Source organism: Condylura cristata, unplaced genomic scaffold, assembly GCF_000260355.1.
Source record: "Condylura cristata isolate star-nosed mole 26May11 unplaced genomic scaffold, ConCri1.0 scaffold00003, whole genome shotgun sequence".
NCBI lineage: Eukaryota > Metazoa > Chordata > Mammalia > Eulipotyphla > Talpidae > Condylura > Condylura cristata.
Window position 1 is genome coordinate 42769386 of NW_004567104.1, and position 144179 is coordinate 42913564.

The following is a 144179-nucleotide window of genomic DNA, read 5'->3' on the forward strand; positions in this document are numbered from 1 at the left end:
CTGAGAAACTCCTGAACAAAATATTTCAATAGTGCTCAGTGGTTTTGCCTTCCTGGGTGGAATCAGGAGTCGAGTACAACATGACTCATAATGTCAGAGAACAATTGTCGTGGGTGGACTCATGTCACTCATGTCCTCTTTCCGCCCATGGCTACACCTCCTTACCTTTCACTTTTTCAATTTCTCAGTGGGGTGCAGGTACCAAGCCACCCTTTAAGTGTTTGACTTTTTAAAACTCCAGTTTAAAAACTGGGGAGATAAAGATGTGACAAAAGAATCAAAATTTTTTATTCTACGTTCTCTGAGTGTCACACCACGTGGCAAGATGAGGGTTTGAAATGTCTTTCTGTGGTTTGCAACCACCCCACAGTCCATCTTATTCAAAAGTAAAGTGACTCCAGCTCATCACAGCTCATTTAGACCAAGATGGGTATAAATTACTAAAATTATGGCTAACTCATTTTCAGAATGAACCATCATTCTGAAATAATAGCATTAATCACCTTATTTGGGGGACGCCTGCTATATCAAAGGCTGTTGCAAAGATCCCCTATGAGGTTTGAAATCTACATTGTTCATGTTCTCTAATTAAGAGCAGCATGGGGGATCTGAGAAAATCAGAGAGGAGGCCAGGTCTGAAAAGATGGTATCTGTTTCTTTGACTGATTGATTGACTGATAGATAACTGAGGTAACATTGGGGTACCCCATCAAGTATTACCTCCCTAGAGCAACCACCAACCCACCCATACTTTATCACCATAGACCATTGTGCCTTTCTCCTTCCCTGTCTTTCTCCTCCCCCTACACACACCCCCCCATTTAGTGTCTCAGTTCTTAGTCAGCTCTCAAGAGTTAGGTGTCTTGGACCCTGTGTAGTGACGATGTCCCAGTGGAGGCCCTCGCCCATCCTCAACCTGCGTCATCCCCTCATGCTTTATGGCTTCAGAGTCTTGTAACAAAAAAATGAGATTTGAGAGACAACTACAGAACTGATGCCCCAGGGTCCCCTAAGGTACTGGCCTCCCTTCTGTATAGTGACTCATCTGCTCTCACAGGGACGGTGCTGATCAAAGGGCTGCTGCCTGGCAAAAGCAACAATGTGTACATTTATTTATTTATTTTTTAATTTTATAAAAGTCAGCGTCTTTATGAACCAAAAACAGGGAGTGACATTCTGACCAGCCAATTTTCTCACTGAAGCTTTTGAAAAATGAAATTTTCTCTGCTTCCTATTTTTATGCTGTCTTATAGTGTTGCTGGCATGGATAACCATCACACTTGGCGCTTCTGTCCTGTTTTGCATCCAAAGATTTCAAAATACTGCACAACAGGATTTCATCATCACTGCAGGGCAGAGAGGAAGGTCAGCTCTATTATGCCTGGTGAGCAGATGGGATACCAAGAGGTGAGGTGACTTATTTGCATGTCCTACGAAGCTGTAGGACAGACCTGCTTAGAGCCAAAGCTTTCTAATTCTTGACTCATTCTGTTGCTCACTTGTCTAAGCTAATGTGGTCTCTTCAAAGGGCTAAGCAGTAGGCCCAGCATGACACATGACACACAGCTTATTGAGTGTTTTCCTGCAAAGTCAAAGGTGACTGACCTCAAGGGGCATTAAGAAACCCAAATCACAAAATGGGTCAGTTTGGTTTTGAACACTGCTTTTCAGTCTTTGAGAACTTGGACAAATATGCCTAAAAGTTAGTGCTAATCTACTAAGTGAAAAATGGCAACCAGATTTCAGTAGTTGAAAATATCAAAGTATTGGCAAGGAAGTGAAGCAACGGGAATCTTTTCCTCTGCTGTTGGGAATGTAATTAGTACAACCACTCAGGAAAACAATTTAGCAATGGTTTGTGAAATTGAACATGCACTACCCTTCAACCCTGCAATTCCATTCCCATATACATACTCACATACATATGTATACATATTATCTATATACATATTTATGAAAAAATTATTCAAGATGAAAATGAATGAATTATATTTTCAATTAAACATGAATAAACATATATATGTATATAGACTTAATGGGAAAAAGTAGGGCTGAGGAGATTAGATAAAAAATGAATCTATTTTTGCAAAGCTCAAAAATATAAAAGCTAAACATATACTTAGAGGTGCAAACATAGAAGAAACATTTTTTTAAAAGTAAAGCAATGATAAAGGCAAAAGCAGGATTACATTTACATTTAAAGATTGTTCCTGTACATATACATGGATACACATAGGCATACATACAAACATACATATATGCAAAAAGATTTATAGCAAATTGGCTTATGGAAGCTGGGAAGCCCCAGTAGCTGCTATCACAAAAGGGAGAGTCACAAAAGGGAGTTGCATAATTATAGTGCAAGGGCATGAAAAGATCACTGTTCCAGGAACAAGCAAGAGGGAAGGTAGCAAAAGGGACACATTCTTTCTTCATCTACCTTTCTGTTCTTCCCAGGCCTTCAATGGCTTGGATGACTCCTGACTCCTTTGAGGAGAGCAATCTACTTTACTGAGTACACCAATTAAAATGTTAATCTCTGACAATAATCCCTTCTAGCTCCATCCATGTTGCTATGAGTGGACTAAGTTCACCTTTTCTTGATTGCTGAATAGTATCCCATTGTGCGTGTGCATATATGCACATATATATACATATATAAGTTAGTGTAGTATACACTCTCACTGAAAATGATGCAATCATTAGCAATTGTGTTTTTTCCAAAGAGCATTTACTGATATGGAAAAGTGCTCAGGCTAAGTGAAAGTAAGTATATAAAATCATTTGTACTCTACAGTTCTGATACAATATACTACATAAGTCTGAATATGTGTAAAGTAAGTGTGTTTTACACACACACACTCGGAAACACTTGGGAAAGGATCAAACGATTTAAATAATGATCTTTGTATTTGAGCTCAGGTGTGTTTTTTAATTTCTGTTTTCTTTCATGGTTCCTAAATTCCAGTTTAGTAATTAAATACAATTTTTTTAATAATAGAAAGTATCTGCAATACAGGGGACAATATACTTCCCAATACTTAGTGGTCCTGTGACATATGATGTTCAATGTAATGACCTACAATGACTCCATTGTATATGATCTCCAGTGTCTCTGGGACTTTCCCATTTTCAGTAATAAAATTTTTTTGTCCTGAATACCTTGTCAGCCCCAGGGGATATCTCAGATGGTTGTTGGTCTGAAAAATCAATGGAGTGTAAAGATTACCAAACTCTAAATTGCAACAACTGTCATCTTGATCATTTCTTCATTCTCCCCATTTAAGTGGCAATGGTGACCTTGCAAATTTTTAAAGATTTGCCTTTACATATCTTAAAAGGTTGTTGAAAGCCATGCATAAATGCTCAGTAGATTGATTAAGCTATGTTACACCGGCTCTGAATGTGTACTCAAATAGGCCAGGAGATAAGAACTACCCTTGTGTTAGGATAAAAAACACTACCGCTCACTTCAGGTTTTTGCATTGTTCATTTTCTTTCCTTTGGAAGAGAGGGAGGTGTATCATGTCACCAGAGGAAAACTGAGCTCTGGGGAATCAGCCTAAAGATGAAGTGAGTTCCCTGGTGACAGCTACAGTCCCATGGGAAAACAGGGTTCAGGTCTAACTGCTGTTACCTGACTCTTACAGGAACAGGACAAATATCCTCCTATGTTAAATCTCCAGGAAGTGTTTCTACATCCCTGCATAGGAAAGCATCTTGAAACCCTGAAAGAACTAGAATAGTGAGTATGTTTAAAGCAATCTCCATGTCACAGAGAAGTGCCAAGTAGCAAACTTGTGGTGGTGGCATGTCAACCACCTGTGTTCAAGTCAAGTTTTTGTCACTTACCAGCTGCATGAGTACCTCTGAGTGGTCGCTTGGCCACTCTACATTGTGCCTCAGTTTCCTCACATATAAAATGGAAATGTTAGTAGCACCTACCTCATAGCATTGTGACAATTACATTTGTTCATAAGTAGTGGGAGCTTGGAGCAGTGCTTGGCGATGATGCACTTGTGAGCCCTGATTAGGAAGAACTCAATTATCACCAGTTTGAATAATGGAAGGGAGTGGGGCTGAGTAGAGAAGATGATGAGTTGTGGTGAAGTCCTGACGGAGGCTCAGTGGGTCCCTCTAGATCTGTTGTGAGTTGCAGCAAGAGGGCAGGGCCTGGAGGTCTCTGAGAACAATCAAATGAGGGCCAACCTATGAAGGGGGTGTCTCTGGGCTGACAGCCCTGGTCATTCCTCAGATCTCCTGCAGACCCAGGCACTAGTTTCTGTATTTGATCTGTGCCCACGGAATCCTAAACAGGTCCCTTCCTAGAGTCAGGAATTGACCTCTTGACTGATTTCTTCTAGTGAAATCCTCTGCCATTTTGCTGAATTGTCCTTAGGCTTCACACAGACCAGGATGCTTCACACCAGCTTTTGTTCCTTTTCTCCTTTACTAGGAATGTGTGGTGAACACCTTGACAAGTTGCCTCTATCCTTTTTTTGGAACACATTTTATCATGCTCTTTTTTAATCTTTTAAATTTTATATTACTTTCTGAAATTATAAAACTTTATGTGATCAAAAGTCAAAACCAAAATACTATATAAAAAAATAAACAACAATAAAGAAGCACATTCAGAAAATTCAAAGTCCATCCTAAAAGTCAAGAACACAGTAGAACTGATGTAGACTAAAGAAGCACAAGGACCTTTTGGCTGGGAGCCGGGGAGAGGGGCAAGGAAGCTAGAGTTAGCTATAGCTAGCTATAAAAAACAAATATGGTAAAATGCTCGCAACTATGATATAGGTAAAATACACAAGTTATGCTTTCTGTGGGTTTTTAGTGTTTTCAAAAATATAAATTTCGTGGAAAAATAAAAAACCTCTCCCTGCTATACTTTTTGGCATGTGGATTCTTATTTATCTGCAAACATATTGAAACAGAAAAGGCAATCAATGTGACCTGAAAGGGAATAAATAAGTCAAACACTAACACTACATCTTAATTTATTAGTCAAACAGGAATTAGTAAAGGATTATCTCTGAGTTTTAATATGATACCCTGTAATTCTCAACGAAATTCTAGACAGAGGAATTAAACGTGTGATGTGTGAGTACTTAAAAAGGAAAGCAGTGTTTCCTTGGAGACAACACATGTTCTTGAGGAATGGGTCATGAAAAATATACCCTTCCCAGTGGGGAAAATCAAAGGTTTAATACAATTTAATTACAATAGAGCTTTTGGAAAAGTCATTATTATTGGCTGTGTGATTAAAATGCAGATACATGAACTGGGTTATTAGCTGAGTTTTCATTTCCTTCCTTCATTCCTTTGCTCACTCATTGATTCGTATTAATCATGTGTCCAACATTGTGTTAGACAACTGCAGAACCCTGTTAGAATTAGTGAACACATTAATGTCAATGGACACTTAAGAGAAACTTTGAAAATACTTCTAAAGTATGAGCCAGCACTAGAATCACATGTGCTACTTGTTAGCAATCCATATTCCTGGAATCACATCCTATACTTCCCACTCAAAATTTTTACAAATGATAATTGGGAAGATGAATTTTTAGGAAATGTACCAGATACCTCTTCTGCATACAAAAGTTTGAAAATCACTGCTGAAGGTGATTTTGTCCTGAAATCTTTAACATTTTATTTAATGAAGCAGATGGATGATATATAAATTTGCCTACTAAATTTGTAGATGACTGAGAGATAGAGATAAACCATATTAAAGAATCAAACTTGAAAAAGACCTTGACAAAGGAGAGGGGTGAAATGAAATTAACAATATACAACTTAATAGGGTTAAATGTTAAGTTCTGCATCTAAGTTCAAATAGTCAACTACTTAAATATAAGATAGGAAAGCTTTGAACTGACAGGAAGTTCACTTGAAAAAGACTTAAAGTTCAATGGGAGTCAAAATGGGGTATTATTTAAAAAAAAAACTAATGCAAACTTTAGAATGCATTAATACAAACTGAAATTTAGAAAGAGGGAAGTAAAAGTATACCCACAATGTTCTGTATTACCAGAGCACATCTATCTAAGAATATTTATATGTCTATTTTTTATAAAGACTTGTCGAAGTGGAGTGTGTCCAATAACAAGGTACTAACATATCTTAAACACATATATGAAGAATTAATTAATAACTAAAATGTTCCACATAGAAAACATTGACTCACACACCATAATAGCTGAATTTATGAAGTTAAAAGGCTATCTAGTTGGAAAAAGGAACTGACATATTTTTATATGGTTCTAAGTGATAGGTCTGTTATAGGCAATATTTTAGTAGTAGTATTTTTTTGTTTTAATATAAGAAAGAATTATCTAAGGATCTGAGGATTCGACATATGGCTACTTCCCTTATATATACTGAGTTCTCACAGTAGTTTAGAATACCTGTCAGATATTGTGGAAAATATTCCAATGCATCAGTAAATGAATTATAGGAGAAGTTTTGCATGGATCAATAATGATGGTGAGATAGGAAATAACTCAGTCTTCTGTAATTGAAATACAAATTTTTTTTAAATTTATGCATACTAAACCTGGGGTACAGATCAGAGGTGAGGACACCAGGGGGTGAGAAGATTCACCAGAAACAGAGTGGGTATCAGAACATGCAGATGGACTGAACTGAAATATACTGAGCAGTGGGCGGATCAGGAGAGGTCTTACATGCCATGTGGGTCACCTCCCTGGCTAGGGATCTAACTTCTGCTGCAGGGGCTGTGGATAGCTTCATAGTGCTGCACTTTAACATGTTGCACCACCAGGCAGGGCCCTACAAAACATTTTTTTTTAAGTTTTTATTTATTTATTTGTGCATACAGAACTGGGGTACATGCCAGAGGCTCAGGGGCGGTGAGAGGCTTCACCAGAGACAGAGTGGGGAGCAGAACAGGCAGATCGACGAAGTACACTGCTGAGGGAAGCAGCGGGCGGGTCAGGAGAGGTCTGGCTCGCCATGTGGTCTCCTCCGGGGCAGGCGGCAGGCGGGAATCGAACTCATGCGGAAGTGGCTTCAGATTCTCAGTGCTGTGCTTTAACCCGCTGCGCCACCAGGGAGGGCCATCTACAAAACATTTTTTAAGGAAAATAAATGAGAAGGGATTCTGTATTGTGTAGGAAGTCTCTTCAAACAAAGATTCCATTTATTAAATTTCTCTCTATATTTACCTGGAATTTTGTTTCAGTGAAGTCTTCATGTCCTTAGCTGGTAATATCAGTTGTCCATTCTTCCAGAGGAATCCATTTCTGATACCTGTTAGGACTGTTTTAGAGAAGGCAAATGTCAGAATGTCTATGATGTCCTCCCACCATCTCCATCAGGAGAAGCCTGACCACAGCGAGTCCTCAAGCTGTCATACTTCAATCCTTCAACTGCACATAACCAGCCGACCTGGACAGAAGGGGGCTAGAACTCAAGAACAATCACCTATAGACTTGCTGGTGCCCTACCAAGCAGCTTGGCACAAAATCTATAAATAATGATTATGGTGTTGACTGAAGAAACATTGTTCCTCCTTTGGAGCAATTTACAGAATATAATACAGAACTGGTTTGGGCGTTTGGAAGATGAAACAAAGCAAAAGATTCCCCAAGAGAAAGTAGACTATGAAAGTCCCTGGATATACTGTAATCAGTAGTAGGCAAAAGTTATAAAGTAGAAATTGAGAGACATATGAAGGAATGAAGAGTTGGTCCACTGATAGGAGTAACAATCAGGGAGTTCGATGAAGGGCCAAGGATGAATCGTTCAACTGCTTAGGGAATGTCAAGATAATTCAGTTGCCAGAGTCATCTTGGATTGTTAAACTAACTCTATTCTAACATTATTCCAGTCTCCAACATTAACTGTTGTGCAGCCCTTTCCTATTATCCTTATTTCTATGTGAATCTCATACTGTGCTTCTCTGACTTTTCCACTTAGTCAAAGAAAAGAATGGAGACCACCAGCAGCTTGGGACTTAGCCCAAGCAACTTATCACAAGTTAAACATTTCTTTGTAGTCTCATGTTATTTTCACCTTTAAAATTTCATAAGAAATTTGCATTCTCTTCCTTACGGGATCTGTACTAGTTATTTATATAAAATATAATGCTTAGCCCATTAATCTACAATAGCTACTTAAGGAGATATGCCACTTATTTTTCCATTGCTTCCTATGGCTGTTCACTTGTGCAATCTCCTGTGATATGTTCACATCAGCTTGAGAAACAGCCTGCGATAGATTGTATTACTTGAGTTCCCTGAAGATTCTAATTAATGCATTGGTTTTAGGGAGATATAAATATGTGTGTTGTGTGAACCCTGTTTCAGAACATATTCTGAATCCAAAGCCAGAACTGATAGCCTCCTAGTTGTTTTAAATATATACTACTTTATAGTAAAATTAAACACATCCTGGAGGAATGGAATTTAATGCTCAAGCCCAAATATGCTTATTTGCAGACATTTTTATATCTTCCTGCATATTAAAAGTAATTCTATTTTATTTGTTTTTCCTAAGTGCTAATTTCTGCCCACGTTGTTGCAGGACCGAAGAAAGCCTATCTTCTTTCACATAAACCTAACTAAAGAAATAGTAGGGAAAAGCAGAGAAAAAATGGCAGACAAGAAAAATATAAAAGAATGAGGATTACAAGTGAAATAGGTCAAGGTGTAGACTTGTATATAGAATTAATTGTTTCCATTATATTTTATTTAAAAATTAATTATGTCAAAATTGAATGCTTTTTTAGGTTATTGGTGGTTATTAAATATTATTATTTATTAAAAACCTAATAAATTTGATATTTAATTAAATATTGATTCCAAATATATAACATTTAAATAATTAAGCCTAATATTGATGGTAGACTACAAGAGAGAAGAATTTCACTCTGAAATCCACATTTTTAAAAGTTTTATGTTCAAGGAAAGTGTTAAAACTTTATGATTTTCCCACTCATCTTTTTTTTTTTTTTTTTACATTGCTAGTGTCTACTTTCATTAGAAAATGATTGATATTTCCCAGGTGTTATTACATTCTGTGAAATTTATTTTAGAAGCCACTAGTGACTGTACACACAAGTTTAGTGCAAAAGGCTTTCTCGGACACTAACATGTATAGACATGGTGGGGCAGAGCACTAAGATATGGCCCTGCCTTCACAGAGCCATGGCCTGGAGAAGAGGGGTGTGTGAACTCATGATTGCAGTGCAGCATGATGCATGCACGATGGGACACGGGGAAGGGAATATAGGCAGCAGGCACAGAATCTCCTCAGGTACAGGGCCCCTGACAGAATTCAACTCAATTCTTGAGTTGAATAGCAGAGAAGACTTCAGGCAGAAGAACTCAGTATGCTCAGAGTATGATGCAGCATGGGTGTGAAAGAGACTACAATTATTTCAGTGTGACTGGAGAGGTTACAGGAAATGAATTGCATAAATGAGAAAAGAAAAGGTGTCAAGGCTAGATTTGTCGTTTCTTCTCTATGTGACCTTAGGCAAATTACCTGTCCTTCATAGGCTTCAATTTCCTCATTTATAAAAGTTGTAAGAGTTATTGTGAAAACTGAATGAGAAAGCAGTTTAAGACTATGGAAAAGGACTTCTTCTGGCCAGTGGAGACTAGTTGCCATGATATTCCTAGAGTTTGGCACAATTAAGTACAGGACGGGGCCCATCAGGCTTCATGAGCTCAGATGGACCACCTTGAGCTGTCTGCTATAAACCTGGGGAAGAGCAAGAACAGACCACAGATCTCTCTCTCTCCCTCCCTCTTGTTCTCTCTCTCTCTCTCTTTGGGAAATGGGAAAGTAAGAGATTGATCCTGGAAAATGTCTTCTATTCATTGACATTTACTCTCTAACAAATTCTATCAGGATAATTGTCAGGGACTCTTTGTTCCCCAATCACAGATTATGGGGGTGCAGAACAGGCAGGGTCTCAAGGTGGGAGCAGTGTCAGCGAGCACGGAGATTCCTAAAAAGGGGGGAAAAGGAGAAAAAGGGGAAAGGGGAGCAAGGAAGACACAGGAATCAGAGTTGGGTGCAAGTCTTCCTGCTCTGCCTTCAGCAGAGGTTTATTTTATACATTAGGAGCAAGCAGTGGGATGACATCAGCACATGAACTGGGCTGAGAGATTACAATCATCTTTTTTCTAAGAACAGTTTAGGGTCGTATTACCCTTTAGCTGAGATATAACATTCATTATTCTTAAAATCACTCTATTAAAGTTAAGATGGGTACATAAATTCATAAAACTTAAGGCTAATGTTGTTATATTTACTACAGTGTTGATAGGCTAAAATAAAGTCCCTTTAAACCTTAAATACTATTTAATGATCTTCATTCTCATTGAGACATCTTAGAGGTTAAAGTAAAGTTGAGGACTAGGGTGGAGGCTGGGCTGGAGATGTGAAGGGGGATAAGGTGAGGTCACGGGCCAAGGAGAAGTTGTGAAAGAGGGTAAAGTAAGGTAGAAGACTAGGCTGGAGGAATTTTCTGGTAGATAAATCACTAAGGGAGATAGTTAAGATTCCTCATTTAAAGACTGAGCAATAAAAGCTTGAGTAAGAGAGTAGAGTGATAAGATTTGGGTTCTGGTCCGGGCAGTAAAAGAACTTTAATTATTTTTTAGCATGTTCTAGTACTGCCTTGTCTTACAATATTGATTGTGTTATAATTGTTTTTATTAATCAGCCAGTTGCAATATTATTTTTTGCTTTCTAGAGGAATTTCCTGTCTTGGGCAGTGCTTGCTCACCTGAGCCAGGCAGCTCAGGCTAATGGTTGTAAGCTGATGGTTGCTTAGAATATTTTGATATTACAAAAAAAGGGAGGTCATAACATAAGTTAGCATGGAATTTCTGATTATCAGAGCACTTCCATCTCTATCCAGAATATGTCAGTCGATAGAGATTGCATAGCTTGTGTCAGATAATCACCTTCTTATACTACCTAAACCATTTCTATAATATGTGGGTTTATATTGCTCCTTTTCTTTTGATTTGTTTATACCAACATCTGGCAGGACACCCATGGAACTTGTAGAGATTACATGCTCCCTTTCTACTCCCTTGGAAATCTACTGGCGTATGGGCATAACTGTGAAAGTGGTGTCTGTTAGAGTGAAACACAAAACACTTTTTAATGACCACTTTATTGAGGTATTAATAAAGAGTAAAGATGTACACGATGTGAACCACTTCAGAGATAAGTATATGAAGAACAGAATAAATCACCCTAAAATGTGTCATTTAGGATTTTGATCAGTTTGAGTGAATGTGACTTGAGAAACAACTGACCTTCCTTTGGTCCTTGACAGCAGGAAACAAATCTCCCGTGTAATGAACATATCTTTGTACCAGGAAGAGAAGGAGGCATTCTTATCACCAGAGAGAGGGAATTTAGGGCACAGAGGGCTATATAAATAAATCTTGCTCCTCCTCACCTATTTACTACCCCAAACCCAAAGTCCTTTGTCTTGTCAATTCTTCACAAATTTATTGTTTCTTTTTGCAAATACTATAAAACTGCTTACAGGGCCACATTTTTTTAATCTCATATTTACATGGGATTCCCATATGCATGAAGTTAAACTTGTTTTCCTCCTCTAATCAGTGTTTTGTTTTTTTATTTTGTCAAGTTAACTGTTAGGGCAGTTAAAAAACCTAACAGGGAAATGATTTGGCCCCTACATATATAGTCAGGGAATCACCATTGTACTCTCTGACATTATTAGCTTAACCTTATTAGCTTTAAAAGTTTCATCTTCTCCCCTTATTTATTATTTGTATGTGTTAGGAACTCTTAATATTCGATTTTGCATCTTGGCAAAATTTTATGTTACAAATAGTATATTTATACTGTAAGTACTGTGCTGCACAGTAAAACTCTATAGATTATTCATCTTATAACCCTCTGACTGGTAGCTCTCTATTTACTCTTTCCCCCAGCTCCAGAAACCATCATTCAACTGCATCTATGAGTTTAACTAGATTATATTCCTCCTATAAGTGGCATCAGGCTTTATTTGTCTTATTTCAGGTCTAATGTCCTCCAACTTCAATGGTATTGTCACAAATGGCAGGACATACTTTTTAAGATTGAAAGGTAGTCCACTGGGGGTTCTCCCTGATTGCTGAGGGGTTAAGTTTTAGCACTACCACCACTATGACCTGAGTGCGATCCCCAGCCAGAGAGCCAAACACCTCTCTTGTCTGGCATGCTGCCCCCCTCAGCAGTGTGTTTTAGTAGAACTGCCTGCTTTGCTCTCTACTCTCCCTCTCTCTCACAACCCCATCTCTGGCTTGTACTTGAGTTCTATGCAAAAATAAATAAATAAAATCATTTTTTTTAAAGAAAGATATTCCATTGCATGTAAATACCACATTTTCCTTAACCACTTACCCACCCACCACCATTGTCTTAACACTGCAGTGAACACAGGAATGTAGTTATCTCTTTGAGATTCTGATCTAAATTCCTTTAAATATATAACCAGAAGTGGTATTGATGACTCATATGGCAGTTCTATTTGTAATTTTTTAAAAAGATTTTATTTGTACATACAGAACTGGGGTACAGGCCAGAGGTGCAGGGGTGAGAGGACTCACCAGAGACAGAGTGGGGAGCAGGGCAGTCAGATTCCCTGGAATACAAAGCTGAGGGGAGCAGTGGGCAGATCAGGAGAGGTCTGTGGTGCCAGGTGGGCCACCTTCAAGGCGGGGACCGAACTAGTGTTGAAGTGGCTTTAGCTTCTTAGTGCTGTGCTTTAACCCTCTGCACCACCAGGGAGGGCCCTCTATTTGTAAGTTTCTGAGGCATTTCCATACTGTTTTTTACAATGGCTGCACAAATATACCCATCGACAGTGCCCTTTTCTCACGAACACAGTACCCTTAATAAAAGTCCTCATATTGAAGGCCTGGTGGATAAGTTTCCATCATATGATATGATGAGCAACTTGATCTAGTTTCTCTGAAATCCAACCCTCGTAAGCACTGCCTACAGGTTTGCTCCTTCGCTACTCCCTGTGCTGGCCAATGGCATCACTGTACACTCATTGTTCATGCTGGGGACTTGCAAGTCACCTTTGATCCTCCCTCTCCCTTGACACCCACACTCAATCAATGACCAAGCACCAGTAAATCTAACTCCAACAAGTCTGTCTTCTTCTTTCCACTTCTACTGTGGCTGCCTTTCTACAGCTGCTCGTTATCTCCACGTTCAGGCAACATAATTGTAAAAGCCTTATCATGGCCTCTTGCCTCCAGCACAGACATTCCAGTGGTTGGGAGATCTAAGAACATATATATTTCAGCTTAAAATCCTTTTCAGGGCACTCTGTTGTCTACAAAATGAAGTCTAGAACGGACAAGGTCATTCCTACTCTGACCTTGTTCCTTTTTAACTTATCTCCTAGCACATTAACACTTTGTTGGTCTCTCATTATAGCAAACTATTGATTCTAGCGTTTCCTGGTTTCTTCCAAGCATTCAGACCTTTGCACCTGCAGTCCTCTTGGTCTGGAACTTAGCAAATCCACGTGTGTTCCATGTTCAGCAGTGCCTACATCACCTGGAAGCTAATTAGAAATGCCCATTCTCAGGCCTCACTCCAAAATTTACTGGATCAGAATTCTAGTTTTAACAAGATCACCAGGTATTTCTCACACAGGTTAAGATTTTAGACTCCTACCTACAGTGCTTTTTTCCATTTATTTTACCAACTTCACTCAGCTTTGAAACCAAATGTTCTTTTTTTATATATTAAAAAACCTAACCTGCTGGGAGAGGGAAAGGGATCAAAATGAGGGAAGGAAGAAGACAAGGGACTATGATGGTGGTACACAGGTGAATTACACCTGAGAAAAGAAAGCAAGTAGCAAACAAACATTGTAAGAAAAAAAAGTAAATGCAATAAATTAAAAAACAAACAAACAACAATAACAACAACAACAAAAAACAACTGGGCCCTCCCTAGTGGCGCAGCCAGTTAAAGCACAACACTAAGATGCTAAAGCCACTTAAGCATGAGTTCAATCCCCACCCCAGAGATGACGCACATGGTGCAGCAGACCTCTCCTGACTCGCCCATTGCTCCCCTCAGTCAATCTGCCTATTCTGCAGCCCACTCTGTCTCTGGTGAATCCTCTCACCGCCCCACACCTCTGGCCTGTACCCTAGTTCTGTATGCATAAATAAATAAATCTTAAAAAAAAAAAAAGAAACAACTAACCTGCCCTTTCCTGTCTTGAAGTAACTCTCACAAATAACATATCTTTATTCATAGTTTTTAAAAATCCACTATAACACTTTAACTGTAAAACAAAAAAACAGCAAGTAATATGAAATAATATAGACATATAGATTTGTATATGTAAAAGTACTTCAGCACATGTACACTTAGAGACATAACAAGATAGTCAAATGTTCACCTAGAATCATTGGGGATTGATAGATACAAATGAAGACTGATTCTGCTGTATTGCATCGATGGCACAAATACCATGAGCAGTGAGACAGTCAGGCATGTTCCTTTTCAAGATGGTGAATGACTCTTGGCAAAATTCCAAAGAGAGCAAGACACAATCTTCCTCTGACTCACAAAGGAGTCATATTCCTGGAAAATGCAGTTTTTATTAAAACTCCACAAAGCAGCTTTGTGTGTGTATTAGACATGACTTGGATTTTGAGTTCAGATAATTATAACTAGATTTTTACCTACATGAATGTCTAGCAGGACGCTCAGACAAATGTCGATGCAGGATGAATCTTTGTTATATAGGAGGAAATAGTGGGGCATCTAGAGTCTTTGACCATTTTCAGGGGTGACATCCGATCGGTGACCACTGATGATGCTCCCTGACATTTGCAAACTTCCTAAGGGGACAACAGCTCTCCCTCTGACAACTGTTGATCTGTCAGATCTGTACCAGCTTTGCTTGAGCCTCAATCACCCGACCACAGCCCCCTTCTCATCCTTAGTGTTCCCTGCTTCTTTCCTCCAAGGTGCTCTCCTTGTTCCCTAAACATAGTTCTAACCCAGCCCTTTACAGTGTATAAGGGTATGTTTCTAGGGTCATAATGTCTCAGGGAATCACACAACCTGAAACCTAATGAACACCAACAAAGGGTGTTGAATAAGTGCCTAATACAATAAAATAAAATGAGCAACTTTAGGAATATGTAGAGATACTGTCATTCATAACAATTAGATCCTTTCTACTTTAAAGATAACGTGATAAAATTGGATACTTTATAATCTTGTTTTTTTCCCTTCTTTATAACCTCAGGCATTTCTGCAGGCTTTATTCTTCCATTCAATTCATTCCCTGCCCATTATGCTGCACATCCCCTTGAGGAGCTCACAGAATCATGAGAAGAGTTATGGATGGAGCTTGGTATATTCCAGTGTGAGGCTTCACCTTCCTGGTGGTACCAAGGAAGGAAGTGATTAATTCTGATCAGGAGATTTTGGGATCCACATCTCCCAGATATAATGGTTCAAAGGTTCATATTCTTAGCCTATACTATAAAAAGCAATCTGAAGACATATGTGATTGATTCACTGATAGCACTTTTAGAAGCCTGTCAAAAACAAACAAAAAACCTAAAGGCAAAGCAGGCATTTTCCCAAAGGTTCATTGTTGAGTATAACCTATCTATTCTTTGTTGGGTGACTTGGGGGCCTTCTACAGTCCCAAGAGCAACTTTAAAATTGGTGTTTTCAAAAGTTCTCTTCTCAAACAGGTGATTTGAAGTGAACAACATTGGGTTCCCCCCCCACCCCAAGAATGTATTGCGCTTGGGATTGCCCTGTGGAAATTTACCACTAAAATATATACTTCTGTAGTTCAAATAGTAAACAGAATCCATCCTGATATGGTTGTATTTTTAAGTATAGATGTGGGGATGGTGTAAAGCACTAAAGCTGAAATACTTTTGACTGTTCTAGTAATTTAGAATTGTAACGTGTATGTCTGCCTGAATCTCTGTCCCCGAGTGTTCCACAGTTCCTGGCATGTCTGAGACATGTAGTAAATATTTGTGGAATGATTTAAGATATGCATACATAAATGAGAGGTCTATATTTCCATTAACTCTGAGCTTCAAAATTTTTATTACAGTTAACCTTTAGGGAAGTCAAACACGTTAAGGGAAATGCCAGGAAAGATTTTCTTTCCCATCCTGGAGTGAATGTGGTCTTTGAGGCAGCCAGGACTCTCAGCCAGGCAGTGTTGTGACCTCCAGAACCTAGCAGAAAGGTGGCCTTTTTGTCTTCCTCCTTCCCATCACTGGTTCCATGAGCCATTAGCAGCTGAGTCTAGATGATCTGCTCTTTTCTCTGGAATGAAACACTCTCTGCCCTCAGTTCTGGGAGCTCCACTCTGCTGCCTCCATCTGCTGCTTCTGATAAATGCTCATATTTTAAATATATTACTATCAGCTCACTCCCAAAGTGGTTTGCCGGCTCTCCATACAGCAAACAACCCCCTGGCACAAAGCCACTCCTTTGGGTGGAAAGAATTCGGGCAGACAAAAGGCCTATCTCCCAGTGAATCAAGATGAGAAAGAAGAGGGAAGAAGTAGCCTGGAGAAGCTTGTGAGGAAGACCATATCTGTGTCCTGTGAGTGTCAGGGACCCCAGGATCACGTGGCACTGGGCTATCTATGCAGAGTGAGGCTGCTGAAGTGTGGATTTCTGACAGTGGAGCGGAGGTGAAAATTGAAGAACTTGCTTTGCTTTTTTCCCTGACAATGAGCTGAACATTCTTAGCCTGGTCGGCTGACAACCCTCCATTAAGAATAACCTCCAGGAAACTAAGATACACAGAAATTTGCCTCCAGCCTTTAAAGCCTCCTCAGGCACATACACCATGTAGGCAACGCTTCCAAGTCCCCCTGCTAGTTTCAGCTGGCAGTTACCGCCCTTGCAGTGTTTCTTCCTTCTAGCAACTGGTCTCTAGCCAATTTCATTTGGAAAAGATGGAGTAATGCAGTGTGGAAGGTACCCCCGAAGAAAGTGGTCACAGCAGCAGCCTCTAAGGTAGATGCTTATTCTCTCACAGCTGTGGAATCAGATGTTAGAGTTGGAAGAAGAATTAGGGAGTGTGTGATCCAGTCCCTTCACCCTCTAGACGTCTCAAATGCTCCAATGCTCAGCTGACTCCTGCCTCCCTTCTCCAGCCTCCCACCAAACTGGGCCTTCTCTGTTTTCAGCTGTGGTGACTCCATTTCTCTAGGAGCTCGGCTCCAAGACTTTGGTGTCATCCTTGACTGACTGACTTCTTTCACACCCCAGTCTGCTCCAACAGCAAATCCTGCAGGCTCAACCTTCAAAACGTAGCCAGAATCTGACCCCTTCCCAACATTCCCATTGCTAAACCTCTGCTCTGAGCTACCTCATCTTGCCTGTGCCTGTGGATTATTGCAACAGCCCAAGGATCAGTGTGGGCCAAATCTGCCAGCCACCTGTTTTGTAAATACCATTTTTTAGCGTGCACACAGCCACACTCATTAGTTTGGCTGGTGCTATGGCAGCAGTATCAAGGAACTGCAACAAAGACCTCATGGCCTGTGAAAAACATTTGCTAGCTCTGGTTGACCCTGCAAGAGCCTATTAAAGAAATGTGAATAATAATATTGCCCTTCTCTAAATGTTTTGCTTAGAACAAGAGTGATGTCATATAAGCCCCCAGGGAACTACATTCTGCTTATATTCTGATCTTCCCCCTCCAATTCTCCCCCAATCACTCTCAACTATTCACACTGTCCACTTTCAGCCTCAGTCTCCCCACTTTCCATTAACCCCTACTCCTCAAACCAGGCATGCTGCTGATATAGGACTTCGCATATACTACCCTCGCTACCTGAATGAACTCTACAGTGACATCTGCCTGGCTTGGTCTTCGAAAGCCACTTTCTAGTGTTCCTTCTTGGTCACCTTATTTAAAGTAGAACATTCTTTAATTGTGTAATTTTTCTCCATGGTGCCTACCACCATTTATCCTACTATATATCCTTTAACTATTATATGTGTTATTTCTCCCCACCACCCCACTAAAGATAAAAGCTCCATGATGGAGGACAAGGGTTTTGTCTATTTTGCTTTCCTGACATCCCTACAGCACCTACACATGAACCAGATGCTCAATAGCTGGCTCTATAGGGATATATAGACATGTAACTATGCCCTTTGAAGTGGTGCTACTGTAGCAAATGTGAAATGCATCAGTGTTTCAGCAAGCCTTCTACAAAAACCCCTGCTCAGAGAAAAAATGCTAATAATTCCAGGCAGAAATGAACTGTGGGCTTGGGGAGGCACTTTACTTCCTACATTTGTTTTTTCCACCTTATTTCTTGCCATGTAACCAGGATCCTCATGCGACTCTTTGATTCTGTGGCTATAATTTCTGTAGTATTTCAGATCACATTCTTTCTGTTCCACTTATCATTATTAAAATATCTCTCTCTGGCTTCTATTACAAAAAAGACTGGCCTATTCTCTTCTAAGCTGATAAACTCATTAAAGTCCAAATATTAATGAATAATAATGTCTCTACCTCCTAGAAAATAATTTGCATTTAAACAACTTTCAGTGCCTGAATCCAAAGAGGCCAGTGATATGGGAGCTCCCGGCAGGCGAAAGGCCTGGGCCAGGTGGGGTGGACATGGAACAGTCCTTGCAGCAGAATCAAACACAGCCCAGGGGCAGCTGCCCACTTGGCCCCTGCAGGGTAAGTCCACCCATGTTGAAGTTCAAGAGTATGTGTTTGCACACAGATGTGCAGAGTGTCAATTAGAGGCACTGAGGACTTCTTAACTTGCATGGAAATGAGCCTGTCACTTGTGATATATGTACACACTTACATATATTACTATCGATTCTTTCCTTTAGTGCTTTGATAACTTTTCATCTAGCTTGCAGTCCCTCTGGCACAAGCCACTACCTACGAAGTAAAAGGACGCTGGGTTGCATAGGACTCAGCCCCAAAGAAGCAAGACAGAGAGAAGTGGCGATTGGAGCACAAATCATGACCTTTTCCTTTTGGCGCCCTGAGGCCATGTTTCCCATGCTCTGAAACACATGGTGGGGTCTGAGAGTGGAGGAAAACACACTAAGATGTGCAACCTTTTACCAAAAAAGGACAAGAAAAGAAATTCCTGATTCACTAGATTTGTGCTGTGCATGGAAGCCTTTCTCAGGCAATCTAGTAAAAAAAAAAAAAAAAAAAGGAATCACCTAAACAAGCAAAGAAGAACATAGCTGCTTCTAGCAAATCTCACTGATTTGTCAACCAGGAACCCTTTTACCTCCCAGAGGAAACACACACAGCACACTATTGGAAGGCCACCGACCTTGCTGGGATAGACAGTCAATGCACCCTTTGCCTGACCTACCGGAGCCAGCTCCAGAGGGTCTGGCCCATGCAGCTGCTGCAGATGAACAGATCATATTTTTCTGGATTATGACAGAGTAGGATTTGTCCCCCTTGATGGCTCATGCTGTCATGCAGGTGCTTCTGATGAAATGGGTATTGATCTGTCATTCCTCCAGGGAATCCCCTGGTTTCCTTTTGTTTACTTCATTCTCTATTCTCTAGACAAAGAGATGCACTTATCTAACCATACGGAATATTTCTGCATTTTATCAAAATGGCATCTTGTAAGTGGAAACTCATGAGAAATTAAGGCGGATTTCAGATATAAAGTACCTTGATGCACACACAAAAAAGACAGTTTGTAAACTACAGTGAAACCAGTTTCTTAAACTACTTCTAAACCCACTAAATATAAAACTAAAGAGATCTTCAAACCACTTTGAAGTGCATATTGGTTTCTAGCAAAGAGGATGTAGGAGATGTGCTCTTCCACCATGAGGATGTAGGAGATGTGCTCTTCCACCATGAGGCTGCTTCCACCTGAGCGACTTCTCCTCGCTGGAAGGATTCTGTCTCATGGGTGCTGCTGTGACCTGACTGGCACCTTTGGCCTAGAGCCAACACAAAATTCCCACTGGGCCAGAAGACAAGTGGGTTTGCCAAGCATTCACGACTATAGGTGTTTTGTTTTTTTTTTCCCACCAAATAGAAGGGCACAGAGGAGCTGATGACATTTTTACCAAGATGGATCACTTCCTAGACAGGCCAGCTGGTTTCTGGTTCAGTAGGTTTGGGGCAGGGCCCAAATATTTGCATTTCTAACAGGTTCCCAGACGCTGCCAATGCTGCTGATCCAGCTAGTGCACTTTAAGAAGCTCGGTGGTTCTATCCCTTTGCCCTTCCTTCCTATAGTTGTGGAGCAAGGGGTTTGTAGATGGAGGTTGCAGCTGCAAAAGCAGCCATGGGCATGGGGTGGTCTTCAAGTCTGGCTGCCATGTAAGATGGTCGGATAAGTGAAGTTAAAGGTACGTGGAATCCAGGAACTTTTCTCTTGATTCCGAGTACGTACATCTGTCTTGTCTAGCAGCTTGATCCTAGTTTATCCACTTCACTTTTAAAGCCCATCTGATGATAGTTTAAATCTGCTGGCCCACACCCATAGCAATTAGACCAGTATTAGAGAAAAGTAGGTTGGCAGATGTACCCAGAGGACTTGTGTGACATCAATAAATAAACTTCAGAAAGTAGTCTTGAGTGATTTTACACAAGTGGTCATAATAGAGCAGGTGAAAGCACACCTAGAGAGCGTTGGCTTAGGCAGGGAACAAAGGTTTCTTGGCAGACATGCCTGAATGCTATTGGCCATTCTGAACACAGAGACTGTCAGCCTGAAATGTAGACACTTACTCTGCAGCTAATTTTAAAGAGCTTGTATATGTTTTAGTATTCACCTTTTTTTTCTAGGAAACTTCCCATTAAGATTTCTATTTCAGCCCTCCCTGGTGGCGCAGTGGATTAAAGCACATCACTAAGAAGCTGGAGCCACTTCTGTATGCGTTCAATCCCCACCTGCCCCGGAGGTGGCCACATGGCGTGGCAGACCTCTCCTGGCCCGCCTGCTGCTCCCCTCAGCGGTGTACTTGGTCGATCTGCCTGTTCTGCTCCCCGCTTTGTCTCTGGTGAATCCTCTCACCCTCTGCATCTCTGGCTTGTACCCCAGTTCTGAATGAATAAATAAATCTTTAAAAAAAAAAGATTTCTATTTCTTTCTGTACTTTGACCCCAAAGGAGAGCTATACTTCAGGAAAATGATGCCAGTGGAGTTGGAAATAATAAGGATAGTAATTTTGGTTAAAGTAAAGTGGTTTTATTGATGCCAGTATTCAAAGGTGTTTTTGCATGTAAAGAAGGAAGTGGAGAATTCCCTTAGCTACTGAAAATATATCTAAAGGCCTGAACTGAGATCATTATATGCTGTCGGTGGTATCTGTCAGGGGAGATGACACATTCATTTCTGTTCTGTTGGTTTCCTTTGTATGTCAGTTGGGGCCCTGCTTTGCCTCAGTCTCACTTTAAGACCGAGGCTGAGGGAGCAGTCACAACCTTGAGAATTGCTGATTGCCGTGATGGAAGTAATGAGAGAGTGGCAAATTGCATTCTTGGTCTTGACGCTTTGCCCAGAAGTAACGTACTATCTCATGGCTTGTCTGACTAAATTCACATGTACCCCCGGCACCTCAAAATGTGATCTTATTTGGATAAGTTTTTAGTCTAGAGATGATATGCTGGGTTCTGGGTGGCCCCTAAATCCAATGACTGGCATCCTTATAAGAAAAGAAAATGTAGAGATACAGAAGATGGTCAAATGAAGACAGATGCAAAGATTGGAGTGCAGCAGCTCAAACCAAGTCACTCCAAGTGTTGCTGGAATTCACCAACAGGTAGGAGGAAGCAAGGAAAGCTACCTCTCTAGAGCTTTAGCAGGAGCACAACCCTGTTGACACATTGATGTCAGGTATCTAGTTTCCAGAACTATGAGAGAGTAAGTTTTTCTTGGTTTAAGCACCCTCTGCTTATGGTAACATAGTAAGACAATGCTTAGGAAGCCAGTGTACTAATAAAGTAAATCATGTCATCATCTCCAGTGTCCAGGGAGGGCCAGTCCTGCCAGGCTGGGGTTCTCAGATCCATACTCCATCCTCCCATATTCTGCTCTCAGCCTGGAAAACTAAACTCCAAGAACTGCATCAATTGACCCCTTCCCCTCTATTTTCTGATTGTGGTTTGCCCCTAACAAGAGTTGAGAATTGAGAGGGCAGGAGGAGAGTGAAGCTAGGAAGCTTCCTTCACCACTTCTCCACCAGACAGGCAGCAGCAATGTTCTTCTATCAAAGAGACAACTTCCTGCCAGGCAGCCCCTTCTTCCACTTGTTTCTTGCTCTCCAAATTCTGATGAACATTTCTTCCCATTGCACTTCCAGACCTGGGAACAGGCAGGGGCAGGGACGGGTAGCTACTGCCCGCTAACAGTGCTTCATCATTCTTTGCAAATAGTGTCTTTATTAATCTCTTCTAAATAACTTTATTTGAACTTGCCATCTAGTTTCTGCTGAGAACCAGTGGATACATAATCAAGTACCTAGGGAGAGCACTGGAAATTTGCTTTGCACAGTGGGACTCACTAAGTTGAGAAGCAGAACCAGTGACATGATACTGGGAGCTGCAGCAAGAGCCTCAGATCAGTCCCCTTTCTCTGGCAGAGGAAACAGAGTGAGGACCTAAGTGAATTTCGAACTCCAGTTCCACCATTTATTACCTATAATATAAATTTCCCTGAGCTCAGTTTCTCCACCAAGACAAAGGTTTTAACAATACTTCCCACTGTAATGAGGATTAAGGGAAATAAATATGAGAAGAACATAACTGTAGTAGGCAGAATAATGCCTCCCAAGATTTCCCAGCCTTAAAATGCCTGGTAATCTGTAAATGTTACTTTTTATAGGGTAAAAAGAGACTTTGAGGATGTGATTAAGATTACAGACCTTAAAATCCTGGTTTATTGGAGAGACCCATCTAATCATGTGAGCACTGAAAAGTAGAAGAAAGAATTCCATTACCGAACCGTGGCGGGGAGTGGAGTCAGGAGAGATTCAGCAACACAAGCACATAACCTACCATTACTAGTTCTGAGATATTCAAAGACTACATGCAGCCCATGCAATGCCCTCCAAGAGACCTCTAAATGCCAAAGGGCCCTCCAGATGGCAGCCAGGAAGGAGACAGGAATGGTGGTCATACGGGTCCTGAATTCTTCTGACCAACTAAAGGAATTCTTCACTAAAATTTCCAGAAGAGAAAACAGCCAGAAAAACGCCTTGATTGGGGTCTTATAAGGCCAATAGAGAACTAGCTGAGTGCACTGGGCTTCTAACCTATATAACTATGCGGTAATCACTGGGTATTCTCTTAGGCCCCTATATTTGTAGGAATAGAAAAGTAATGCAGTAGCATGGTGAGGTCTTGGTGCATAGTATATACCCACTACATGTACGCGATCTGCCAGCAAAGAGGAGAGCTAGGGAAGACACAAAGGGTCTGTCCAGGCGCCCAAATAAATTGCACTCTCGAAGAAAGAAACGTTCTGTGATTTTGCAATGTAACCTCGAAGCTGGCTTCTCTGGCACTCTCAAGCTATCTTGAGTAAAGTTCCCCTACATGTGTAGCCTCTGGCAGCAGCGGCAGGAGGAAATCTAGGAAATATTGCACTTCTTCCTGACTTAGGTGAAAAGAATCATGTGCCCATCTGACATTCAGAAGGAAAACCACACCACACCACTCTGTCATCTCTCTGCTAAGACAGCCCTTACCTGAAATCTTTAGTCTTACCACCCTCTTTCTATGAGGCGGTTTCTAATATTCTCCCCTACTAGAAGCATAACCTAAGATTATTTCCTGATGCTGGCACTTTCCTTCTCTTTCCCCAAGTCAAACCCATCTTTTCATCATGTCCATCATTTTATGTCAGTAACTTCCAACTGCCTCGCCACACAAGCCCAGTCCTTACTCAAGAGCATAGACTTCCATGGCTATGCTGCTTTATTTGATGACTGGAGCTTCTATGCTGTATTAGTTGGGTTAATTTAATGAATGCCCTAGAACATTGGCCCTGAGCCCTATGTCAGATATATGAGCCCCTGGGGTTCAATCACCAACAAAGTATGCGAACGATAGAGGGGAGTATGGCTACTGAATCAAAAGAGTAGACACTGCTTCAACTCACAGTCTTCCCTGAAAGCTTCACAATAGCAACTGGTGATCCTTTTGTAAATAATTTTCACTGCCCTTATTGGAGACCCAGATCACTATAAGAAGTTGTGATAATAAGGGCTAATATTGTTTGCTTACTATGCATCAGGCTTTAATCTGTGTAACTGTGAAAGTGTTATCTAAATCCTCAAGGCAAATTCAAGAGTTAGTTTCTAGAGTTTTATTAATATGCTTTATAAGTGAGGAAACTAAGTACCAGAAAATTTAAGTAAATTGTCTTAGGTTAACTGGCAGTAAAGGAGAAACTATAACATCTTTGATGCTATAGATAAAAAAAAAAAAAAAGTCAAAAAAAGAGGACAGGGCTATAGGTCTAGATGAGAGAGACCAAAGTACCCCATGGAGCTTGGGGGCTAGGGACACATCACTCCTCTTTCCTTTATTTCTTCATCTCTACTATAGAGATCAGCATACCCATCTGTTATGAGGATTAATTTCAGCAATTTATCTAATGGATATCTCCTCTGTTCAAAACATTTTAATATGCATTACTCTCTTGCCTTCCACCCAAGAAACACCTTATATAAAGATGAGCTCAAACTCCAAATAAAATTGTTTAGACACTTCAAACAAAGAAACACAAATGTAAGGTGTAGAGAAAGTAGTCCAAGTGATGATCTCAGAAAGATCATCAGGCCTGGACAGGCTGTGTTGAATTGTCACTTCTGGAATAGATTTCTGACCCACTATCAAAACAAATGCCAGCTGAATTCCCAAGAGTAGAGATGGTCACCCAGATGACCTCTTGTTATTTAACTTAAAGCCTACTACATTTTCTGCATCAAGTCACTTAAGGACATAACCACAGCAGTTCCCTGTATAAATTAGAGCATTACTCAGTCTCTACCTCTGAAGGTTGGGGACAGTCCTTCCTAGTAACTATTCAGCTTTAGGGGGGTCGGTTGGTCTCAGGAACAGCTGACAGCCTTATTTAGCTAACCAGCTGCTCTGTGATACACAATGTCCCAAAAGTCTGGTGGATGATTCTTTTGTATCCATATAAGCAGCAGTTGGAGGAGAATCGATCTCCCTTTGGTAGCATTGGGATGTCAAGGCTGCCACTCAAATAATTACCACCATAATTATTAACCATTGTTTTTGCGCAGTAACTGCCAGCTAGTTTTCTCTTTCTATTTTTCTTCTTAAATCATTAAAAAACAATTTCACTGGAGCAGTCACATCAATTTATTAAACACTTATTAAACACCTTCTGTTTGTCCAGTTCAGTGACAAGTCTTGGAAATGGGAATACTTAAAATACTCTCTGATTTTAAATAACTAGTTTTGTGATGAAGAAGGTTTAACCAGGAAACAGTTTTAGGGAAAAGTTGCACACTGTAGAATAGGCTGCTTCAGAGTTTCACTGTGTGGCAATTTTATCTCCTAGATTTTGTTACTGTGGGGATGGGGTGCAACAGAAAAGACACCCGCGTTAGAGATTTGGAGAAGTGGTATATTGTGTTAGAAAATTGCTTTCCCCTCCCCACCCCCCCAGCAGGTAAGAGAAAAGCACACAGGAAGCAGGCTGGATATGCACCCCATTACAGCAATTACAGCAGTCACCGGAGCCTGATTCTCTGGAAGAGAGTTCATTTTGGAAAATGTTAAAGGTCGTTTTAAAAGGGCTTTTTCTTGGGAATAAATGATGTGGCAAAGTGAGCTGTTCAAAGGCCTTATTCACGTTGTGGCTTGGAATATTTTAAGCCTTTTTTTTTTTTTTTTCTCTCCAAGAAAGCAAAACCCGACAGAACTAAGGGCTGTACATAGCAAAGTCACAAACCAGGCACAAAGACATTGCTGGAAGAGATAGATGGCTTAGCCAAGTCACCTAATCTCGGCACCTTGCCTGCCGCCCCAGAAAATGTCTGTTAACCACATCCCCGGGGACGGTAAACACTGCAAAGAGTGAAAACATTATAAAACAAGAGAAACGGAACCTCGAGGGACACAAAAGATGGTGAATCAACGGCGGCGCTCCAGCCCCAGCGGTAGAGGCAGCTCCCTGCGGACAGGTACCCGCCTTCGCGCCGCTGCTCACCGACAGCGCCGCCCGGGGAGAGACGCCCCCACGTGTCCACCCTCGGATTTAGAAGGAAATAGAGATGAAAGGGGGCGCTGCTTCTGGGTTGGCGCGCGCGGGCAGACGACGGGCCCGGGAGAGGAGGGATCCTGGGGCGCAGCAGGGTGGCCCTGAGCGGGGTTTACAGTGCACAGCGCCAGGCTGGGTCCCTGGGGCAGCTTGCGGTTGGGGTTGTAGGTAGGAGAGTTCAAGCGATGGGAAGACGATGGGGCCCAGGGTGGTGCGACAGTCCGGGGACAGTGGCGAGGACAGAGGCTGGTGCCAGGAGGTCCCGGGTGAGCGTGGGCACACACACCCTGCCTTGCGCGTCGAGCCTGGACGCTGACCGCGCGGGGCGCGCTCCCGCCTTGGAACGACTCCTATCTTCCGCCGAACTGTGCGGGGAGGGCTACGCGTCAACAGCAGCGGCTGTGGGCGGGGGCGCGTGCGCGTGCGCGTGCGCGTGCGCGGCTCTCGCGGGCGTGGGGCGGCGGGTATGCGCGTGCGCGCCCGGTGTCTGGTCGTGCTTTGACAGGCGGCGGCGGTGGCGGCGGGCTCTTCTTGCCTGGGCTGATCCAGACACCCGCGGCGGCGGTGGCGACCCCGCGGCGGGCGCGGAAATGTGGCCGCTGGTGGTGGCGTTGCTGCTGGGCTCGGCGTGCTGCGGTGAGTGAGCCTTCTGGCCCTGCGGCCGGTGTTGCGGCGGCCCAGCGGATGTGTGGGTTGCACCTCGGATCCCCCCTCCTTCCCCCAGCACCCCGAAGAGCTGCCTTTTCCTCCCTGCGCGCCCCCAGAGCGGATGGGGCAAGGCCCCGTGGGCAATCGAGCGCCCTCTACCATTATTCCCCTCTTCTCCCTCTTCCCCCCGGGTGAGAGCTGGACTCTTCCCGGTTCTCCAGCTTCAGACGTCCAAACAGTGCACCTCGCGTAAAAATTAAGTGTATATAGAAAAGGCGCGATAGGAGGTGGTGGGTTTGACATCTGTTAGGGTCTCTTCTCTTTCGCACCCGTCTTCCTCTTGATCGCTTGAACGCATTTGGTGGTGGGGGGGGGGGGGTGAAGGAGAGAGTGGGAGGGCCCGGGCCTCTTGAGATGGAAGTGCGCATTTTGGCGAAGTCCGCAAGACTGGGTTTCTCCTGTTTGTCCTCCTAAATGAAAAAGGAGTTAAGGACACAATTAAGTTTAATTTTTCAATCCAGAATTTAATCAGAACCTCTTCACGTCCTTCCCTTATTTTAACCCTAGAAATAAGCTTCCTGGAAACTCTTTCAGGATACAACCCAGACCCATCAGCCACTTGAATGCATTTCCAAATTGAACGTTTGAGTTTTCCCACTTCATTTGGGGGATCCGTTTTAAAGTAATCCAGATTTTGCGTGAAATACGAAAACAGTAACCTCTAGTCAACACCCATTTGAGTAGAGTGGGATTTGGTTTCCCTCAATGCCAAAGATGTTTTGCACCCCTCTTCTCCGCCGCACCCCCCCACTCCCCCCCCCCACCAAACCTTTGGAATCCATTTCGCTTTTTTGCAACGTATGCTTGTCTCGTAAAACTGAGGAAGGAATAGGAATTTTCGTGGCTCCATAGTGCCTGTCATACTTTACATTTATAGTTTATAGAGCCTTTTTTGAACTTTTTGTAAAACCCAAAATTGAACTCGAATAACAGTAGCAAGCAATTCTTACATTTAGTACCTGAGTGCTAAATTAATTAGATTTTAAGCTGTGCTATTCATGAATGTTTACTTTGCTATTAGCTTTACTGTGCTATTCATGAACGTTTGTGACTTCAAGCTATTTCCAAAATGTACTCAAGTCCCTACTTACCACTTTCCTCACTCTGTTGGAGCTGTTAATAATCATTATCTCTTATCTAAAGGTTTGATTAGATAACGTAGTGTCTTTTGTTATCATCATTAATGGTTTGGTTACATTACTCTACGTGTATCTTAAATAATACTGCTCTTAAAAACCTGTTGTATGATCAGAGAGCCTCCTTACTGTACTAGCTTATAAATTTGCAATAAAATATCCTTAATTCTCAAATCACTAGCATGAAAGCAAGTCTAAAGAATAGAAAGTGTGTATCTTATAACTGTGTTTGTGTTTTTTTAAATAAGGGTCTGATTTTCGAGTAAATTAGAACTACTAGAATGGTGCTTTGGGGGATAAGAATTCTATTAGGCCTCCTTTAGTAATAGTTACGACACATAAAATTAGCAGTCATTTAAATGCAATATTAATGTGTACAAATCCCTATAGAGGCATAGGATTAAAAATTTACAGCATTTTATTGTAATTAGTTATTAACCTGGAAAAAGAGGCATTATGCATTTTTCTGTTATTAAACATAATATAGTGTTTGTCATAAAATATAATGATTTTGTTTTGAAGATATAATTTTAAAAGGATATATATGAAGAGATGTTAACATTCTTAAAATCGTAGTATAAACCAAGGTATTTAGAAAAATAAATTTACAATCTAGAATAAGAAAGTCATGAATTTGTATGTTTGTTTGTACTGAAGTCTGGTTTTGCTTTCAGCATACTTATGAATGACTGATAACCAAAACCATTTTCCAGTAGTCACTAGTTTCAGTTGACCCTTGTAATAAAATACGTTATTTAAAATACCCTTTCCTTCCAAGTTCAGGCAAACTGCAACTGCCAGTATTGCCTGACAAGATGCTCCTTTCCTTCCACCACTCCCCCCACCCCATATGTCAGATTTTACTGTGTTTGATAGCATATCAACAGCTTCAGTGGTATTCATTAACTGTCAAATAAAACTTTAGTCAAATAATGACAGTGATATGGACTGCTTTTTCAGTGGTTGAATGATTTTTCTTTGTTCAAAGTTAATTTTTAAAATCAAGGACACACATCGTTAAATTGTTTCCCCCAACCCCAAATTCAGTGCCAATTTGGCTTGCTGAAGTGAAAATGCTTTATGTTATCCTAGAGACTATATTACTTGCAAACACAAGGGGCCATTTTAAGGAAGTAAATGCCTATTTAAAAGTACTTATTTATGGGACCACCCCAGTAGGCTAGAGGCTGCATTCAAGCATTACACTAAATACCTCCTTCCTTGAGGACACTTGCTCATGCTGACATCGGTTTTCTGGCAGATGCTTCATCTTTATCACTGAGCCCTTAGTGAAGATTTTTCAAATTACATGATCAAAAGCTAAATAATAAGCATTTCCCCAAATTGATAAATTTTCTACCCAAAATATCTTGAAAATTGAGTTTACCTTCCCTAATGTATATGCACTTAATTCATTAAGGTCCTTTTTGTCACATAATGTTCAGATAATCATCTTACCCAACTTTTAAGTTTTTATTAGTACAACTAATACAACTAAACAAGATAAAATACTTTTATTTTTATATCTTAGGTCTCAGCCTAATAGTATGCACTCTTTGGCTGTTATAAAGCTACTTTCCCTTTGAGTGCTAGTGCAGATCATTGCCTCTATGATAAAAATTATAATGTGTAGGATCAGTTATTCACAAACTCATTGCAATACTAAAGAAAATATAGAACACGCAGAAAACTTGACTCTGATATACCTAGACAAAGCTATTAGAACCTCCTTTTTCCTCTGTCTGATTGCATGGAGATGAAACACATATTGGAAGCTACACCCTCTTCTGAATATTTCATTCTATATCTATAGAGCAGTTGTATGAGACTCAGAATCTGGTGAACCTCAGGGTTTGAGACTTAGATTAGGAGAATAAATGTGCATATTTGAATACATATCACACTTGTGGGTTTAAAGCAAGGCAAGGGATTTGGCAAGTGCAGGTTCTGTCAAAATTGCTTTTCTGTTTCAAGCAAGTATGAGTCCATACTATATTCTGAGCACTTTTCTAGACCCTCATGAGCATATAAACATACTTCAGAATGCATGTCTCTCAATTACTTAACATGCAGTTTACAGAGAGTAGAGATTTTTTATTTTTATACCTCGGTGATACTTAATATTATCTTAAGTACTTAAAAAGACTGTATTTCTGGATGTTACTAAAACTGCCCTGCTCACTGTAATTAAAGGTTGACCACTTGCATACTTACTAGGCCACCTTTAAACTTGGTGGAGGGGATTACTCTGAGTCAGCATTCACTAACTTGCGGACAACTTACCTTACTTCTGGGGTACTGACTGAGAAGAGATTTGACTAAATCCTCCATTTTGTCCCTAATTCTAGCCTGATTCATAGCTGGGATTAGGTCTGATGGCAAAACTGGAAGGATTCATTTCTGACAGGTATCTTTACTCATGATCTTTGCTTCATTTACCTTAGTGACTGTTGAGACTTCCTATCTCATTCTTGAACATCCATTCTAAGCAGATAATTAACATCCTACTCTGCTGCAAAAAATAGTGATGTGTGGTGTGGACTCTCATCTTCCCTCCCACCATTACTATAGTTATCTATATATCTTAGGCAACCTCCATTTCATTTTCTCCTCTGACCCAGTTTCAGAGTATCTACCCACCCTTCCAAGGAAAGGACCACTTGTCTCCAGCTCTTTCAATTCCATCACCTTGGAGACCTGCCCAATCAGTTTAATTCTTCAGTTTTGTATCTTACATCTTTCCCTCTCCATAGGACCCTTCACCTTAAGTTGTAAACATGTACAACTTTTACCGCATATTAAAAATAAAAAGAAAGAGCCAAAAATCTTACCTTTCCCTACCTCCAGACTTGGTTTTATTGTCTTCTCTCTGCTTTCTCATACTGCCAAGTTTATTAAAAGAGGATCACTCTTTTTTCTCCCCTCCCTGCCACTTCCCAGTTGCAGTCTGACTTCTGATCCCATTAGTCTGTTGCCATCGCTGCAGATAAAGAAGCTAATGATGTAATTTTCATCCTAGAGGTGCTTTTTACTCATGCCATTTAACATCTATTTTGTCCATATTAGACACTTCCTTGGTGTTTGCAGTGGGATTCGTGGCTGCCTCACCTATTTCTCTCACTTTTTTTCTCACTTCTTTGGTTTGTTGTTCTTCAACTATTTGCTCCATAAGGGTTGGAGTTCCTCAACATTTTATTCTCTAACACCACCAGGTCTTGCTTCACAAGAACTCTCTGGGCTACCTTGTTTATACTCACAATTTCAATTATCAGTTATATTTTTGGTTATTTCTAGGTCTTTGTCACTCCAGTCTTTCTTCTTAAATCTCGGTCCATATATTCTGACATTTATTTCTGCTTTCTTGTACAGTTAGCTCACAGTTTAGCTACACATACACTTGAATTAGCAACTTTAATTCTTCCCTCATTTTTTCCATCACTTTCTTCATCTAACTTAGTTTGATATTAGGCTTTTTTTTTTTTTAACTTTAGTGTAATTTTTGGACCATGTCCCTAGTGGTCATTTAATTGGACTGTTGCAGTGGGTCTCTTTTTCAGCACCCTTCTTGCCCACCCTTCACCCTTCATATTGTTATATTTAATTTTTAAGTGCCAATAAATCTTAGTGTTTTGATGTTGCCTGTGTTATCAAGTGTAGACTTCTCAGAAAGACGTTCAAGGGAGCTTTTATCATATTTTAACCCTCTTTTCCAACTCCTATTTTTAGAGGTCACCTGAAGAATCTTTTGCTTTCCATTATTCCTTTCTTTATTCCTCTGTATTTGTTACTTACAGATACAGTTTTTCCTTTTCTATAAAATTTTTACTCACCCTTCAGGACCCAGTCTAAACATCACCCTGTAGGAAGATCATTCTTAGGTACAGTCAAGCAATTTTTAAGGTACTCTTCTATTCGACCTGCAACTGACAGACTGAGATTTACCATTAAAATATGTAGCTTCATGAGTCCACAATCAGAGCTATAGAAGTGAGAATGAATAGAGGGTTCTTTTGAAAGATAGAAGTATAGTGAAACTTTCCTGATATGATTTTTAAATTTTCTTTTGTTGGGATTCATACTTAAATTATTTTACATTCACAAGAATGCACTGTGTCCTGCTTGGATCCTGTATCCACAGGATAGGAAATGAAGACATTGTCCTCCTTTCCTGTCCTTTAAACCTAAGGGAAAGAGCAATTAAGTAGAATAGTAATTATAGAATTTGATAGTAAGTATCGTGACACCATTTGATCAGGGGGCAATCAGGATGGAATGAGTGCTATTGAGTAGTTGTAGAGGAGGGAAACAGGATTGAACATTTAAATTGTGTGTTCGTAAGAAAAGCCAATGTTAGCAGGCTGTTTATTATTTGCTATTTATTTGAAAGGCACTACGATAACTATATCATGTCCATTATCTTCTTATATTCCATCAGAATTTCTCTGAGACATATACTATCATTACTTGCATTTTATAGATGAGGAACTCAGGTCACTTAACAAAGGTTAAGTAACTTGCTTGAGGTCATACATCTAGTGTGCTTTTCTACATCCAGAGAAGGGTATAGGCCTCTAATTTAGGTCAGGGGAGCAGCATGTGCAAAGGCCTATAGAAAAGAGTTCATTTGCATATTCATGTAATCAAGGGAAGGTCATTATGACTGGAGCTTAGTTTGGAAAGAAGGGTATAAAGGAGTTGGGATTGGATTGGATGTTGAAGGACCTTCTTGTATTTCTGGCCAATATACTTAAAAATTTATCCTAAAAGCAGGGGGAGGGGGAGGTTTTTTTTTTTTTAAGTATATTAGGCAAACAAGTGCACATTTGCATTTAGAGCAGTTATTTTGGGAGCTGTGGAAAGTACATTGGGACTGGAATGGGGGAAACACTGAGATGGGAGGCAGGGAGCTAGTTAGGAGGTTATGACAGCAGTTCAAGGGAGAAATGATGAATGTCCAATTCTTTCATGCATGTTGGTTTAGAGATGAATAGGTTGAATTAACCAAGAATTCTTCATGGCCTATCCAGCATGACTCTTATTTAGGCCCAGATCTTGCTGATTTGTAGGTAGTAGAAAACACTGTAGGGTGGTAAGGTTTGGGAGGAGGGTAAGGAGAAGGTAAATGTGTTTTTTGGACATGTTGACTTTGAAACTTGTATAATATATTCAAGTGGAAATGCAAAGCGGACAATTGGCTTTCCAAGATCAGATCTTAAGGAGAAATGTGCCTGTTTAAATAAAAAAGTATATACGAGGAAATATTGGCCTTGGGAAGGTGGCTTGGGAAGGGGAAGAAGGCAGTGCTGGCTATGAAGTTCTTAGGAACACTAATATTTATTTTGAGTCAAGGATTAGAATTTCAATAAAGAAATTAAGCTTACATGGAGTGGACAAAGTAGTAGGAAGAAAGTCAGAGTCAAGAGATACCACAGAAGCCAAGGGACAGGTGCTGCCCCTCGCCCAAGAACTGTGGACATGTGGAGACAGAAACTTTTCACAGGGGATTATTGGTGACTTTGGCAAGAGCTGTCATAGTGAAGAAGAGAGGTATTGAGGAGAAGTGAGGTAGAGAGGTAGAGGCACAGATTTAAGAAATGAATAGGTAAGGAAATGCATTTAGACTATTATTTTAGGGTGCGAGGCAAGAGAGAGACAACTGTGTGGAATTTTTTTTTTAAGCTGGCAAATAGTCAAGCATTTTAAATAATAATAGTCAAACATTTTTAAACCTATGTAAATGGAATAGGGAAATCTAGGATGTAGGAAGCTGAAATCAACTAGGGAAAATCCTGAAGGACATAGGTGAGTGTAGAGGCAGAAATGGAAACTCCCTCTGGGTGAAGGGATTCACTCCTAAAGAGACCTTGGGGCAGAGGAGATGTGGATAGTTGTGGTTGCAGGTGAAGTTTTAAGTAGGAAGGGTTGGCAGTTTTTAGCTTCTTACATGAAGGTGCTCAATTTGAATTTAGAAACAGGAGTTGGGAGAGAGAGAAAGACAGGGAGAGAAGGGGGGTATGAAATAAATACTTGGCTAAGGAAGTTGACTACAAAGGAAAGAAAATTTACACAGAATATGTAAAAAGAAAAGTTTGGATGGAGGGGACTATGGCAGTTTTCTGTTGTTTCCTTCATAGCAATGAATTTTTTCTTAGAAATCTTAAGACTAACCAGAGACATTTTATGGGGGTGGGAAGGAGAATGGGATCAGAACTGGGGTGAAGAGTGCACTGGACTATGGTGATGGCACAGGATGTGGTCATGGTAGAAAGCACATGGGGATTACAACTGAAATGGAAATATGTACAAAATTAAGAATGATGTAAAAATATAAAAAATAAAATAAAAAATAAATCTTAAGACTAATTATTATCTCCCCTCCATAGCACTTTTTCATACCAGAAGGATAGCACTTATGACCTTGTGTTATACAAAGAGGTATCATTCTCCCAAGTGAGAACTGTAAGCATCTGAAATAATTCCTACTTCTTCCCCCATCATTGTACCCTACACACTATCATGATTTTTCAGATCAGGTAGTTCTCAATCAACATTTGTCACATTATAAAATTTCTGAGCTGGATTTATATGGGGTGACTCAATTGAGTCTTCTCTGCAAGTACATACAGAGTATGTTTTCAGGACTGTGATTTAGGGTCGTTTGGGTTGATCTGCTGTGTTCACAGATAGTGTAAGGCCAATATTTTTGGCATTTAAATTAAAATAAGGGCCCTCCCTGGTGACACAAGGGGTTGACACACAACACTTGAAGCTCTCTGCAGCCATTGCAACAAGAGTTTTAACTCCAGCCAGGGAGGTGTCCCACATGGCGCAGCAGACCTCTCCTGTCTCTCATCACCTGCTGTTCCCCTCGGCAGTGTATTTCAGTAATTCTACCTATTCTGCTCCCCACTCTGTATCTGGTGGGTTCTCTTACCCCCGGCGTCTCTGGCCTGCACCCTAGTCTTTTATGCATAAATAAATAAATCTTTAAAAATAAAATAAGTTCCTCATTTAATTTGTTAACTTATTTGTAACTGTCATTACTTATGGTCAAATTTATCTATTCCTATGTGTTTTAAATAGCTCTAGGCATCTTTTGATTATTCAGAATTTCCTTATTCTTAATTTTCTATATACCTTTATTTGCCCTCTAGACTTAAAATCTTTGCTTTGCAATTTTATAAACAAGCATAGGAAAAAGAAAAAAGTCAAGTCAGGTAATTTGCTACTTGATAGTGTTAAAGTAAATGTTTGTAGGAGATAAAATTGTAGTTAACAACTGATAAAATTGTATTTTGGGGGCACCCTAACTTATCACTTGTGCATGGGCTAGTCAAGTTATGATTTATGCAGATCAGCTTTACCTTGAGTTTATTGACAATATTTAGTCTCCTTAAATTGTTTTAGCTATAAATTTTTATTATAAGTAATGTGATACAATTAGTGCTTTCTGTATTCCCTAGGAAGATTTATTCTCTAAGCATAAATTATGAAATTGTGAAGTAGTTATTGACCACTTACTACTAACTAGAAACTTACTCATCATTGGGATGAGTAAGCACTTCACTGATAGATCTCTTTAGGTTAATATTTACAAGGTAAAATCTTGGTTCAAATAAATATAAAATGAACTATGTATTAAAGATTTTATTTCACACTAACAAGCAAGCCAGCATGTTGGTAAAACCATATTGGTTTTAAAAAATAAGGAAGAATAGACATTTTAGGTAATCAGGAGTGCTGAAATGAATTTGCTAATTTGATACAAAATTGGTCAATATCTTCATGGCAATGAAATGTAATTTTTAAAAATCCTTTCTTCCACCAGGTAAAAATCAATTGCGGAACAAGGTTTATTTGTTTCTCTCTGGACACAAATCATTTGCATCACCATCAGTTTAGGACAACTTACAAAATCATAAAATATCCCAGTCAAATACTACAGAAGTCACAGGCCCCTCCAGACTCAGAATCCCAAAAAATCTGTCAGACAATGTTCTCTACTCAATTGAAAGGACACCCAGAAATCTTTCTGTCCACTTCAAAGTGATTTACCATATTCTCTGACATCTTCCTTCCTTTCTAGTTTTAAAGCCATAGTACTTTCTTCTTTCCTTGTTTTATACTACAGTCTCCCTTTAATGTTCTCTTAGGGGAAATAATTACAACTCCAAGGATTTGAAGTATGCGATTAGTGATCCAGATTTTACCTGGGAATTCTAGTATTTGGCTATAAATGTAGAAAACTCAGAAGGGGTGAGTTGTGACACATAGAAGGTTATTTCAGAAAGCAAGCTTCTAGAAATGTAACCTGGATTTGCCAGCCAGAGAAGGTCCAGATTATTATATTAAAATGCTGTATTGCCTAGTTTTTAATACTGTCACCCCGAGCATTTATAGCACAGTATGACTTAAAAAACACTGCTCCCTGGTGATATGGCAGGTTGGGGCGCAGCACTGCAGGCTGGCCACAGCCACTTTAGTGCGAGTTCGGTCCCAGCCCTGTGGGTGACCCACATGGCCCAGCAGACCACTCCTGTCTCGCCCACTGCTCCCTCAGCGATGTGCTACGTCTGCCTGTTCTGCTCCCTGCTCTGTCTCTGGTGGGTCTTCTCGCCGCCCCTGAGCGTCTGACCTGTACCCCAATTCTGTATACATAAATAATTAAATGTTAAAAAAAAAGACGAGGTAAAATAAGCAAAGTTGAGTGGTTTAAGAAAAACACTTCTCCATGTATTTTCTCTTTAGATACTCACTGCAGTTCTGTGAAACTGCCCTGTAAATGAAAACAAAGAAAAGTTAAGAGAATTGTTTAGGGTCACATACTGAAAAGTGACAGAAGTAGCATTTCTGGATAGTACTTAGACTTTCTAAACATTGTCCAGTTCATCTTCCATTTTGCATCCTGGCATTCAACTAAATGGACATTTATTTAATAATATCCTGAGCCTGATTTTTAGTCTATCTTCTATAGCAGGAAGAAACCTTAATGATGAACTATTAAAGCTGACATTTTATTTATATTAGTGTTTTGTTTCTTGAGGGAAACAACTACTGAAGTTGATAACTGGCTGAGAAAATGGAAGACAACTATAATTTCCCCGTGTTCTTGCACATTTTAGATAAAAGATGAGTGATTGCATTTACTCCCCCAATCTTTCTTTTATAGGCAATAATATAGTAGTTTACCCTACTGAGAAGAGCTACTAGAAGATACTCTACTTTTTGGCAGCATCTGCTCTCGGTTTAAACCAGTCTTAGCGTTATGTTGATTGGTTTATGGTTTCTAGGTGGAAGAAATGCCTGTAATATACATTTGGAAATTGTTCTGAAGTTTCAATGAAGTATGGGGGTGAGAAAATGCTTTTCAAATGCACATATTCCTTTACAACACTTGCATACAAAATATCTACGCCTGTCTGTATTTTGCAGTAGGAAATAGCCACACGAATTACTTTTTTTCTCCTTAGTATTCTAAGAATTTCCATCCTACTGGAAAGAGATGATGTGATTCATGTGATTTGCTTTTTATAATAAAATACACTAGCCTTCTGCCTATTTTGTAAATGCAACATAGGAATAGAGATAAACTTCATGTCCGTTTAACAAGTTCTACTAGGAAGGAGTATATAGAAGTTAGTGCTGAATATAATATTCAGTTTTATTTTCTGTTTAAAATTTTCCCATATACTGAAAACCATATTTACATATATATATATACCCCAGGTATAACTTACATATGTGTGTGTGTGTGTGTGTGTCTACCACACACTTATATATACCATAAATCAGAGTGGATGGATAGAGAGATAGATGGATAGATAGATCAGTCAGTACGCAACAGTGATTTTTTTTTTAAGATTTATTTATTTATGCATACACAACTGGGGTACAGACCAGGGGTGCAGGGGCAGTGAGTGGATTCACCAGAGACAGAGTGGGGAGCAGAACAGGCAGATTAACTGAAATACACTGCTGAAGGGAGCAGTGGGAGGGTCAGGAGAGGTCTGCCATGCCATGTGATCACCTCCGGGGCAGGCGGGAATCGAACTCATGCTGAAGTGGCTTTTGCTTTGTAGTGCTGTGCCTTAACCTGTTGTGCTACCAGGGAGGGCCCAGCAATGATTACTTTTAAGCTTCCAAAATTAGATGCTACATCTGCATATTCCAGTATGTTTGCTGAATTTATTTCCAAGATGCATGGTAATATATACACTTTGTGTTACTAAAATTCATTAAGGAAAAGTTAGTGTTATCTACCAGCTATGCATGTAAATATTAAAATTATCTATTTTTCCTAACCTTTCCAGTCTTCTCTATAGCTGTCCTGCTTGCTGTAGTAAATAATTGAACTATTGCTTTTTATAAACTTAAGTTTTGTAACATACCTAAGATCTTATAGAATTCTATATTGAAATGAACCATTTTTTTTCTTTTCCAGGTTCAGCTCAATTAATATTTAATATCACAAAATCAGCAGAATACACCATTTGTAATGAAACTGTCGTCATCCCATGCTTTGTTGGTAATTCGGGAGCAAAGAGCCTTAGAGAAATATATGTAAAGTGGAAATTTAAAGGAAAAGACATTCTCATCTTCGATGGAGAAAAAGAAAGTTCCATCACCAACAATGAATTTAAGAGTGCAAAAATTTCGCCACCTGATTTACTGAATGGGATTGCCTCTTTGAAGATGGATAGGAGTGAAGCTGTCGTTGGAAACTACACTTGTGAAGTAACAGAATTAAGCAGAGAAGGGGAAACCATCATAGAGCTGAAATATCGTGTTGGTAAGACTTCTATAAAAGTTTCTCTTTTTTTCCTTTGGGCCACCTTGGTGGTTAAGTCTCAGCACTGTCACCACTATGACCCAAGCTTGGAAGTTAACCCACATGTGGTGCAGCAGACCTCCCATGTCTTGCCTGCTGCAGTGTAGTTTAGTGAGTCTTTCTGTTCTGCTCCCCATGTCTTGCCTGCTGCAGTGTAGTTTAGTGAGTCTTTCTGTTCTGCTCCCCACTGTGTTTCCAGTGAATCCTCTCACCTCCTCCCCATACCTCTCACCTACACCCCAGTTCTTCTATGCAAAAATTAAATAAAACAAATATATAAGTTTCCCTTTTTATTTTACCTGATCCTACTAGAAAGGAACAAAATTAGCTTGGCAATTCCTTTCAGTCAAAAAGCAGGCTATTAATATCAAATGTGGATGTAATGTTTAGCAACTTTAAGATCATCAGTTGTACCTTAATTGCTTTTCTACTTTTTACACTATTTCCTGTTTGTTAATCTGTTTATTGTGTGCTTCTCAAAAGTTTAGTCCAAGGACAATTTTATTAAGGGAGCAGGTCCAGAGGTCATCTACTCTACGTTTTTCTTCTTCGTCTATTTCAATATTTATTTATTTAATCATACAGAACTGGGGTACAAGCCTGAGGTGCAGGGGTGGTGAGAGGCTTCACCAAAACAGAGTGGGAAGCAGAACAGCCAGATTGACAAAGTACATTGCTGAGGGGAGCAGTGGGCGTGTCTGCTGAGCCTTGTGGATCGCCTCTGGCGGGGATGGAACTCTCACTGAAGGGGTTGCGGCTCGGTTGCCGTGTTGCGTCCTAACCTGTTGCACCACCAGGGAGGGCCCCATCTACTCTACATTTTTCTTTGCTGCCTTCAAAAGTACTTTCTTTCAGGTTATTAATTTTCAGCCTTTCTCTTTTAACCTTACACTTCGGTTCTTGGTTGTTGACAAGTGTGAGCCATGCTTCCTCTGCAAAGAACGAAGGAGAATCAGTAGATTGAGAAAATCAGATTACTGTGGATGGTTAACTCCTTGAGGTTTCCTCTGGTTAAGCCTTTGGTGTTCTTTTCCTTGGCTAATGTTGTGGGAGCACTAGGGATCCAATTTAATTTGTTTTAATTCAGTCTTGGTTATAAAACCATGATCTTCCCTTTCTTCATAAACTTGGGTTTATGAAGTGCATAAAGCAGTATGTAGTTTAAGTACGGCCTTATTTCTTTTCTATTCTTTGCTGTGCTAGCTGATTTCTTCAACCAGTACAAGTGCATTCTGACTTTCTATTTTAAAATTTCTATTTAGAATCATCAGCTACATTACTGATCTCAGGATTAGACCATGATCTGAGAATTCCTGCTTTAGATGGGATCAGGACTGTTCAATTAGATTGATTGTCTGTCATCTAGTCTAGCATTTGCTGTTATTAAATGTCTACTTGATTGGGAATTTAGTTTGATGGAATATTTTGACATTAGGAATCATTAATCTGCAACTTAACCAATCACCTCAAGAAGTTACTTTACTGACTGCAAATCAACCTATCTCCAAAGTGGGGTTGAAAATAGATTCCTACTTTTAAGTATTCTACCACCTAATGAGCATCAGATGAGACCCCTTTTATTCATGTTCTTTGTAAACCAATTGCTTTGCAAATGTTAGTTGTATCCCTGAGATACTGTTTTATGAAGTAAGATATCAAGTTGCTGAAACTGGCCAGGAGTGTTTTGAGAGGAATTTTCATACACTTAACGAATAGGGAACTGATAATTTAGAGTAGGCTAGCAGAACTTGGAAGGTTCTTTTACTCCTAAATCTTTCAAACATTGTAACTTTTATTAATTTCATATTAATTAGAGCTGTGGAACTTTTTAAGTTCAACTTTCAGAAGAGGGCTAAATCATATAATCATTTGCACTGTGAGTGACTGGAACTAGATAATCTAATAATTGATTATAATACCTATTACAAATTTTCTGAGGTAATATGTCGTTTCATGGGAATAAAAAAAAAAGATATGAGGGACCAGTAATTTTAGAGTGTAATGCCAATCACTGAGAGGTTAACACAAATATGAGATTTAAAAGGCCAGAAGGTGGAATGACAACGGATGAGAAAGGAATACATGTATCTGAGGAGAAGTCAAAGTTTATAATTTTAAGTGAGATCGTTTTATCTTTGTTTTTAAAGTTTACTATAGAAATATAAATTATGCTTACTGTTGGGGCCATTAAAATGAGAGAATATTGCTTTCCTATGGAGAATATAGAAAAGTCTATCAAAGGAGGCCTCAGACATTTGGTTTTTCACCTATTTTCTTCTTTGAAATAATGAGAGATTCATAGGAAGTTGTAAAGATAGAACAGAGAGGTTCTGTGCGGGGGTTCAGTTTCCCCCAATAGTTACATCTTATGTAACTCTAGGGCAATATCAAAGCTGGTAAGTTGACTAAAGAATAATGTGTGTGTATTTCTTTGTCATTTTATCACCTAGGTATATTTACATAACTGTCATCGTGGTTGGATATAGAACTATTCAAGATGTAGAACTAGTCCATTAACACTAATCTCCCTGATGCTATCCATTTATAGTCATAACCCCTACTATCCCTAACCCGTCAAACACTAATTTGTACTTCTTATCTGTAATTTTGTCATTTTAGCAATGTTATATAAATGAAATCATACAGTTTGTGACCCTTGAGATTGACTTTTTCTCACTCAGCCCAGTGCTCTGGAGATCTATCCAAATTGTTCTATGTCCCCCTTTCCCATTCTTGCTCTCAGTGCCAACATTCTTTAAGCTAAGCAGTATTCTCCCATGTGGGTACAGCACAGCTTGCTGAGCCATTTCATCTATTGTAGCACATATTAGTTGTTTCCAGTTTGGGGCTATTACAAATGAAGCTGCTATGAACAATTGTATATAGGTTTTTCTGGGACAGTCTTCATTTTTCTAGATAAATGTTCAGAAGTACAATTATTGGGTTTATATAATTGTGTGTTTAGTTTTTAAAGAAACTGCCAAACTTTTTCCAGAATGGTTATATCATTTCACATTACCATCAGGAACATATGAGCAATCTAGTTTGTCCATATTCTTTTTTATTTTTTTTATGTTATTCTTCATTTTGTTAATTTTTTTCATCTCAGTTGTATTTGATAATAATTGTCTGACATATTTTGATGCTCCTTCATTGGTGAATATATGTTGATGATTGTTACGGTTTCCTGATGTACTATCCCTTCAATCATAATGTAGTGACCGTTTGTGTCTCTTTATTTATTTATTTATTTTTTAGTTTGAAGTTTATTACCTGATATGAGTATAATTGTTCCTGTCTTCTTTTTTGGTTCACTTGCTCGTAGGATTGTTTTCCATCCTTTTACTTTCAATCTATGCTTCTCTTTTGTAGTTAAGTGTGTTACCTGTAGACAGCAAAAGGTTGGGTTCTGTTTTTTTATCCACTCTGCAACTCTGTGTCTTTTTATTGGTGAGTTTAGATCATCGATACTCAGTTAATATTGATATATTGAAATCTGGATTTTTCATTTTATGTGCTTTTATGTGATTCTTTCCTTTCCTCATTCTAGTCTTACTATTCACTCCTCTGTTGGCTTTAGTTCTGGGGTTCCTTGTAGTAATTTTTGTAGTGGAGGTTTAGTAGTGATGAATTTCTGGACATTTTGTTTGTCATGGGAAGTTTTTATTTTTCTAGCATAGAGGAAGGAGAGTTCCACAGGGTAGAGTGTTCTTGGTTGGAATTTGTTGACTTGAAGCTTGTTGATTATGTCCCTCAATTCTCTTTGTGCCTGTAGTGTCTCTTCTGAGAAGTGTGATGTTATCCTGATTGTTTTTCTTTTGTATATTATCTGTTTCTTTCCCCTTGTCAGCTTTATTATTTTTTCCTTGTCTTGGACCTTTGAAACTTTTACTATTATGTGTCTTGCTGTAGCTTTCTTTTCATGGTGGTAGTTTGGTGTTCCTCTGGTATTTCTGTTTCCATTTCCTCCTAAATGTTTGTGAAATTCTCTTCAATTATCTCTTGAACAGTGTTTCGGCTCCCTGTTTTCTCTCTTCACCCTCTGGAACACCAGTGATTCTTATATTTGTTTTCTTCATTGCATCTGATATTTCTTGGATTGTCTTTTCAGTTTTTTTTTTTCTTTGCAGTTTTCTTCCCTTTTCTTTTTTTGTTCTTTTTATGTCTGAATCTTCAAGAATGCTGAGTCATTTTTCCATTTCATACATTCTGTTGTCTTGGCTTTTCCTAGAGTTCTTGTGATCCTCCACCTGTCTTTTGATTATTCTCTAGATCCTTCACTTTCTTCCTCAGCTCATTGATTGTGTTTTTATCTCTTTCTACTTGTTCTTTTAGAACTTTAATTATTTCCATCATGGCCTTTCTGTGTCTTTGTTAGGTGGAGGTATTCTTCTGTTTCCATGATATTGTTTTCTGGGGAGTGACTTTCTCTCTGGGGTGTATTATTTCCAGAGGGGCCTGTTTGATCATTTCTGTTTTTTTGTTCTTCCTGTTAGCCTTCTGCTATGTTCCATTCTAGGTAATCCTGCACCACTGTTGCTGATGGACACGATTTCTAATTACTCTTGCTGTGGTGTGAATATGTCTGCCTGGTGTAGTTTGTCCACATTCTTACCAGCATCTGGTATTATACTGATTGGGTTCACTTTTTTATAACAACAACAAAAATATTCACCTAAATCCGGATCCTCCCTGGTGGCATAGTGGGTTAAAGCACAGCACTAAGAGGCTAAAGCCACTTAAGCATGCGTTCGATCCTCAGCCCCGGAGGTGACCACATGGCTGGCAGACCTCTCCTGATCCGACCGCTGCTCCCCTCAGCAGTGTACTTCGTCAGTCTGCCTGTTCTGCTCCCCACTCTGTCTCTAGTGAATCCTCTCACAACCCCTGCACCTCTGGCCTGTACCCCAGTTTTGTATGCATGAATAAATAAATCTTTAAAAGAAAAATATTCACCTAAACCCACCTCCTCTGCCAAAAAAAAAAAAAAAAAGTTAATTGGGGTACAATATTGCTGTGGAATACAAATTTATTGTGATAGTGATACCATTCATGTGGACTTTGGGAATTTAGGCAATGGAAGTCATTTTTACGGCTTTGTGCTTTTTTTCAAATATGGCCATAAATGAACACTAGAAATTAATTAATGGAAAATTCCACTCAGTATAATGTGGATTAAGGGTGGTCATTCTTTGTGTCTTTTTTGGAGCATTAGGACTGAGTATGTGGAAATACTGGCTATGAAATATAATTTATATACCTTGGTGCTTATGTGTAACATAGGCCATGTTTTGACACTGTCCCATGTCCACTTCGGAGCACAAGATTTGAAATTTAAAAACTTTCTGTTTTAGGGCATTTAGGTTGATACCACATCTTTCCTATTGTAAATAATGTTGCAGTAAACATAGGAGTGCAGGTGTCTTTTTGAATTAATGTTTTTGCATCTTTTGGGAGTAGAATTGCTCGATCATATGCAACCTCCATTTTAGCAGTTTGAGAAACCTTCAAACAGATTTCCAAGTGGTTGGACCATAGTGGTTTGTCTTCCCAATAGCAGTGTAGGAGAATTCCTTTTTCTCCACACCCTCGCCAACAGAGATGACTGGATCAAGGAGATGTGGTTACATATACATTATGGAATATTACTCAGCAATTATAAACGATAAACTTATGCCATTGTGGCAACACGGATGGAGCTGGGAGGGATTGTGCTTAGTGAAATAAGCCAGAAGAAAAAGAAAAATACTGGTGATTTCACTCAAAAGGAGTGTAAGGGATCAGGAGGAAAAATAGTAATTGTAATAAATTAAAAACTAAAATAAGCAAACAACTACAGATCAGAGACATTCTACTGGGGGAAGGGGAATAAGATCACACAGGAAGAGCTGGGAAGAGCACATGAGACTATGATGATAGCACATGGATGATTGGTGGTGGGAAGTCCACAGGAGTTACATTATACAAAAATGAAGAATGTTGTAAACATTTTAAATAAATTATTTATTTATTTATTTATTTATACTGTACTTTGCCATTTTCTAGTTTAAGAAAAGATGGATTATAAACTGAAGTGGTCTGACACTCAGTAAATAAATTTGTATTCTCTTACTTAACAGGATTTATTGAATGTCATTATGTGTGCTAGCACTATGGATATAATGATGACTAAGGTATAATCCCTGTTTTCAGGAAAGTGATAGTAGTATAAATAAGGACAGGAAATTAACCCAGCATTTATTTGAACACATGGCAGATAGTGTATGGATGTTTTGTCCTGTGAGCTTCTCAGAAACTCTGGGAGGTAGACATAGATCTTAACATTTAACAGAGATAGAGGGAAGAGAGACTTAGGGTACTTGCTCAGCATCAGAGTTGTAATTGGGGTTTTTAACTGGGTCTTTAAAACCCAGTGCATTTACTACTATAGTGGTTTCTGTGAAAACACTTTATAAATAACCAAATGCTGAATGTAAACAGTAATTTTCATAAATGTTATTTATATTTGTATTGCTAATGATACAAAAACTCAGAAGTTTAAAATTTTAGTTTTCAAGTACATTTCAAGGATTTTATTGAAAAAGGTCAATTGAATTTCAACAGCAAGGATGCCATTTCCGTCATTATCAGCATGATATGTTTATGCTCCTAATGTTAACATTAACTCATTGCAAGATATCTGTATTAGTTTTTCAGTTCTTCATAACAAATAACCACAAATGTAACAACTTAAACAAGCACCCATATATTAGCAGGTCAAGATTCTAACTTTAGGACATGGACTCCACTAACTCTTAACAGGGTAAAGGCAAAACATTGGTGTGTGCTTCCATCGGAAGTTTTGCGCCCTGTTTCAGGTTCACATGATTGTAGCAGAACTCATTCCCTTGTGAGATAGAGGTCTCTGTTGCTTTGTGGCTTGTCTGCCAGAGGCTTCGCTCAGCCTCTAGAGGTTGTCCCATTCCTTTCCACATGGCCTCTTCCATATTTAAAACCAGAAAAGAAGGCTCTTCCTCTTGCTTGTTGAATCCCTTTTGCACGACATATTTCTTCTGCCAGGGAATGCCCAGCTTTTAAGGGCCGCTTTAATTAAGTCACTCCCACTCTTCCCCGGTATTCTCACTTTCTTCAGGACAGCTGATGAGGTTCTTAATTACATCATCAAAAAACTCTTTTGCCATATGACACAACACAATCATGGGACTGAAGCTGTCATATTACAGTGCCATTCCTGGAGTGAGGAAATTATAAAAGTCTATTGTTGTGGGCAGGGATCTGGGAGGAGGAGGGACATTGTTTAAAATTCTGAGTTTCATATTCAAAAATAGATTGCCCTTATGATTGGGCAATTCCATTTCTAAGTATCTGCCTCAAGATTGCAAAAACACTATTCAAAGGGAATTATGCACCCCGAATTCCACTGCAGCACTATTTGCAATAGCCAAGCTCTGGAAACAGCCTAAGTGCCCAAAGATAGATGAATAGATTAAGAAAATGTGGTACATGTTCACACAACTGCTTAGCTATGAAAAAAGGCATAATTCTTCACTTTTGTGCCAAAATGGATAAAACTGGAGTCAGAGGAGAAAAGCAAACACCAAATAGTATCTTTTACATATGGAATAAAGAAAAACAAATCAAAGATCAGATGAAGTGGTGGGTGTGGTGTGGTGATGTGCTTCTGAGAAGGTGTGATCCTGTACCTCTGGATTACATAACATTGGAAACCAATGTTACCTCAATTTAAAAGAGAAATAGAAGAATTGTGAATTTCATTAACTAGCAGGATGATAGCCTCGCCAAGCTGACACATCAGAAAGTTATCACAATTCTGGATCATCAAGTAAAAATTTGGCATGAATTTTAATGTAAATTTTATTGAGATCTTTTGTGAAAGCTAGTATACTTTGTATTTGTGGAGGCTTATTGTGTATCTGTATGAAGTAGAGACACAATTAGTTCTTCACTTCTTAAGTTTGTTCCATTTTGTAAACAATGATAGAAGTGAGGTTCTGCCTCTTAGTAATACTTAGGCTTGGAAGCAAAATGTAAACACTCATCCATAGGCCACCACTATGGCCATGATATAATTTCTTTGCTTTTCCACGAATAAGAACATTTTCCTGAGAGCCATTCTACCTGACAAGGAATTGGGGAACAATGGGCAGCATTAGGTAAGAATGTGGATAACTTTCTTAATCCTGAGGTGGAAGAAAATCTCATGTTGTTCTTACTCCACTTTAAATTTATACTCTTAGTTGCATAGAGATTCAGAGTAGGAAGACACTTCAGAGAAGTCTCTTGTCTCCCTTTCCTATTGGAAAACAAGAGTTAAGTTTTTGTGACAGTATTACCACAACAAATCAATTAGTTAATGAGTAGATAAGTGATTTTATATGAAACCTGGTTTTTTTTTTTTCCCTAGCACCTCATTTGAATCTTATCTGTCCAATTCAGTGATCCTCAAACTTTCCATCCTACCTCAACAAATTAAAGAGAGGTAATGTTACAGGGCAGGGAGAGGAGCACCCCAGAGCCCCCAAACCTGCCTGCTCTAAATAGGTTCTTATATGCCACATCAAGACAAAACATATAAGACCTTTAATGGAAATGAACTTTAATACAATAAATAAAGAATACAGAAAAGGCTGAATCAAACACACAAAGTTACCCATCTCCTTGTGGGTAAAATCCCACCCAACCGGGATTGATTGGTCCAAAGCAAGGCCCAAATGCCTGTCACAAGTCTAAAGCACCTTTTGGTGGTAACCCATAGAAAAGGGTCAGAAATGGCCAGAAAAATCTGGGAAGAAAAGGGCAAAATCAAAATCAACACTGCCATTGTCACCTCCCCACGGGGCTCTCACCCTCATCTGTTTCACTCTGTCCAGGGCCAAGAAGCAAGTGCAGCTTTTTCACATATCTCCCTGCTCCATGTGCCTCCTCCAAGTCTCCATCCTGCTTCTTTCTCCAGTCTCCTCTTTCTCTAGCTTTCTTTTCCTTCCTGCTCAGGTCGACCCTCCTGTTCCTGGAGACCACCCTATTACAGTAATGCATTCATATCAGTGTGAGAGAGGTAAAGCCAACTGTTTTACAATAGTCATTATAAATGGAATCAAGGAAATCATAACCCCACCACCACACACACACACACACACACACACACACACTTGTGCACACTCTCTCTTTCAGTAGGGAGCATATTAAAATCTTCAGTGTAGCTGAGAGGTAAGAACATGAAGTTTAAGCTTCCAGGTAACACTGATAAACTAAAATTAAGAATCAAAACCCCAGGCAAAAATGTTTTATTGTTATGTATTCCTACCCTCTTCCATTGATACATCTTTTGCATGTTCTATTTTTGTGTAGAAGACATCTAGTAGTCATCCTGTCTGTATTGTCATCCAACTCATGACTTACTTCTATCACACTTCATGTGCTTGGTCATGCAAAACTATTACCTAAATGTTTGTTACTATAGTCTCTGACTGTTGTTTCCGTGAATTTTGGCCTTTTTATTATCAGGACTATTATTATCAGGTCTACCTTTACAGCAAGCTAAAACTTACAACTCCTAATTACTCATCTCACTAGGAAGCTACATTTTTCTCCAAATATTACTCTTTTGTAGGGTAAAAATCCCCAGTTCTTTCAGCTTTGCTGATGGTTTCAGTATCACTATTCTGTTCTCTTCTTTCTGAATCATTCCTTGCTATGTTCCTAAAGTTGATGAGTAAAACTGAACTCATGAAGTGTTTGTGGGTCTTTTCCTGCCTTCCTGCTTGCTACTCCTGGATGCTGCTATAACGTTCTAACTTTCATAGCTGTTCTGAAGGTCCTGCTTCTCTGTTAATCTATCTTCCACATGGTTGCCAAAGAAGTTTTTAAATATATATGGCCATTTTTCTTCCCTGTTGAAGGTATTTCATTCCTTGCTATTGCTTTCAAAATAAAATTTAAGGTCTCTTAGCAAGCTGTTAGGTCCCTACATGATCGTGCTCTAGCAAACTCTTCCAATTGCATCTTGCACCACAGTACGCATCATTCAGTTACTTAAGCTCCTTTGACATCCTTTCTTTCCTATCTGCTTGGCAAGTTCCTTCCCATTTAAGACTCTGCCCCAGTTTCTTTGCTCAGGAGCATTCCTTACTCCTTACAAAGGTGCTATTCACCTCCTCCCTCCTCGGGCTGCTGGCTCCACATACCTTGGTACTCAAGTACCAGAAGAGAACCCCACCCATGATGGACTATTCAAAAAATGCAGAATGTATGAAAAACATGTGTCAGACTGGAGTCAAAAAGTACACCTCATAGTTTCACTAATAGCACTTTTATCCTGAGACTGTTTTATTGTGGAGGAAGGAGGCCAGTGAAAATACATTTCATTGTCAACTCATCTTGAACATAAATGATCAGATGATGGCTATTTATTAAGGTAGAACCTGCAGGATATTCTGTTGGGACAGATATGGGATATGAATGAAGCCAAGGAGTCAAGGATGATGCCAAGGTTTTTAATCTGAGCACAGCTGAAATGGAAAAAACAGAGAATAGGGGTGTATATGTGTGTAGGTGGGGAGGTATCAGAAGTTAATTTGGAACATGATTATTTAAGATACAAAAGATCCTTAGTTCATAGTAACTCAGTTTCCTCACTCTTAGGAAGGGCTAATAATTCCTCATGTATTAATTGTGAGACTTGAGGAATTAATGTACACAGCTCAGAACAAACCAGTAAAGTGGATTGGAAGAAATATATGTCTAAATATGTATCTTTCTATGAATAATCATTAGATCACATCCTTTTGATAATCATTTTATCAAATCCTTTGGGCATTTATTTAAAAGCCAAAACATACTTCATAAATATTTTCCTGGTAGAATTTTATATTGAATTCAAATAGGTTTTCTTTGGTCTGGGGAGACATTCCATAATATAGTTGGAAATTAAGGTATAGATTCAGAGTATCTGAAATATTTATGTCTTTGTAGATATACAGCCATCTGAGCATTAAAGAAAAGCACCTGTCATTCACTCATAAACAATTTTGAGACTGTTAGAATCTTCAACACCAAACCTTGTCTCTACCATAAGTAGGACAGAATACTAGATTCTGAAAAGGTAGAAATTATAATGTTGCTATCATCTCAGAATTATTGTGAACACCTACAGGATTTAACAGTGTAAGCTTAGCAGAAGAAATGCACAGCTATCATTACGATATGAAAGCCCACAAGATTCTTCACAGTGATATGGAGATGCAGGGCAGCAGCAGAGTTGAATGACCAGGGCTCATTTCAGAGAAACTCGAATGCTTGCTTTGGGTAGTATTCAGGAATGTTCTTCAGACTGCAAATACCCCCTGAACGGGCAGATTTTGAAATGTTTTCAGTCTATTTGCTTGATTTTATTATTATAAAAACTTTTTTTTAAAGATTTATTTATTCATACAGAACTGGGGTACAGGCCAGAGATGCAGAGGGTGAGAGGATTCACCAGAGGCAGAGTGGGGTACAGAACAGGCAGATGTACGAAGTACACTGCTGAGGGGAGCAGCGGGAGGGTCAGGAGAGGTCTCTGCGCCATGTGGATCTCCTCCGGGGCAGGCGGGGATTGAACTCATGAGCAAGTGGCTTAAGCTTTTTTGTGCTGTGCTTTAACCCACTGCGCCACCAGGGAGGGCCCTATAAAAACTTTTTTTCATCAGTAAATTATCTTCTGAAGAGTGAATAATATACAATTAAGCTTAATTTTCTATACTTGTTCAACAAATTTTATTGGAAGTCTTAAAATTATGAGATCCTTTCTATAAATATGTAGTTATATATTCATTCATTGACATGTGACTGTGTATTGGACATTTCTTTAACACCTCAAGCCTTCCATGCTATTTCATACAATCATTTGAAACCTGTTTATGCACGACTATGTTTTCTGCTCTAGAATAAGTTTGAGAAAAGGCAGGATTCATATCTGTTCGATCTTAGTCACTATAAGGTAAAAGACCCAATGATATAACTTCATTGTGTTCCCTGAATCAATTTACACAGAAAGATTTCATTGTTGCTTTATAGAATATTCTTGGTGGGTTGCAAATAAAGGTATTAACCCTAGAAGCACATGAGTTAAGTCCTTTCCATGTCTTAACTTTGTTAACAGAACAACAGTCCTTCAAGCTATAGATGTTGCATTGTACAACAGGACACCATAAAACAGAGGTATTAAGAACTTTTGTCCAAGGTCACAAAGATTATAAGGTACATTTGGGTTTCACAAGCACACTGTAGAGTCTTGTTCTCAGGTCTTGTGCCAAACTGCACAAGATAGGTTAGGTTAGGGAATATGTGGTAGAGAAAATTTAAGTAACTGGCTTCTTGTTTCATGACTGAATACATTATATTGATAAATTAATTATATATATGATATGTTATTTGTTTAACCCCACAGCTTTGAATTATTTTTTTTTCATAATATACTGAAATATATTGCAAATGTATTGTTAAGCATTCATTGGCAGAATTTAAAGTGATTATAGTAAGTACTAATTATATTTTATTTTTCTTCTTCCTAGTTTCATGGTTTTCTCCAAATGAAAATATCCTCACTGTTATTTTTCCAATTTTGGCTATACTGTTGTCCTGGGGACAATTTGGTATTGTGAGTAAGTATCTGTATTTTCATTTATGATTTAGCTTTGAAACTGTAATTTCAAGGAGGCAGTATTAGTGAAATATTTTATTTAAGTTGAATTGGGAAGTATGATAATGTGATAAATAAGAATATACTATCTTCTGATTCTCCTTGAAATATATTACTATCTCCCATAATTTATGAAATGAACTTTTTTAAATTCTGAATAAGGTATACTAATAACAAAATTTCAAAGTTTTCAAAACTTTTACACTATTATCTTGAAAAAGAAACCATCATAGACTAGCTAGTGTTAAGATAGAATGTTGTACTTTTGAGCATTAAGATTTCCCTCTCTTTATCTTTCCAGTTTGAGCGCCTCTGTATATATGTGTTCATTTATGGGAAAGCCCAGTTTGAAACACATCTTGTCATCTTTACTGTGCTATTATATAATTTCTAAGGAGGTAGCTATGGGACAGTTGTGTTCTTCCAGCATGCTCTGCTGAAATAATCATGGGTTGAAACTGCTCAGGTCAAATCTTGGTACCTATCAGTTTAGCATCATTAATATTGAGGGGGTGTGGGGAGGGATTGAGGGTGTATGAAGGATGTTGGAGGGGAGAAAAAGAACTCTTGTCATTATGTCTGTTTTGTAGTTTTGACAATATGTATTATTCTGTAAGCAAAAAGCATTCAATTAATGTATTTTTAATTGGGAAAAATTAAAAACACACACACACACACTGAAAAGCCTTAACTGAAGCAAGCTGCATAGAGATATTTTAGCAATATTATGCTAAACTTTAGACTTTCTGTTTTACAACATAAAATATTCCAGCCCATACCACCAGTTACCTTTTAGTCTTGGTTGTTTAAGTATTTATCCCAATGGAAAAGAGTCATTATTTTCATTTTTCCTTTAACAAGAGAAAATTAAAGCTGCAAAAGCTATCAGCTTAGCTTCAGCTAACATTGGTTAACTTTTATAAGAACTCCAAGTTTTTCAGTTACAAACTATTAAAACTACTGGAGTTATAATTTAAGAAGATAAATGTAGAATTATCACTAATAGGTAGTGATAATACACTTTCTGGTTTATGTTTATAACCAATGATATAAACACACATACACTTCTGGTTTATGTTTACAACCAATGATATTTCCATATCAATTTGATGAAGGAAATTTGCTAGTAAAGTTCCGAGATGATAATCTAAACTTTTAAAATGTAACATTTGATTCTCTTTTCATGTAGTCCACTGAAACAGTCACTGAAGGTCATTTATTCAAGGCACACAGTAGACAGTGCTGATTTCATTTATTATTTTTATTTTGTAACTTTAAAAATGTGAAATCAAGTAAAATTTTGTAGTGGACTGGCCTACTGCATAGTTCATAAATTTTACTTTTACTTAGTAGTTTAAGTCAGATATATCTAAAATGTTGTAAAAATGGGAGGAAATGACTGGTTATATATTTTATGGGCTCTTCTCTCTCTAGAAATCTTTTGTGATTTTAAAGCTGTTTTCAACTTTATGTGAAAGGCAAAAAAGGAAGTAAAGGCTAACCAAGACAACTGTCATGACAAGTCACAGCTCCTTCCAAACAGTTTCTAGACTTCTTATGGAAATTCTTTTTAAATTTCAGTCAACCTTTAATATCAAGAAAAAGACTGGTATAGCAGCAAGACCTAGTCTGTCTTCACTGTTAGAGAAATCTTGAACCTGATTGGCAGATGTAAACCTTCAGGCTTATATCACGATTTGAGTAGGGAGTAGCTTTTTCTTTTATGCTCTTGGAATGTTTCACAGCAGTGTCATTTATTGCATTGAGCTTGACTGAAGCTTGCTGATCCCTGGCATTGTCACTACTGATACTATTTTTAGTAGACTTGAGGCAAGAGGGGCGGTAGATTTGGAAAGTCCCTGCCAAACTGATGTCGTCTTTCCTGGTCCCTCACTCTAAATCTATCATGACAGTTCATGGAATCCCGGGGTAGAATAAGCTGAAACCAACCACAACATAGAACTTATATACAACTTCAAACTGTGATCTGCTGTAGCCAGAGGTTCACTGTTTTACTACTATATCTGCCCCTTATGGGTTTTGCCTCCATTGTGTGGATATGTGACCTGTAACAGGGCATGAGCACTGACTACAGGTGTACCCCTTGAAGAGAGACCGCCCCAAAGACACAAGAAGAGGACCACGCTGATGAGAGTGACCCATATCACGTGTCTTGGGTGGGAAGTAGTGATCACTCCCTTTCCTACCAAAGACCCAAATCTGTAAAAAGCAGACAGAGACTTTGGTTGGAGAATGGCTTTTCTTCACATGGTCTCTCTGGAGTTCTGTCTCTTGCTTTTTCTCTTTCAATATACCCTGCTGCTATCGCTCCCATTCTGTGTCTTGAGTCCTCGTTGCATTTTTGAGTGCAGTCTCAAGAATTACCAGATGGCTTCGGTAACAGACTGAGCCAGGGGTGAGTCTGTTCACTATTAGTCATACTTTATAAAAGTAACACATTTTTCTTTTTCCTGACTTAAAAAAAAAGTAGTACATATCACTTTGGAATATCTTATGCAATATAGGATATTATATAGAAAACACAAAAATCATCTAGAGTCCTTCAACCTAGAAATAAAGTTGATGTATTCTAGTGAATTTTCTGTATCCCTTCTCTTTTTATTTATATTATCTTTCTTAAAAAAAAAAAGAAAGAAAAAGAAGTGAACTCATGGCTTATATGCATGTACAACCTGATTTCCCCCTATGTTTTCCAAAGACTTTTTATAGCTGCCAGTGCTCTGCTGGTGGGGATAAACTGTAATTTGCTTATGCTCATGTTGATTTGATAGATATTAAGGCTATTTCCTCTTTTTGTATACTATGTATACTATGGAAGTAACTGCTAAAATTACATAGACTAGACTAGAATGGCAAAATATTTTAAGGCTCTTACTGCAGGTTGCCAAAATGTTTTCCCTAACATTGTATCAATGATATCAGATGAGAATACCTGTCTTTCAGCCTTTCACCTCCCAGTCCTAATATCACTATCATTCTAAAACAATTTGATGGGTGAAAAAAACATCTTGTTTCAGTTTTTATCTTTGTGTTAGTTAGGTTGAATGTTCTTTTTTTATTTATTTATTGTACTGGTCACATTTTAAGGAATATGTTTATGAACTGAAAAACGGATTGAAGGCAATTTTTTATTTAGGCTCATCTTAGAACAACGGGGTGTGTGGTGTGTATTTGTGTGTGTGTTTAGATTGTTCTTCTATTAAACCCATCTAGTCTGAGCTCACATTTAAAAACTTTTATGATAATGGTAGCTAAATACTTGTAGAACTCTTGCACTGTTCGAAATACTCTACATCTGAAATCACATTTACTTTTCCCAGGAACCTCTATGGGAATAGAGGTGCTACGGTTATTATTCCCATCTTATAGGTTAAAAAGCTGAAGCACAAAGAGGCTAAATAATTTTCTCATAGCTGTCCAGCTGTTTCCTGATGGTTTGGGATTTAAACCAATGCCATTTATCATTATAGTATATACTACCTTACTGTCTTTGAATTTATATTGATTTTTTTTTTCCATGAAGAGTGAACCTGTATCCAAGTGCATACAATGAGTCGATGGAACTGTTATTAATAGAGCAGAATGTTGACCTAGTTTATTTATTCAACAAATGTCTATTGACAGGGTGCCTACTGATTACTAGGCACTGGGCTGGAGATGTGGAGTGAAATGCATATTGCCCCTGACTTTGTAGCACCCACATCTCATTTGAGAAGACATGTAAGTGTGCATGCTCTGTGCCTTCTGTCACACCTTTAGCATAGATAGAGCTAAACTACTTTTGTGTCTCTGTAAGAGGCCTCCTGTTTATGGCCTGGGGATTCCACCAAGCAAGGGAGCACTGCTGTTTTCCGCTCACTGGTTATATGTTTTAGAGTGCAGTTATTTTACAGCCCTCAAAATAGTTAATAGTAACTCAAACCCATGGTTTTCATTTTCTATATTTCCAGTTCTTAACCTTTTCAAATTACTGTTTATAGTCTCTACTTGACAATGACAGGGTCATTTCTACCTCTGCCTCTGCATCCTTTGTATATCGAAGATAATACTTAGACTTTCCCTAGGTTAACATTCTGTATTTGTACCATAGTGGTATCTTGAACAATATCTCAGGATGCGATCAGTCCTACTGGGGAAGAAGCTTGAGAGAGTTTCTTAACTCCCAGAGCCAAGCCCTCAGCCACCTTTTGAAGAAGGTATCTTACAAGATGTTCTTAAATACCTTTGCTTTTAGTTTTAGCTGATGAACTTTTCAGTAGATTCTTATCTTAACAAACAGCTCAGGGATAACCAGACTCAAACACTAAGCCTTAATAAACGTAACAAATCCCTAGTAATATTACATTTTAGGCACTTTGAAAACTAGCTGACAGTTTCCCACACCACTGACAATTTCTTGGCTGGTTTTCAAGGTCTTTTTCCTCACTCTTTAACAATATAATAGGTACTCTGCATCCATAGATATCTGATAAATTATTTCATCTTCTGCCAACTACAACCTCTGGTTCCTGTAGGACTAAGGTTTAATCCTGCATCAGGAAACGGTTAGTAGTCTGAACTTCTTGAGACAGGTTTGTCTGTTCTTACTTTTCCTTCCTTCAAACTTGTATTCCAGAAATGTCAATTCTATACTTTAAACAATAAGTCCTCACTTTACCCAGAATGGAAAGACCATAAACTTGACCACTTTAGCTGAAACTCTGCAAAGCAATCTAATAATAAATGTAAACATTTACTATTGTCCCATGACTTTTGTAATTCTTGTCAAGACATTGAAAACTCTACTATGAGCAATAACTGTATTTAAAAATTAAAGTTATAGTAAAACCAGTATTTTATCAATGTAAATTAGAACATTAAAAGCCTTGAGGTTAAAGTTTGAATAATGCCTGCCTTTCTGTTGTGTGAATCTGAATACAGAGCAAGCATGTTCTCTTGGTGAATGACATAATCCCTTCTAAATTCAGATCAGCTTCCCCAATTTTATGCTTACATAAAAAGCTTACAAAACATGAAATACATCCAGAAGTTCTATTAGTGTGAAGTATTGTGCGAGAGTCACTTCCTCTGGACATGTTCATTCTTTTTGTCACAAACTCCTCATTTTTGTCAAGTTCTCATTTGTGCCATTAGGTTCACTTTTTCCCAGTCCCTCTCACTGCCCATCTAGTCTTTGTTGACATTCTCATAGTCAGCTTTTCCTTCTATGATATTTATGTTTAGTTCATAGTTCCCACTTGATCACTTTTCTTAACTTTGTTCATCTTTGCTGACCACTTTCTTCTTTCAACCTCTACTGTAAAGTGTCATGTTTGCTAATCCACGTGCACAAAGAGATAACACAACACATGCTTTGCTGTCTCTGTGAGTTGAGTATAATATAATAGATGTACAGAGGCCTCACACTAACAGCTCTTGAAAAAAGTTCTATGATTGGTCAATGACTGTAATGCACATCTGTTACTTGCATGATCTGTGGACTGTAGATATAGCAGGGAGGTATATACACTATACAAATACTAAGTTTTATAGTATGGTTCTGATATTTGAACTATTTTTATTTGGGGGGGAGGGTACTTGTATTAAGAAATTGCAAATGGAATTGATATATATAAAACTATACTAAGGACCATCGTAACACTGCAAATTTTGTGCTGCAGGCATCTTTCATCTTCTTTCCTAACTTTTCAGTCCCTGCCCAAGATTAGTCTGCAGGGGTTTTGCTTCCTACTCTGAAGTATTTGATTAAATTCAGCTATAAAATCATTGTTTGGTAACTCGAGAAAAAAATTCCTTGTCACAACAACCTTGAGATCCTACTATGACCTTGAGTGCTCTCAAGGGTTAGCTTTATATTGAAAGTAAGGCCATGAAAGCACATTGAAAAGAAGTAATGGAATAGGGGATTTCTTTGTAGAATAGAAAAATCATTCTGCACAAATGAGAATATATGCTAACTTGCACCATGAAGTTTCTATCTAGGAAATAAAATATCATTCCAATAAGTATTACAAATAATTGTTTTATGACTTTGCTAATGGTCTCTATTAGATGTTGTTATTAAGTTTGCTGTGAACTCTTTTCAGTAATCTTGAACTCCCATACTTTCCCTTTGTCCTGTTCACTTCTTTATTATATTTTGTTATTAAATAGTCTATGTGCTGATTTTACTATAGGAGGCACTGTATAAAACCGTATTTTTTTTTTTTTTTTTTAGAAATGTAGTTGTAGTGTCAAATGTATCCCTTTGACCCTATCCAAATTGAAACATCCCAACTTCCTGTATTCACTTTGAAGTTATGGCACCATCCACAAGATAAGGATAACTTCGGAACCAATGCGAGGAAGTTAGTGTGTTGGACATCCTTTTCTTTAATCTTTTATATTCAAAGCACTTGCTATCCAAAGCCTGGGCTCTTTCATTTCTGGGTCTTTAGGATAGGAATGTGATCTCTACCCAATATTCACTTTGATAAAGATGTTTCATTAAAAGCAAGCTGGATAGTGTATAGAGTTTATTGTAAATTACTTTACTTTTCTCCTGGCAGGTATTCAGTTTATAATTGGCATTAATATTCATTTTTCTCCAGCATTAGTTTCACAAAGACTTCATTGTTTTTTTAATGAGCACATTAAATATTTTTAAAATAGTAATTTAAATTTAAATATTTAAAAAATTTGAAATTGTAATTTCATTTTAAAAGTTCAGATGTGCTTTATTCCGCATCAAAGGAAAGAGTGATCTGTTGCTCAATAGATACCAAAAAGGTCCTAAAATTACTTTCCTTGAGTTATCAGAAAATAGCTCTGTAACAATAAAATAAAACATGTCTGCCTTTATGAATTACTCTTGCTCTGACATGCTTTATGCCTCACTCCTTAGCCCCTCGGTCTCACCAGTAATTCACTGGTTATTTAGCAAGGGACCACCTGACTGTCATGTCTTTTGAGTGGGCATCGATTTCTTTGACTTTGGTTTTTATGGTATGCTGAGTTATCCGTCCCTTCTTGGGGTATCATGAAAACTAAGATGATAGATTGTTATTGATCTTCTAATTGTCTTGGTAATCTCTCTATATTCTTCAACCACAGAGTTCTTCTGCCTGACATGTGCTTTATATCAGTCACAAGTTGAGAAAATTTATTCATCATGTTAGCTGTTTCTTCAGGTGGCCAGAGGGACATGTCACCTCTTCATTCACATGCATTTGAAAGATTAAATACACAAAGGGGCTTTCTCAGGATAAAGTAGACCACATCTTTTATTTAACTAGGAAAAAAGATTTGGGAGGGAGTAAAATGTCTAATCGCTCTCTTCTGCCCCCACCTGCCCCACCACACATGACAATAAGGGCAATGAGAGAGGAGTACTTTCATTGTTCATTGCCAACACTTAAAAAAGTGATTTCTGTGTGGTTGTCAATTATTATTGAATAGAGAAATCTACTTGTACCTGCATTTAGTTGGTATGATTTGGATAAATGTTCCCGATTCATTGTTAGGCATATAGGAAATATTTGTAGAGCAAATGAATGAACCAATCCTAGCTTATTTCAGAGAAGTTGGCTAGATTTAATTATTTTATCGACAGTAGAGAAAGGGGAAGTTTAGAATTCATAATTTGTTGACAAAAATAAGTTTTTTGTCTCATATGTTTTTCCTGTGTCATACAACAGAAATGTTACACATTTTTGTTAAAAATGTAAATATTGACAACATCAAATCTACCAAAGAGATTGTGAAACAACTAGAACTCTATTACAGGAAGAATGCAAAATGGCACAGACACTTTGGAAGACAGTTTGGTAATTTGTTATATAAAACTAAACATATACTCTTTCCATATGATCCAACAATTGTGCTCTTTGGTATTTACCCAAACAGACCTGAAAACTTATGTCTAAACTGAAATCTGCACAGGAATGTTTATAGCAGCTTCATTCACAATTGCTAAGCATGGAAACAACCAAGATGTCCTTTAGTAGGCAAATGGATAAACAAGCTGTGGTATATCCAAACAATGGAATATTATTTAGTGCTAGAAAGAAATGAGCAATCAAGACATGAAAAGGCATGGAGGAAGAGCCATCAGCATTTTATTACTAAATGAAAGATTCCAGTCTGAAAAGGCTGCATGCTCTATAACTGCTACTATAAGACATTCTGGAAAAGTCCAAACTGTAGAAACAATAAAAGGTGCGGTCCACTTTATCCCAATGCTGCAGTGGCGTGAGAGGAGAAGACATAGGCAGAACATAGAAGCTCTTTTGGGCAGTGAAGATTCTCTGTATTATAATCATGGGCATGTCTTCACACATTGGTCCAAACCCAGAGAATATGTAACACCAAGATCAAACCAGGTCAACTGTGACATTTGACTAAACCAGGTCAACAATGACATTTGAATTATTATGATTGTCAATGCAGGTTCATCCTGGTTTTTTAAAAAAAATGCAATCTATACCTCCCTCTCCATTTTGTTGTAAACTTAAATCTGTGTTTTGAAAAGTACAAATACTGTTATTTCTCCTATTTTATTTTGTGTATTGATTTAGCTGAAGCAGCTTTTCTAAAGCATGCAGTATTTTAAAAATTATATAGATGGTTTGCCAAGCAGACAAAAGAATCAGACAAAGATGTTCAATAGACCCTGTTGCTGTTAAGAACATATTAAATTATCTTTATTTTAATGCTGTTTGAGAAATTACTTGAATCTGTTCTCTTTCATATAATAAAGTTTTGGTAGATTTCATAAATAAGGATATGTGTGCAAGAAAACAACACCAGTAAAAGATATTTGAGATAATTGGGTCTTGTGGTATCTATATCAGGTCCCTGACCTTCTAACTTCACTCAAATAATGGCCAGCTGAGCTAGCAACAAGATGCTTCCTCCATACGTGCATATGAAAATGTAGTCATTGTCAGCAAATAAAATGATAGAATCTTTTTAAAAATTCATTAAAGAAAACATGGAAAATCATTTTATTTACCTGTCGTAAAGTAGACCACACTAATATGTTTTTTAGAGATGTTTGCTTAATTTAAGGTAGAATTTAGGTAGCCTTGAAAAGACACAGTACTTGAGCTAATTACAGAAAATATACCACCTCCAACATGTAGTATATTTTTATGCAAAAGTATCTTATGGTATTTGTTGTTGTTAGTATTGTTGGCATTGTCTCCTACAGCTTTTCTAAGCCTGAAGAGGCTGGATTTTATATGAAGTTCAAACTCTTATTTTTACTAAGAATGGTGTGTCAATCTTTTTGTATGAATGTCTGCTATGTTATAAGGTGAATTTTTGCTGCTTGATCTCAGTAGCTCTTTTATGTACTGAATTAAACCTAGAAGTATCTCTTATGAGTGGTTGATTGATTGTGAGGTACATTTGAAACAGCTTCTATTTTATAACCCTTTTGCAGAACTTTCAAGCTCTATTTAGATAACAATATACATGGGATTAAAATGGAAAACCTGACGTATGTCTGGAGAAAGTTTCTTTTTTTATCTGTGTCTGTGCTTTTTGTAAGCTATACACTGAATTTCCTCCTAGCTACTATAGGAACCTAGAAAATAGGATAGCTATAAAAATCTGCACTTTATAAGATGGCAAGGACATGGCTGAGTCATAGTCAAATAAGTTCCAAGCCTGGAAGGATCAAATGAAAGCATGGAAAACTTGCTGCATTGGTTCTCTCTCTTCTACAATTTTTTAAAAATTTATTTATTTATGCATACAGAAATGGGGTACGGGACAGAGATCAGGGGGCAGTGAGAGAATTCACCAAAGACAGAGTGGGGAGCAGAACAGGCCAACTGATGAAGTACACACTCAGGGGAGCAGCGGGCGGATCTGGAGAGGTCTGCCCCACCATGTGGATCACCTTGGGACGGGGATCGAACTCATGCTGAAGTGTCTTTAGCTTCTTAGTGCTGTGCCTTCCCAACAGGGAGGGCCCGGTTCTCTCTCTTTTATGACAAATGTAGATTTCAGTTACTCAGTTTCAGGGTTGATTGCTATGTAACTCTCCATATCCCCTTAAGTAGGCTAAAGCTAAGGTTTCAATTTACAGTGTAAGTAGAGATTAAGTAAAAAATTAGGTGTCTGTATTATACCTTAAATACCCTAACAATAGATTATTATAAAGCCTCAAGATATATTACCTTAACAGATTTTTATAATAGCCATTTAAGAGTTGTCTTTACTGTACTTGGTATATTTGTCATTTTAGTGGAAGCAAATTAAATGCTAACTATAACTTAAAAAAAAAAAATCTCCCAGTAGTAACCGCTTGGTTAGTGGCACAGAAAATATTATATGTAGATGAAACCCAGCAGAATTGAAATAATGCGTCCTGCTACTCAGTCTGCTTGCAGGTGACTTAACAATTCTGTGGGTGAAAAAATTAATTTTAACATCAACCAAAACAAAACCCAAAAAATGAATATATATTAAAAGAAATAGATATATTTTTTAGGTTTATCCATTCCATTTTTCTTTCAGGGAAGGTTTTGGGTACTTAAGAGTAGATCTAGATCAAAATCAACAACATGTATGATGAGTTCTGTTTAGTATTTTGAGTTTGTTTCATGAAATAATTTTAGATAAACAATTTAAGCATTCACCACCACCTCTGCCCCCCCAAATCAGGATTTCAAGAGAATTTGCTTGTCTGATGTTTATTCAACTTGTTCAAAACAGAATATCTAGATTTCTGTATACTTCAAACTCTTATAAAAATTGGGCCAAATATTTCTTTTTTTTTTTTTTTAAGAAGTTGCTATGAGCCAGTTATTTCCCATCCTCATTATGTATATCAGTTGTAAGCAGTTTTACTCCTCTGGGAACATTTGACAATACCTAGGGACATTTTTGCACAACTGGGGCTCATTACAAGCATCTAATATGTAGAGCCCAGGAATCCTCCTGAACATTCTATAATGAAGAGAGCAGCCCCCACCCCAATAAGATTATGTGGCCCAATATGTTAATGATACCTCAACTGTGAAATCCTTATATATATTTGTGTATGATATACATATATATACACACCACATAAACATCATTCTTTAAAGTATAATGGGAATAAGGCATCACCTCTAAATTTAGCATTCACATTTCTACAATCATGACACTATTCAGCCATGGACTTATTATGACAGCCATGGACTTATTATGAAAAAGAAATTGATAGGGTTTAACTTGATGAGAAAGAATTATTCCTCAAAGATAATTCAATTAGTAAGTTATCAGTTTGTTTCTGCACTTTATACATCACTGAAATGACTATTTCTTATGATTAAATTCATCTAATTTTTTTTTTTCAGCACTTAAATATAAATCGAGTTACACAAAGGAGAAAACCATTCTTTTATTTGTTGCTGGACTAGTGCTCTCTGCCGTTGTCATCGTTGGAGCCATTCTTTTTGTCCCAGGTAAGATAAAGAGTTCCTATTAGGGAAGCCAGGTTGATGAGTTTAAGGGCATTCCTTGAGGGAGCATATTAGTTTCCTAGGGCTACTATAATAAATGACCACAAACTGGGTACCTTCCAACAATGGAAGTTCTCTCACAGTTCCGGAAATTAGAAGTAAAGATGCCATCAGGACCATACTCTCTCCTGAGGTTGTAAGGGAGAAGCCATTGCTTGCCTCTTCTATCCTCTGGTACCTGGGGACCATCTGTGCAGCTCCACAGCTTGAGGCAGCATATGCTCATTGTCTGCCTCCTTGGTCACATGGATCTGTGTCAGATCTCCTTGTCCTCTCACAGAGTCGCTTGTTGTGGCCTTTAGGGCTCACCTGGATAACCTAGGATAAGCTCCTCTCAAGATCCTAACTTAATCTTGGCTTTTGCTCTGTGCTATAATACTCATCTTTTGCCATAAAAATTAATATTCAGCATTTAGGGGTTGGGAGGTACACATTTCTTAAAGGACACCATTCAACCCACTGCAGAGGAGCACTTCATTAGCCAAGAGGTGGGAAACAGCAGTAGTATTGTGAGGTGGGGCATGGGAGCAAGAGGTGAGGGTACAGAGCATATGGAAAGAACTGCAAAGATAGGCCGAGACTCAAAGTGTAGATAGAAAAGCATATTGTTTTTGAACATAATATAGTTTATGTGTAAGATTTAGGAATAGGAATTTGGCAGCTATCTTTGCAGCGGATGTCGGTGAGGACATGGGAAGAAAGAAGGTTAATTCAGAAGCAACTTACAAGAACGGCCGTTTGACTTAAGGCAGATTGAATATAGTGAATGAAAGCAATTTACAGGGTTGACTCCAGAGTTTCTCAGCTCTGAATCTGTAGGAAGGCAGGGCTAATTCAAGTCTTCAACTAAAAAGTTAGATGTTGACAGGTATCTTAAGTTGGTGTTCAACCATCAAAAAATAATCACCTGTTTTGTATGAAGCTTGAGGGACACCTCAGAGGCACACCTCAGAGAGCCTGCAGGCTCAGAGCCAGACTACCACAACAAAGCTAATGCCGCAGTAAAATCAGTCACACACAGTTTTTGGTTTCCCAATGCATATAAAAGTCATATTTACACTGTACTGTGGCCTGTGAAGTGTGCAGTAGATTATGTTTAAAAGCCAATGTACATACCTTACTGTAAAATGCTTTATTGCTAAAAATGTTGGAAAAATTGCACCCACAGACTTGCTCACTCAGGGTTGCCACAACAAACCTTCAATTTGTGAAAAATTCAGAATCTGTATACAGAGTACAATAAAGCAAAATGCATAAAATGAAGTATGCCTATATTTCACGGTTTATAAGAGTAGTTTTGAGATTAATATATTTAATAAAACATTTTAACCTCCCATAGAGTAGGAATTCTGCAGGAAAATATTTTGAATGTTGTTTGTATTAACAGGTGAATATTCAGCAAAAAATGCTTCCGGACTCGGTTTAATTGTAATTCCTACAGCGATATTAATATTACTTCAGTTCTGTGTTTTTATGATAGGTGAGTATTTGTTGTCATAGCGTGATTGTGTCTACCTTTTTCATTTAAAAATAAAAGGCTGATCATTTTTGGTTTAAGTGTTCTTGTATTTTTTTTTTGAACAATTCAATAAAAGTCATTTTATTAAAAAATTTCCAAGCTATTCCTAGTGACATTTTCCCCATATGAATTAGTTTTAAGACTAACTTAGGTTTTCATGGCATTCAATTATTTTGTAAAAAAGTGATTTTCATATATATTTCCCACCATTCAGATTTTTAAAATTTTGTTATAAAATTTCTTAATGGTCATCTTCATATTCTTATTTCAGTTTTCTTAAATTATAAGTATATAGAACATGCAACTTCTTTTGCTAAGCTACTCTTTTAAAAAAAATTTTAAAAAACAGTCCTATAAATCACAAATAGTGGAAATATCTAATTTCTGTTATTTATTGACCAGTCTTAGCAAAGTATTATAGGTTTAAGTGATATTGCTGTTCAATATAATTGGTGTCATTTTCACTGCATTTGGGGAGTAAATCATTAATGTTTTTGTTATTATTAAAGAGTTTTTTTTGTATTTGCACATTTAACCTTTGGTCTTAGAGCTGACTTTCTGAATAACTGTTCAAAAATCACAATGTAGGTACACAAAGTAAAGATCATTATGTTTACACTGACACATTTGTATAATGGCTCGCTCCACCAGAAGGTGGCCAAGCTATGTATATTTAAAAATGCATGTGTGGCAAAAACAGAATTATTCTAGATTGTGGGTAAAAACTAGCTCAGTTCACAGTGAAAAAAAGAAGGTTGCTGAACCTGGAGCTGACTAACTTGGGTAGAACAGGAGGTTTAGATCTCTGGGAAAACATCAACTCTGACCAGTAACCCTACAATCAGTCTAATATCATAAGAATACTTTTGATCTCTTGATTGCACAAGATGCAAGAAGGAATGGTTGTTTATTAAATGCTCTCAACATGCTTTTCCTTCCTCCAGCTATTGGGATGTCCTCCTTCACCATTGCCATATTGATACTTCAGGTGCTGGGCTATGTGCTCTCTTTGGTTGGCCTAAGCCTCTGTGTCACAGGTAAGGCTTTCCTTTTTTTTTTTGAAGATTTATTTATTTGTGCATACAGAACTGGGGTACAGGCCAGAGGTGCAGGGTCTTTGAGAGGATTCACCAGAGACAGTGGGGAGCAGAACAGACAAGATCATTGAAGTACACTGCTGAGAGGAGCAGCGGTGGGTCAGGAGAGGTCTGCCATGTCATGTGGGTCACCTCTGGGGCAGGTGGGAATCAAACTCATGCGGAAGTGGCATCAGCTTCTTAGTGCTGCGCTTTAACCCACTGCGCCACCAGGGAGGAAGGCTTTACTTTTTTAGTCCCAACTTGTTTTACGTGAATTTTTTTTCTTAGACAAAGCTTTTTTTTCTTTTTCCCTGACACATGGCCTATTTTGTGAAGCAGTCTTAATTGCTCAGCAAAATTGAGTGGGGAGTACAGAGTTCCCATATACCATAGACAGTTGTAGTCGCCTCCACGATCAGCATCCCCCACCCAGAGTGGTACATTTCTTAAACAAAGGTTGAACCAACATTGACGTATGATCACCTTAAACCCATAGTTTACATTATGGTTCACTCCTGGTGTTATATGTCCTGTGATTTTGACAAATGTATAATTACATGGATCATAGTCATAAAAATATTTAATAGTATCCTACAGAAGTGTTTTATCATTCCCCAAATCCTCTGTCCTCTGCCTAGTCATCCTTCCCAGTCCTAAAGCCTTGGCATCCATGGATCTTTTCACTGCTGCCATAGTTTTGCATTTTGCAGACTATCTCATGGTTGGCATCATACAGTCTTTCGTGGATAGACTTTTTTCACCTACTAATATACATTTAAGGTTTTTCAATATCTTTCACAGCTTGAGGGCCTTTTTTAAAAAGCACTGAATAATATTACATTGTGTGTTTGCACTTCAGTTTACCTATTCACCAATTATGGGATATCTTGGTTACTTTCAGTTTGGGGAAATAATGTTTAAAGCTGCTAAATCATGTACATGTTTTGTGTAGACATAAGTGTTCACCTCCATTTGGGTAAATGCCAAAGATTATGATGCCTGTATTGTATGTTAAGAGGATATTTCATTTTATAGCAAGTTGCCAAACTACTTTGCAAAGTGTCACCAGCAGCAAATGAAGTGCTGTTGCTCCACATCCTTGTCAGCATTTGGTGTTTTCTTTTTTAACTCTCACTCCCACCTTGCTGAGAATAGTGCCTTCCACATGGCCATGGGAATTGGGGCCACAGACTGATTGTGCTAGAAGCCAAGTAGCTATGCTTGTATTTGTGGGAGAATTTTTTAATTACCAGACCCCAATTGGTTGGAGTCTAAGTTTTATATACCATTTATCTCTAGTTTTGATGTTGTTAGTCAGGATATGAAACATGTTATCCAATTTAAAAGCATCTTTTTTTTAATAATTGGAGTCATTTTGCTGACTGACTGAGTTAATAATTGATAAATATATTTTTGTTTCTTGATAATTAGAAAAAGAATTGCTCTCTTTAAAAACATTGCTTTTAATAAGTTATTAATGAGCTTTGAAATACTCATTACTCATTACTGCGTGTAGGTTTCTAATACAATTTCATTTGTTTTTACAGAGTGCACCCCAGTACATGGCCCTCTTCTGATTTCAGGTTTGGGTATTATAGCTCTAGCAGAATTACTTGGATTAGTTTATATGAAATTTGTTGGTAAGTCAGCCTTATTATTGTTAGCTTGTGTCAGAAATTTCTAATTTTGAAAATGTTTTTGATTCATTCTTATAGTTAATTCCAAATATACTGACACCCACAAAATGAGAAAATATAGTGAATGCTGCTGTATTTCTAAAATTGGAATGACTTAGAGTAATTAAAAGGAGTAGGGTCACATGAATTAATGAAAAGTGTAGATTATAAGCCAGTTTAAAATAAAATGGCTTTCTGTTATAGACTGTCTAGATTTTTTTACACAAATAAAAGGAGAGATTTTTGAGGATTCATGTTAACTCATAAAAAAGAATGTTCAGCTAGTCCATTCTTGGTAGAATTTTCACAGAAACCTGTCACTTGCTCTTCTTGCAGACTGTTTATAGACCTTGATTATCCTAAGTAGACTGGCACTGAAACATAAATTGCAAAGCAATGTCCACTTACGTTGGAATTTGACGTTATTTTTTATTAAGTTCAATGTGATAAAAACATTTACTTTAAAACTTTCTTTTCACTACTTTTAAAAATCAATTCTTTCTTAAGTATGGAAATAACTTATTGAATAACGCTTTGAATTTAACTTGCCATTTTTCAAGTAACAGGTCTCTGTAAAAATTCCTATTATTTTTATTATTGTTTTGTTAAGGTAAGATTGGGTTGCAACATTGTGTATGATTCAGAGTATAGATTATAGGATGGCACCTCTTCAGATGTATGTTACCACGCTATCCCCACCACCCAAGGCACCCATAGTGCATCAGAGTCCATCGGGACCCTCCCTCTTTTATTCCCCACCTCTGTTTCTTTGGTAGCTTCAATTCTGTTCTTATTTGTAAGATTTGTTTGGTTTGTATTATCTGTTCTTTTGTTTTGTTTCTCTGTATTCCACATATGAGTGAAACCATCTGGTGTTTGTCTTTCTCATTCTGACTTATTTTACTTAATATAATCCCCTTAGCCCCATCCATGTTGTACTAATGGCAAGCGCTTATCTCTTTCATAGCTGAGTATTACTCCATTGTGTATATACTACATCTTCTTAAACAACTCAGATGGTTTCACTAGTGTGTTCTACCAAACCTTCAAAAACAAACTAGTATCTATTCTCCTCCTACTCTTTAAAAAATTGAGGGAGAGAAAATATTTCCAAACATATTTTATGAGGCCATCATTACTCTGATACCAAAAGTGGACAGTACATCACACACAAAAAACTATAGACTGTTATTTATGATTGATATAGATCAAAAATCCTCAATAAAATCTCAGCAAACTGAATTCAGCAATACATTAAAATGATCATACATCATGACCAAATGAAATTTACACCAGGGATGCTTGTTTGGTTCAACATCTGCAAATTTATTAGTGCAAATTACCACATCAACAAAAAAGAAAGATAAAAATCATATGATCGTATCAGTAAGTTATAGAAAATTTTTGACAAGATTCAACATTCACTTATGGTAAAAATGCTCAATAATGGAACATATCACAATATAATAAAGGCCGTATATGACAAGCCCACAGTTAACATTATTCTAAAATTACTGTATTGTCATAATTAAGTTGAAGGAGTTATCTACCATCTGGTTGATATTAATCCCCTTCCAAAAAATTATTTTTTTATTTGTAAAGTAAATCAAACTCTTAACCACCTCTCAAATGAATGGAGTAAAAAAACTAATGTTTCTATGTTGACTTAGATGAACCATGTTTCTAAACATCAGTACAAACCTTGAATTGTTAGTCATGTGATTTCCCATATACCTTGCATATTGTTTCCAAAGAAATTTTGCATTTGTGAAACTTCAGTTTTTGCTGAGTTATCATTGAACTCAAATTTGTTACATATTCTTGGTCCCTCCCCCCTGTCTTTATTTAATTCTTATTAGCGAAATTTTTGAACTACTTAACTAAAATCTTCCTAGCTTTAGCTTATTTGTTCAAAAGTTAGAGTTGTTTACTCAGTGGAATTTTCTCAGGCCTCATAATTCCATGAAATACAATTAAGATTTTAGAAGCACAATAGCATTCATTTGGTAGCTTTCATAAGCATCACATTATAAATGTTGATACATAGTCTATTTTGTTGACTATTCTAATCACCATTTGTCTGACTCCTGAAGATGCTGCTGCTGATTATGTTGCTCCTTAACAGCACCTCATCTTCAGTACCCACTCAGTGCCAGGTGTCTCTGATCCATGGTCACTTCTTTGCTCTCTCCCAACCCATTATCTTGCTGGCCTCTCTTTGTTTCTTTCTTCCCCGTGCCCACTACATTTAACAAAGAATATCAGCATAGTCGCCAATAGGTCTGGAGATGCTGACTAAAGGGAAGCAGGTATAGTCTAGCTGCCGCCCCTTTGACCATGTTCTCTTATCTTCCCCACTACTTACCTGTCTTCCAAACCCATGAAACAAGTGTAATTGCACACTGCTATTCTCACATTAAAACAGAGTGAAAATGAAATTGTAAAAAGTTCCCCAAATTATTTGTCTTTATTATAATTTAATATGTAAGTATAGAATATGTAAGATAAGAATTTAGTCCAATTTTATTGACATTTTAAGAATATTCTAAATTAACTTTTCAAATCAACTTGTCAGAATTCAGAGGCACACCTTCGGTCAGTTGAAGGGCAAGAAGAGAAAAGGTACAGGAAAGTTGCTCTTTAGATAATGTGGTAGACTAGGAAAATTGATGTGTTTTTCTTATATAACCTGAATGTGTAAATCTGTGTATATGTAACATTAAGGTTACAAGTTTGACTGTTTATATGGGATGCAAAAATTGAAAATATTTCCAAAATAATTGTTACCCATTGAAGAGGCTCTGTTTTAGAAAAGTCTAATATGACTTGACTTAAATGCTTATAAAAATCCTCAGACACTTTTTTATTTTAAAACTAATCTGTCTCAAAAAAAAAAACTAAGAATAGTTAACATCCCAAAAGGATTTTAACTTTTATATATTCCATTATTTCTAAGTTTAAATTTGTAGCCTTAATTGTTACTTTAAAAAGTAGGATTTTAACTTTCATTTCCTATGGTTTTCTTTTATAACTGTGTTGGGTTTTCTTTACGTGTTTCTTACTGGGCACATTTAAATTTTACAAAATGAAATCGGGGCTAGGAATATAACAATGGAAGAATACAGATGATTAATGGGAACTTACTAAAACTCACAATATTTGGGCTTGCTATTTACATAGGGTGTTTATAAGGAAGGGCTAGTACTTTTTCATATTTTTAAAGCTATTGCCGGTTAGTTCAGTATAAGGGTATTGAATCATATTTTAATACAACTCAACCTAGAAGCAGTCAGAAGCCGTATTTGCCACATCACCTCATGGTGACATGGAATGTGTGTGTGTGTATGCATGTAATTCAGCAATGCTTTCGTGCCTATTATTGGGTAGAGATTAATTTGGCAGCAGTAGATAGAAGTATTTCTAAAAATCCAAAACCCACAAGTATATTTTTGGCACATGCTTAAGTAGTTCAGGGAGAAAAGAGCAAATCAAGAAGAAGCATTGCAAGTAAGCTCACATATGGCCACAGTGCTTTAGGCCCTTTGAATCACTGTTCTTTGTAGCTATTTTTTAATGGACTAGCCAAATGTGACATTCCTTGAGCCTGATATTTGGAACTCAGAAGTTGTTCTTTATACATCATTAGGGGAGAAAAGAAGTCAATTGACAATTCTTCATACCAATTCTGATAAATTGATGTGAGCTGGAAAATTCAGCTATAAAGTCTCACCTCTGACTTTTCACATAACCAAACAGGAATGTAGTAGTAAGTCAGGTCTCTTTTTCTTGATAGAATATTCCTATAGAACACAGTGCAGTTGAAGTGTATGCCAAGTGACGTTGGTGATAGAGCTAATAAAGTGCTGGAATTTAGCTTGGTTTAGTTTGGAGTCTGCTGAATGTGACTCACCCATATTCCAAAACAATTTCCATAGTACCTTAAAAAGAGGTTTCCTTCTTGCTTGGCCCAAGCACCAAATGATGGCCCAAGTGCCTCAGCTAAGGGAGATTTACTTTAAAGCAATGCATGATGCACAAGGGAGATAGGAAGCTTATGAAAGCAGATACAGAAGTGAACCCCCAGAAAGCGGTTTAGGAATTGGAGTGCATCTCTTAAAGCCCAAGTCATTACATTGCCCTCTTGATAACAAGAATGATGCCGTTTAGTTATTGAACTAAATAACTATAACTATTCTCTCCTTGGTGCTTTACTAGTTAGTTTGCCCTCTCTTTTATGTCCTCACTGAAGAAAACTTTCTAGTCTTTTTTCTATTTTACTCCTTCATATTCCAGTGGAAGGGAAATGATTTCCAGGCCAGTAAGTTGTCATTTTCTAATGGAGTCCTTGGTTCAGATTTAACCCCATTAACTTTGGAAGCTTAATAAGGTGAATATGGATGTAGGTAGTAAGTAAATAATACAAGGCACGAGGGCAGCTCTGGTGCATGCCTTAGAGGACTAACACGCAAATCCAGTGCTAGTAGCCAGCCCACAGGTAGTGGGCTTGACTGTGCTGTCCAGGAGCATGACCCTCCTATAGAGTGTTTGGAGATGTCGCTCATTGCTGCTTTTGTAGCTATAGAGCTCTGATTCTGTGTTGAGAACTAGTTTTAGCTGCCCTGGGCCCTTCTCAACTGATTTTTGTAAGGAATTTCTTCCTCCTTCCCTGTACAAGTAGAGCACTTCTTTTCCCTGTCGTCATTTTCTTTTGACCCTTAATTCCTTTATTTTCATTAACTAATCCCGAAGCAATAAAAAGGGTAAATTGGAAAACTAAGAATGAATAACAGTAAAGGACTTGACTGAAACTAAAACTAGCCTCCTAGAATAATTTTACAAACTCAAAGGGATTTGAATATGTTCTTTAGGTTGTTAGCAGTTTGAGACTTTTAAAAACTGTGGAAGGATGGAAGAAGGGAAAAACAGAATGGAACACAAAAAACAAGAGCAATGAGCTAAGGGTGGACAACAAAGTACAGGTGGATATTGGTTTTTGGCACACTCTACACATTCTCACTGGGTAGAATAAGGATGGATGTAGAGTTTACCATGGGGCTCAGTAAATAATGACCTTCTTCCCCAAAAACTATTATAAGTCTTGACTGATGGGGTTATGGAGGTGGCGAGGGGTGGATATGTTATTATTTGATCGAGGTGGATTATTTGCATCTTATACTCTAAATGCATATATTCAAGAATGTTCTATATTTTAAAACCATCTAAGTTGGAACTCATGCAATAGAGTTTTAACCCTGATCATTTTATCTTATACATTATATTGCCTTATTGTTTCTTATTTATTAATTTCCTTTCTTATTTTTTAATTACATCAGCTTCCAATCAGAAATCTATACAACCTCCTAGGGTAAGTTCAAATTTCTTAATGAAGTGGAAATGATCATTTGATGTATAGACTGAGAAATGGTAATTGAGATATTGAACCCTTTTGCTATCCATTTAGTGTAATGTCAAATTAAGAGCACCTTGAATTCATTTCATGGCCTTTGCATGAGTAGATACAATTCTATTTGCTCATTTCATGGCACTGAGACAGAATGAATGATTCCTTAAGATTGTGCTAACTTATAATGCCCAGAGCTGGGAAGCCTGTGCGTAAGAGCGATGGTCATTATCTCTGCTGAAGGAAGCTGATTCTGATGCTGCTGCACCTGTTGTCTCATTTGATGTGCATGGACAAAATATGTCACACTTAAAAATAATGAAGAGAGATTGATATTAAATTGATTTATATTAATGGAGTCAAAACAATAATATACAAAGTAAATGTAACTATTGCTGAAATTCACTGTAATGAATTATAACTCATTCACCCATTTTATAAGCTTATTTCTTCCTCCAAATTAAATTGGGTGTTTCACTATGCAGTAGTCCCTCCTTACCCAGGGGATTGGGCTGCAGCTAAGGAGTAGTCTGATTTTGGCTCTTATATGTGTAGGGCAAGAAGACACCTATGAAAAAAGCACACCACTTCATGTTTCTAGGTGACGATTTTAAAGAGCCGAGGGAACTTCCATAGAGATTTTGCAGTAGCCACAAGAAAAATGTTTTCCATCCCCACCTCACAAATCTAAAAATTACATAAAAGTTTTAACTTTCTTTTTTTGTTTGTTATTTTAGTAGTGATTTTGGATTACAACACTATATGTTTCAGCCTTACTTAACACCTCATCAACTAAATATGCCCCACCACATGTTCACTTACCACTTGCTACCAATTAATCAAGCCCCTCTATTTGTTCCACCTTCCCCCTCCACCCTCTAACCCTCTGGAAACCACCATTCAGTTGTCAGTGTCTAAGGGTTCATTGTATTTGCAAGTGTGCTTTGCTCCTTTTTATTCAACTTATCAGTGAAGTTGTCTGGTTTTTGCCTTTCTCCTTCTAACTTATTTCACTTAAGATAATCTCCGTAGGCTCCATCCATGTTCTCAAATGATGAGAGTTCATCTTTTTTTAAATAACTGCATAGTATTCCACGTACTGCATCTTCTTTATCCATTCTAATAGGTATAATGTAAAATCTCACTGTGATTTCAGTTTGCATTTCCCTAATAATAAAAGATGAACACCTTTTATGTATCTGGTGACCATCTGTATGTCTTCTTTGGTGAAATATCATTTGGATTTTCTGCTGATTACATTGAGTTACTTGTCTGTTTGTAGATATTAATCCCTTGCCTGAGGTATGTTTTGTTGATCTTTTTCTCCCATTTAATAGATTAGCTTTTTGTTTTAATGATGGTTTCTTTTGCTGTGCAGGAGCCTTTGACTTCTGGTAGTCTCACTTATTCATGTTTTCTTCTGTTTGCCTGATGTTGGAGACAAATCCAAAAGACGTCATTAAGGTCAATAGCCAAGAAGTTATCATTCCTGTTTCCTTCAGTGTATTTTGCTTTCAGATCTTATATTCAAGAACTTAACCAATAGAAATTAACTTTTTATATGATATAAAGTAGTAGCATGGTTTCGCCCTTTTGTATGTGGCTATCTAGTTTTCCCAGCATCATTTATTGAAGTTATTTCTTTTTCTCTATTTCAAGCTTCTAGCTCTTTTGTTATGAATTGGTTGTCTATGTAGTGTGGCATTATTTCTGGGCTCTTGATTCTATTCCATTGACCCATGTGTCCACTTTTAGTTCATTATTAGTGCAGTCTGAAATCAAAGAATATGGTTATCTCCATTTTTGCTCTTTTTTTCTCAAAATTGTTCTGTTATTTAAAGTTTTTTATGGTTCATTACAAATTTTAGGATTTTGTTGTCATAGTTCTGTGAAGAATAGCAATGTAATAGGTATTACATTGAATTTGTATATTGCTTTAAGTAAAGAGGCTATCTCAACAAGATTAATTCTTTTGATCCATAGTGTGGAATGACTGCATTTTTTTTGTGATTTCTTTAATATATTCCAACAGTTTCATAGCCTTCAGGGTATAACCCATTCACTTCGTTGATTAAAAACATGCTTAAATATTTTATTCTTTTTGATGTGACTTTAAATAGTATGTTTTTCATTTCTCTTTCTGCTAGTACATTGTATATAGAAATGCAACACACTCTTTTGTATTTTGATTTTGTGATCTATAGCTATATTTGTTTATTATTTCTAATAGTTTTTAGAGGAATCTTTAGGGCTTTTTGTGTATAAATGTTATCTGAATTTAGTAACAGTTTTACTTCTTTCCAATATAGTTACCTTTCATTCTTTTATATTTTTGCCTAATTTCTCTGGCAAGGACTTCCAATACTATGTTAAATAAATAATAATGGTAATAGTGCTCATCCTTGTCTTGTGTCTGATATTAGAGAAATGTATGTCTTTAGTTTTTCACCACTGAGTATGATGTCTTTTGTGGACTTTATTACACTTAAGCGTGTTGCTTCTATTCCTGTTTTATTAACAGTCTAAATCATAAATCTATGTTGGTTTTACCAGGTACTTTTTCTGCAGTAAGATGATCATATGATTTTTAATCTTTCACTTTGTTGATGTGTCATGTTGATGGAATTGCATATGTTGAAATGTTCTTTCATCCCTGGAAGTAATTCTACAACATTGCTGGTATATGATCTTTTTAATGTATTGTTGAATTCACTTTGCCAATATTTTCTTGAGGATTTTGGCTTATATATTCATCAGAAATGTTGACCTGGTTTTTGTTTGTTTGTTTTTTTGTGTTTTATGATATACTTGTTAGGCTTTGGTATCAGAGTGATGCTAGCTTGTAAAAAGAGTTGGGAAGCATTATCTTCCCTATTGGATTATTGGAAGAATTTGAGAATATTGGGTTTTTGATCTTCTTTGAGTATTTCGTAGGATTCATCAGTGAAGCCTCTGGCCCTGGACTTTTGTTTGAGGAAGGTTTTTGTTTCTTTACCTGTGAATACTCTTTTCAGACCTTATGTGTCTTTATGTTTTAGTTTTAGAAGGTTGTACAATTCAAAACCCTTATTTATTTCTTCTAGATTATCCAATTTGTCGGCATACTGCGGGTGATAATAATCTTTACAATACTTTGTACTTCTCTGGTATCTATTTTAACTTCTCTTTCATTTATGACATTATTGATTTGAGTTCTTTCTCTTTTTCATAATGAGTTTGATTTTTTTCAAAAAGACATTTCTTCATCTTATTGATTTTGGCTTTTTTTTTTTTAATTTCTGCTCTGAATTTTTTCCCTTCTTTCTACTGACTTTGGCCTTCATTTGGTTTTATTTTTCCACTTCCTTTAGCTATAAAGTTAGATCATTTAATTGAGATTTTTCTTGAGATAAGTCTATATTGCCATATGACACCTCTCAATACTGTTATTGCTGCACACCAAAGATTTTGGTATATAGTATTTATATTTGTCTATGATATTTTCCTTCTTGATTTCTTTGTGACCCAGCAGTTTTTCATGAGTAGCACATTGCTTAAGTTCTACATATTTTTTGGTTTTCTTTTAGTACTTGATTTTAACGTGATACTATTATGTTCAGAAAAGATATTTGAATTTTTTCTTCTTAAATTTATTGAGACTTGTTCATGTCATCTCTCTGTGAGAATAAACCATGTACAAATGAGATGCATACACATTCTGCTGCCTTTATGTAGAATATCCTGTTACATGTCTTTTATGTATGGCTTGGGTAATGTAACATTTAAAAACCAACGTTTCACTAATAATATTCTGTCTAGAAGACAGATGATGTGAGTAAGGTGTTAAAGTCCCTACTATTTTTGTGTAACTATCAACTTCTCCCTTTATATCTGTTAATATTTGTGTGTACATATATATATACTCCTATGTTGGACACATAGATAGATACAAACATACATAGATACATAGATATATAGATACATAGATAGATACATAGTAGATATGATTGTTTCCATGTCCCTCTCCCAAATCTTTAAAAGTATATACAGAAAATTTAATTGATATTAATCACATCCACCATCTGTATGGTCTTTGCAACACATTTGTCTCAGGGATCTGTACTTGACCAGATTCTGAGAGCAGGGAAAGCATGTAAAATATACATTCCTGGAAGGGAAAGGTAGTGAGGAGCCTCCAGTTGCCTGCCTCAAGCACATCTTGATTGCTTTCCTTAATACATGGAGATAGGTTGCAGACCCTCAGTGGAGACAAGAAAGTACAAATAGTACTGAATCCTATATACACTATGTTTTTTCCTATACATACATATCTATAGTTCAGTTTAATTTCTAAATTAGGCACAGTGAAGATTAATAAAATAGAATAATTATATAATATACTATAATAAAAATTTGTATTTATAATAAAAGTAATTTTACATGAATGTAGTCTCTCTCAAAATATCTTATTATATGTAATCTTTATATCATGGTGATCACAGATCATAGACTGAAACCATAGAAAGCATAACTTCATTATAAAGGTGGGGGGGCTAGTGTATCTTGGAAACTTTAATAACTATCTGAGAAAGTCCCAAAGAAAGAAGAAAAACTAGGTGGTAAACTAAAGAATAGATGGTAGGTAGGTGGGAAAAAAATGTTTTAAGTAGAGACTCATGGTGACAGATTAAAGAGTTATTTAACAAAAAGATCAACAAAGGACTATATTGAACTCATCTCCCTCTAAAGGATTAATGATGGGTCTAAAGGATTAATAATGGGTCTATATGGAATGCCAAAGCAAGACTGTTTGTAGTAGGAAGTGAAGATTGCACATGCTCCTAAATCCAACAAGCCTCAGTAGACACAACTAAAAGTCAAAGGATGTGTGCCTTGTCACAGATATTTATTCAGAAAAGACTGGTGCCAAAGCCAGCAGATTTTGATATGTGTCTGTTAATGATAATTTAACCATTAAGCCTTTAAATCCTAACACATTTTCTTTCCCTGTAACTAATTGCAATTTGCAAATGATTCTATTTTGCTCTCGTCTCTTGTTTAACTATATTTTTATGTATTATATCGCTATTTATGCTTGCACTTTAATAATTTGATAAATTAGAATTTCTTGAACATAGGTAAAGTGGGATGGGGAATTCTGCATAAAGAAAGAATACTAGGAGATTAATACAATTATTATTAAGCTATTAGGTAGAGTTGGCAAGCTTGCTTTCTTGACCTTTGCTGTCTTATTTTATTTTAGACTATAGGATTCATGCTTGCTATATAGTTTAAATGTTAGCATAAATAAATTTTAGTATAAAAGGACATGAAATAAGATTCTATTATGTAAATATATTTTAAATATTTTCCAGAAAGCTGTAGAGGAACCCCTTAATGGTATGTGGTTATTATAAACTTGTATATTCTTCTTGATCCATTACCAGATCATAACTTGAGCTGGCCCAAGAAGTGAAAAGATTCCATCTATGCTTTGGGAAAACTAATGCTTTTTAATCTTGATCAACCTTTTGTAATGTTCTCACCTTTGGGGAAAAAATTCACTCATTGTTCTGTGTCACCACATAATTTGCACTAGTCAAATGATACTTGGGCGAAAGGACCATTGCCTTTTTTATATTGGCTAAAATGAACAGTAATGTCCCTGCAGGGAAGCATCTCAATTAATTTAAGTTTCTGATTTACAAATTTCAGAAAGAAACAGGGTCTTAGCATGGAGCGGGACCAAAATATCTTACTTTCTTTTTCCCTAAATTTGGACTTCTATTTCCACCTGAATTTGTTTCTTTTGTGGAGGCTGTGGATATGATTCACAGAAATGCTTTTGTAACCAAAAGAAGCTTTAAACTTAATCTGGCTCTGTAGCTATGAAATAGTTGGCATGATCTTAGTGCATATTTATTTGTTTAGAAAGATTTCTAATTGTGTAATCCTACTAACTGTCTGCTTGGCTTGTTACTAATTCTTAGCATTTAAAGAACCAAAAGGAATGATGAATGATGGTAAGTACAAAATGTATCTACAGTTATAAATTGGTTAAATATAGGCAATGAAAAATAGTGAAATCAGATAACTTCTGGAATACAAGTGATTTTCAATAAAAATTCCTTTTAAATAAAAAGGAGCCTGTCAAATTATAAAAGTCCACATTTCCTAAGTTATAAAACTGAAATTTTCTGTTAAAAATTGAAAAACTAGTCATATAAAAACTGTAGAGTATCACTAATAGAATCTAGTTATACTGCTCATAGCAGAAAGCAAGCACACTTTGTAAAAAAAAAAAAAAAGTTTTCCAGACACAGTACCAGATGCCTGTAATTTTCAAATGCTTTTTATAAGACACATAGGTTTGCTGGTCTAAATCTTTGTAATGTTCACAATTTCTTTTGTGCTTGTGTTGTTGATTTATTTGCTTTCAAAACCCATGGACTTAATATCTCTGCTTTCCCAAGCAAGAATTGGTTATAACATTTTGGGAGATTTTTTAAAAAAGAAATAAAAATGTTCATCAATTTGAGTTTTCACTGTATTGCTTGGAACACTAAGGTTTTAACTCTTAATTTTTATGGAATGTGCCAAACACATATACTTGTTATTTCTAAAAGTTAAGGCAGAGATAGTGAGTGCCATGAGTGCTCACTTTGATTTTAACTTTGTGATTCTTTAGTTCTGTCAGCCTTATGAGTTTTTCCTTGTCTTCATACTTTTGATATGTACTGTCACTCCTTGATTCTATAAATAGTTTGCTTTCTATTTTGCTGTTTTAAAGTTTGTGACCAACTTGCTCTCCTTTATAGTAAAGAGCAGCTTTTAACCCAAGATACCACACCCCCTGAGTACAATTAGTTTTTTCATAAGATTAAAAATATGCCAACTTTGTGTTGGTAAACTAAGTGTAAAACGTTTAAGTTGGTGAATTATGTTTAAAATATGTTTAGGCTTGTGTTCAACAGGAGTCACAAAACAATCTTTTGTAGACTTTTATCATAGCCTTTATTGTAAAAATGCATTTATTAAACTTGCCACTGCCCTCTGGAAAAAATTATAGTTTGTAGTTACAAATTACATGACATTAAAAAAGTAATTGGCACCTGAAATTGTGTGATTTGTCCATGTTTGCATTCTGGTTTTCTACTTTTTTTATTTCTTTGTTCTTTTCTTTTCCTACCATGGTGTCATTCTTCTGTACTTCTATGAAAAAACTAAATTCCTTTTCTCCATTGTCAGAAAGCCAGTGGAAAACCTTGATAACAATTTCCTTTGTTCATTTTCCTGGAGATGTAACTTTTTTCGAACCGTATAAGGAGACACTTTATAAAGCAGACTTCATAGCATGTGAAATCAATGTGGAACTTTCAGATGATCTTAATTTTACTATTATTTATCTGTTCAGAATTTATTTTAAAAAAAGTCTTCCTATTGACAACAATGTCAATAATGTACCCACTTTGTCAGTCAGTAAGGTTTGGTGCACCTCTATACCCAAGGGCCACACCTAATCACATGTTTATTTCACTGACATTAAATGAATGATGTATCTAAAGTAAATGTGATAGAATGTTATTCTAAGGTTGATATCTTTTGCTTTGAAAAATCAGCCACTCTTAGGTTTTCCTCAGCTAACTCAGGAAATGGAAAGCATCAAACTCAGTTGATTTGCATTTTCATTTGGGATTGACCTTTTACTTACTGTAACTAAAAAGGCTAATGATTTGTAAATATAATTTTAGGATACTGTGTACATGAGGCAATTCCAAATCTCAAAAATACATCAGCATGTTAATGCATAGAAAATAGAGATAGATTATGATAATGTGTTCCTTTTTCAACTTTGCAGAATAACTGAAGTGAAGTGATGGACTCCGATTTGGAGATGAGTAAGATGTGAAAGGAGTACACTTGTGTTTAAGCACCATGGCCTTGATTCACTGTTCAAGAGAAGAAAACAAGAAACATAAATGGTATTCATCTGTGAGAGAATATAATTCATTGACCCTTAAAATGATTGTTACAGTTTTTATTCAAAGCATATGTAATTTAGTTAATAAAAGAATCACGATGTGGTATGTGCCCAATTGAGATCCAGTTTAGGTTGTTTTTTTTGTTTTTGTTTTTGTTTCTGGTTGTTATTTTTACTCAATTAGGGGCAAAAATTAGAGTGGGCAACTCCCAAGAATGACGTCTCTCAGATATTAGCGTCCTTGACTCTAGGCCACAAGTGTAAATTGGCTCAAGGTGAGAATTACCTGATCAATTAGTAACAGAGGTATCTATGAACAACAGTGGCTTCCAGTTAACCTTAGCAAACTCAGATTTCTAGCAGCTTTGACATCTGTGGTGGTGACTAAGTAATATGTCTGCCACTTCTAGGTCAAAGAAATAACCTGTTAGTATGGACAGAAATTTGGTTGGGAGCATCTTGTATGTCACCTTTGTGTGACATGGTACCGATGTGGAGGTCATGGTCTTCCTTCCTGGGGGTTGCCTTTCCCATTCTTCCTTCAACTTGCAATGTAACAGATCTTTTGCAGATTTTTAGGATAATTTTATCAATGAATGTGTTTTTCCTTTATTCGCACAACCTGTATAGCCTGTCTTGTCCCCTTGTTATTTGCTTCTGCTGTACAAGACATAGAACCTTTTCTCCTCTTTGAACATGGTCCAGTGACACAGTAGCATCATTGCAGAAAGGAGCCAGACTTGTTCTCAAAGAACTATGTTCACTTTTCAGCAAAAGTAGCAATGGTTGTAACATATGTATTCCCTTCCTCTGATTTGAAGGCACAATCAATAATGTTTCTTCACTTCTTTTCTGATCTGGGGCATGAAAAACGAAGATTGAGATTTGAACTATGAGTCTTCTGCATGGCAACATAATGTGTGTCACCGTCAGGCCAATGGGCCAGCCCTTGCGAGGGTGGTTTTCTTACTGTTGTATCTCTGTTGCATGATAAACACTCATCACTTTCCTCCTGTAGTCCTGCCTCGTACTCCCCTTACTCTAAGATTGAAAGGTAAAACAAAACCCCCACTTTTCCCACCCCTTTAGAAGAAAATTAACATTCTGACAGTTGTGGTCGCCTGGAGTACTTATAGATTATTAGCACTCGTCTTCCTCCTTTGTGGGTGTGTGTTCGTATGTGCTCATGTACAAGATAGGCACAGGCATCTTCTGTATGGACAAAAGTGGGGTACCTACAGGAGAGCAAATGTTAATTTCATGCTTTTAGTAAAAACATTTAAAAACAAAGATCTTTATTCGGTGGAATTATATTTGATGCAAATATTTGATCATTAAAATCTTGTAGGTAATTTGCCCAGTTTTTTGACTGCTCACCAATAACCTCTAAAAATACTAATTATTCTTCCTATTTGTGTAATAATAAGACATTCATATTTGTAGTTGCATTATTAATAGTTAATTCTTAGTCCATTGAGTGTTCTCATGTGCCTCTTTTATTCCAAATTAACTGTCATATATCATATTGGGTCCAAGTGGTTTGCTCAGGGCAAACCTAAATTTATGACCTGCTGATGTTACTCAGAAAACTGAGTAACACTGTAAACACACTGGAAAATGAATACACAAAAGACAGCTCTTCTTGAAAAACAAACAAAAAAAATTCTTCCCTAATTCTGTTGCTGGCCAAAATAATAGCCTGTGTAGAGGGGACTGCATTCCTTTATAAAAATTAGATGACTCCTGTTGCTCTTTTTCCTTCCGAAAATATTTATACTTTACTGATGTTATTTGTTACTTGAGTGATCAACTTTGATGGAGGGGGAAAAACAGATGAACTTGAAAAAACTCTAAATTCTTGTTCTCTATTAAGGAAAAGGTATGAAAATCTTTATAGCAAACTCTTTTATAAACTAAAGTTTACCTTTTAATATGTCATAAATTCTCATTTATTTGGAGTTCAGTCTTGGGATGTCTCCAATGTTTATGTTCTCTTAATGCTGCCTACTTTTGAGGCATTCACTGCCCTAGACACCTTCCAGAGGTAGCAGGAGAAATGCCAGATAAAATCAACTCTTGCTCTTCCTAGTTGTCAGATTCTCTAGAAAAGGGACCAGAGCAGCAGGAGCCCCCTTGCTTGGGCATCCTTGGGCCAGTTCATTCTTTTTAAATTAGTCTTGTCATGGCTCCCAGTTCTCTGCCATAGCAAATTTAAATTGCTAATGATGTGTGAGCATCAGATATCTGCCCCTCTTCCCCCCATCTGCTTTTCCTCACTGATCCCAATTTTGTGGCCTATCCGCCCATTCAACTTTCTTTATTGTACGTTCTCAGAGTGACACCACTTGTCATATTTACAACAACCTTTCTGACCTTTCAGCCAAATCAGACTTTGTTCCTGCCTTCAAAACATTATCCTCCTGCCCTCCCTCCCCACTGGCTCTCTTTTGCAGTCAACCCCATCTGTCTAGCTGCCTTTTGCATCTCTCACCTTTCCTAGTATGTCATGTGATCCTGCATAGCTCTTGTGGGTTTTGTTTGTTTTGTTTTGTTTTCACCTTGCTTCTCTCACTCAATTTAAAAATTCCTCCCTAGCGAGAGCTTTCTTTTTTACGTCTTCCTTTCTCTTCCTGCAGTGTTTTGCATATATTAGCTGCTCAGTATATAAGTTTGATATTTGAGAGTTGACTATATGAAATAGTAGATTTCCCACTATTTTTAACAGGGTGAGCTAGAGAGTTTTCTTCTTTTAATAACTTTCATATGTTCTGAAAACCTTAAAAGGTGACAGTTTTTCACTAGGAAAATTCAGATCCATCTGTTTAAATTTCTGAGAATGTGAGGATCAAAATAATGGGGATACCCCCCTAGTTGAGAGTATTGTTCTTTTTTAGGATGCTGTTGTCAATTTTGTAAGTGACCAACCAAATTGTGGTTTGAGTTAGTAAAGCTCAAAAAGTGATAATAAGTTCACTACTTCATTTCATTTATAAAAGGTAAGCTCTATATCACCTTATAGATTTTTCTTGTCCTAAAATAGGTATTCAGAACCAGAGATCTTGTGTATGTATGGAATACGTACCTGTTTGTTTACTTGTCATTGGAAACTGGAGAAATGATTTTGGGCAACCTTTATCTTTTTATTGTGTTTGACGGAGAATTTGTTTAGAAACATTAGTTTTACCTTTATCATATTTTCAAAATCACTAACTGCCATCACCCACACCCCACTTTGTTATGTCATTTTCAGTGGCTAATAGGGATAATCCAGTTAACTTTCCAGAAAAGAGCAGTGAACAGGAAGTTTTCCTGCATTTGGCTTTTGACAGCTCTTATCATTTAGGACCAAGTTTCCATTACCTTTAGTCTTTTGGAAAAATAAAAGAGGGCATTTGTAATAAGCTTCTCTATAAGACATCAGTGGAATCTTAAAAGTGTTGTTAACATGGTTGGTGAGAGGGGAAACATTTTAGTTTTTATTAGCCAGAGCGTTATTTACAAAAAGCCATTGTTGAGAATTAGATCCCACACCATATAAATATCCATTAACCATTCTAAATAAAGAAAACTCCAGTGTTGCTATGTGCAAGATCCTCTCCTGGGGGCTTTTTCCATAGCAATTAAAGGTGTGCTATTTGTCAGTAGCCATTTTTTGCAGTGATTTAAAGACCAAAGTTGTTTTACAGCTGTGTTACCGTTAAAGGTTTTTTTTATATGTATTAAATCAATTTATCACTGTTTGAAGCTTTGAATATCTGCAATCTTTGCCAAGGTACTTTTTTATTTAAAAACATAACTTTGTAAATATTACCCTGTAATATTATATATACTTAATAAAACATTTTAAGCTATTTTGTTGGGTAATTTCCATTGCGGTAACAGCAGAACACAAGCACATATCTGAGAGATTTAGTATATTAATGTATTTCCAAGTTGTCCATGTTTATTTCCATGTTTTCCATGTCACGATGGAAAGGATGACTTAGAATAATTGATTTATCCATTCTCTTTTACAGTATAGTACCTAGCAAATAAACCTTCACTCAAAGCAAAGATTTAATGTAAAGTTTAAAACAAGTTTCATCTGTTAATTTTTCCCATGATCTAGTGAAAACATCACATGAAAATGCAAATATAGGTGTTCATCCTGGTTAGGCTACTCACCGGCAGAGGACCTGCACAAACCACTTATCTGTCTCTTAGCTCCTCCTATTTATAGATTGAAATCAATTTCTTCCAAGACTGAAATCTTAAACCTGGCAAACAGGGGATTCATTGGCAAATGTAACTGTACCTCCACATGTGCAACGGATGTTGCACCCCCCAACATTGTCCTAAAGACTCCACATCTCGCCAGCGTTCAGCCTTGCTCACCTTGCTGCCTTCCCTTGCCGCCTTACGCACGATGACAAGATGGCTGATCCCAATTCAGAGAAAGTAGCAGCCAGAAAAGGGAATACATCTCTCTTCCCCAAGAGTCCTCGCCACCCCGGATTGCACCTGGGCAAATAACTGGGCCCGCCAGAGCTCCCTGTCTAACCTGGAATAGAGAATATAGGCTCCATCTGGGACGTGGGTGGGGGACAGAAGGGAAGTTTGCCTGAAGCCAAATCAGGGAACTGTTAACCAGATGACAAGATTGTGTCATTAGATTTTCGGGCCCAGGATCCTTAGTGCTGCATTCCTCACAGGTATGTACTCTGATTCCACATTATATGCGTGATTGTAGACCATCTGAGCAAAAAAATAATATTTGGCAGCAAAATACCACCTCACTCCTTACCTCTTAAGCAATTTAATTTTTATGCATTTATGAGGACTTTCTCACTCTCAGCAGAGTAACTAATGGAGATCAGAAAGCATTTAATGGCTTACCTCCTGCACTGAAAGCTGTTCCATGTGGCACAGAATTGTAGGCAACCTGATTAGAACTCCCACGGAGGTAGGATGCAACAGGATTTCAGTTTTCTGCAGTACCTCTCTGGTGCAAGCCTTCAAGTTTGACAGCTTTAGAAAATAATGAATTATGGTAACACCATAAGACAGAACATGATTTCACCAGTAGCTCAGAGTTTTAAGCAGAGTTTGGTATGTCAGAACTCTATACCCAGTATTTGCACACAACAATTAGTTTTCATACTTAAGTTTCAGAATCAAGTACTCATCCATCAAATCAGTAGAAACTGATATAGTTAAACCTAACCTATGAATAATTGGACTATTTACCATTGAAGACTGCTCAGACTGCATAGAAGTAATAGTGGACTTAATGATTAACATTTCATTTACTTAATGGTCATTTATTTACTAGTCATTGGACTAAAAGTAGTAACTCGTTGATGCTGGTTGTAGTCAGTTGTGGGAAACCAATATCTTTTCACCAATTTGGATTTTACTAGTTTGCTTGGAAAGGAGTTCAACTTGGAGAGAAATAATTTATAGTCTGAGAAGTGCAATCAAAAGTCAATCTTCTGGCTAGCTTTGCAGATTTACAAAACCTCTGCTATCATTCAGTTATAGACATTGCAATGCCCTGAGATGGTGCTGGGCTCTAGGATTCTCCCCTTGAAATAATTTTATCTGATAAAAGCTGATGCTTAAAACATGAGTCTATGGAAGCTTTTTACTTCTTTATTTTTAAAATAAATAATAACTTGGCTCTTTAGGTAGTCCATAAAGATGTTTTTATTAAAGTCCACAAAGATCATTTTTATTAAAAAGCATTCTTTCCTTGTCTGTTTGGTCAATGTTTATTGAATAAATGTCTGGTCTATGAAGTTAAGCAAAATGTGATCTACAATTAAACAGTAAAAAAAAGCACAACAGTTATTTTTATTAAAAACATTGTTTTGGAGGTATATTTAAGTTGCATTAAAGGTGAAATGAACTTTCAAGGTTATCATTCATTGTATAGATAATAGATTCCATGGGGAAAATATATTTTTCATGCCAGGGGTCACCAGAAAATTCCAAAAGTTTCACTCTCTCCACTGCTATCTATACCTCTTTCTCTCACAGTTGTGCCCCACGCCGCTGGGGGAGAGCCCATGGTGGATTGGCTCCAATTCGCCTTGTAGGCAGCAGTTATAGAAGGTTTCTCACTCTCCAGAGAGTTTCCACCCCCTGCATAGCCAGACAGTTTTAGAACTTTATGTTCATAAGCCTCATTTCTGCAGGTTAGAAGATGCATATATTTGGTTACCTGAAGAAACCTCTCTTCACTGCAGTGGTATCAGGTGTTCACTTCTCAAGGTTTCATTGGCTAGGCATATATCTTAGATATTTAAAAGCTTGGTTATCCTGAATTCAGTAGAGGCCATGTCTTCTCACACCTTTTGCTATGTGCCCGGCTATCAACAGGATTTTTCTAGTAACAACAACTAGTTAGTGGAGCTGAAAATATTACCCTGGATCCTAAGCAGGAGTATATTTGAAACCATCAACAAATACCAGTGTTCTGAGTTCCATTCAAACAAAGCTGTCAGAAAATTGTGGAAACTTTCTTTAAGTTGTAACCTGATGATAGCTTATGGGACATTTTATTAATTACCTGAAAGAATTGTACCTGAAATTACACACAACATTTTTTTCATTTTTTTCAAAACATCACATTTAGTAAAGTTCAGTGTCTTGTATTATCTGTATCTTTTGGAAAGTACTAAATATAGTCTCCTGGAAAATACTTAGCAAAAGGATTTGACTGGATAGGTACCAAATCTCATCCTCTGGTGTGGGTCATCTTTCATTCTGTATGAACAGACTCAGTACTGAGATCAACAAACTCTTTTGTCTCCTTCCTCAAAAGCAACTGGGATTTCCCACAGGAGTCATAATATGAAGTAATGAAAAAGGTCTAAGAACAGATTTTTCTTGAATGACTGGGTCCCCTGGGAGGCCACTTGGGTGCTGTAACATGTGTTAATGAGACCAGGGTTCCTCACCTGAGCCCTTTACTTATACGACCTGTCTAGTTTCTCAAAGGATTTAAAGGGCTCCATTTGGATAAGATAGCCTTACACAGAAAAAAGCTGTCTTCCACAACCACAACCTCTTCATTGCGTCACAAATCAGTGTGGGTGTCCGAGGAGAGCAGAGCGAAGGTGGATAAACAGTTCAATATGAAACCAGGCCTCTGAATGCTGTGCTTGTAGCAACCGGCACCGAGGGCGAGATTCATTTATTCCTGTAAAGAATAGTTCTTTATTTTTCCTCTGAGAAGCAAAGCCACTGTAATAATTCTCACTACATGTAGAAAATGAATATTAAAAACAAAATTCCTGAGTCAACACAGTCCAAGTACCTGGAGACTGGCCAGTGAAACTGGCAGTGACAGGTGCTGTGGAAAACAACATTTATGATTCTGCCTTCCCTGGTTCTCCTGAGTGCTTGATTCTTCAAGTTGGAGATAAAAATGAGGGCTGAGCACTCAAGGTGAGATGAGAGAGAGCAGCATGTGTTCTTCAAAAACATAATAAAATAATAGATTTTAAACTGGTGCTGAGTGTAACTTACAGTTTCAAAGGGCTTTTTTTTTTTTAATGAAATCTTTGCAAGCAATAGTAAAGAAACCTAGAACCCCCTGGAGTGATGGTTAAAGGGCTGTCAGAGATTTAAATCTAATTACTAGCTTGAAAGTAAAGAAGAAAAAGAACCGGCCAAGTGTCAGCCTGGAAAACAATAATAGTGCGGTGGTGTTCAACAGCCCAGTCATTAATGACAGAAAGGACAGTTCAGCACATTTGTTCTCCACCTCCAGAGAAGGAGGCCTCAGTTTCTTCTGCTAACAGCTTTCTCCACAGAGTTGTGATTCTTCCTGTGCTTCTAGGCATCATCTTCCTGAGTGCCTGCCTGGTAGGCTATGGAGCTGCCTCTTCATGCCATACAGGAGCTCAGGGAGAGGCGAGAGGCACAGAGCATCCTCTCCCTGCATTCCACCACCGGCCGTATGACTGAGCTGGGGCCCAACTTGCCCTTACCCCTATGTGCTTGGTTGTGAAATGAAGATTAAATGTGATGATTAAAGTAGCACAGTGTCTGGTCCAATAGAACCTTCCCAGAAGTATAAGCTACTTCTCTCTCCCCTCTTCTTATTAAATATTAAGGAGGCGAAAACTTGACATGACTGTCTAGAGAAGGTTATAGCCTATTCTGGAACACATATCTGCTTATTTTGGGTTATTGTTCAAGCAGCAAATAAAACACAAAATGACTGAGAATATAAAATAATAATATGACAAGAGCAGCTACAATGCAGACTTCAGGCTAAGCACAACTGCCTATCGGGACCATGTGGTCCCACACCAAAGGACGGAGGTGGTATACAGCCATATGTTCACAGGCCTGAACCTACCACCCCTAAAATGAATACTTGGATATATCTGAACTTTATCACATTATAGTTCATTCATTCATTCATTGAAAAGGAAGGCATTGGCTAACCTTATCTATCCCTCACTGGAAGCAGGGAAGGTGCATGGAGCTCACCCTAGTGCACACGGAGGGTGTTGGATCCCTTCTTCTCCTCCTAGCCTTGTTCAGCTCATCGATGCATTCATGTAAGTGGCTGATTTTCAAGACTTCTAAAACTGTGTTAAGAGCAGGTCCTCCAATCACTCTAGATAGAATACAATTAAGAATTTAGAAGGGTCTATAAGCTAATAACCAGCAGAAACTAAACCCAAGAACATGGGAGTGAAGACAGATGTTAAAAATATTGAGGCTAGTAAATATTATTTTACTACTGGAAAGAAGGGATTGATAAGATTTAGGTTATACTGTAATCAGCCACTCTATTCTCTAAAATGATTATTTTTGCTCCCTCAGGCCTCTTGGGTGGATGTAGAATGATGGGGGGAGGGGAGGGGGGGCAGAGCTGGGAGGAAAGCAGCTGGAAACATGCTGTGAATTGGAAGTAACTCTATTTACTTCTTGTCTACCTACTCATATGCCCATGGATAATGCCCAGTTCAAGGAGAAATCAAATGCCAAGCAGGGCTATCTGACCTAAGTCTTTTGGGCAAAGTGAGGGAAGTTGCTTTAGAACGTGCTTGATTAAAAGACTCAAATTCACTTAACATCCTGGTTTTCTATTAAGCCTTTAATGCATACAATATTATTTACTTTCCATAGAGGAGAACAATGGACTGTCCTAATAGGAGTGGTTTAGCTCCTGACTCCTAACTTGGCCCGAAATGGGGAATCAATGGGGAATCAATATGTCAGTCCATTAAAAGATGCTCCACTGCTTATGTTTTTTAGCTATTTAGGAATGCAATTAACTATACCAGAGTCTTCTGAGTCTGTCATCTGCCTCTAAGGAAGCAGAGAATGATGAAGAAAAGCCATGGCAACTCATAATGATATCACAACGTGGGAGCTTTTGCCCTTCATTAGAGACATCACTATTCTGTGCTGCTAAATTCGATAGGCACCTTCCTTTCCTGTCTTCCTCTAAACCAATCCCTTGCTTTCTTTGATCCCCAGCACACTGACTCATGGCATTATCAATGACTTCTCATTGAGAAGGATGTCCTGAGCAATGAAAAACATAAATGAATCAGATCCACACTAGAAGTAACTGAAACAGAAAGACGAAACAGTGCAATTACCTGCATCCAAGCAAGATTAACAAGGATGTGGGTCTATGAAAAGAAAAAAAGCAGTAGCATTAATGAAAATTAAGCAATAGCTCAGTGGAACTAGTAAATAAATAAATATATATATATCTATATGTCTCATTATAAGCAGACCCAATTATGTCTCGTTTCTTATTCAGCTGCTTAAATCAAGAGAGTCTAATGTTAAATGAGAAAATCAGCTCAGGACACCTTGTCATCTGCATTTAATCAAGACTTCTGCGTCTCATCCGAGCTTTCAAGACTGGTAGTGGCAAGCGTGTGTTTAGGCGTCTCATGAATTTCCCACAGCTTCCAGTTTATAGCTCTGTGGACCTTCTGTTTAGGCACAGAAATCTGCAATAAGCATTATGATTGTAAAGCCACTTTCCCTGTAACTTTACTCCATGATTTTGACAAGATATCATAGGTTAAAGCTTATCTCTAGAACAATAGCTAAAATTATTGTTAATGCTATTTTTATGGTCATAAAAGCAATAGAGAGATGCTCAGCAAAATATTTGCTTGTGACTTTGCTTCTTCTCAGCTCAATTTTCTGTGTGTCCTAAGCATCAAAGTACACACCAAAGGTCAAACTTTTGAAGAGAAGACAGATTGGGGGGATGTCCCCATCTGCTTTGTCTCGATACCTTGGTACAGTTTTTCTGAGCTGTGTTCTCTCCATCTCCTAAGAACAGGAAGTGAAATCAGAAACAAGCAGAGTTCAGTGACATCCCTGCTAGTAATGGGGGTAGAACCAGAGGCAGAAGGGCCTTCCCTGGAGGTAGAGAGCTGTTGCCAAGAGCCCTGAAGACAGAAGCAGAAAGAAGGCGCCCAGGGAGCAGGAGACCACAGGGGATGGGGGGTGGGGGGGGCCTGAGCGACCTGTTTGGGCACTACTGAATCCTCTCGTGTCACATTTACTCTCAAGCACTGGGAATTTTGTCAGGATTGGTGAAAAGACAAGTGAAATAACTGTCAAAGAACTCAAAATCCTTGGAAGAATGATGTTGTGACATAAGTCAAAGTCATTTTTTATTTCACTATTAATTATGCAAGCCTCTTTCTTTTCTTCTTCATCCCACAAGGTCTTTTCTCATCTCTCATGAAGGCCTCATCACTCACTGGCACTTTCACCTTGGAAAACAACATTATCAGCAACTATTTATTGAGCATGGGTTCTGCACCTGCACTGTGCGAGGGTTTGAGAGCACACAGAGGCTTCAACAGACTCTCCAAGCTGGAGACAACAATTCAACCATTTCAGGCCTTCACATGTCACATGTGTTACTTATGAAAGAAGTAAAAAAGAACAAGAAATCACACCTTCCAAAAACATTTTGAGGACGATGTGACAGCAGGTCTGTAAAGGTGTCCTGTGATTATAACTAGTTCAGAAATTGTTACTTTCCCTTCGCCCCCACTCATAAGCAGGAAAAGAAAAATATATAAATGCATACATTTTCGCATTACCTAACAATGTTTTTTAAGGTTGTTGTTAGAGACTTGACGCTCTCAGTCTAAAAGAATGAGCTATTTCATTGGACAAACTAGACAAACAGGCTAGAAATCACAGAGAAAGCAATTCTTTAAGCCACACTTTTCTTGCCCAGATGTTGTATTCCGACAGAGGAAGCAAATCCTTCATGTACAGCAACCCAAAGTGTCTGTGGCACCAGCGCTTGTCCCTGCACTGGCCTACAGAGCAGGACTTGCTGGAACTCCTTCACCCGGCCTGCCCGCAGTTGAGTCTTCTACTCTGGCCCAGTAGGCTCCGAGGCTGACCCTAGACCCAGACAACAAAATAAGCAATGGTCCCTTTTCTAGATGAAACTCAAATGAATTCCTACATCCAGAGGAAAATGAAAGAGGTCTAAACTTCCACCACTTTAGTTTTCCCTCTGGCCTTCCCCTCCTCAGCCTCAACTCTGAAGTCCACACATTGAGGCAGTTCCAATACCCATTTAATCTCTAGATCCCAGGCTGCAGGGGCTGTGTACATGGTAGAGGCAGCGGAGTGGTGTAGTAAACACAGCCCTGTGTGGTGAGGAAGGAAGCCTAGACCCGCCTCTACTAGCTGTATGGAAGCACTGTGGGCCCCAGAGAGGTCACCAGCACTTTCCACCTCAGCTTCTTCAAGTGTACAGTGAGAGGCGTGGCCTGGAACCCTCAGCAGCTCACCCAGAGCCACTGGCCTGCCATCTCTCCCATACAGTCACGTAGAAAAACGATGGTGTTCTTCTTTAATGTGCATCCAGACAGAGGTGTGGAAATGGCCTGCAGAAGAGGCCAGTCATTCTTCTGCCTCTGGGTAATATAAAGACCCAAGAAAGCAATTTTGCTGAGATAAAGGAGATGACTTCTCTGCCCAGCCTGCGCCAGCAACCTGACATCCGCTGAAACCCGAGGCCTCTGACAAGGTCAAAGATGTGGTGCTTCCTGTCACTGCATGAGGAGGGTGACCTCGAAAACCAAATCTGCAATAATTCTGCAAGAACCCTTTCACATTCAGAGACTATGTAAGGAAAAACGGGAGGCAAATGGGCCAAGGTGGGTGAGTTTATCTGATATTCAGAGTTTTCAACAATTTGCATTATTAAAAGGAAAAGAAGCATGAAGAAGAGATTCTGAATATTTTAAAATCTGTATTAACTGCTTCTATTAAATAAGAAGGTGAAGACTCTCAGAGCCCATATCCCCAGCCCCCACTGATTAATGGGGTTCACAGCTTCTCTCTCTCCGGGTGGAACATGTACTCCCAGTGTCCTGCAGCCCCTTTTACATTGCACCTTCAGCCTGTGTTTGAGAATTTTTTTGTATTAGAGAAATAGCTTCTCTGTTCACATGAATCCACAAAAAGTGACTTCACTTTTTTATTCCAGTAATAAAGCATATACCCAGAAGATGACTTGTTTTATCAGCAAATAGACGAGGCATCTGTGAAAGTGAGGGATAGAGTTAATGTTTACTGTGCAAACCCTCAGCATGTTCCACTCTCGCCTGGTGCCTAAAGGCTCATTTATTCCATATGCTCCCCTGGAAAACTTGCAGGATGGAAATCAGCTGGTCCGCAGCTTCCCCCAGCCCCTCCTCCTCCAGAGTTATGCAGGGTCGTGGTGGCATGGTTTGGGCCCCTTATCTTGGCAGGAGTGCTGTTGACTTACTCCTTGCTTCCTTCATCACCTGCAGCAAATTTAACAAATCTCACTCATCAGTCTTCAGGCAGGTAAGAATTTGGGAAGCTAATCTGTGGCTTGTTTGCTTAGAGTACTAATACATGAATTTCTATTATGATCTTTCCCATCTCTCATACACATGAGGAGACTCAGCACCAGTCAGGTAAGGAACTTGCTCTTTGCAAAGATGGAGTTTGATTTTTCAGTGGTCTAGACAGAGAGTTTGGATAGAGAAGCTTGCTTTCTTCTGTCCCTGCAGAGGGCAAGATGCCCTTCCATGTTCTCCCAGCTCACACACAGTATGACCGGCCCTGGGCTGTGAGCTAGCCAGCTCCCCCCAGACTCCTCCTGTGGCACCTTCATCTAGCAGATGGGGCGGTGCAAGGAGAAGAGCCAGCTGGTGTCGCGCATGGTGGCCTGCTGCCTGCTGGATGGCCACTGTCAGCTGAGGCTCATCACGAGGAGCTGCCTCCTGGAGTCCCCAGCAGAGTCCCTGGCTGCATATAGACAAGGACAAGCCAGAAGCTCTCTGGATTTTCTGCTTAGGTTGCCCAGTGCTGTGGGTTCCCAACACGGAGGACATGGGGGAGGGGGTAAACACTCATCTTAGCTCAGAAATGGATGTCACACTGCTCTGCCAGGATGCAGAGAAGCAAGACCAATACTAAGATGCATGGGGGATTTCTAAACATCCTCGGAAAAGAGCAATCCCACAGCACTGGCAGTGATGGAGCAAAAGTGTAACCCCAGATGTAGACTCTGAGGGGAATGGCCTTCAGTCACATTCACTCAATCCTCATTTGATAAGCACTTACTAATTGCTTGTTTCCTGGACACAATTTCACCAGCATTCCTGTTAAAGGTCATATTATCTGGAGAGGAATGTATTTGCTGAGCCTGAGTCAAACATGGAGAAAATTCTTGAGAAAGTGGTGCAGGCTTTGAGGCTGCAATTCCAAGTCAGTGTGCAAGCAGCCAACTCACCTGCTCAGTGTCCCCGAGTTTAGATGTTGACTCTCTAACCCAGTGTGATGACATTTGCAGGCAGGGGTTGGAAGGTGACTGGGGTGAAGCTAGGTATTGTGGGTAAGGTTAACAATGAGAGCAATGCCAAATGGGAAGAGGAAAGGAGCTGCTCTCCAGGAAGCAGCTCTCAACAGACCCCAGTCTGCGGGCACATCGGTCTTGGACGTCACAGCCTCCAGAACTGCAAGTAAATGTTGTTTAAGCCACCCCAGGCTGAGGCATTTTGTTATGGCAGCCCAAGTGACGCAAACTCAATTCTTTGGCAATGAACATACCAAATGTTCATCTTGCAGAATGGCTGGTTAGCTAAAGACACCAGTCTTTAGCTAAAGACACCAGCTAAAACCCTCCACCCTGAGCATGTGCTGAGGATATCTAACTTAGGTTCCAGAAAAATGGTAAGAATTTGAATTTCTACTATGCCCTAACACTGCATCGGGTGCATTTATGTAGTTTGTTTGTTTTATTTAAGTCTCAGAACACACACCAGTAGGTTTCTCCAGACTTTTTATCTGGAGCATGTGAAGCCCAGCAAGGGTAGGAAACACATTCAAGGTCACCCAGTTGATAACTGATGTGGCCAGGCTTCAACCCAGTTCTTTCTGGCTCAAAGCCCCAGTTCTGGGTGGAGAAATCTTTTTCGGTCTCAAACTGCTGAATTCACCTTGAATCTTTGTAAGCATTTAAAACAAAACAAAACAGCTGCATACATTATTTCTAAAGAGTATACCTGTGGTTACCTCCTGTGAGGACTGAGAACTAAGATGTTTGCTGGTAATAAGACCAGATTAACCTATTTCAATGTGTTGACTGAGTTCTCTGACACGCTGAAGGGGAGATGGTATGGACAGATCAAAAAACATCACTATAGTGAACACAATATTTTCTTGTAGGAAAACCTCAGGTTTTACAACTAAATGTTTCTCTTTACAAATGCAAGAGAAAATTAGAATTACCGTTCTCCCTAGATTTTAAGGTACATGGTTTGGGTAGCCTGAAATGGGAATGTACCTTAAAATTACTAAAACTTTCATAAGGCAGACTCTTTCTTCTCCCCCAGCCTAAGGGAGTCCTCCCCTTCAAGTCAGGAGAACTCAAAAGCTGCAATTCAAACAATTGTGTATCTTATTATCAACAAGATCTCAAAAAAGAAAATGTGATGTAATGATAAGAAGCTTGGCCTGAGGACACTAATTTCTTTTTCTACCCCCCTATAACTAGCATACAATATGATTTCAACACATTTGTTCAAAGGACAAATGCCTTAATAAAATAGATGCTACATTTTTTTATTAAGGAAAATTTCAAACATATACCAACGTACAGAATTCATTATAATAAACTTCTGTCTCCCAACTTCAGCATTTTCAACTCATGGCTTATGTTGTTTTCTCTGCCAACCCCCACTCTGCCCTAGATAATTTTGAAGCAAATCCCAGGTACCAGGGCATTTCATTGTTAAAAACATCTTGGGTATCTGCAAAGGACAAAGCCTATCAGTCTGATAAACATCAAAGGCAGCACTATTATCTCAGGTACAATCATCAGGACACCGTAGAATCAATTCGAGCAGTTTCTTAACATCATCCATGCTGCATTCAGCATTTGCCTTTCCCCCTCATCCTGTAAATAGCCTTTCTCTTTATTTGTGTGTCATATTTTTTTGCCACAGGGTCCAAATAAGGTCTATATTCCCATTCCCTGTTGGCTGTGTTGATGCTTTCACTGGAGGAAGCAGAGTCTTTGGTAGTGTTTCCCAGAGTTTGGTTTTAATGATGGCAAGCCCGGGATGTTGTGATTAAGATTGATCCCTGGGGTAAAACCCGAAAAACAGGCGGCTCTTGTAGAGTCTTCTGCAGTGATGGCAGAGTTCTGTATTCCGGCAGCTGTACCTTAACATAAATAGTGCTGAGCACACTTTTGTTTCAATTTGAAAAATGACTGGCCTGAGGACTGATGGAATTGCTATAACAAAATAAGTGCTATAGTTTTTAGACATAGCTAGAACATTTAAATATACACATAAACAAACAGCATGAAATTCCATCTTGCTCTTGTTCCAGATCATCTCTTGGGTCATCACCAAAGCAGTACTTTTTATACATTTCTATTACTTTTTAGATAGTGAGGGAGTTGTGCCATTTAAGCAAAAGTTCTTCCCCTCAGCCCGCATGATATACTCCTGTATTGGTCATAAGAGTCTGCTCACATTCTCAAGCTAATCAATCACATTCTGTCCCATTTACCATGTGGTAACTCAGTGCTGTATATACACAGAGCAATATGGGGAGTTAGGGGCCTTACAGGCTAAGATTCAGGGTAAGGACCAAATATGAGTCAACATCCTGGAAACCTCTGCTAAGCCCAAGGCTACTATAGGGATCAAAGTAGCAGCTTACTAGTGTACCTCTGACTAGTTCTTTTTATTTATTTATTTGTGTATACAGAACTGGGGTACAGGCCAGAGGCTTGGGGTGGTGAGAGGCTTCACCAGAGACAGAGTGGGGGAGCAGAACAGGCAGATTGACAAAGTACACTGCTGAGGGGAGCAGTGGGTGGGTCAGGAGAGGTCTGCCTCACCATGTGGATCTCCTCCGGGTCAGGCGGGAATCAAACTCATGCGGAAGTGGCTTTAGCTTCTCAGTGCTGTGCTTTAACCCGCTGCGCCACCAGGGAGGGCCCAGACTGGTTCTTTTTGATCCTGTCCACTTCTCTCCCCAGTGTAGACTTGCCCCATTGTGCTCTACTCTGCTCATCTCTGTGAGTGAGACAGGCAGGAGAATGCCCAGTATGCACAGCAGAAGCTTTCAAACATGGTTGGCCATTGCTCATGGACTTTCATCGTGATAAGTGTATGTAAGCAAACATTCGGTGTGGAGGGTGTGTACAGTACCAAATCGCCATCCAGACACGCACACTCAGGGACAAACTAAAGTCTCAAACACTGTCATCCTTGTTGTATGTGATGTATTTAGATATTTTCTTTTCTACTCCATTTCTCTGTAAGGAAAAATGCTGGCTGTTACCCACTAAATTCATTTCAACATCCATTAATGGGCTATAACTTTCATCTTGAAAACATACCCTACTGTGAAAGTAGAAATGGAAGAGCATCAAAGGAACAGTCTTGGGAATTAGGCTGAAGCCAAAAGACTCATAAGAGACTGGAGTCTCATTACAATGTGAATTGGATTAGAAATCAGAGCATGTTTATATTTGCCACAAAACAGGACATTGCAATTTCAGCTTTAGGTGTTCAGACAGCACCTTGGACGTAGTGTGCGATCAGGTTAATCTCGGGAGTAAATCTACCAGTGAAAGAGGAACCCACAGTCACAGAAAGCCATCCGGGAGCCCTGCCTCTCCCATTGTTGCTGTGATGGAGCTGCACTTCTAAACAATAATCATCTATCATGTGAGCCCAATTCTATTTTTCTAGCTCAACAGGGCACTCTGTGCATGCTGGAGCCACAAGGGGAGAAAATATTCCTTCCAACACTCCTGCATGATGAATTCTTCCACCTCTACATAAAGCCCTATTTGCGGGGCTTGTCTTGGGGACCTTTTGAATGCCCCCGCTGTGACAGGAGAGCTGGGTTGCAGAGCAACGATGCTGCTCCCGCAATCCACTCATATCACCTTGTATTGTTTACCGCTTTCCTTATTGAGACTCCAGCTCCAGGGTGGGGGTGTGGGAGAAAAGCAAGATAAGAGCAAAAGAAAACCTACACAGTATCAATAAATTTACCCTTGAGATTAAGTCACTTTCTCAGATGATGTTTCCACAACATAAATTTGTTATGCATTTTGCTTAAGTTTTAAGGTATTTGGACAGAAATCAAATTTCCCTCTGGCTTTTATTCAGCACTACCTCCCAACACACACACACACACAGTCTCTCTCTCTCTCTCTCACACACACACACACACACACACACACACTCCAACACATGTACTTTCACACACAGAGACATGCACATACACATATGCACACTCACACTGTCTCACACACATGCCCAAATCACACACATGTGCAAGTATACACACACACCCCACACATAGACAGTGATTTCTACATCAGGGTTAACTTCCAATTTACCAGAGCCAAAGAGCTCTTTTTCCAGAATATGATCAACTTAGAGGTGTTAGTGTATAAATTTAATAATATTTTTGGTAACTGGAAAGGAAGAAATAACCTATGAGTCATGAAAAACCTGAAAAGATTATTCTGATGTTTGTTTATCTTGAACTAAATTTGCAGGGAAATAAAATCACTCTGGCAGCTAAAACTGCACACTCACATTCTTTTGTATGAATTAATTATACTTAACTGCTCTGTAATGTCCTGATTAATTATTTCCTGTTCCAGTCAGTTGATTGTGCATTTTTGATACGAACCCTGCATCATGATGAGAATCTTGGACCTATTTCTCATCTTGCTCAAGGCCCCTGTAGAGCTGATCTGAACAGCTAGCTTCAAAAGAGACCCAAATCTTCATCAGTGCCCTAGGAGGGCCGTGCCAGCCAGCCACTGTGTTTTTGGCCGAGGGCTTGAAATCACCACTTATGTGTAGGCAGCAATGATCTGGAGAATTTAATGGTGCATTATTTGTGAGATGCATAACTCTCACCCTGCATGAACACTAGGCGCTTGTCTCCTACCCCCAGGCTTTCTGATGTGTCCAGAGAAAGGGGATTCTAGAGAGCATGGTGGGCATTGCCCAGCAGATGCTGGAGACAGGAAAGGTGGAATGTTTCCATATCTTGTTGCTGCTGAAACAGATTACCACATCGTATAAAACAGCACAAGCTTGTTATCCCACAGTTCTCAGTTTCAGATGCACTAAGATCAAAATGTCACCAAGGCTGTGTTTCTTCTGAAACTCTAGGGGACCAACTGTTTCCTTGCCTTTTCCAGCTTCTAAAGGCTGCCACGTTCCTTGGCTTGTGTCTCCTTCTTCTGTCTTGAAAGCCAGCAGAACAATATCTTCAAATTTCTATATCGCTCTCTCTTGCTTGCCTGTCTATTTCCCTTAGTCAAGGAGCACAAATTACAATATAAGGACCCTTGTGATGACAGTAGATTTGAATTATCCACGACAGTCTCCCCACCTTGGGAGTCCCTTGGTTTTGTAAAGTACATGTTCGCATGTGCTAAGGATCAGGTGTTGACATCTTTGGGAGAGAGGGGGTTATTATTCTGCCTTCTACACTAAGTATCCAGACCAAGAAGGCCTGAGCCACAGTCAGACCCAAGCCTAGGCACCCTGCTGTCCAACAACAGGTCAGTATTTTACCATACCACACAGTACCAGAAAGAGGTTGGACCACATGTCAGGAGGTATGAGTTCAAATCTTGTCAAGGTGACTAAAATCACACCCTGCTTTTAACCTGGCTACAGGTTGATTTGCTTTTAGCTTTCCCTAAAGCCATTCAGGTAGCTGCTGCTGCAAACCCTATTAGCTTGTAGATGTAAATAGGACTGAGAGTATCAGGAGGGTGACACCAGGAACGTGAACAACAGGGCTGTCTCTAGAGTTGAATTATTAAAATCATCACAGGAGGTTGGTTATGCCATGATCAGTTAATTCCAAGCTAGCATTAGCATTTACACGTTTAGGAAAATACAAGACATACAAGGAAGTCAAGGTGCGGCCTTCATCGTCCCCTCTCCCCTGTGCACCCCATGGCATCTGCCCCCATGAGAGATGGACACATCAGAAACAGACCTCCAAGTCCTTAAATCCTCAGGTCATGTAACTAATTGTTCTTTCCTCTGATTCCAGGCTCACCATGAAACCCTGGGATAATTGGGCTTCCCAGGGTGCCCCCCACGCAGGGAGAGGATGGGCTGTCAATCTCTGGTCGGCTTGACAGATCAACTCTGTGCCTCATAGAAAATTAACAAACTGGCATGATGGCTTGCATATATTAATGCCTTGGGAGTTTAGCTAGCATGAGTCAGCACTTCAAAGCTGTCAATCTCCAGTCTGCGTGACAGCTATATGCTCTAATTTCTTGGGAAAATTAGCAAACAGTTCTGCTGGTTTATTTTTACTAATGCCGATGAGTTTAGCTAGTAGGAGTCAATACCTAACTCTAATCCGCTCAGGACTCCCTCTACCACCTGCTCCCACCCCTCCACCCCGGCCAGCATCATCTAGGCCATGTCCTTGCACAGCTCCAGGGGCCAGTCACAGTGTCATGTGGGAGGAGCGCCCTTCAATTTTGTAACTCTGCTCTGAAAGGCTCCCCTGTGCCCTGCTGGGCTGTACTTAAGAGCTGCTCCTTCTTGGAAAGCCTTCCATAACCCGGATGCATCAGGTCTCCCTTCCTGCCTTCTGGTCTAAGAATCCTGCCCTTCCCTTTCTTGGGCTCATCCTACCCTCATCTGGCATCTGTCACCACAGAGAACAGGTTTATTTTACTAGTGCTTAGCTACCAGGCCCATCGCATGGTGCTGGCACAAAGCAGGTGCTCAATAAGTAGCTGTTGGGCTGATAAACAGCTGGACACTGTCCTCCTCTTGCCTCTTTCTCAATCACTAGAGAGTAGAAAACGGATGCTAGTACATTGAAAGATTAGGGAGTAGGTGTTATAAATTAAGGGAAAGGTCACACTGAAGATAAGAAAGGGAATGCCTTTATGGAGTTAACAGGAGGCTGTCTTCCCAGGAGCCAGAGAGAGACAGCCCATTAAGGCAGCGGTGACAGGACAAGGCTGTGGCAGGGACAGAGCTGTGAGGTGTCAGCTCAGCAAATAGCTAGACGTTTCTATCTGAATTTCCTAACATCACCTCAACTCACCACATCTCAGAGCAAGCCCATAATCTTTTTTACCTGGTTAAAGTTTGCCGTTTCTTTCAACTTGTAATTATTTAAGATTGCTCACTTTTTCTAGTTCACACCAATTTATCCACCAGCAAGCCATCATGGTTTCTGATGTCTCTGCTGTCTTAACTCCAAGTCCCACCTCTTCACATATCCAAGCAACTACCACACCCTCCTAACTGGCTTCTGCCCCAGCCTCTCGCCTTCTCTTACCTCAACTGTGTCCTGAATACATTTGGTAAAGAGCAAACCCTCCTCTCTAGACCTGATTCCTTCCTGTTCTGAATCCTTCAGTTGTTCGTGACTGCACAGCCAGTGAGCAATGCATCACATATCTGTCTGTCTTACTGCCTACTTCACATGTCACACCCTGACCTGCTCCGAATCCTGTCCTGCCCCCTTGAGATCCCTTTGACCCTTTTGCTGTGTTTCCTGCCCTCAGGCTTTTATTCAATCTGGACTGTCCTCTATTATCATCCCCCTTGTTTAAGCCTGCTCTACCTTTCCCCACCCAACATAAACTCCAAGATTTCTGCAGGATATTGCGTGATTATTTTCACCCACATTTCCTTGATTATTTTAACTCACACAGCAGACGCCAGTGTTGAAAGGAGACACCTCTGAGTGTGGCCCCTTTCACAGCTCAGGAAACCGAGGCTGTCAGAGCTGACTTCTTTCCCATTCTGAAGCCATCACTTTTCTTTACCTACCATTATGGTACACAATTCCTTTCTGTCTGAGTCCTTATTACTTCATCTTGTCTTCCTACTAGGAAGTGTGGCTCTGAGAGGGTATGGGTATCTATTCGGCCTCTTCTATAGCAGAGCCCCAAATTCATACTCAGTGTGGGGTTTAAAAGGCTCTCAACAAACACATTGAAAGGAACTCAGGAAAAGTGGGTCATGGTATTTATAAGGAGATAAAAGTAAAGAAGAAAGGATGTGGCTGTGGATATTTCCAATCATGGCCAGATGACAGGGCGACCTGATTCTCAGTGACCCATCCCGATTTCCCAGCATCGCTCATCTGGTCAAACACGACTCTCCTATGAACTGATGGCTAAAAGCTATTCACTGGATATATTCTCCTGCATGTACAGAGAGAAATAGCGGCCCTCCCATAAAGATCTATTTGCCATCTAAGCCCGATAACCCCTAGTTATGATCTTATTGGGGAGAAATATTTGCAAATGTAATTAAGAATCTTGAGGAGAAATTATCCTAGATTACCCAGGTAAGCCCAAAATCCAAAGAGAAATATCCATGTAAAGGACCGAATTTACAGAGTCAATGAGAAGGCCTTGTGAAGATGGAAGCAGAGACTGGAGTTATGCGACCATGAGCCAGTATCACCTGGAATCTCTTGAAAAGTCTCCTGAAGCTGGAAGAGAAAAGGAAGGAGTCCCCTCTAAAGCCTTGGCGGAAGCACGGTCCTGTTGAAACCTTCATGTCAGGCCAGAAGACTGATGCAAAGCGGCTGGTGAGAAAGAACCCCCTGGGGTCATTTAACCCAACTGGTTCCTGGAGATTTGTCACAGCAGCTTAAAGAGATAGATCGCAAGTACTTCTTTAAAGGAGTACCCTGAAAATGCATATTTCTTTTCCACATTGTCCTCAAAAATATTAGTAAAGCAGTCAAGGCTGAGTAGGTCACATGCCTTGATCAGTGCTGGGAGAGTATTCCGATGAGTGGGGTACACACAGAGGTGAGGCGTCTGACGAACAGGTGTTAGGTGGGACTGAACACAAAAGGAAGCAGCCATGAGAGACAATATTAAGGTGGATAGTCCAGGAAGGCTCCTGAGAGGAGGAGACCCTGAAGTGAGTCCAGAAGAAGGGTAGGGAGCTGGGCCCCAAGAGACCCCAGGCAGGTGCCCCCGCTGGGTGGTCTGTCTGCAGATTGCAGTTGGAACCCAGGGTCTAGGTTGGGGTCAGGCCCAAGGGCACGTGGTCGACCACACACAGTTCTGACTTTTCCTTTTGAGGAGATTGTCAATGGAGTGGCACCAGGACTAGTCTGAGAACTTGCGCATACTTTTCGTTGTTGTCACTTTGTAGAGGTTTCTTTGGCATTTGCCTGCTGTGTCCAGGGACATTTACTGTGTGTTGTGCATATGGACAGTCCAGTACAAGAACTTCTGTGCCTCCCAACCATTCAAAAGAGCCCCACTGCCTGGCAATAGATAATAGAAAACTCTCGAAGGAGATTGAGCAGGGACGGACAAGCTAGGAATTAGGGGCAGATTGTTGTGTGTGGAGTGCTGGATTCGGAAACACGGAAGTGAGGGCTCGAGGAAAATAAGGTCAAGTACAGGAAAGGTGCATCTTCATCAGCAGAATGCACAATGGCAGGAGGGGAAATTGTGTGTTGGGGGAGGGCAATGGGAGGCAAATTTGCAACATTTAGGTAAAATCTGCAAGATTTTGCAATTTTTGCTAAATATTCTTTTTATTATGACTTTTTACTGTCTCAATAATCCTTCAACCCCTCTGATAAAAAAAATCTCTTTTCCCATCATCTCAACTTTTTTAATTTAATTTTTGACTGAACCTGACATTGGTTTATAACATTAGATAGGCTTTAGGTATAAAAACCACGTCTATATATCCCACTTTATGATCATCACTAAAGAATTTGTCTTTGAATAAGAGAACACAGGAAGGATTTCAGAGGTGGCTGTGAGAACAAATAAATTCTCTCAAATTGAGAAGGTAATATGAGTCCCAAGAACAAAGCAGTCTTATCCATTAATGACACTTAAAGTTTATTAAGGGCGACTTACATACACGGCTCCCGGTGCCAAAGCCAGTGGACAGAACTTCATGTCCAGGCAGTGTCCACTTACCCCTCCCGTCAGACAAGTCTTCTCAGACTTTGCTTAGTATATGATCTCATTCTTGTGTATAACTAATGACACAGATGTCCATGGGGACAGGCCTCATGTGTGTTTGTTCTACTAAGATTAATAGATTTGTATATGGTTCACAGATTACAGATTCGGAGAAAAGCATGAAGGAAATAACAGAGAAATAGGCTCCCTTTGTAGGGTGGGGTAATTACTGGTGATGGACCTAAGATGGTATTGATATAAGATGGAGTCACTTTGGTTTTCTTACAAATATTAAGGTGAAAAAGAGATTAACAGGTAGTATTCAGTTTGGAATTGTTGCGATTAAATTGCCTATGAGACAGCTAAGCACAGATGCCCATTAGTCCACTGAAACCTACTAACATTCCAAGGTTGTGAACGTTGTAACCTCTAAAGAGAATATTTTTCAAACTGACTAACAGAAGGTGGTTTCTATAGACGGACAATTTGACGCCTGGAAAATTACTAGTCTCACCCTAAATGGAATGGATGCTTATAATTTAGTGCCATTTCACAAGAACTTGGTTTCTTCAAATATTGGATGAAGGAAACTCTTGACCTTCCGATGAGGGGCTCTGTGTGTATTCAGATTAGTTTACAAAGAAGTGTGGCTGTTCAGAAGCTCCGGGTCTTATCAACTTGAAACAAAGCCTTGAAATGGTTTAGATAATGAGACTCCAGTAAATATTGACTCAGCCTTTGAAAGAAGAATCTAGCATAAAGGGGATGTTTCATTTCCAAATATTTTGTTGTTGTTGTCTTTCCTACAGTTCTTGATATATTTCTATGAGTTTATGTTTGATTGTAAAAGTATATTCACTACTTCCGTTTAAGGGAAGCAAACTTCCTACTACTATTCATTTTCTTTAGCTTCTCCTAGTTCTTGAGAGTTCCCAAAAGTTCCAGGAGCTCAATCTGCCTTCTCAATTTGGTAGCTCTATGTGAAATCCAGGAAGGCAGGGGCCAAATTTGTCTGGTTTACTATTTTGAGTCCCCACAGAGAGCAGACTACCTTGTACAAAGACAGTAGACCTTTGACCTTTCTTTTTTTTTTTTAAGAAAAAAAGCTTCTTTCTAGTGAGTGAATATTAACTAATTATAACCTAATTCCTGAATTGCTTTTTGATAAGAATCTTCCAATGGGAAGAACAAGTAGCTATTAGAAATGGTAGCCAGTACAATTGATCTATTCTGGGCAGAAGGAGGCTGAGAAAGTCATTTGAACTGAGATCTGAAGGCTAAGATGAGTAGCCCTGAAGACAGGAAGCAGGACAAATGGAAGCAGGGATGGTTAAGTGCCAGGATGTATAATAAAGATGAATGATGTAAATAGATGAAGAAAGAGACATTGGGTTCTGTCTGTCTCAATTTCCTGAGCTGTAAAGAAAGGTTCTAATCTGGAGTCTAAGACTTTTAACATTTTCTTATGTTCTATGAGTCTCCAGATTTGGGTTGAAATAATTAAGAAAAGTTTTGTGAGGGCCTAGGGACAGCAACTGAGCTTTGAAGAGAGATCAGTCTTAATGGATGGAATGGGGGTGCTTTGGAAAAGGACACATTAGCTGTGAAAATACTCTGATCAAAATTAGGGGAGTAGAAAGAAGCATGAACCTCTGGATAGAGAAGGACAAGACTTGTCTGTCCAAGATGGGAAGGGAAAATACAAGAATGAAAGAAGAGATCAATGGTAAAAAATAATAATAATAATATTATGTCAAATCATTGACAGCCAAATCACTGATGATTAATTTCACAAAACTCTCTGAGATCAGAACTGTATTCTTATTAGTTCCAATTTTACAGAGGTGAGCACTAAGGTACAGAGAAATAAGGTCTCGCCTAAAATGCATAATATTCAAGTGGTGGGACCAGGAAAGAAAGATCAGAGATCTGACTTCTAGCTGCAGGGAGGCCAGGACACAGGGGCCCAACTCACAGGCGTGTTTTCCTACCACAGTCCTGCCAGTGACTCCAGTCTGCCTTGGATTTTTATGTCCTTTCTTCTCAATGGGTTTCTAAGCCTCTGGGTGCAGGAGATTCTACCCTGCTTCTTATCATTTTTTGTCTAATTCTGGGCAAGGATTCAACCCTACATTCTTTACTAGAGAGGAGTCCATTACAGACTTGTGCCTGCCCTCTCCGGGTCCTTTGTAATCCATAAGTCTATGCCAGCCTGGGAGATGTGGACACCTGAGTCAGGGTCAATCTATGACCTTGAGATTAATTAGGGCTGAGGCTCTCCCACCAAAAATGATCTAGTAAAAAGTATCTATTTCAACCTATAGACACTGTCTTCTGTTCTCTCTGAAAATGAGATACTCAGAGAAAATCATCATTCAGCCGCAAGGACAAAGGCCAGATGGCATACAGAAAGAAGACAGCAAAGGGAAATGATAAAGCTGAGCCAAAAAAGAATCAAAGAAGAAATTGAAATGGAGTGGCCAAATTACCATACTAGAAAGTAGTAGGTCAGAAAGGTGGAGTGCCAGCTAGTGGGGTGGCCTGTAGGTGTGCAGTCTGAGCACTTGGCTGTGATTGTCTTGAAACTCAATGATTTCTAAATAAGTGACTTTGATTTATTTTCTACTTGGCCCTATGAATTATGATAATGAAGGTGGCCATAATGATCACAGTAATTATTATTTTAAGAAGAAAACTGTGGTTGGGGACTTGGGAGACTTGTTACTGAGAGGTACGAATACTGTCTTGTTCTCCCCTCTCCATGTTCAGTTCTCCAAAGCCAGCAACCTGGCCAGGCCAGTGTGTGCCCATTGTTTTAGAGTCTCGGGTCATCTTCTTAGCACACAAGCTACAACCATTCCATTTTAAAACCCTCCAGTGGCTCTATGCCCTGTAGGTCAATACCAGTGCAATCATGAGCTTGACACTCACAATTCACCTGTCCTTGACTGAGAGCCAGATTAAGCACATGAATGGGGAGATTTCACTGGAGCAACCTCTGGAAGAAACACCAATATGTAATAAGGCACCCAATTAATAACAGATTTCTCTCCTCTCAGAGATTGCTGTACAGTTTTGGAAAGCTTAAGACACTTGGGGCAAGTAGGAAAATTGTGATCCTCAAGAGTGTTGGGGAGAGGATGGGACCTCTAAGAGGTATGTAGGAGAATGAGAGATGCTGACTGGAGTGAGATCTGAGGTCAGCTGATGCAACAATATGGCATGGGAAGATCCTGGTAACCTTGGGACCTACGGCTGGAATGTCTGCACAGTGGAACAAATGAGCAGAGCTTCCTCTTCTGCACTTTGCACATAGAGCTCTCCCTTACAGTTAAATGAGCATTTAAAGAACAAAGTTTTGAAGGAGGCCCAATGATTGATTTCAGGGCAAGACAACATGCCTTAGTTGAGCTCTGCTCACCCCTTGCTCTTCTTTCTGTCCAGCATTCTCTCCCTCTCTCTTTTTCCCCTGCCCCACCCTTCCCAAACCACCTGGAAAATGTTAACTCAGGGACTTCTCAGAGGCTTTTTGATCAGCTTTCCTTCCTCTGTATTTGTGGCCCTATCAGCTCTGGCCACAATGGCAGGGTCAGAGCAAAGGCATTAGAGGGATGCAAGGGAGGCAGAATAGACCTCTCTCAGATTCCAAAAAGAAGATTGTAGGACTACAGAGAAGCACCAGAACTGTGATGGAATCTGGGTTCTTGCTATGAGGCATTGGCTTGTACACTTCTCAGACATGAGGATTGTATCTCTTCCTTTGTCTCTGCCCGCCCCCCACCCCACCCCACCCTACCTGCCCCTTCCTGCAGGACTCAGTGCACCGGCTGAAGGGGCAGATGCACCTGACCTAGTCACTGCATGTCTGTGTGCCCAGGGCAAGGTTTTGCTTTGTTTAATATGAGGGACATTTTTTGGTGGGGAGGGATTATCTTTTTATAAAAACAATGGGGCTTATTTAACAAACAGGAAGATCAAAGAATTTCTAAGCAAGGATTATTTTTTATTCATCTCTGTGCCTGCTTCCTCATCTGTAAAATTTAGATAGCAGTAGTACAATACCAATTATAGAGTTGATGGAATTAAATGAGATATTTCATTACCTGGCACCATAATTGCATAAAGCATTTTAATTACTATAACACAGTGTCTCACACTTGGAATTATTTTGAACCACTGAACCTGATATGTGCTTACTAGATGTTCCTTGTAGTGAACTGAATGTTAAGTCCCAGCACCACCCTGCCATCATCACGTCTCACCTCTCTCTGACCTCGTTCTCCTTCTTGCCTAGATCACATCGAAACCCAAGATTAAAATGAACAGAATAATTCAAATTCTCCTAGACCTGGTAACATATTTTGAATTGCAAACAAAAGCAGAATGCTTTCTGACAGAATCTCTATTTTCTTGAAAGTCTCTTTAAAAATATTTACCTGCCATACTGGTAGGAGAAACCCAGTCTACAAAGCAGGTGAAAGACATTACGAGGTTCTCTGGTAAGCAGGAGCCCGTCAGTCCTTGGGAATTTATTGTGTGAAGTTCATGAGGCCCCAGGGTCATGCTGTTGGCATTTAAACGTTAGCAAGAATAGCGCTGCAAGCTAAGCTGACATGTGTATGAATGAGTGGGCCCCTGCGCTGCCTTCCTGTTCTTTTAGAAAGATCAGAGCATATTAATGGGAGCTACTCCCAATTCTTCCTCACCAGCTGCCACGTCAGTCTCAACACACCATTCTTCAGTCCCCTAGATGGCCCATCTGATTAAAAGGAATGAATGTTAACAGGTCCTTCTTTCCCTCCTTCTCTCTCCTTTTCCCCTCCTTCCCACCTTTCCTTTTCCCTTATTCATTCACTCTAAATATTTAAGACCATCTACTGCATAACAGGCAGTAAACCATAGTGTTCTGTTTCTTACCTCTAGCAAGAAATAGACACTGAATGTTAGTAAATTAGAAGCTGCTGGGAGAGTGGGGAAAGATTAGACCCAACCTGGTCTGGAGAGTGAGCAAAAGCCTCCTGGGAGAAACACCTTCCTGCTGGGACCTAAGAGACAGCCATTTTGGCTAGGAGAGGCTGGCTAGGATGAGAAGGGAGTTTGGGTCAGGAAGGACCGTGAGAGGGCTGGAGGGTTCTTCTGAGCCAGAGGCAGCAGTTCCCAGGAGGGGTGGGGGGGGCAGTTAACTCATGAGTGCTCTGGAACTTCCTGAGCCTTCTGCAGGAAGGCTGTGTCTGCTGTGTCTGCAGAAGGGATGCTTTCGCTTCAGGTGACATCAGCAGCTCCTTCTGTTGTTAAGCAGGGGTTTTCTGTCCCACCTGGGCATGGTGATGGTCAGCAATAACTGATGTTGCACCGGCTGAAGTCTAGTCTCTGAGAAGCAGAGCAGCTTGTGCCTCAGACAGAAGTAGAATTGAGATCTGGGACTCTGTCTCTGAAACACTCTGTGCTCCCCAAATCCTCAGAAACTATGGAGGGATCATTCCTCCTTAAAACAGCATCTTCACACAGGTGACTGGAATTCCTCTGCCCCAGGAAGGACACTAGCTTAGAACAGAATGAGGTTCTCTCCCTGGGCTCCAATTTTTAAGACAAACACTGAGTAATGTTCGGAATGTTCAAAATGCTCATGAGTAAGAAAAGAAGTTTTTGAAAGTGCCCTAACTATTTAAATCACGAATACTTTCATAGCTTGGGTTTTTCTGTACCTTCAGCAAATACAATTAAAATTTTTTTACAAAAAGCAACTATTCTTGGGGAGGGGTAACCTATTTTTTAGTAATGCTGAAGAATATAGATGTTGGGGAGGGGGATATTTTTATCATAATAAATTAGGTCAGCACACAAATTAGGGGTACCCACAAAAGTTTGAGATAAAGAAGCAGAAATTAGAGTAGTAAATATAAGCATGTTCTTCAGGATTTTGCCTTGAACTAAATCTTTTAAGATATTGTAAAATATCCATCAGTCCGCAAGCCTACTTTGCATTTCCGCTGAATATTCATTCACTCAACATTCTCTCTGTGTAGAACATCTTACTGCCTTTTGCTAGCGAGTTTCCCTCCTCTAATAAACCTTGGAGATCACCTTAGTCAGAAACCCCAATTGTATAATGCTCTCTCTATTGTTAAATTCTTATTGTTCAGCACTTGTCCTTGAGTTGACATTCCTCTTTTTGCCTTTCCAAACAGAATTCTAATAGATGAATAACTCTTTTTGAGTTGCCCAGGACATAGCTCAGTAGTGTGTATATAGTAGGGGGTTAATAATTGCTCAAACACTTGAAAATACCTTCATCATAGTTTGAGAAAATCTGTGGCAGGGATTTCTCCATAAATGGCCATAATGAAGAGTTTCTCAGCTGGAGTCATTTGTAAGATTATTTTGGGCTTGATGAATTTTCTTTGATAGAAAAAGAATGTAACCCAAATGCTCTTTCCTGTGATAAGAGTCATAATTTCAAGAGACAGAACTGTTCACAGGCAAACATTCTGAATTCTGTACTATGTTCTGAGCCAATTAGAAGCAATTGGATTTATGAATTTTTTATTTTCTTGATTGATTTTCTATTTAGTTTCTCCTGAATAAGTACTTAAAAATCTTTCCATAACATTCACCCTTTCGTTGATTTCTAGCCCTAGAGAGCCAACCTTTTTGCAATTACACAAGCCCTTCACACATTTTTTTTTTTGCATTCCACTTCTTTTAAAGTAGTTTATTGAAATCCTCTCCAGATAAAAACCTTGAAATCATTAAGCAGATCACTGTTCAGAACCACGTTAATTCTTCTATTTTTCTTCTTAAAGGAGATGACTGATGGACAGCTTAGAATAGCAATGAGGTATGATATTTATCTATAATACCTCTTCCATGATGAATAACTAATTTATTCAAAATCCTATTACTCAGAACATTTCAATCCTGGTAGAATGAGGTCTCTGATTTGAGTCCTAGTTAATTTAGAAATGGTCTCCTTCCCTGGGGACATCAGATTTGCTGAGACCAGCTGGTGATGGGCTGAATATGAACACTGCAAAGCTAGAAATGTGACCAAGAGCATCTTAGTTCCATGTTCAAAATAACCTGTGGAGTTAGGGGACTTATCCATCTCTATTTTCTCCAGGGATTTCAGCACCTGTCCCAAGGATCCTCTCTCTCTCTAAAGGTTGCCACCACTGTCCTGAATGACTTTGGTGTCTACAGGGAACTGGACTGCCTCAGAGCTTCAAGCTGTGAAATACAAACAGCTTGGATTACAGGAATTGCATTTTGATTGGCACTTCCCCTGGCTTGATCCCTAGACTTCCTTATGGCATCCAGCCTTCCTTTGTTATCAGAGAGGAAGAGCTGTCTTGTCCTAACCCCATTTCTGAATCCCTCCCTATGCATCCTATTCCCAAGCACAATAAAAGCAATTTGTAAAGGACTTAATGTAATCTGATCTTCATCAAAATGAGAGATCTGAATCTTTTGAGAAAAAGCAAGTTTTTATGTGAAAATTATATGTATCATGGCTAAGTATCAATGAGAAATGAAACGTGAGCTGTTGATTGAAAATTCTGTTCAAGCAAGCTGATCATAGTGTATACCCCGAAGCAAGCACAAAGATATAGCTGAAAGCATGAGAAACAGGAACACACACACACACACACACACACAATTCCCTAAGAGGAGAAGGAAATAATTTTGTCATTCTCTTTTTTTCCCCTCCCTTTGGGATTGGTTTAAGACCTTGCAACTTGTGACGTAAAATTAGAGTGAAAGAGAAAAGAGACCTCCCTAGTTCCTGACATTGGACTCCTGAAAATTTTGCAAATTCCTAAGTGATAAAAGCACTAAGAAAATCAATCGTTCCAATGAGACAAATCATGTGGGTGGGCTCGTAGATGGCACCTAAATAGCTGGTCACCAGAAATGCAAAACCATGACTGGAAGCTTCAAATTTTCAGCCCTACCCCTCCACAGAGGAAAGAGTGGCTAGAAAAGGAATTTATAAATGATTTTTCCTATGAACAAGCTTCCACAAAATCTAAGTGGTATGGGGTTTAGACAACTCCCAGGTAGGTAAGTATATCCAGGGACCAAAAGGGTGATGCGCCCCAAATGCTGCAAGGGACAGAACCTCCTGTGCTCAGGACCCTGTCAAATGCTGGCCTATGTCAGCACTCGCTCTGGCTCTCAGTCTCTCTTTCTCTCTCCTCTTCTCTCTCTCTAAGATGTATTATATTTATGTATGCATACAAGAGCTGGAGTACAGGCCAGACCTGCAGGGGTGGGAGGGTGAGAAGATTCACCGAGACAGGGTGGGAAGCAGAGCAGGCAGCTCTACTGAAATACACTGCTGAGGGAAGCAAAGAGAGACAAGAGAGGTCTGCTGCGCCATGTGGGTTGGCTCCCTGGAATCAAACTGGTGCTGCAGTGGCTGTGGATGATAGCTTCATAGCGCTGACTTAACCTCTTGCACCAACAGGGAGGCCCTGGCCTATGTACCTCTTCCGCTGGCTGTTCGCCTTCATCTTTTATCACTATCTTTTAATAATGGGTATATATAATTAGTGTTTTCCTCAGTTCTGTTAGCTGCTCTAGCAAATAGTTGAATATCAGGAAGAGAAAGTCATGGAACTTCTGATTTATAACCAAATGTGATAGAAGTTGTGGGTAACCTGGGGCCTACTATTTGCAATTAGCATCTCAAGTTGGGGGCTGGGGGATGCTTCATTGGACTGAACCCTTAATTTGTGAAACTTGATGTTATCTCTAGGTGGATAGTGTCAAAAGTCGGCTAATAGAATTAGTGTGCATGCAGAGAGAAGAAAGGATATTTCAGATAATAATTTCCCAGTAGGACACCAAAGTTACCCACTCCCTCTTGAGCAAATGCCCAGCCTAACAGGATCGGACAGAACAGGGCCTCTGAATGTGTGCCACAAGTCTAAGTTATCTTCTGGTGGAGAGCCACTCGAAAGTGGTTAGGCAGCGCTCAGAGAACAGAGGTAAAGGAGAGATTCCAAATGGAAAATGCACCAAATAATCCACCATGAAGTCAGGACAATGGCTGCCACCATCTGCCAAGAGCTAGGAATAAACCTCCCCACATGTCTCTCTCCCACATGCCTCTTCCACCTCTCTTCCACAAGTCTCTTGTGTCTCTCTTCATGTGTCTCCTCCAAGTTCCTAGGTGAAAGTTGAAACCAGAAAAGCAAAAGAGCATAGCTTCTTGACTTCTACATTATCTACTATGCTTAAGTCTGCCCCAGTTTCCTGCTTCCTGTTCAAGAAAGCCCTGTTCATGCCATGCCAGGACTTGTATGTACCCCAAGGCAGCTGCATATAATGGGGGTGGGAGAAATAGTGCCCTTGCAGAGCTCTGCAATAGCCCTCCCCTTTTCACAGAGATGCCTCTGTCACACTTTCAGATTTCACATGTGGATGACAGGAAAAAAAGTCTTGGAGAGCTTGGAAAGGAATAAAAAGAAAAATGATTAAGAAGGATGCTGGGAATGTTAGAGGAGGGAAAAAAAATCATACTTCTTAATTTTGCCAAAAATTGGCTTTGGGCACCAGTCTTTATAGCTGCAGCCAAGAGAAACATCATCCAACTGTATAATTTAAACAGGAACTGCAGGTAGGTTTTTTTCTCCAACTCCACTGCTATGCTGAGATCAGGAGGCTGAGTGCCCAGCAGACCCAGGATACCAGCTTCACCACTACTGACGCATTCCGGCCCCAGAAGAACTGTTTAGGAAATTGATAACTGGCTTGGGGAAGACTAAGACAGATTTGCTGTTGCTTTTCTCTTGAATGGAATCAGAAAATGCTTTGCCTCAAGATTTATTTCCAGCCACTGACAACAATGTTCAAGACACGGTGGGGGAAGAAAATCCTAAATTTAGCAGGTAATGATACCTCCCACAGTTCTTGCTGCTTAATCCCCCTGATATGAAGGCAGTTAGCTATCTGCAGAGTGGAAGAGAAGTACCTGGACTTGCAGAATGATCTATCTCATTTGCTGGAGATGGGGGAAGGTCAGGAGCTGGAATGTTTCCCAGGGAGACACATCCTCTCTCTGGGTTCTTCCATTCACAGACCAGCTGTCCTATGATGCGTTTCTCATGGGGAAAGCACAGATAATGGCATCGGAGGAATGGGGCAGAAGCCTGCGCAGGCCGGTCTCTGCTGCGCCTGCTCAGGTTCACACTCTGAGCCGAGATGAGGACAGGGACAGAGGGCAGCCCACATGCCCTGTGCGCACGCCCTGCTCCAGATAAATACCATTGCCCTCTATTATTTTCTTTTCCAGTCAGAGAATCTGTCTTGGTGACCCAGGAAATCCAGGGCTGGCAGCCAGACAGTAAGCCACAGACAAGGACCTCTACTTGGCAAAACAGCAGAGTGTGTCAGGACAGAATTAGAAGTGGACTCAGGGCCACGCGTCTCCCCCGCACGCACAGAGCTCAGGAGACAGGCGGCCATTAATCACTCCGGCCACATCTATCAGGCTCTTCTCATTTGGCCACGGCTCATAGTCACAGAGGCACTGCCAGCGTCTCCTGATAAATCAAACCCAACAGTTCTATGATAAGGATGACACAGGTGAAGGGGATACAAAATGTGTGCTCTCAGTCATGTGTCCACAGTATTAAAAAAGTAGAAAGAGGAAATGTCTGTTGACTGCCAACCAAGAGCCAGTCTGTTAACTTCTGGCTCAGAGTCTCTCTCTGTCTCCCTTTAACATATATATGAAGACACTCTCTCTCTCTCTCTCTCTCTCTCTCTCTCTCTCTCTCTCTCTCTATATATATATATATATATATATATATGGTTGGCTACACACACACAAATTATTATATAGCTATATATAAAATACTCGGTAACATCAATATAAAAAAACAAAATCTAAAATAGACATATGTTATAGATATAAATGTATTAAACCTCCACCAGAGTCCTGTGTAGAAATTTGTCTCATCTCAGAGATGCTCAGAGAGGTTAAGAAATGTGCCCCAGGTCACACAGTTAGTCAAAAGACTCAGTTATCAGATAGTGGCAGAAATAATTATCTCAGAAAGGAAGATACGCAATAGGGAACTAAGTCAAGATGCATAGAGAAGAGGAAAAGATAAAGAAGGGAAAAGAGAGAGAGAGAAGAGGAGACAGCAGGAGCAGAAAGCAGACTGCCCACATTCCCAAAGTCCCTTGCTAGGCCCCTAGTTTTGCCACTTATAAGCTGGTGACTTGGTATAAATCATACAAACATAGTCTCTTAAACTGTGGAATGCAGTTAATAATATCCAGCCAACTGCTTCCCTGGTTTACTTGGAGGATAAAATGAAAATCCATATGAAAATTTCTGCAAAAGCCAAGTGCTATACAAATGGAAGAATTCAGTGGTGTTTCCCTGGGTAGGAGTCATGAGGCCAGGCCCTAGCACAGAGTGACTCGGGGAGGCTCCCTGTGAATAAAAGTGCCATAAGGACCTACTGCTTCAGGGTGGGTCCAATGTCAGTGAGAATCTGCAAGGCCTTCGGCACATGGATCAACTCTACATAGACAGAGGTTAGCCTGCTGACACAGCCGCTTGGTCTAGATGGAGACAGCAGGTTGCTGAGCCTGCTGGTCACCTTCCTGCGTGGGAGTCAAAAGCCATCACCCCCTTTTCTTCCTGGACCAGGAGAATATCAACTTGTGCCATACCATTTATCAATGACACTTATGGAAGACAGAGAAAAGGGAAAATGTGGTGAATATTTGAGGGTGGGGAGGGAAAAAAGATCTGAGAAGATGGAAACAGGAAATCTGTTAATTCCACCTCAGGTATTCTTGTGAAGTGATTCAGAATTGGAGGTATAGTGAAGAAGCTTTTGGGTAAAATAAGGTCAAAAAAGGGGGAAAAACAGCAGGAAATAAGTCAGTAGGGGAAACTTCTCTTGTGTTTTGTGTAGGACTGAGGGAAAGGGAAAGAGAGCTTGAGTGTTTTCTTTGGGGTGAAAGCTATAAGGTGTTTTTGACACTTGGGGCCTGTGAGCTACAGGGAGTATTGTCTGGCCTGAGCAGGAAATAAGTTTTGACTGAATTTTGCCCAAATGAAGAAAACCATAAAGCTTCATTTGTCAATAGATGCCTATCAACTATGTGCCTCAAATTTTTCAAATTTTTTTCAGAAGCACTGCCCACAGATACTGGGGAAGACATAGTAAGGGAAGAAAGAAAGTGATTTTTTAAAATGTGTTTCTGAGAAGAGGAAGCAGAAAACTCCTCTTTACTTTATCCATCCTCTCTCAATGGAGGGCATGTAATCTACAGACTGGTGTCCCCAAAGATGTGTCCACATACCTCTTCCTGAAACCTGGGAAGATTCTTCAGGAAAGGAGTCTTTGTGGGTTACATTAAATTTAGACTCCTGAGATGAGGCAACTCTCCTGGATTTTCCAGGTGGGCCTTAATGCCTAACCAATAGACCTAGAGAGTAAAACAGAGAGAGAGATTTAACAGACACACAGAAAAGGTGGTGATGTGAAGATGGAGGTAGATTGAGGAGTCACATGGTCTTAAGTGAAGGAACATCTGAAGTTACCAAAAGCTAGAAAAGGCAAAGAAAGATTCCCTATGAACACCTTGATTTGAGATTTCTGCCCTCCAGAAATTTGAGAGAATAAAATTCTGTTGTTTTAAGTCAGCCAGATTCTGAGATTTGCTTCAGCAGTCATTGGAAACTGAAACTTTTTGTAATGGGGAAAATTTACCTCAGGGCTAAAACTGCCCTGAGTCTCCTCACTTCCCTGTGGGGCCCAGGACTGGATCACTTGCCAGGAGCAGTAGGAGCGTCTCCTGCACCCACTCTGTGAGGACCCTAGTGTGGCTAGTGTGGCATTTCAGAGGTAGAGAGTGCAGCAGGCTGTCTCCCCAGAGGGGCTCGCTGAAACAGAGCAGAGGTGAAGGCTGCAATCAGGGAGAGTATAAACCTACAATAGGAGACACATTCAGGAGCTCCCTGGCAACTTGGAAACAGAAGCTCAGGGAGTCCAGCATTCTAATTTTGCTCAGACCTGCCTTTGGTTCCCAGCTTCCCAGTTCAGAGGCTGTGTGATCTTTCCCCTAACTTATTTCTCCATCTGTTAAAATGGAAATTATGCAATCATCCTACAGGCATGTTGGTGTGAGATTAAGCACTTCACAGACCCCTCAACTTCCGAAAGGGGCCTGGTAAATGCCCTCAGCTGTTATTGCCCACGATCACACAACTAGGAAGACAGGTCTGTCTTACTTGGGAGCCTTGACCCTTCCAGAGCCTGAGGCTGCCGTATCATGTGAGGATGGCGGTTCTGTGTGAGAAAGTGTTTCTTTCAACTCCCACACAACACCAGGTCTGTGCCAGCTATTGCCGGTCCTGCTCAGCACCTACCTTTTTATGCTCCTTAAATCACAAGGACTAGAAATCTGTAAATCTTATTTCTCAGAACCCCCTGCCAGCCAGATTCCAGTTCAGATTCTACACAGGGAGATGGGGTGAAGCATTTGTCCTGGAGCACGAGGTGGGGTGGGATTGTCTCTCTGGCTGCATGCTGGGAGCAGCACTCTCCTGCCAACAATGGCAGAGGCCTGGGAAGGGCAGTGGCTGGTGCCTGCTGGCTCCCATAGCATCTGAGTGAGCCACAGGGGTTCGAGTCCTCAGGATTCAGGGCAAGTAAGTTCCTGCAGGGCTGCAGGGCTCCACTGCAGTGCCTGACCTCTGGGCAGTGTCCCTCTTCCCACCCTTTGGGCACTTTCCCACCAACAAGTTGGAAATGTCACTTCCTATTTGAAATCCCTCTTTTCTTGATACATACAGTGCTTCCATTTCCCCAACTGAAACTTTAACCAGCATATCACACCTTTGAAGAGCCAAACTATAGAGGCTTCTGGAGGCAGAAGACCATCTTCACCAGGAAATAGAAGCTTCAATTAAACAGAAGCCTGAAAATGAAAATATGCCAGGGAAAGCTATCACATTGGCTCGGATACCTATAGAGATCACTGATTGTGTCATAGTCTATCTTTAGAGAAAATTTTGTAAAAGGGGCAGAGGGAAGGAGGGTCAAAATTTCTAAGGCAGGGAGAAGAAATTAGGATGAGAGGTAGGGTAGAAAGAATCCCTCAGAAGTTGGAGGAAGTCTCAGTGGGAAAAGTAAAGGTCCCCCAGGCAGCTTTGAAGGTGTCATTTGACACCTTTGTTTTTCATTTTCAAAACTGTGACAAAATATACATAACATAGAGTTGACCACTTTCACCATTTTTAAGTACAGTGGCATGAAGTATTCTCACATTATTACACAACCATCACCACCATTTATCTCCAGAAATTTCACATCTCTCCTAACTTAAATTCTGCACCATTAGAAAATAACCCTCCAGTCTCGCCTCCGCCAGCCCCTGGCTTTCATTATTCTGCTTTTTCGTCCTGAGTCTGAGTATATTTTAGGAAATTCATAAAGTGCACTTACATATTATTTGCTCATTTGCTTCTGACTTATGCCACTTAGCCTACCTTCTTCAAGGTTATAGTCATTTTAATTCCTTTTTAAGGCTAATACTCCACTGTACTATACATGTCGTATTTTGTTCACCTGCTCATCTATCAACGGACACTTGGGTTGCCTCTTGCATTTGCTCATTTGAATAAGCTGCTAGAAACATTGGTATACAAATATCTACTCATATCATTGCTTCTGACTTTGAGGTAGAAAAACTAGTTGGAAGTATACCTGTCGGATCACATGGTGAGCCTAGGTTTAATGTTCTTTGGAGGGATCCCACACTGTTTCACAGTGCCTGCAGCATTTACATTCCTGTCACTAACGCACAAAGATTCCTATCTCTCTGCATCCTCACCAACACTGGCTATTTTCTGTGTGTGTGTGTGTGTATTTGGTTTTTTTCTTTTATAATAGCCATCCCATTGGGTGTGAAGTGGTGTCTCATTGTAGTGTTGATTTGCATTTCCATAATGATTAGATGCTGAACATCTGCTCCTGTGCTTACTGGTCATTCATACATTTTCTTCAGAAAATATAACTTGAATTTTTACAGGAATTAAAAGGGGCCTAAAGAGACCTAAGTAAAAATGGGAAAAAGTGATCTCCCCCAATATGGACTTCAGAAACTATGAAAAATAAATTAAGACTGTGTGAAATCACATTTCTTATGTGTATTGAGTACAAATGAAGGCAGAATGGGACTTTTCCACCTAGTCAAATAAACTTAATCAGAGATCAGATTCCAATATAAATTCAAGCAAGTTGTGAAATAAAATGCATAAGAACACGTCATTTTTTATTGAAGGATGCATAAAATCCTTTAAAAATAAAACATCCCTTGTCATTCAAATTGTAATTTACACATCCCTGCTGCAGAGGATGGGAAGTCACACCTGAGATTATTGGAGTAGAGAGTAGAGACACATATGAAGGCAGCAGCCATTCAGAGAAAGGAGTAAAAAAGAGCTGCTAGCTGGCTCTTCTCTGTCACATCACACTTGATGCCCACACAGTGGTACCACAGGAAATAAGGTTCTCTCCACTCTGCATTTGTGTGAAATGGTGCATGAGAGGAAGTCTGTTTTAAAACCCAGTTGCAAGAGAGATCTTTTTTTTTTTAAAGGCTTATTTATTTATGCATATATAACTGGGGTACAGGCCAGAGGTGTAGGGGTGGTGAGAGGATTTTCCCAAAGACAGAGTGGGGAGCAGAATAGGTCAACTAACAAAGTACACTGCTGAGGGGAACCGCGGGTAGGTCAGGAGAGGTCTGCTGCACCATGTGGGTCAGCTCTGGGGGGGATTGAACTCATGCAGAAGTGGATTTAGCTTCTTAGTGCTGTGCTTTAACCCTCCCGCTGCACCACCAGCAGGAGCCTGCAAGAGAGATCTTATTTGCTCTCATAACTCCTTTACTCCTCCTTTCTCGTGTTTTTACTTTAAAGTGTGTGAAAATTATACAGGCACCTGGGACTTTCTTCACCATCACTTTCTCACAGCATGTATTAAACTTCATGCCATTCACAAAAGAATAGCAATGAAGTTAATTAATGGCCAAGTTAATTGAATTCTTTATTGCATCAAATTTCTATTTCAATTTTTTTGGCCAAAAGAAAAAAAAATTGCAACAATGCTAGCAGCTAACAGAGTGCTTGGTACACAGCAGACGCTGACTATGTACAAATGAATGAACACGTGAAAAGATGAGCACCATCATTTCTTCCCTGAATGGTTATAATTGCTTCCATGTTGCTCTCTTGGCATTCCACTTAGTAGCCGGCCAGTGATGAGATTGTGTAACTGGGAGCCACCTTCAACTCCCCCACACTCACTCCCCTCTAGCTATCCATCATGGAGGCTATTGTTTGCCTACAAGCAAAGTCCACACCATTTCTTCTTCCCTCCAAGGTCCCTGTCACAGTTTAGTCCAGGCTTTGATCAACTGTCACCTGGATATTATTATTGATTCTTATTGTTCTCTTTTCCAACAATTTCTCTCCATTCTAATACACCCACTAACATTTCAACAATGTGATCTTCCTATCTAAATGGAATGGTATTAGTAGTACCACTTCTAGGAGTGTATGCTAAAGAAATTAGGGGCCTATGGAACAGAAAAAAACAGCTATGAATACATGAAAAATATGTTTCCAAGGATGTTCACTCTATCAAAATTTACAATACACAAAATTAGAAACTAGCCAAATATCAACTTATACAGGAATGGTTATTAAAGAAATAGTTTGTAATACATTGGGTTACCAGAAAAATCATGATGCATTTTTGCTTGAAAAACAGAAAAAATGCATCATGACTTTTCCAATAACACAATAGAATACTCTGATAAAGAAGTAGATGAACCGGCATGGAAAAGTGTTCTGACAGTGTTAACTTCAACAGAAAGCTTGCAGAAAAAAAAAGACAACAGCATATGTTGAGGCAGAGCATTTTGCAACAGCGCCTGAATTGTGTAGGAAAGAGTGAACAAACTGCTCACACATATGACCCTTGACTGGCTTCTGGGAGCTGGGAATTCAGGAGTTTCCACTTCTCCCAAGTGATCAAAGTGGCTATGTGCCTAAACTGTTTGCACAGTGCGGTTTATTGCTGAACAGTTGCTTTCCTTGTGGCAGTTAGAGGCTTCCGGTGTGAGCAGCCTCCTAACAGTCACTGACATTGAGTCTCTAATGAGCTTTGCTGGTAGGTAACAATTTCTTGTGTTGTCACAACTCCTTGCTGGGGAATGAGGCACCTCCTATGTGACCCTGAGGGGGGTGAGGGTGGGGGTGGGGGGGAAACAGAGGGGAGGAGGGTTTGCTACTTGCTCCCAGCCACTCCCCCTGCCCCATTGTTAAGCTTTGTTTTCTTTCACTGTGAAAGACCAGATACCAAGGGTTTGACTGCATGCTGAGTGCTGGGAGTTTGCCTAGAAATCAGAGGACTTGAGTTATGGACCCCCAATACAATAAAACATAGTTTTATTTGTATATTCATAGAAAAAAGTAAAGAATCATTGAGGATTTGTAATTCTCCATAGTGGGTAGAAATTGTCATTTTTACTTCTCACTATGTAAAATGTTTAAAGCTAGGGGAATATGAGAGATTTTAATTTTGTGGTGATTTCTCATGTTGCAATGATACTTGTAAGTCCATTCCTGCATCATGAGGATCCTCAGGGAGACAGCTTGTCTCATTTCTGGAACATCTCTAGGGACCACGAGTAAGCCTGGCACATGGGAGGTAACCGAAACGATGATACTAATTGAACTTGAAAGAAAAGCAAGCTGGAGAACATAGAAATCATTTAGAAATAATCTGAAAGACAGTGCTTACACATGGGCTCTCCTTTCCTTTCAAAGTTCAGATTTTCAGTGCCTTTGATTTGCCAGCTTCCTTAGTGTCTTCCCAGTTTTCACCCCTCTTTGGAAGACAGGTAACACCCAAAAAAATGTTAATAAGAGTAAGAGAGAAGGTATAGTTAGATAAGATTGCAATTTAAATTTCCTCTCTTCAGCACAGCCAGAGGCAAGCAACTAGCCCTTTCATTTAAGGTGGCTTATCCAAAAGGGGACAGTGTGTCTCCTTTCTCAAAGAAATCTCTGTGGCAGATGACTGTGGTATCAAAGGGCCAGGACATGTGATATGAAGGATATGAGACAAAAGTGGAAACCCTTTAAATTCTCTTCCTTCTGAATGTGCAGTTTTGTAGGCTAATGAAATACCTGAGTAGCTCTCACAGTACATGGAGATAAACTAAGCCCAGTGTTTATTCATTACTTCAGGCTATCATAATTCAAGTAGCTGGTTGTTTTGATCTTACGTGGAACATAAAAGTAAACCATCATGGATTCAAATTCTGACACCAAATCACAAAGACCTTTCAGAGTACAGATTTTGAGGGGCTGTCATTAAAAAAAAAAATCATACTGATAATTACTGAATAAAATATGGGTTGATTCCAAGGTATTTTGCTCTGACTTTTAAACTGTTTTACCTTAGGATTTGTAACTCAAGCAGACACTGTGTCAGTATGTACAAAATATCTTGCTTAATCACAACTAAGCCATGAATTTATAAACGGTCACCATTTGAGATGGCACAGAAATGCATACTTCACATAGATGTATGTATTTTTTATCAGCATGTTATAAACTGTCTAAAACAACCTCTTGATAATAAGTACATTCAAAAGGTCAGGCTGGCCCTATCTGGGCTCCAAGAATAATTTAGAGGAATCCAAAATCATAATTTAAAAACCATTAAATTTCTCTCTGAGCTACTGCGAACATGGGCTTCCAGACAGAGCTGTGAATAGGTTCTTTGTCCTGGTGAAAGATCAGAACCTGTTTCACATGCTGAAGCTTTGTTAAAAGGTGAATCCATCTACACTGGTTACAGAAAGTCAGGGTTCCCTTGACATTTTCATTACTAATGGTCATTTTTCAAAGTAAATTCACACTTCAGTTGGTTCCCAGTGGTCATAAATGGTTGTCAGGACTTGCCCAGGACTCATTTAGAAACTCCTTTGAGATCTACTTGCTAGAACACAGACAAGTTTCTTCCATATGCCATAAGATAGAGCCTTAGTGTGACCAAACACATACAAAACAGCATCTGTGCTGTGTGTTTCCTGATTGTAGGGGGGGAGGGGGGGAGAGAAGGGATGTAGTTGTTTTCTCAAAGGACAGGTAGTGTCTCTATTTAAAAAGTGGGGTGGGGAGATGGGAAAGTTGATTGTGCAGATTGTAGGTAATTTCCCAATCTTTTATGTATCAGTTGAGTTGATTAGTGAAGAACAGAGGTTTAAGTTCACATAACTAGATTTAGAATTCAGTGCAGTGTAGAGTGATTGAAAAATATCTTTTTTGAGTAAAGCCTAGACCCTGACAGTCTGAGTCATGCAAGTACAATGGGAACAGAGTTCCCAGAAAAGGAAGAGACACATGCAAAGGCCCTGAGGCTGTCGTGGAAGGCATTTGTAAACTGGGAGTAGAAAGTGGTTTGGAGAAATCCCAAGGAACCAGATCTTGTAGGGTCTGTGGCTTTGATAAACACTTTGACTTTAAGTGAGGCAGGGAGTCTTTGGAGTAACAGTTTGAATAAAAGGACTGACATGACCCAATTTTATTTCACTTTGCTGTGCTGTTTAGAGCAGCAAATGTGAAAGAAGGGAGATGTCAGGAGCTACTGAAAGAGTTGATGGCATTGATGTCGTCTTTTGGAGTTCGGGGTCCTTGGGTTCACTCTGGGAAAGGTTTCACCAGAGCTTCCCTTTCAGTGGCACACGGCAAGATTTTCCACGAGACAGAGACTCAGTTATATTTAAAGAGAAAGTTATTAGAAAGAGACAGGAGAGGAAAAAACACTTGCATAGGCACAAACAGGCAGGAAGAACTGCTCCAAAAGGGACAGATTTGCAGACAGAGAGGCCTGCAGGCAGGCGGTCTTAGGAGAGCAGCCTCCAAGGAGGGAAGTCAGTGCAGAGGAGTCCCATGGTACAGGTCACCGGCAAGGAGGAGGCTGCTGCCCTGCAGAGGGAGAGGATGGGTGGAAAGAAGCACCTGCATAGTCACAGGAGGGCAGAAGAGGGTAGACTGCCCTGATAGAAACAGCCTCTCCCTAGGAGGGGCTCACTCCCTGTGAGGGAGGCTTGTTGACCTTGAATAGAATCTGAAAGAGATTTCTGATGAGCTTTGTCTCCATGTCCTTATCTTTCACCTCTTGGGTCTGAGCTTCAGGCACAGCCACCAACAAATCTGTTATCTGCTGGGAGCTCCTGCAGATATTCAGGCATCCAGGGACATCCCAGACACCTGGTTTCAATCTTGATTTTATGGCTGTGTCAGTTGCTGCACCAGCCCCTTCTACCCATCCCCTATGTGTGACTCAGTCTTGTGATGCCTCCCCTGCATTCCTTCCTCCATCAGTATCTTGAAGCAGGTGGAAGCATAAAAGTGGTCACACCCTGGGTGTGTTTTGACCATAGAATCCTCAGATGGTGACCAGTATACAGAGGAATGGGACAAATTAGAGATTTTGACCAGAAACAAGTAGAAGAACAAGCGGGCATTGCTACATATTCTTTACCTAATTTCATCTTTCAGGAAACCTTTCATACATCTGGTTTATATATATATAAATATATCATTGGGACTGCCCCATGGCTAAAAAGATCATGAGTTCCTCTGTTACATACCTCTGTTACGTACCTCTGTTAAGTAACAGAGGAACTCATGATCTTTTTAGCCATGGGGCAGTCCCAATGATATATTTGTGGACTTTCCCAAACCACAATCATCTAAACCAGGGCAAGTGGTCCTGTGAAAGAACTGAGGAAGGACTAGAGCTCTATTTGAGGAACTCGGCATTTGTCAGTGCTAGGGTCCGAGAACTTGATTACCACGAAAGACAGAGCGTCACGCAAGAATGCAATTCGCAAAGTAGAGTTTATTGGGCTGGCTAGCCAGGGTCAAGCCGTTCCCTGCCAGACACGCAGGATTCAGGCAAGACCTCGACCAGAGGAAAGTCAGGGAGTATATTGGCCTTGTTGGACATTACATACATCAGAGCCAGCACAGATTCAACTTAGCAAATGGATTCAAGGATTAACAGACATCACAGCCTGGGGTCACAGTTCAACCACCCAAGGACTGGTTTCCAGGAATAGATGCTAAGCCCAGTTCTCCCACCTGTATCTCCCAGATGCCAGGCCCAGTTAATTATCAAACGGGGATGTGAGGCCCAGTTCATTATCACCTTCAGCTAGTCCCACCCTGGATGCAAGGTCAGTTTATTACCATTTTATCAAGCTTGGATGTAAGTCTCAATTCTTTACAGCCCTAATTCAGTCCTTGTCAATAAATCTTTGGTTACTCCCAACACTTCTTAGATCCCTCTACTTCTGTCTTTAACAGTCCTACCTTTTGTGCACTTCCTCAGAACTCCTTTCTGCCTACCAGATTAGAATCTGCCCAATTCAAGCATCACTGAATAAATATGATCTTCAAACTTTACTCAGCTAAATTTAGCCTATTAACAGATGTGAATACCCACTGGAAGGGAACTGTTACCACTGAAACCACTATAGGTTTCAGTGTACCCAGCTGAGCCCTTTTGTTAAAGTGTGACACCAGCTGTGCCTCTCACCCACCAGCCCCCAGGGCTGTCTGGAACTCACCAAAAAAGAGGTACAGGGTGGGAAGAATGAACACATCACAGAAGACTGAAACTACTTAGTATGATACTATAACAGTGGATCTTTATCATTATACAGTTGTCTAAATGTAATAGGGTGGTCCCTAGGGTGGTTCAGGTTCCCTGCCCCACCCAGGAGGAGGGTGGAGCTAAGCAGAGAAAAGGAGAGGAGAGGAATCTGAGGAGGAAGAAGGCAGCAGGATGGAGAACCAGAAGGAGACCTGAGGAAGCCACATGGAGCTCAAGGAGACATATGAGGGAACCGTGCTTATTTCTTGGCCCTGGGCTGATTGAGAGACCCATGGGAAGGTTGATTATGGCAGTGTTTATATTGATTTTGCTCTTTTCCTCTCAGACTTGTCTGGCCATTTCTCACCCTTTTCTATGGGTCCTGGCCAGAAGATGCCTTAGTCTTGCGGGGCTTTCAGATCTTGCTTTGGACTTTTGGGTGGACTTTTGCCCACGAGGGGATGGGTAACTTCAGGTGTTTGATTTAGAAATTACATTCTTTGTCTTCCGTATTGTATACTCACTGTATTGAAGTTCCTTTTCATTAAAGTCTTATACGTCTTGTCTTGATGCAGCAGGTGGCAGAACCCATTTAGAGCAGGCAGGTTTGGTGGTTCAGCGATGCCTTCTCTCCCTTCCTGTAACACAAATACTAGTAAATCCTATGAACTTTGGTTGACAATATATTTATTCGGGTTCATTAATAATAAGTGTACCAACCAGGTAATGCATATTGGTAATGAATAAGGCTGGTTATTTGTGAGGGAAGAGGGAATATCTCTGTACTTCCTGCCCAATTTTGCTGTGAACTTAAAACTGCTCTAAACATAAAGTCTAGGGCCTCTGTGGTGCTATAAGGGGTTAAATCTCAGCACTATGAAGACTTCCATAGCTACTGCAGCACCAGTTCGATCCCTGCCAGGGAGGTGACCCACATGGCACAGCAGACCCCTCCTGTCCGCTGCTCCCCACAGCAGTGTATTTCAGTCAGCCTACCTGTTTTATTCCCCACTTTATCTCTGGTAAATACTCTCATTCCCCCCACCTCTGCCCTGCACCCCAGTTCTTGTATATATAAATAAATCTTTAAAAAATGAAAATAATGTATATATATATATATTTTAAGAGTGAAGACAGGGCTCCCCAGGGCATTCCCAGAAACCACAATTGGAGCCACCCAGGACCAGAGTGCTACAGTGAGAACTTGGAACAATGAAGCACTGATTGTGTAAGTGGACACACCACGTCCCTGTTCTGGCCCTGGCTCCCAGGGCGCACACTCCCTCAGCACTACAGAACCTAGGGTAATGCATAAATGTGGTCCTGAGAGTAAGTAGCAGGAGTCCTCCTCCCCTAACCTCCAGAAACACTTGCACTGCTCCAGGGCCCAAAATGTTCTCATGGAATATGTTGGCTTTACTTCTACAGATAGGGAAGCTTAACCAGCTCCAGAACTGAGCCACCCACAGGTTTCAATAAGGGACAGCTCTTTTCTGGGTGTTGGGGTGGTTGGTGAAAGGAGAAGAGTTAACACTCAGGAACAAGTTGAGATCAGGGCAATCCCATTCCCCAGCCTATATCCCTTTTGAGTGAAGTATTCAAAGTGCTGTGCGTCTCAACCCAGACTGCTTAAATACACTCAGCTTCAACCCAGAGTAGCCTGAGTCAAATTAAGATGGTTTTTCAAAAGGGGAGACGGTTCAGGAAGACAAGAAGGCAACCTTGGTCACACAAACTGGCAAACCATGCGCAAGAGCAAAGAGGCAGGGGGAGGCTAGTTTTCATCAGGTCCATGGGCAGAGAGAAGAAGCTGGTGGTGGGAGGGTCGTTTGAAACAAGTTCACGGGCAGAGTGAGCGTTCTGAGTTGACAGAGGCAGTGGGCAGTTTGCTGTCACTGAGGCTTGTGGAAATCCTCCTCCTGCCACTCACTAACTGAGCTGAATGGGCTGGGCACGCGAGCTTACTTTACCCTCCATGACTTGCTGGCTCCATTCAGCCCATTAAACTTATCTGCGGAAGCTTAAAACTCCCAGTGCCTACACTTCACGCCAGACAGTACAAATCAGAATCTTGGGAAAGGAAACCAAAATCAGTGTTTTTAAAGCCCCGCTGGTGAGTTGAATGCACATCTGCTGTTAAAAACCATCAGTTCTCAGGGCTGGTTAAAGCACAGCACCGAGAAGCTAAAGCCACCTCAGCATGAGTTCGATCCCCATGACCTACATGGGGTGACAGCCCTCTTCTGACCTGCCAACTGCTCCCCTCAGTGTACTTTGTAGATCTGCCTCCTACTCTGGTGAAACCTCTCACTGCCCCTGCACCTCTGGCTTTTACCCCCATTCTGTATGCATAAATAAATAAATCTTGAAAAAAAATTAGAAGAGAATGTTATTAAAAATTTTAAAACAAGCAAACCATCCCCAGGCAGATACAGCCATCTCCTTGAAAGCTCAGGAATATGCACCCAGCAGAGCCAGAGCTGAAGACCACAGAGGTTTGTTGTCAGGATTGAGAATATATATATATATATATATATATATATATATATATATATATATAGTACTACATGAGTAATGGCTTATGCCTGGCACTTAATAAGCACTTAATAAATGGTAGGCTTGTTGTTTTTAAAATTATCATTATGGTGATTGTTATTATTAATCCCACAGGAGACTAGAGAATGCAATTTATTTGAGTATAGCAGAGGAACTGCAATTGGGGGGAAGCATGCTGCCTCACAAGTTGCCCAAAACAAGAGAATCCATGTGAGGGTTTAGGTGGGTACAGGCTGCAACGAGGTGGGGGTCCAGCCCGAGCACCAGCATGCAACCACTGGCTAAAGCGAGGGAGCCGTGAGAGGCAGAGGCTGGGTGTTCCGGAAGGAAGTCCCGGTGTCTATATGTTTATGGGAAATCAGTCTCTAGGTTTTTAAAATCGATTCTTCCAGAGGAAGAGGTCAGAACAAGGAGCAAACTGCCTGGGTCTGATTAGGAACAGGAAAAACAAGTCTGAAGACAGGCAGCCAGCCAGATTCTTGTTTTGCAAATGTAACTCTTTGACCACTAGGCACTCCCTGTTATAGAACTGGAGTATGGGAGACAGCTCCTTATTAAAAACGGAGTTGCCTGTGGCAGTAGGCTCTGCCCAGTGCTCTAAGTGACCCCTGAACGGGGTGTGTTAACATTCATGAGAGGCAAGGCCCTGGGAGATTGGTCTGCAGGGACCTCCTTCCTCCGTGGGAGAGGCAGAGACACAGTCCTTGACTTCACTTACTCATCCCTCTCACCCGTATATCATTTTCTAACTCAACGATCAAATCAAACTCAGTGAAATGAGACATGGCACGTGGGGACCACCCAGGGGCTGAGTCCCTCTGTGTTGCATGCCAGCAGGAACTTCGGAGGAGAAGTGAGCAAAATACAGTTGATTCTGTTAAAGAAAATCTTAAAGTAGGAACTGATGTGTCCTCTGTGCCTTGTGCTCCCATCACACAGTCATGTAAGCCTGTTTCAGCGAGGGCTTGAATGTACAATGGTGGTCCCAACATACCACGGTGCAGCGAAAGCTGTATTGCCCAATAAAGTGTAACTGCACTTTCTATCATTTGATAGGCAAAATAGCCTAACAACACATTTTTCAGAATGTATCCTTGTCATTAAGTGAAGACTGACAGTAAAGTCAATCTATAGTGAAGACACCAGCATGGCCTCAAGGCCTTTCATTAATCACATGGGCTCAAATTGCAGCGAAGGGAGCTAAAGCTGCTACCTGAGGCCCATCTCACCCACCAACCCCACCCCTCCACTTGCAGGAGGCATTCTCTTTATGACTGCTCACTAGGTGATTACTAGGAATTAATTCAGCAGAGAAGATAATCAATAGATGGCCCACTGAGAGTGGTCCATTATGGCAGAGCTGCGCTTCTCTTCAGGTGTGATAAATAGTGCATTTAAAGTATTCAATACCATAATAAAGGTTGTAATTAAGTGCGTCAACTTGGCATCTTAATAACTGCATGCTTGAAAAGATTTAAACTTCAGACAGAGACACGGAGTCACATTCATAATCCCTCAAATGGGTTTCCTTTCTAGAAGTGAGAGAATAACGTCTGACTCTTCTCCTGAGAAGCAACAAGCCAGATCTGTCCCTAGATCTTTCCGGAGTTAAAAGGAAGAGGTGACTTTGAAGGCCTGCCACCTCCTCTTTTGTTCTCACTGTTTCCCTGCCAGGTTAATTATTACCATCCTCCTAGAGGGAAGAAGTCAGGAGAAAAGCAGAGGCCTGGGGAAGCTTTGCAGGGACCCAGTGGCCCCAGCAGTATGCAAATCACTTAGCAAAATACAAATGACTCCACAGAAGCACAGAGAAGCTTCCCAGACCAAGTCAACTCCACTTCTGTCATTTATTATTAAAAGGGAAGCACTTTCCGCATCACTTTTCCTGTTGCCCTCCCCATTTGCATGCACACATGCCCACACACTTGCACAAATGTGCATTTTCAGTCCAATTTCCTTTTCCTGAAGGTTCTGAGTAAAAAAAAAAATTAACGTGCATTTTAGATATCAGTTATAATTATAAGTCATGTATTTAGCAATTTGCAAACCCGGTGCTTTTGTTTTCATTCTGTCCAGGAAATATGTGTCAAAGGCTGGACATTTGAAGATGGCTGCTGACATTGTCAAAGAAGCCCCAAGCTTAAGACTGTGAGTCTGAGACTCAGCAAAGGATGGAAGGAAAATGCTCCCTCGCTCAGTCATCTTTAAGTGCCACAACCTTTGATCATAATCTGTGAATGATGTTTACAAGAAAATTACATATTAGTCAGAGAGCTTCATTCTGGGAAATAAGCCTGATGGACAAAGTGAGCCTGTTAAAGTACAGCTACCCTGTCCCCGCTCAATCCCAGTGTGCCCCAAATGCTCTTATTCCAGATTCTGAATATGATATTTGGCAATTTCAGTGGAGATCACAGAATTCAAGAGTGAAAATGCTTATGGACTTCATACAGGAAGTATTTATATTTAAAACTACTATTACGGTTTAACCTGATGTTGGGTGCAAAGCTCTTGCTTGGTGCTAGTGAGAGCCCCTCACTAGTGGGGGCCATGGGTGTCCTGTCTGTGGCGCACACAGTTCTAACCTACAGCAGGAAGTGGAGCCTTCTCAGACCTTCTCGAGACTTCTCCATTTCTTCTGAGTTGAGTCTGGAAGTTAGTGTTTAATCATGCTTAATGACTGTTATCAATGCAGGAAGAGACTATTGTGATAAATCCTATGGTTTACATAAAGTTCAGCTCCTACTTTTATTTAAAATGTAGTGACTGGCCCTCCCTGGTGGCACAGCGGGTTAAAGCACAGCACAAAGAAGCTTAAACCATTTCTGCATGAGTTCGATCCCCGCCTGCTCCAGAGGTGACCACATGGCGCGGCAGACCTCTCCTGACCCGCCCGCTGCTCCCCTCAGCAGTGTACTTCGTCGATCTGCCTGTTCTGTACCCCACTCTGTCTCTGGTGAATCCTCTCACCCTCCACATGTCTGGCCTGTACCCCAGTTCTGTACGAATAAATCTTAAAAAAAAAAAAAAATGTAGTGACTGGTCAGTGTATATAGGACAATTAGTTCTTTAGAGCTAAAAGTCAACCAAAGGGACACTTCTAGCAGGGCTACACGAACCTTCTGAATCACGGTTTGGTTTATGTTACCCTGAATATTTTTCTCCCATCTGGTGGGCAAAAGTCACCCAAGCCAAACAAAGTTCACTACTGGTGAGGGAAACCTGGGTAGACTCCAAAGCCAGTGGCCCCTGGGTCACATGCTCCCATGGCAGCTCTGACTGGCACTGGGGTTGTACTGAGAGTACTCAGTGAGGGTGAGCGCTCAATTTGGAGTCCAAATTGGTCTGGTTGGCCTGAACCAAAGTGGTGAAGTGAAAGCAGACATCTAAATCCTGAACCTCACCTCCTCCCCCACCGAATTTCTGTAGCGAGAGCCTACACAAGCCTAAAGCTACACAAGTAAAGCAATACTCCAGCCCTGCCCAACCACCCCAACCACCCTCCATCCTGCCCCACCCAGGGGTATGAAATCTTAGTCAGGATGGTTTTAGAAGCTGCAGCCCCAGCTTTCAGAAGATGTACCTCACAGTAACAAGCATTGAGGTCAGAACAACTTGAACGTTTGCTTGGAAGTTTGCTCAGTCTCACCCTAGGCTTTGTCATTATTTGATGTTGTTAACCAGGCAAAAAATCAAGCCCTGGTGCCCACATCCATTCAACAAATACATACAGAGTACGCAGAATGGGCCTGGTACTGTTGTGGGTACTGGGGAGATATTGCTGAGGGAGAAGATACTGTCCTTGCCTTTCAGAAGTTTAATGTCAACCAAAGAAGACAGATCCTACATTGACCATTCTAAAAGTAATAGTTCATGTTAATTAGAAAAACTGGATTAAATGCAACACCATCATCCTCCAAAGCCTTCGTCATATACTGGGTTCTTGATAAATTCTTTGAAGGAATTCAGACTTATTTTGAAAAATTGCAAATGTAAAGAATATGGAAAGAATAAAAAGGGGCTTGACAGACCATCTGGTGCCCCTGTCCCTGGTTCACAGATGAGAGCTGTGACTTTCAGAGTCAACAGAAAACCTGCCCAGTCTCGTATGGTTTATTAAGCACAAAATAAGACACAAGACTATATACCAAGACTGTATACCAGGCTACCACTGAGGAGATGCAAATATGTACAATGACATACTCTCCTGTGACTGCATCATGATCTCAGAAATAAGGAGAGTGGGAAGTCCCAAGACACTGTGGCTACATTTGTTTTGTTTTTTTTTTTTAAGTTCATTTCTGCACCATGTGAGAATCTACATGAGTTTGAAACAATAGGAATTCCCTTCAAACAAAAGAATGAAATAGATATTATAAGTATCTGACTCATGATTTGCCTAGAAGCTGTGTTGTAACTCCACCCAAGGCCTTGCTGACACCTGTGTGAAGTCTGAATCCTTGTAGTTGTTGGGAGTGACCAAAGATTTACTGACAAGGACTGAATTAAGGAGGTAATGAATTGAGTCTTGCATCCAAGCTTGATAAGGTGGTAATAAACTGACCTTGCATCCAGGATGGGACTAACTGAAGGTGATAATGAACTGGGCCTCACTTCAAGGACACAGCAATGAGTCACCCCTTTGAAATCTGAGCTTAGGACCTATATAGGAGACCCTTCCCCTTTATTGAGTTGGCAGTAGCTGTAGACCGCTGTCCCAGAGCAATAAACTCTGCTTGTTCAGCCTTTCTGCCTCCTGTCTTTCTTTCTTGAGGCCGGTCAGGGAAGTTGGGACAAAACAGTAGCTTCAGTATATCTGTTCTTTATCCCATTTTCTCCAATTCACAAAGCCCCCATTCAGTTTGAGTAGCCAGGAAATAGTGTTTTATTTCAAGTAAGTTTGGGTCAAATTTAGCAGAAACTATTAGTTTAGAGGAAACTATTCCTAATAACTATCCAAGGTGGCTCCAAAACAAATACTGAGAGAACTTTGTGAGGATTCTGCCCCCACCTAAAGGTCCAATGTCATGAGGCAGTCTCGGAAATTCCCTTGAGGGCTGGTTTGCTCTTCTGACAGAAAATTTCATAATGTCTTCCTTTGATAATTTCCAGAGACCATACATTAGTCTGAGTAATTCTATGAACACATTATTTTCAAGAGATGAATTAAAGTCAGCCTTGTAGGACTGTTTGATGATACTTTTAATGGAGTGGTTAAAATCAGATGATATAACAATCCCAGAAAGCTTATGCTGGTGGGAATGATTTAAATATCTGAAGTATTTAAGTTTAGGTTGTAAAAATTTTTGTATTGGGATGGTGTGAATTTGGTCTACTTTGCCTGGCTGTCAGCCTCTCTGGTTCAGTTTCCAGGTCACCCTGACTTCACAATTTCAGTTCACCAAACATTTCCTAACCCTGGAGCTTTGCGATCAAAAGGACCTAAGGAACAAGTTTCAGGTTTCAGCCTCATGTGTTCTCTGGAGCTCAGTTGTCTGCTTAGACATTGTGCTGTCACAAAGCAAACAAACAAACAAAACATACCCAAGAAGTCAGTCTTTCCTTATTTCTTCTCCCCAGTATCCATGAACCAGTTGATGATGTAGGGGATAAGGAAATAAACATGCATAAAGGCACCTTCCCAAATGGATATTGAATACTCCTTTTGCCCAATGGTGTTTAACAGCAGAAAGATGGTGTGAAAAAAAATGCAGGGGCATACAAATCCTAATTAGAAATGTGAATGATTTTGAAATGGGGGTGGGAGGAGTGACTGGTATCTGTCTAGGGGTTACCTCCATCTTTCATTGTCCTTGAGCTGTTTTACAACTCTGTACACTGTAGAAAACTGATGATAATGCAAATGATTCTCAATCTTAGAAAAGCAAACAAATTGTGTCTACTTGAGTTCAATTGATTATTGCCTTGTGCATATTCACCAGTTTTTAATCTATTCCAACATTTAATCATTTCAGCATTCCTGGTAGCTTACACATGTATTTGCTCTGGATTCTCCTTTGACCCGTTGAACAACTTGCAGGCTTTCTTATTAATTAATGAGTTAGATAAAGTCTTTGACATGTCTTCATATTATATATGTATGACTGTCATGATTAAAGCTGTGTAAAAATATTAACCTTTAAATTCAAGGAAAGTTGTATCTCATACAATACTGCTGTGGAAATATTTCTTAATATGGATTGTGATGATTAGAAAGTAGGAAGTTATAAGACAATCAGTTTTATTAACTGCCTGGGATGATGGCAGAGAAGAACATTAACTGAAATACTTATTTAAAAGGATCTGTCAATCTTGGGTTCCAACATAGAAAAAGGTAGATAATGTAGCTAGATCAGTGGGTAAAGTAGATGATTTTCCCCCACCATGATTAGGGCTTCTGGTACCATTGTTCATGTCAAGAACACACCCAGTTGGGTGTTTCCAAGTTCAAAACAAAGCCCTCGTTGAGATGACTTTGTCAGCCACTTTCCAGCTCAGAAGTATGTCAATATTAGCAATTGCTTAACCAAAACCCACAACTACCTAAAACCTATCATTCAAACCAGGGGATGCTCTTTCCTTGATTAAAAAAGCCAAGACTGGCCCTCCCTGGTGGTGCAGCAGGTTAAAGCACAGCACTAAGAAGCGAAAGCCACTTCAGCATGAGTTCAATCCCTGCCCCAGAGGTGATCCACATGGTGTGGCAGACCTCTCCTGACCCGCCCACTGCGCCCCTCAGTAGTGTACTTAGTCAGTCAGCCTGTCTGCTCCCCACTCTGTCTTTGGTGAATCCTCTCACTGCCCCTGCACCTCTGGCCTGTACCCCAGTTCTGTATGTATAAATAAATAAATCTTTAAAAAAATTTAAAAGCCAATATTACCCACTATAACCACTTCTATTTAATTTAACATTACTTTTAACTAGCAAAATCAGGCAACAGTAATAAAAAGAACCCAGATTGCAGACAATAACATATGTAGTACAGAGAACCCCAAAGATTCCACCAAAAAGAAACAAAACAAATATAGTAAAGTGGCAGTTACAAATAAGCACAGAAAAAGCTGTTATATTTTTATATGAAAGTAACTGAGAAAAAAATAAATTAAGAAAATAATCCTATGTAAAATTACATCAAAAATAATTAGGAGATGAAGTATTTATACAACAAAAACTACTAGGCACTTTTAAAATATAAAGAACAAGACACAAAAATATGGAAAGAAACTCCATGTTCATGGATAGAGAGAATTAATGTAGTAAAAATGACTATTTTACCAAAATTTATATATGATATCCACAAGAATAGAATGTATGGGAGAAAACTTGACATGTTATGTGACAACAATGGCAAGGATGTCTTTGGGAAATTGACTCCCAAAATGGAAAAAGAAGTAAAAATAAATGACTGGGACCACCTCAAAATAAAAAGATTTTACACAAAAAATACCAGTCGATTAAAAGGCATCCTACTGAATGAGAGATGATATTCACATATCACACAACCAACAAGAGGTTAATATCCAATTTATGAAACACTCCATACTCAACAACAAAATATCAAGCAACCCAATTAAAAAATTGACAGCAGACCTGAAGAGATAATTTTCCAAAGAGGATAGGTAGGAGGCCATTAGATTGATGAAAAAAATGCTCCTCATCACTATTAAGGAGAGAAGTTCAAGTCAAGACCACAAGAGAACAAGTAAGGCAAGGCAAAGCCTCATACATGCGAGAATGGCACACAGTAGAAACACCCAACAGGTGCTGGGGAATATGGGAGGAAAAAATAAATATCTCTGGTGAATTTCATGTAATGATTATTGTTTTTTATAAGAAATTTGATTTTTTATAAGAAACATATTATATGTAGTACAGAGAACCCCAAAGATTCCACCAAAAAGAAACAAAACAAATAAAGTGGCAGTTACAAATAAACACAGAAAAAAAATTTTGTAAGAAATTTTTTAATAAGAAATCTGATTTATATTTATAACATAAAAAATAAAAACAGATACGCTGAATGGACTGGTCGATTAGGCAGGCTCTTTAATTTAGCAAGAATGACACTTAGTGGGTTACTTTCAGTGATAAGCTTTTAATTTGTATTAAAAAAAGGAAAAACAGGGATATCTCAGCACCTTGTCTCATCAGATGGACTGTCAGCACTCTGCACCCAGAATTTTGAAGACTGGGACTCAGAGCTAGTCTGTCTGAGAATTTGTTCAGTTAAGCAGAAAAATGCTCAGAGAACTACAGCAGGGGAAAATGACTGATGTTATGACTCAGAATTTGTCATCAAATTATAATTTTTGAGCAGCAGGCAGGGAAATTCTTTTCAGTTTTCTCTTCTGACCATTGATAGCAGAGTTAGCAAACCCTTTCACACTGCAAAACGTAGAGAGCAGAAAATCAGAGACAAAGAGAGGAAGAATTTTTTGCAATTAATATAAAAATTCTGGGATTAAGGAAATGACCATTTGAAATGAACAGATGATCTGACTGAAAATATAAGACAACTGGTAAGAGATATACCATCCGTATGGTAATCCCTAAGAAAGAACAGACAGAGACATGTTACTATTTCTTAGAAGGAAGTCATGGATGTCAACATCAGAAGCACACTATAAATTTTATGTTGAATGGCCCATAACTGGGCTGTCTTAGGACATATATTCTATATAGTCTGAAGCTCCTTGGATGCCTCTCAGTCATGCAGGCAAACTTCCTCAAGTAGAAGCTCACATAAGGGGCCCAAAGTCTTATGGCAGGAAAACTTGGGCATTTTGAGAAGGACCACTGAACCATGGGTCCCAAACCCCTCAGTCAGAAGAAAACAGAGTTTACTTAGAACATCCTCCTTTCATCCACAGGCAGTACATGGAAAATGGAGCTAAGTTTTCTCCAGGCAGAAGCCAGAGATTGGCAAAAGAGCCTTCAGGCACAGGAAGTGTCTTCTATTGTCAGACTGGTTACCAGGCCAGCCCCTTTTGTATCAGTTCCTTAAATTGCCTGCAGAAAAGATTGTACAAAGGGCACATAAAAATGAGAACACCAATAATAACAAGGAAGCACAAACAATTTGATGGCCCAAGAGCCAAGAGCAAGCTCAACTGTGAAACCTTAAAGACACTTTAAGGGTGTGTGTGGGGGGGGGGTAGATTTCTTCCCTTTCAATTCAGAAAGAAAGCTTTGGTGGGAAAGGATTTAAGACAACGGTGACAAAGAAGTTCAAAGGAGAAGTTGGAGTCAAGTAAGCACTAAAATGGGGCTTCATATACACCATGAAATATTACTCAGCAATCAACAAAGGTGAATTCATGCCTTTTGCAGCAACATGGATGGAGCTGGAAAGGATTACGCTTAGCAAAATAAGCCAGAAAGAAAGAAAAAGAAAAATACCGGATTGGTTTCACTCATAGAAAGGGGATGTGGGGGGAATGTGTGTGTGTGTGTGTGTGTGTGTACACACACATGTGTATATACACACGTGCATATTTATATATGCACGTGCATATATGTATGCACATGTATATATATAAATACACGTGTATATATACATATATATGTATATATTAGTGATTGTAATAAAGTAAAAATGAATTTCAATGTACAACTATAAACCAGAGACATTCTACAGGAAAGGAGAGGGGAAAAGGATCAAAACTGGTGTGGAAGAACTCACGGGACCATGTGATGACACAGAAGTAAACTGGTGGTGAAAAGTCCATGGAATTACAACCCAGATGAAAAAAGCACAAAATAAAGAGTGATATAAAAATACATAAATCTACTATAATAATAATACAAATAAAGCATAGAATGGGAAAAAATAAAATTATGTCTCATTTGGAACAGAAAGGGCTCAGCAGAGGCTTTCTGGCGTTGGGTAAGGGGCTGGTTCCTCCATGTGTGTCTATTCCAGCTGGAATCTATGAGGGGGTTAGGGGGAGGGGAGATCCTGGGTCGACATCTGGAGACAAACCAGGGAGTTATTCTTCTTTTCTTAGAAAGACTGAATCGTGGTGTGGCCTAAGCCAACCCTTTTCAATCAGTGGCTTTGATGATACTCAAATGATATATTTGGTTGACACTTACAAACTATATCATAAAATAGTTCCTTATATTGTTATTTTGGCTAGGTGCATGTATCCAATTAAAAATTTCTGTGAATTTTCCAGTGTCCACTTTTACATAAAGGTATTTGGAACAAGATAAGGGAGTATTACCTTAAGAAAAGCAATTTAACAATATACAACTCATAAATTTTAAAGGCATTTTTCTCCTCTTTGTCCAGCAATTCCATTTTTAGAAACATCCTAAAGAAATAACATAAAAGGCAAAGATGTTTATGATCATGTTACACAAAGTCAGAAACTTCTATCAATCTAAATGCTCAAAAATTAAATAAATTATGAAAATCCATACCATGGGGTATAACTATTTTATAACTATTAAAATGTTGTCTCTAATGAGTTTTTTATGTCCTTGAGATAGGTTATGATGTAAGAGAGAAAAAACAAGTTCATAAATCTTAATATACAATATACAGTCTGTTATGTGGATTAATTTGTAGGAAATAGGCTAAAATGAACTGAGTGGTAAAATTATGTTTGATTTTTATTCTATTTGCTTTTCCTTTTTATATTTTAGTTTCCAAGCTTCTACATCAGCAAATAATTAAATTATTTAACATTAAAAAATCAAGGCACATATAAGCATGTGTGCATGTATGTGTGATATGTACGTGTGCCCACACCTATGTCTGGTGCCCTAGTAAGAAAGAAGCATACCTGTGGGTGTGTTTCCAGTCAGTGTGTTCCTTTACTTAAGCTAATTTATCTTACTTTTAAGGGCTATTTTGTTTGTTTAAGATTTATTTATTTATGCATACAGAACTGGGGTACATGCCAGGGAAGCAGGGATGGCAAGAGGCTTTACCAGAAACAGAGCAGGGAGCAGAACAGGCAGATCAACGAAGCACGCTGCTGAGGGGAGCAGCGGGCGGGGTCAGGAGAGGTCTGCGGTGCCATGTGGTCACCTCCCGGTTGGGGACTGAACTCGCACTGAAGCCTCCACAGCTAGCTTGCAGTGCTGAATCCTAACCCACTGCGGAGGGCCATAGTCTATTATTTTTAATCGAGTAATAGTGGAACACCCCATTAGGTATTGCCTCTGCAGTGCCCCCACCACCAAATCACCCCAGTCCACCCCCAATGTTCATTACGAGAAGCCAATATTCTTGGTGCTCTTTCTTTCCTAACTAGAAAAATGGTTGTAGATCCATTTTTGTTCTACTCCTTATATTTGCTTTCCTCGTAATGTTACAGAGCACCCCAATGTGAGTTGGGTTGCCTATCTGTGGGTCCTCACCTGCGTGCTTAAGATTTAATCGTGGCCCTCCCTGGCGGCGCAGCGGGTTAAACCACAGCACTAAGAAGCTAAAGCCACTTCCGCATGAGTTCGATTCCCGCCTGCCCCCGAGTGACCACATGGCTGGCAGACCTCTCCTGACCCGCCCGCTGCTCCCCTCAGCACTGTACTTCGTTGATCTGCCTGTTCTGCTCCCCACTCTGTCTCTGGTGAAGCCTCTCGCCGCCCCTGAGCCTCTGGCCTGTACCCCAGTTCTGTATGCACAAATAAATAAGTCTTAAAAAAAAATTTAATCGTACTGCGGACACACCCAAAAGGGTTCCATAATGGGTTTACTTACAAGAAGAAAGGTAAAGGAACAACCCCGGGGTGGGGGGGAAAGAAATGCAAGTTAACTAGAACATCCTACCAGTTCTGCTGACTTGGACTTCAGTAGCACGCTGAAAACCAATCGAGAGCCAACATGACCAGCTGCAAACTATCAGGCCTAGAGAGCCCCTAAACCCACATGTTTGGTTTTATCCTAACCTGGCTGCTCAGCTCCACCCTCACGTCCCAGCGTGCTTCTCCTTGGTGTTGATGGGATTTGTAGTTCTAGTATCTGGAATGGGTGTGGAGTCCAGGAAACCTGTATCTGTTACAATAACACACACATACCACATACACAACACACACAAGCACAACCACAACAACACATGTGACTAAAATCTTGGTGAACAGGGACCTGAGCTTAAATAGGATAAAATTACCTCTCTAAAATAGATAAAATTACCTCTTTAAAATTTTTTGCTTTTCTTTACTTTCTGCCTGCTATCACTCTTCCACTGGGTGATTCTGGCCTGAGAAGAGAGTGGGTAAGATGTGGGGGGAGGAGAAAGACAGGCAAGCAGATTTCCTTGGCAGGATTAGCTGGTAGTCCATGTCAGTAAGCAAAGAGCCAAAAAAGTACCAGATGGAGTCCAGAGTCTGCTGGAGGAAGCCTGGGAGGCAGAGGCTTGGATTAAATGAGCCAGACATTTGGAGCCCCAGGCGGCTCCCCAGCAGGAAGCATGAACACTCCAGAGAAGGCTAACTGCAAGCCAGACCTAGGCCACCGTGCAGGCCAGGATGGGCCAGTCCTCGTCTTTGAAGTACCAGGAAACACTGGATTGGCATCGCTGTTCTTTCTCTGTGCATGGAGCAAGCTATTTCCTCTCTGTTTCGAAGCACGGCTTCCTGTAAAGCACAGTCATATATTCTAGAGTTTCAGAATCATGCTATTATGTAAGTGAGTTAAGCTAAGTGTAATGAAATATAGAGTGACAGGAACTGTGGCCTACCAGGGAATGTTTACTCTCTGAAGTGGCCAGGCAGGCTTTCATGCCAGCACTTGCTCAGTGGGTAAAGAGCCAAGGACTGAAGGTCTTTCAGCTTTTCAAGGGAAGCTGAAAACCCCGAGGAGCTTGGAATTCAGTGTGTGTGTGTGTGTGTGTGTGTGTGTGTGTGTGTACACATGCATGTCTGTATGTGTGCGCTCATGCTGGTGTTCATGCTCCTGTATAAGAATTCTCAATTTTTTAATGTTATTAAATTTGAAAAACCAGTAACATTGTGTACCAAATATAACATATCTGCAGGCTGAGTCTAGCCTATGGGCTTTGGCTTGGGAATCTCTGATACAAAACTGTGTTAAGACCACCTCTTGCTGTCCCTGATGGCTGGTAAGAAATATGGTATTTCCTGTAAAAAGCTCAATAATTCTTTCCTACTATGTAGACAATATACGCAGTTTCCATAAGGGATACATAGGAAACACTAAGCTGTCCTCTGCCTTCTAGAAACGTAAAATATTTTTGAGGCAATAAGTCAAGTGACAGAGCCATGGAAAATTCTGATATTGAGGCCTAAATGGATCAGCCCAGAGATACCAAAGTCACCTTAAAAAGAAGAATGACTTTTAGATATATTTCAAAACTTAACTGTAGTAAAACTAGTGGTGTGAAAATATCTAGAGTATTTCCACTTTTATATTCCAGCAGTTGGCACATATTAAATGATATTCAACAAATATTTCTTGAATCAAAAGATAAAATTAATGAATCAGAGAAAGAAAAATAAGTCTTCAGAGCTGAGAGGAATAGGGGTAGTGGGAAGCAGAGCTTTTCCCCATTCCTGTTGGGGAGCAGGGTTGTGGGAACTCACTCTACACCACATTACATTGTTCAAGAGGCTATTTTTCTTCTTTTCTGAAATGTCTAGTCAAATCCTTCTTACCAGTTAAGCTTCCCTGATAGCCAGATGTGGGTAGAAAGGAGCCTGGTTAGGGGACACTTTGCGTTCTGCTATGTCTTTGTCTCTGTCTAATGAGTGTTTTTACTTACGTGAAGGTTTGGGCAGTGGTGAGTGGGAGGATGCCTCCCTGGGCCAGATGATTTTTCATGCTGGTGCATCTGACTTTGTCATCCTTTTATCTCTAGAACTAACTTCATGGAATAAAGATGCAAATGAGCAAAGTAGACAGAAAAGTTTGTAAAGTTTGTAGAGCAAAGAAGGGTGCCATCACTTTGTTCTGAGAAGTCAGGGAAAAGCACAAAACAGGAGTTCTGGGCACGAGTCCTTAAAAAATGAATTAGCTCAGCACAGTTGGAGAGAATGGAGAGAAGATAATAGGGAGGGCAATGATAAAAGCTTGGTTTATCAGAAAGTTTGTCTTGGAGAAGTAGCGAGAAAGTTGGTTCGATCAGTGCAAAAGTCAAGCTGAAGATTTGGACTTATCTAACTGAAATTAAAGTTCTGAGAAAATGAGTGACAGGATGAAATTGGCATTTTGCTTCGATCCTTTGGTGTGTGTAAAAAGGCTGCATTGCATTCTTACTATTGCTCAGAATTAACTAATCACTCTCAGGATGCTGTGTGAGAGTCAAACAGGACTCCCCAAGAATGGGAGCTAATTGCAAATGCCTGATGCTGAGTCTCCGGGAGACATGTGGACAATCCAAGGGCATGACAAGGCTCGGATTCCTGGAACAAGCAGGGTGGTGAAGAAGGCAACACAGGAAACAGCGCAGTGAACTGAGCGTGACTAACAGCCAGCCCTGGGGCCCTGGGGAACAGAGGCTGATGTCTGTGCAGTCATCTTGGACAACCTTCCCGATAGACATTTGCAAGCCCTTGGATGCCCCCTTAGCCTTGGGTCATGCCAAGTAATCCAAATTACATCCATGTGACTTCTTCAAAAATAAAGAAAATTTTGGTGGGCCTCGTGATTGTCACTTCAGGAAGAATTCTGGGTGAGCAAGGAGAGATCCATAGGGCCTGGCTGATTAGCTGTAGGAGATTTCCCAGGTGATAAGTTATCTGGAGCTACAGTTTTTAGCCTGTTTTAGGGTCCAGTACTGGTTCTTGACATGAAAACTTGTCAAGAATGCTAGTTCATAAAGTGGATGAAAGTGTCACAATTCTAAGACTGTGGGGAACTCCTTTTGATGGTCTTGGGTCCACTGCACTTTCCACAGCTAGCCCACCTTTCCCTTGGGGAAACGGAGTCACATTTGCTCAGGACTGGGCTCCCTAGGAGTATGAAACCAGTATGAAACCGCCTGCACTAGCTCAACTGGGACAGACTATAAGCCTGCAGAATGAAAACCTGGTTTAGCTGTGGCCAAAGGTAATAATAGCAATTATATCAGACTTTTCAGAAACATTTATTTGACACTTATTATGTGTCAAATAAATTGCTTTAACCTTTCACATATACTTATTCACTGAATCTCTCTAACAACCCATGAGCTTAGGAACTATTATCACCCCATTTTAACGATGAGAAAACTGAAGACTTTAGCATATTGCCAAGCTAGCAAGTACTGAGACCAGGATATGATTCCACAAAGTCTGGCTTCAGAACCAGCCCTTGAACATTTCAATCTCACTGAAGTCTTCATCAAACCTGGAGAAAATTATTAGACTTGTAAGATTTGTGTATAGTGTTGAGATTTAGTTTTCTTTCCCTGCTCTAAAAAGAGAGCGATGGGCAGAAATGCCCATCACGTTTCGCAGGGGCTAGACTGAGTTTATTCCAGCCTTCTTTGCAACACTGGAAAACAAACGATCCCCTAGCAGCATCAGGGAAACCTGACATCCCTGTTCCCTGTTTCATGGGAGGAGAAGCTGTGGCATTGAAACCATAGCTATAAATATCAGAGTTAATGAGGGAGGACTCCTGGAGACCTAAATGAATCCATTTTATGGG

At 39.6% G+C, this 144179-nt stretch overlaps 1 protein-coding gene across 5 annotated transcripts; it reads left to right on the forward strand.

Annotated features, from left to right (window-relative positions):
• The first annotated feature begins 26756 nt into the window (after positions 1 to 26756).
• On the forward strand, positions 26757 to 84685 carry CD47 (CD47 molecule). 5 transcript variants are annotated; one of them, XM_012733288.1, is made up of 11 exons: positions 26757 to 26948; positions 38598 to 38945; positions 51557 to 51646; positions 63036 to 63143; positions 64588 to 64680; positions 65664 to 65756; positions 67346 to 67438; positions 72808 to 72839; positions 78230 to 78254; positions 78845 to 78877; positions 80713 to 84685. In XM_012733288.1, exons 1-11 carry the CDS (start codon positions 26903 to 26905, stop codon positions 80715 to 80717), a joined length of 966 nt encoding a protein of 321 aa, XP_012588742.1. In that variant the 5' UTR covers positions 26757 to 26902; the 3' UTR covers positions 80718 to 84685. The 5 variants fall into 5 exon arrangements, with proteins under 5 accessions (XP_012588742.1, XP_012588743.1, XP_012588745.1 ...); XM_012733289.1 differs by lacking the exon at positions 78230 to 78254; XM_012733291.1 differs by lacking the exons at positions 78230 to 78254; positions 78845 to 78877.
• Positions 84686 to 144179: the final 59494 nt, after the last annotated feature.

Bases quoted from the DNA above. Each gene is read 5' to 3' on its own strand.
- CD47 (XM_012733288.1), top strand. From the start codon at position 26,903: ATGTGGCCGCTGGTGGTGGCGTTGCTGCTGGGCTCGGCGTGCTGCG. The intron at 51,647-63,035 runs GTAAGTATCTGT...TTTTTTTTTCAG, and splicing joins GGGACAATTTGGTATTGTGA to CACTTAAATATAAATCGAGT. The intron at 67,439-72,807 runs GTAAGTCAGCCT...TAATTACATCAG, and splicing joins AGTTTATATGAAATTTGTTG to CTTCCAATCAGAAATCTATA.